The 128187-nt window shown below is 47.1% G+C and overlaps 2 protein-coding genes across 3 annotated transcripts; one reads left to right on the top strand and one right to left on the bottom strand.

Moving 5' to 3' along the window:
* Positions 1 to 5054: 5054 nt before the first annotated feature.
* Positions 5055 to 37233, top strand: SRPRB (SRP receptor subunit beta; the record flags this gene model as incomplete). Its single annotated transcript, XM_079705085.1, has 7 exons — positions 5055 to 5208; positions 5771 to 5865; positions 6697 to 6774; positions 9581 to 9663; positions 18774 to 18910; positions 26353 to 26407; positions 34934 to 37233. 7 exons carry the CDS (start codon positions 5055 to 5057, stop codon positions 35145 to 35147), a joined length of 816 nt encoding a protein of 271 aa, XP_079561211.1. The 3' UTR covers positions 35148 to 37233.
* Positions 37234 to 44698: 7465 nt separating this feature from the next.
* Positions 44699 to 99358, bottom strand: RAB6B (RAB6B, member RAS oncogene family; the record flags this gene model as incomplete). Of its 2 annotated transcripts, XM_079704493.1 has the most annotated exons (8): positions 44699 to 44763; positions 46390 to 46456; positions 49100 to 49193; positions 50222 to 50333; positions 51598 to 51703; positions 51889 to 51942; positions 72812 to 72870; positions 99289 to 99358. In XM_079704493.1, the coding sequence occupies 8 exons, from the start codon at positions 99356 to 99358 to the stop codon at positions 44699 to 44701; spliced, it is 627 nt and encodes a 208-aa protein (XP_079560619.1). The 2 variants fall into 2 exon arrangements, with proteins under 2 accessions (XP_079560619.1, XP_079560620.1); XM_079704494.1 differs by lacking the exons at positions 49100 to 49193; positions 50222 to 50333; positions 51598 to 51703.
* Between the last annotated feature and the right edge of the window lie 28829 nt (positions 99359 to 128187).

A 128187-nucleotide genomic window follows, 5' to 3' on the forward strand; every position in this document is an offset into this window, starting at 1 on the left:
AGGAATTCTTTCTAAAAGGGGTCTGCATGGTCATTATAATATAATCAAGTGTATAAGGCTGTGTGTGTTATGTGTGTGTTGTGTGTGTGTGTTGTGTGTGTGTTGTGTGTGGTGTGTGTGTTGTGTGTGGTGTGTATGTGTGTGTGTGGTGTGTGTGTGGTGTGTGTGTGGTGTGTGTGTGGTGTGTGTGGTGTGTGTGTGGTGTGTATGTGTGTGTGTGGTGTGTGTGTGGTGTGTGTGTGGTGTGTGTGGTGTGTGTGTGGTGTGTGTGTGTTGTGTGTGGTGTGTGTGGTGTGTAGTGTGTGTGGTGTGTGTGTGGTGTGTGTGTTGTGTGTGTTGTGTGTGTGTGTGTTGTGTGTGTTGTGTTTGTGTTGTGTTGTGTGTGGCGTGTGTGTGTGCTCTGTGTGTGTGTGTTGCTGGGGAAGGGGAAGGAAGGAGGATGCAGAGTAAGTACTGAGATGGAGCGTTCAAGGCAGTACAGAAAAAGAATAGAGACGATTTACACATTTAAAATATTTCTCATAAATCTCATCAGGTATACGTGAAGTCCTGACTCTTACTGCTTGGAAAAGTGAATCACTGGAAGCTCTTCTTGCTCAAAACCATAGCCTGACCCCGCCTCCCATGGCGGCGCTGCCCTGTCTCCTCCCATTCTTGGTGGAGCTCCTGAAAGGTGGAGCCCTATTCTTCCCACCCTCACTGGTTAGTAATGGCTGAACACAGAGAAATCGGCCTTCTGCTCCACTCACATCCCTGCAGCTACTCGGGTCAAGGTTACCACCCACCTGCCAGCTGTGGAAACCAACTTGTTCTTCCATCCTTGAGTCTGTTTACTAACTTGGTATGGCTGACCACTCACCCTTCCTTGGAACCCTCTCCCAGTTTCTCTGACACAGCAGCTCTTCGCTTTGGTTCCTACCTCTCTGTCCTCTTGTGGTCTTACTGTGGGCTCATCCTACCAGTTCTGAAAAGTAGGGTAATCTTCCCGGGGTTCTTCTCCTGATCCAGTGCTTTTCCAGGCTCCATAAGCAATGAGAATGACTCCCGGGCATCTGCATCTATTGTGCTCACCCCTGCTTCCAGCATCCCACACTCGCACCTCCTCCTGCCTGTGCATCTGTACGGTAGAGTTCGCACAGCAATCGGAAGCCCAACAGACAGAAAAGTGAGGTGATCATCTTACCCCTTCCCTCTCCTGCTTCCCTAATCCAACTACTGTTTCCATATGTTCCATACTGGGTAAAGACATGGTCTGCTACCCACTCACAGGAGTCATAAACTGAGGAGTCACATTTCAATTCACTCTTTCCCCTCATTCCACATCCAATGTCAGCAAGTTCTGCTGATTTGCCTTCTAAACAACTCTTCAACCAAGTTTGCCCCTTTGTTTCCTAAGTCCTCTATTTACACTCTGGGGAACAGCTGCAGGTAGGGGGTTCTGAACACAACAGTCCACATCTCTCAACTTTCTAGTAGCCAAGGAAACAGACCCTGGGTCCACTTTGCAGACCAGATCTGATGTTCACCTTTTTACATACAGTCCTGCTTTGCTTTGAGTCTAGCAATACTCTGCTTTATGTAATATCCACCTAAACTCTACCCTCACCTCAAATCCTATAATAATTTTTTCTTTTCCTTTGTTTGGTGAGATGTCCCACCATTCCTCTGGCGTGTGGTCTGTCTTATCGCAATGAGCCAACAAATCTAATTTTATCAACAATGCACTGAGTACCTACCACGATCCAGGCACTGTTCTAGGGACTGTGAACACAGCAAGGCATATTATAGTCTCTGAAAATAATTTCTGTCTATTTTTATTTATTCCTCCCTCTAGACTGCCTTCTTGTCAGTATATCTGTACAGAGAAATGTCTGAAATCATGTTCACCAGATACTATTGGTATAAAAACTAAGGTGATGTGTGTCTTTCTTCTTTGATCTTCATTATTTCATTATTATATTGAGTTTTTAATACAATAAATGTCTCATTTTAATTCTTTTTTAAAAAAATCCTCCATTTTTTCAAAGAAACAGAGTTAAAGAGATACGTCAGAGTAGGGGAATCACATGATCGGTGTCCTTGAGTCTGAGATAGGTTCCATTGTGATTTGGAGCTGCTGGGAACAGGAGAGGAAAATGCGTCCAGTGAATGAGACGTTTTAATTAATGGAAGAGAAGAAACCATTGTCTGTGTTGGTTTTGTTGTAACTCTCCATCTGCTGTTAGAATCGGGGAGCGGAGCGCTTTCAGCCACAGCAGCGGTCAGTGTCTGGACGGCCTTCCCTGACAGCCGTCCCCACAGAGCCCCCTGGGAGCCCCTGGGGCGGAGACGTGAGAGGACTGGAAGCCTCCGACGCCATTCTCTCCTGCCCTCATGACTGAGAACGGCAGCACCACCTTCTAACACGAGGGTGGAAGGTGTGCACATGTCTTCTGCCTTCATAATACGCAGGAAACAAATTGAAAAACAGTATGACCATGTCTTATCAAACGCCTGCTTCCTCATTCCCCAATTTCACCACCAACACGGCACTTGTTCACTCACGTAGCTCTGACTAAAAATCCCTCGACACTGAGGACATTTCTGGTAGGTGTTCTCCGTGCCTGGCCCTTCCTCCTTCCCTGCATTTTTAGTCCCTAACAGAAGTTATTATAAAGGAACTGTGTGTGTGTGTGTGTGTGTTGGGTGGTGGATACAGAGCAGGGATCAGGACTATAAGAAAGAAAAGAAATAGAATGTGGTAAGATGACTGTCAGTTCTGACAGTTTTAATTCATAATGCTAATTTAAAATATAGTCGTTGGTTTACTAACTTTAACCTCCCATCCTAAACATCCTTCCTTAATCTGGAGTCCCTGTTGCCTACCTTTATCAATGAAATGCCTGGAAAATGAATTTTACTGTGTTAGAGCATATAGTCAAGCATAAAGGAGCCCGACTGCCTGGAATCAGTGGGTAGGTTACTCAACCCCTGTCTCAGTTTGCCCTCTGTAAAATTGGGATAATGGGTCATTGTGAGGATTAAACAAATTAATAAATTTAAAGTATTTAGAACAATGCCTGGCTCTAGCAACCACTCGTTAATGTGAGCAATTATCCTCATTACCTGTCTCCCCCCGCCCCTCCCCGCTGTTCCCCCGAGCTCACTTTTCACTCACGCCTTCAACCTCTGCTGCAGAGATGCTGCTGGCCACTTCCAGGACACGTTTTACTCCTGTGTCGCTGACCCTCCCTTCCCAGGCTTCTTTGTGAGGTTCCCTCTCCTCCTCACTCCTCATGCTCTCCACAATTTAATGACCGCTTGTTTACATATGACCTCCAAGTGAAAATCTAGCACCTATTGCTGACCTCACATTTGTTTACTGTATCACCTGCTTGATATACGATTTCAGACTTCCCAGAGGCACCGGAAACTCCATATACACAAAAGAGAGGCAGTTTTCATCCTGGCTATGTCCCCAGCTCCACAGACCCTTCAACTGAGTTCTCTGATTCACGTTAAGCACTTTGATCTTCCCAGCGACACACACCAAGTGCTTCAGATGCAGTCTTTTTTTTTTTTTTTTTTTTTTTGCAGTACGTGGGCCTCTCACTGTTGTGGCCTCTCCCGTTGCGGAGCACAGGCTCCGGACGCGCAGGCTCAGCAGCCATGGCTCACGGGCCCAGCCGCTCCGCGGCATGTGGGATCCTCCCAGACCGGGGCACGAACCCGCGTCCCCTGCATCGGCAGGCAGACTCTCAACCACTGCGCCACCAGGGAAGCCCTCAGATGCAGTCTTGATAGCTCTCCTTCTCCTTAACTCAGCTTATCCAATTAATCACTAAATCCTATATATTTTCCTTCTAAATATCTCTCATGTCTGTGCCCTCCTTTCCATTTTCCACATTTCCCTGGTTCAGACCCTGTGCATCATTTGCCAAAACACTGCAACAGCCCCAGCTGGTCTCCCTCCCTCCAGTCTTTTCTCTCTCAAACCATAGTTCTCCATTGATCTGCCCGTCATCTATTTCACTCCCAACTGAAACTTCTTATTGCACTCTAGATAAAGTCTAGGTTCCTCAGCATAGCACACAGTCCCTTCATGTCTGGTTTTTGCCAACATTTCCTGCTTCATCTCCTGCCACTTCTGCTGAAATGACACCTGCTTAATGACAGAGACTGCAAACTGGCAGCCCCTAGGCCGGCTACTTCTGACCCGATGAGGTGTTTTATTTGGGCTACAAGTTTTCATTACTTGCTGAAATTTAAAAAGTGGAAAATTTCCCTTAAAAACCTTTCTTTCTGGCTTCTCTTGAAAAACTGAAGAACTGGCCACCTTGCTTCCACATACCTGCCTGGCAGAGTGGTGGCTGCCCCCTTAGGGCAGGAGTGACAGTTTTCAACAGGCCCTGCCCATCCCATTGACTTTCCTGGCTGCTTCCCTTAACGTAGGTATCTCGGTTGCAGCCCTGGATTTACAGTGTAGGGACACTGAATTGCTCTTTTCTTCTTGCACAGAGCACCCTTTCTCCTGTTTCGCCTGCAGAGGCTAACTCATCCTTCATGGCTCAGTTCCTGTCGTTTTCCTCCGGGAGCTTGTCTCTGAACCCATGTGGACTAGGCGCCCCTTTCTGCATTCCCATACCGCACCTTACATCTTCAGTCACACCTCCTGCCACGTGATTTTCCGATGAAATGTTTGTGTAATGCTTGAGTTCCTCACAAGACACCTCACCTCACGAAGGGAGCGACTAGAAATCCTCAGCAGAGATTTCTTGAGCCATTCATTTTATTCATCCATCATTTTGTCAACAACCATGAAGAGAGCGGCGACATCTGACTCATATCTTAAAAGGACGTGCGTGTCACTCATACCTGTGTCTGGCAGCTCAGTCTTTCGGCGGGAGTGCGGTGTCCAAGAGAACTACAACTACCATCAGGCCCTTCGGGATCCCGGCCTCCGAAGGAGGAAATATAACTTAGGAACTACCACTCCCGTGATGCTCCGCTTCGGACGCCTGCGCAGAGCCGAGGGCCACGTTGCTTTTGCGGTGCCGGGAAGCAAGATCCCAGCCATGGCTTCCGCGGACTCCCGGCGGATGGGGAATGGCGACAGTGTCGGAGGCGCCTTCCAGCTCTACCTGGACTCCTTGCGGCAGGAACTGCGGCAGAGGGACCCGACGCTGCTGTCAGTCGTGGTGGCGCTCGTCGCGGTGCTGCTGACGCTGGGTAAAGAGGCGGCCGGTAGATATGGCGGGTGCAGGGCTGGCGGGGATCCGAGCTTGGACTGGGCTTGTGCAGACCGCGGACGCGAAACGGACATGGCACCGGGGGGGCATCTAGAGAGGGGGACTCACCCCTTATACCAACCTGCCCTCCTGCCTGAAGCAGCAGGAGCAGCGCAGCGTTACTAGCCCCTGTTCTGCCTGAGCGCGCGGTTCTCTCCCTTCCATTGCTCTTGCTACGAAGACTCAGATGGTCGTCGCTCCAAGTTTGAGCATCCTATGTTTGCGAGCTGGGCGCTGGGGATGCAAAGCTAATGAGCAAGATTGCGCTTGAGGAGTACGCCGTCGGCGTACGGGGTGCAGATGCAGAAAAGTTGACAGTTGTTAGTGGCAGGCACTCAGCGGAGTCCCTAAAACAATAATGATTATAATGGTGGTAATAACAATGGAGGTAAGCTCCAGGTGAATGAAGTGTTCTGTGTAGACTTAATTTCCCACAGCCCAGCCGTACATGCGTATTGTTGATAATCAAGGCATAATTTTGGTTGTTTTTCTCTATTCCACAGTGTTCTGGAAGTTCATCCGGAGCAGAAGGAGCAGTCAAAGAGCTGTTCTTCTTGTTGGCCTTTGTGACTCCGGGAAAACATTACTTTTTGTCAGAGTAAATGCTTTGATTTACACCTCTCTTAAACTTGATAGGAAATTTTAGGGCACCCCATTATTCCTGTGAGGTGTACTTTGGAAAAGAAGCTGTGCTGACAAATTGGGGAGTTAATTCTTGAATCACTTGGTAGGACGAAAAGACTCTTGAAAAACTCTTAAACTGGAATCTCTTGACCATTTCTATTCTCCTGTACTTGCCAGATACTGACATTTAACCCTTATCCCATTTAAGGGTTTTATATACTAACTACTTTCATGTCATGGCTAAGGATGCCAGAACAGCTGAAGAGAGAGAGGGCGGTAATCTGTATACAGTGTATAATTCTTCTGAGACTTTGTCAGAGAAACGTTTTTAAAGGGTGATTCTTCTTCTGCCTGTTGGCTACTTAGGCTTCTTTGCACTAATATTTATTTTGAGTAGTATTTTTAAATGTTTGGTTTTTGCTACAGAGAGTAGCAGAGGTTTTCTTCTGATTACTCTTCTTTTTGAGAGTATAAATTATTTCCCTTCCACTTTGATGATTGTACATGTTGATGGAAGGTCAGTAAATTTGGGCACTAACCACTTGAAACTATTATTTGAAAATAATAGTTATCCCCCTCCTCTCGTTAAGGAGAGGGGAATGAAGTTTGCAATTAATAAGATTTTTCTACAAGCAAAGAAAGAAAAAAAAAACTAATATGGTCCTTTTCAGCTATTGCAAGCAACATTCGTTTATTTGACCTTACACCTAGGAGAGTTAGAGCAAAGTTACTTTCTTTAGGTTTGCTATTTATATGTTTACTCTGATCTCCCCCATGTTGTGTTCTGTTTTGTTTTGTTTTACAGTTGTTAACAGGCCTTTACAGAGACACTCAGACTTCCATCACTGACAGCTCTGCTGTCTACAGAGTCAACAATAACAGGGTAAGAGGTTCCTAGAATGTGGGGAGTCTGACAGTTTTACTTTGGTGTGTCAGGAAAAGACATTTCTAGGATAAATTAGTCTGAGGGCATAGGTACGTTCATAGCTTATTTTTATGGATAAATATTGTGCATGTGACAAATTCTTGTTTTGACCACCCAAGCAGTAGACTTAATCATGCCCTCCCCTACTTTGTTGTACCTTATGCACACTGATTATTATCAGTTTTTGTTTCTGTGTCTTAATTCCAACTTTACCGTGAGTTCTTAAGAGCGAGCATTAAGCCTTTTTCTTTAGTACATGTATATGGGACAAAAATTCAAGAGGTTAAAAAGGATATTTGGTGAAAAGTAATTTTGCCTTTCCTATCCCTTCTTACAAGTCTTCTCCTTGGAGATAGTAACTTGCCATTTTCCTGTATAGCCTTCCAGATGGTCTATGCTATACAAACATATCTGTATATCTTTACTTTTTTCTTTTTTAACACTGTATTCTCCCCCCTCCCATTTGTTTTAGTTTTTAATTTAACAATATAATGGATACAGCTTGGATTTGTTTTCATTTTTTCTTCCTCATTTGCATACATAGTACTACTAGGTTGATTTATGACCTGTATAGTATTCCATTATGTGGCTATACCATACAATATTTTTTTTCCTTTCTTAAAGCCTTTACTTTTGAGACATGACAGAAGAATCTTCCAGGTACACATGGAAAAGTAGTACATGATCACAGTTGAATGTGAAGACAGTATAATCAGAAAGCTTTTACTCCTGTCAACTAATGTTGAATTTTTATTTAATAAGAGCCCTATTAACAGACATTTAGTTTTTTGGTTGTTACAATCTTGCTTTTACAAACAGTGTTGCAGTGGATATCTTATGGAGTATACATGAGTATATTTTAAAAAAACACCAATAAGGAATCGTGAGAAGGACTTTTTATGTACCTGTATGGCCCCAGAATGTAGATAGTGACTGCCAAGCCAATTATAATGTTTAATAAGTATTTAGTGAGTGAGTGGAAGGGAGGTGGGTGGGTGACTGGTTGGAGGCGTTAGATGTATAGATGGATGAATTATAATGGTGATTTTAGAGACTTTTTCTCCTTCTCCTTGGGTCCTCCCCACCCCTGCCCTGCCCTTTTCTGGTACCTCCAGTATTAAACATTGTAAGCAAAGATAAAGAGACATCCTTTTAAATGTCTTAGAGGTATTTTTTTCTTTTTTCAATAATGACACTGTTTCTGACTCAGACCTTTTTAAACTCCCAAGGATTCAGATTTTGAAATTTCAGATTTGGGAGATCTTTAATTCTTGGGGCACTTGTACTAGATATTTTAAGTGGGGTATTCCAGGGTATGCTTTAGACCTGTACTTTCCAACAGAGTAGCCACTGATCGTGTGTGACTGTTGAGCACCTGAAATGTGACCAGTCCAAATCGAGGGCTGCTATAAGTATAAAATCAGATCTAGAAGACTTGGGATGAAAAAAAGAATGTAAAATATCAATTTCTTGAATTTTTCTTATATGTTAAAAAGCTAATTTAGGTATATTGGGTTGTGTAATACATATTTTTAAAATTTTACATATTTCTTTTTACTTTTTTAATATAGCTATCAGAAAACTTTACATTACAAATAAGACTTGCATGTTTCTACTGAATATGAATATGTAAAACATCCCTCCCTTCTTTTTTACTTCTTTTCCCACCCTCTTTATGTTTTAGATTTAGTCTCTCAAAATAGTAATGTATTTAGTACTGTACCTTATGGATTGTTTATAGTATGTGTTGTGGTGCTGATTATGAAATGTGATAGGGGGTCCCAACCTGAAGTCCCTACACTACCAGTATAAAAATAGAAAAAAGGCTAATATACTTTGTGCATTACCTATAAAAGATTAAACAGACTAAGTGACAGGTCACAGTGTATCCAGCTGTAATTATGTCAAATCTGTGCATAATGCTGACTCCCTCCTGCTGAATAGTGGTTGAGGCTGGCTGTGGAGAAGGTAGAACATATGAGAAATGATCCATGGGTCTGATAAATGTACCAAGGCTATACCCAAGAGTCTTAGGATTGAACATAGCCACATCTGCATTGAACCCGAGCTCAAGAATGAAGTCCTGGCATGAATAGCATGTAAGCGGGCACTTAATCAGTCTGCTCCGTAGCAGCACAATCCCGCCCTGTTCAGTGATTGTCACCTGGATCAAGAATTGACAAAAAATATTGACAGAGTTGGAACAAATAAATGGTGTATCTAGTGGACATATATTTTAAAATTAGATTGCAGTAGAAATATAAAAGAATGTTTTGTTTTCATAAAGGTTGGGGATCCCTGCAGTGGTAACATGTTATATGATAAAATGTAGGTTCTTATATTATTTAGTTTGTGAATATTTATTACTGTTTTTCGCATGTTTTTGCTTTTATTCATACTGGCATTTTTCCCAGCCTCAGGTGGACTTTCCTGCCTTTCCCATACAGGGTCAGGTTTCTCACGTACCCTCAGAACATTGATCAAAGTTGTAATTTTACATTTACATGTAATTTTACATTGTGTTGACCTTTCTGATTGTATTATATAAACTCTATTACGGCAGGACAATCTCCAGAGCCTTCACTCCATGGTTTATAAATAGAGGATGCTCTGTGAACATTTGTTTGATTCATTAATCAGTTACAGTGACCTTTTTTGATTCATTAATTGGGTACCATTCTGATACCTGTGATCTGATATGAAAGATTTATGTTGTAAATGTGAATCTGGACTGAAACATTAATATTATTGCTGGCATCCTTAGGGCACTAGCCTGATCTTGATTGACCTCCCTGGCTATGAGAGCTTGAGACTTCAGTTCTTAGAGCGGTTTAAGGCTTCAGCCAGGTAAGTAGGAAGTGGGAAGGGCTTGTCTGAAATCTGTATATCAAGGCCAGCCATGTTGTTTGCTCTCATGGTATTCTGGAGGCAGCCTGGTATCCTGGAGTGGAAAGAGCATGGACCCTGGGGTCAGCATTTCTGGGTTGCAAGCCCACCTTCACTTGGATTATATGAGGTAATATTTGAAAATATTTCTCAGAGTGTTCAGGAAGTGTTTACCCTTATTATGATGTCAGTAAATTTTTCATTTACTCTGAGGACAAATTTAATAATGTGTAGAACTATTAAAATCTGAAAAAGGAATTTTAAACCTAGGTGACATCTGAGAAGATATTAAAATCCAACATTATGTATTTCTATCCTTAAATTATCTAAAATTGACGCCTGAAAAGTACAGAAGAATATTTTCATATTTCTTTTAGTATTGTCCTAGTATTACTGACTCTTATTTCCTAAATTTCTTGTGCTTCAGCTTAAGATGCTTTATATTTGTATAGTCTCTAACACTGGTAGGAACACATTTCATTTATTTTAAGACACATTTTAATAGCTATGAAATTGGAATGCCACTTATAGTTAATGGTGTCATAGTTTAATTGGCAGTATTTTCTTTCTTAGTTGAACCTGAAATAATATGTGTTTTAATTGATGGAATCCGGGTTGATGGAATGAGGTAGTTGTTTCTTTCCTTATTTTTGAAGGTATCTTGTTTTGTATTTTGTTGTTGCTTCTTGGCCCACAAGGTGGTGGTGATGAGCAATCTGTCATAGTTGAGACTGTTACTTGATTTAAAAAAAAAAAAAAAAAGGGCTTCCCTGGTGGCACAGTGGTTGAGAGTCCGCCTGCCGATGCAGGGGACATGGGTTCGTGCCCCGGTCCGGGAAGATCCCACATGCTGCGGAGCGGCTGGGCCCGTGAGCCATGGCCGCTGAGCCTGCACGTCTGGAGCCTGTGCTCCACAACGGGAGAGGCCACAACAGTGAGAGGCCCGTGTACTGCAAAAAAAAAAAAAAAAAAAAATTTTTTTTAGAGAGTTTTAGGTTCACAGCAAAATTGAACAGAAGGTACAGAGATTTCCCATATAACCCTGCCCCTACACATGTCTAACCTCCCCTATTATCAGCATCCTTCACCCCAGTGGTTCATTTGTTACAATTGATGTACCTAAATTGACACATCATAATCGCTCAGTCTGTATTTTACATTAAGATTCACTCTTGGTGTTGTACATTCTAGGAATCTGAAGAAATGTACAATGATATGTATTCACCATGATAGTATCTTAGAGAGTAGTTTCACTGCCCTAAAAATTCTCTGCTCTGCCAGTTCATCCTCCTCTCCCCTAACCCCTCACAACCACTCATCTTTTTATTGTCTCCGTAGTTTTGCCTTTTTCACAATTTCATATGGTTGGAAACATAGAGTATGTAGCCTTTTCATGTTGGCTTCTTTCACTTAGTAGTATGCATTTAAGTTTCTTCCATGTGTTTTCATTGTCTGATAGCTTATTTCTTTGTAGTGCTGAATAATATGCTATTATCTAGATGTACCACAGTTTATCCATTTACCTGTTGGAGGACATCTCGGTTGCCTCCAAATTTTGGCAGTTCTGAATAAAGCTGGGTTTTGTGTACACATAAGTTTTGGGGCAAATATCAAGGACCACAATAGCAGAATCATATAGTAAGAGTATGTTTAGTTTTGTGAGAAATTGCCAAACTCTCTTCCAAAGTGGCTGTACCATTTTGCATTCCCACCAGCAATGAATGAGAGTTCCAGTCGCTCTGCATCCTGACCAGCATTTAGTGTTGTCAGTGTTCTGGGTTTTGCCATTCTAATGGGTATGTAGTGGTATCTAATTGTTGTTTTAATTTGCATTTCCCTGATGACATATGATGTGGAGCATCTTTTTATATTTGCTATTTATAAGTTATTTAAATCTTGTTTGATGAGGTGTCTGTAAAGATCTATGACCCATTTTTTCATTAGATTGTTTGTTTTCTTACCGTTGAGTTTCAAGGGTTCTTTTATATATTTTGGGTAACAGTCCTTATCAGATATATCTTTTGCAGATATTTTCTCCCAGTCTGTGGCTTGTTTTCTCATTCTCTTGATGTTGATTTTTGCAGAGCAGAAATTTTTATCTTTACTGAAGTCCAGTTTACCATGGATTGTATTGTATCTAAAAAGTCATTGTCAAACCCAAGATCATCTAGGTTTTCTCCAGTGTTATCATCTAGGAGTTTTGTAGTTTTGGTTTACGTTTAGGTGTATGATCCATTTTAAGTTAATTTTTGTGAAAGGTGTAAGTTCTGTATCTAGATTCTTTTTTTTGCATGTGGATGTCTAGCTGTTCCAGCACTATTTGTTGAAAAGACTATCTTTGCTTCATTTGTTGCCTTTGCTCCTCCATCAGAGATCCCTTGACTGTATATATGAGGGTCTCTTTCCGGGCTCTGTTCTATTGATCTATTATCTCACCAGTACTATGCTGTCTTTGTTACTATAGTTTCATAGTAAGTTGGTAACATCAGTTCTCCATCTTTGTTCTTCTTCAGTACTGTGTTGACTATTCTGGGTCTTTTGCCTCTCTGTATAAACTTCAGAATCAGTTTGTCAGTATCCACAAATAAGTTGCTAAAATTTTGATTGGGATTGCATTGAGTCTGTAAATCAAGTTGGGAAAAACTGACATCTTCACTCTATTTAGTCTTCCTATCCATGAACGTGGAATATCTCTCCATTTTTCTAGTTCTACTTCAATTTTGTTGATCAGAGTTTCATAGTTTTCCTCATATAGATCTCGTATGATTTGTACCTAAGTTTCATATTGTGGGATGCTAATGTAAATGGTATTGTGTTTTTAATATCAAATTCCATTTGTTCATTCCTGATATTTGGGTAAGCAATTCACTTGTGTATCAACCTTGTATCCTCCAACTCTGCTATAATCACTTATTAGTTCCTGAGCTTTTTGGTTGATTTTTTCAGATCGTCTACAGTCATTTCATGTGCGAATACAGACATTTTTATTTCTTCCTTCCTAATCTATATACCTTTTATTTCCTTTTGTTGTTCTAATGCATTAGCTTGAAATTACAGTACGATGTTGCAAAAGCAATGGTGAGATGGGACATCCTTGCTGTGTTCCTGGTTTTAGCAGGAAATCTTTGATTTTTTTCACCATTAAGTATGATGTTAGATGATAATTTTTGTAGATATTCTTTATCAAGTTGAGGAAGTTCCCCTTTATTCTTAGTTTACTAGGAGTTTTTATCATGAATGGTTGTTTGATTTTGTCAAATGCTTTTTTGGATCTATTGATACAATTGTGTGATTTTTCTTTTTTAGTTTATACATCAATGAAATGATTATGTTAATTGATGTTTGAACGTTGAACCAGCCTTTCATACCACTTGGTTGTTGTGATATTGTGATTTATAATGAGAAATGCATATTTGGTCTTCATCCCTGTTTCTGGCACAGAGCTCATAAAACCCGTAGAATTTCCTAAGTGATGAGAGTGATAAAGGTGTCTTTTGTTATATTTTTGTGGTGAGTTTTGGAAAGCACCTAAGGATGGGGGCTGGGTGCCAGGAGAACCAACCATATGATTAGAGAGTTGGAACTTTTCATTCCCATCCAGGGAAGGGAGAGGAGAGAGGCTGGAGGTTGAATCAATCACCAGCGGTCAGTTGTTCGGTCAATCACGCCTATATAATTATGCCTCCATAAAACCCCAAAAGGATGAGGTTCATAGGGCTTCCAGGTTGGGGAACCAGAATGCTTCCACATGCCACCCTGCAGGGCCCAAACTCCACGGGGACAGAAGCTCCTTCGTTCAGGATCTCACCATATGTATCCCTTCATCTGGCTGTTGATTCATATCCTTTAATATCTTTTGCAGTAAACTGATAATTTAGTGAGTTAAATGAGTTTCCTGAGTTCTTTGAGCTGCTCTCACAAATTTATTGAATCCAAGAAGGAGGGGTCATGGGAACCTCCGATTTATAGCCAGTCAGTCAGAAGTACAGTTAACAACCTGGACTTCTGACTGGTGTCTGAGGTCCCCGCTACCAAATTAATCAAACCGAAGGAAGGAGTTGTGAGACCTTCGAGTCTGTAGCCTGTTGGTCAGAAGCACAGGTAACAATCTGGGCTTGTAATTGGCATCTGAAGTGGAGGGCAGTCTTGGGGCACTGAGCCCTTAACCTGTGAAATCTGATGCTATCTCCAAGTAGATAGCATCAGAATTGAGTTGAATTGTAGGGCACCCAGCTGGTGTCAGGAGCATTGCTTTGTGGTGGGGGAACCCCCATCCCCCACATTGGAATTGGGTCCAGAACCATTCATGGTGTATAATTCTTTTCATGCATTGTTGGATTCGATTTGCCAATATTTTCTTGAGGATTTTTACATCTGTGTTCATGAGATATTTATCTGTAGTTCTCTTGTAATGTATTGGTTCGTGTTTTAAAGTAATGCTGGCCTCATAGAGTGAATAAGAAAATATTCCCTCTGTTTCTATTTTTTGAAAGAAATTATAGAGAATTTGTATATTTTCTTCCTTAAATTTTTTTAAATTGAATATTTTTGACATATAACATTGTATAAATGTCCTTAAACATTTGATAGAATTCACCAGTGATCCCACCTTTGCCTAGAGCTCTCTGTTTTGGAAGGTTTTTAATTATTGATTCAGTTTCTTTAATAGATACAGGGCTACTCAGATTGTCCGTTTCTTAGGTTAGTTTTGGCAGATTGCGTCTTTCAAGGAATTGGACCATTTCATCTAGGTTATTACATTTTTGGGCATAGAGTTATTTATAGTATCCCTTGATTGTCCTTTTAATGTCCATGAATCTGTAGTGATATCCCCTTTCATTTCTGATATTTGTAATTTGTGTCCTCTCTTTTTCTTAGTTAGACTGGCTAGAAGTTTATAAATTTTATTGATCTTTTCATAGAACCAGTTTTTGGTGTTGTTGATGTTCTCCATTGATTTCCTATTTTCTATTTCATTGATTTCTGCTCTTTCATTATTTCTTGTGTTTACTTTAGATTTAAATTACTCTGATTTTTCTAGCTTCCTAAGGTGGAAGCTTAGATGATTGATTTTAGGTCTTTCTTCTTTTCTAATAAATGCATTCAATGCTATAAACTTCACAGGGTATAGAATTCTAGGTTTTGAGGATTCTTCTCTCAACACCTTAAATATTTCACTTGACTCTCTTCTTGCGTGCATGATGTCTGAGAAGTTGGATATAATTCTTATATTGCTCCTCTATAAGTAAGGTCTTTTTCCTTCTGGCTTATTGTGGGATTTTTTCTTTATCTTTGATTTTCTGTAGTTTAAAAATGATATGGCTAGGTATAGTTCTTTTAGCATTAATCCTGCTTGGTGTTTTCTGAGCTTCATGTGGTTTCTGTGGATCTGTGTTTGGTGTCTGACATTAATTTGGGGAAATTTTCAGTCATTATTGTTTAAATATTTCTTCTTTTCTCTCTTTCCTCTCCTTCTGGAATTCCCATTACATATATGTTACACCTTTTGTAGTTGTCCCACAGTTCTCAGATATTCTGTTATGTTTTTTTAAGTCTTTGTTCTCTTTGCTTTTCAGTTTTGGAGGCTTCTATTGAGATATCTCAAGCCAGAGATTCTTTCCTTCAGTCATATCTAGTCTACTAATAATTCCATCAAAGGCTTTCTCCATTTCTGTTAGGTTATTTTTGATCTGTAGCTTTCTTTTTAGTTATTTCTTAGAACTTCCATCTCTCTCCTTACATTGCCCATCTGTTTTTGCATGTTGTCTACTTTATCTTTTAGAGCCCTTAGCACCACAGTCACAGTTGTTTTAAATTCTTGGTCTGATCATTCCAACATCTCTTCCATATCTGAGTCTAGTTCTGTTGCTTGCCCCTTCTCTTCAAACTCTTTTTTACTTTTTAGTATGTCTTGTAATTTTTTCTTGATAGCCAGACACAATATACTGGGTAAGAACTGCCCTTAGTAATGTGGTGAAGTGTGAGGGGAAGGGAAGTGTCCTGTGATTAGGTTTCAGTCTTAGTGAACCTGTGTCTCTGGACTGTGAGCTCCATACTTGATTCTCAACTGATTCCTCACTAGGTTGTATTTTTCTGTATATATGTGTTGTTCTCTCCAATTTGGTGGGGAGTGATTTGCTGTATAACCTCACTTCTCTGATGAATCTAAGTGCTGTTGATTTTTCAGTCTGGTTAGCTTTTTACTTGTTAGAATGCAGTGGTGACTTCCAGCTTCTTTCATGCTGGACTGAAAACTGGGAGTTGTGCGATTTTATTTTTTTATTCCCCAAACAATTGATACAAATCTAGAACTGGCAAATTTTGCTATAATTGGGTTTTAATTTCTAATTAAAAATTTTTTTTCCATTTTCAATTATAAATTTTTTACAATTCACAGTGTAATTACTCTTTGATCCAAGTATTTTGGGTAGCTAAAATGTTCAAAGTATGTAAGATACTAATGAACTCAAATCATAATCACAATAAATGCAAATTCAAAAGACATTTACTACAGTGCACCCTTGAACAGCACGGGTTTGAACTGTGTGGGTCCGCTTATAGGAGGAATTTTTTCATTTAATATGTACTGCACAATCTGTGGTTGGTTGAATCCGGCAATGCCAAACCTCAGATGCAGAGGGCGGACCATGAAGTTATACGCAGATTTTTGACTGGAGGGTCAGGCCTCTAATCCCCACATTGTTCAAGGGTCAACTTATAGTATATTGATCTGAGACTTCTAGTTTTTTAATCCTACCTGTTTTGGTTAATCAAGTTTCCCTAATCTCATTTTTCCCCCTCTGCTGGTTTGAAAGTTTGCTGTTTTTTCTTTTTTCATTGTTATCTTCTACTCTTTTTTTTTTAAAACTTGGATTACTTACAAAAGTTTAAAATCAATAATATTAGTTTTCTTTCACTGGAACTTAAAATACCTTACTTTGATCTTCCTCACATCTTCCTTTCATTTTATTTCTCTTTCTTCTTTTTTAACACCCAACAGGTACTAATATTTTTCTCCATCATTCAGTGATCACCTAGAATTACCAGGATGTTTATGGATTTCTTTTTTCTCTATCGCTTCTTGCCTCTTACTCTTCCCTTTTGATTCAGTTTTCTTTCACGTATATCTTTTGGATATGTTTCCAGAAATGGTGAATAAGAGATAAAAGTTTCTCATCTTTTGTTCATTTGAAACTTTTTTCATTGGCCTTCATTTTTGAATAACTATTTTAGCCGAGTATAAAATCCTGGGTGGCAGTTATTTCTGTTTTCACATTGAAGGCATTACGCCTGACTTCAGGTATCTGTTGTTGTAGATGAGAAAGCAGTGCTCAATCTAACTGTCATTTCATGATACAGAATCTATGTTTTTTAAATCCTGTATTCAGGGGTAGATTATCCTTCTGTTTAGGGGTGATTTAGCTTTATCATGGTTGGGATTTAAGTGTACTATTTCAGTTGAAAGATTTGTATCTTCAGTTCTGGAAAATTCTCAGCAATATCTTTTTAGGTAGTTCTGTTTCCAAATTCTCACTTTCACCTCCTGGAACTCTTATTAACATCACCGAACCTTATCATTTCTGCTCTTCTTGTCTGTTCTCTGTCATATCTTCCAAGTCTTTTTACCTTGCGTATAGTTGATATTTTTGTCTTTATTTTGTAGTTTATTATACCCTTTTCAGCTGTAGTATTCTCTGCTTAACTTTTCCATTGGGTTGTTACTAATTTTGTTCTTTACTTGTAAAAATATATCTTTCAAAATCAGCCTTTCTTTTAGTACTATCTTTATTCTTTTATTATGGTGTCTAGTATTCTTTTAAATAATTTAAAATATTTTACTGATTGCTTTATTATTTTTAGTTTTGAGTGCTGATTAATCTGTCTTTGTGGTTCTCCCTCATAATGGCTTATTTACTGTGCTTTGTAATTTTGATCCAGTTACCCTGTTCAAGGGGGTTAAATTTTGCTGTTGATGTTGTGGTTGCTGTTTTTTTTTAATTGCTTTAGGTTATGAAAGCCTCTCTCCAGAAGGGGTTCATATTTCCTTCTGTTGGGGGCCATAGGAGTTCATTGAGTCTGGCCCAATTTTTATATATCTTCCTGCTTGGGGATCTTACACCATGAGATAGTGTAAGTTCATACCCTGCTTCTGTGTGTGGCACAGGAGGCCTGGTGATTCAATTCTTCTTGGGTTATTTTCCCACACCGCTGTCTGTTAGACTGCTTTTAAGTACTAGGCTTTGCACAGAGTGTTCAGTTCCAGCTTTCCAACTCCATGTTGGCTGTTGCACATCTCCTGGGCTTTCAAACCCTTGTTCCTAAAGCCTATTATCTGCTGTTTCCCTGGACTGCTTTGCTTTAGCTTTGATATCTCTTTATTTCTGGCACATGAGGATTCTCACTGTTGCTGCCTTAGGTTGGGCCCTACCTGGTCACTCTGCTTCTAGTTTGATTATCCTCTTAGTTGTATCTGTCTTTCATTTAGGCACTAATATTCTTTGTAAGACAGAAAAGCATAAACTCTTTAGGCCAATGTGTCGCACCCCTTTGCCATCTGACCTGGTTTTCCTTCATTTCCCCACCTACCTGCATATTAGCTTACCTTGAGTTCTCCAAGGTATGTTGTTCCACCACTTTGTGCCCTGCACATACTACTTTCCAGACAGTCTTTGCCACAGTAGTATTTTGTCTGGCTAAAATTCATTCAACTATTACTTCCTCCTTTAAGTCTTCCTGACCTGGTTTCATGTAAATTATCTTCCTCTTTGTTTCTATTATAGCAGGTACAAGGTTTGTCCTAGTGTTTTATCACATGGTTTTGTATATGACAATTTCCTGGACTTGAGGGGAGGCATCATTTTCTATTGTCTTTTTAGATACAGTCATTGATACATAGTAGCACTAAGTAGTTCTCTTTGTGTTGTATGATTACTTGTGCAGACACCTGTATGTGAGTTTGTTTTGTTTTATTCATTAGGATTGAATTGGGCAAAATTAAGGATATCATTTTTCAATATAATGCTGCACTGTTGCGTGCTCACATGGCAGTTTTTCTTTTTTTCCCCCTCCAGGGCTATTGTGTTTGTTGTGGATAGTGCAGCCTTCCAGCGAGAGGTGAAAGATGTGGCAGAGTTTCTGTATCAAGTCCTCCTTGACAGTATTGGTCTGAAGAACACACCGTCATTCTTAATCGCTTGCAATAAGCAAGGTACTATCATGTTTTCTGGCAATAATAGTTGAGAATTTTCTGGGATTGTTACTAAGAATTAATACAGTTATCTACAATTGTTATTACTGAGGATGAGAGACAATTGCTAATGAACTATAAATTAAGGATTTTAAATCTTAAAATTTATTTATACTCCAGCATTTTCATTAGTCTCCCTTACCAGGCTGTTCTAAGGAGCGACAAAGGAGTGATTATTATCATTTATTCTTTGATACAGTGTTTTATTTTTAATCGTACAACATTTTAATTTACTAAGTTAAGTTCATCAGTTCGACAGTATGTCATATCAGATACACAGTTGAGGAAGGACAGGATGGAGTCTCTCCTTTTAAACAAGTTTGCCATCTAGCACATTTCATCAAGGAGAGTTTGCAGAAGTGTTTTCCTTTAACCTCATAAGAATGAAAAACATTTTAGTCTCAGCCAGTAAAACTAGGCTTCAGTTTTATTACCTTTAAAATCAGATTAGGAGTGATGTCAGCATCATGAGGTGTGAGACACCTTCTTTGTCTCTCCCCTTCATTCTACAACTAGTAAAACATCTAAAACTCAACAAAGGTTCCTCTGCCCAACACACTAGGATGCTGGAGAGATCCACAAGTCTACTTCTGAAGGTGGGTGGACTGGAACACATAGAGGAGGTAGAACTGGGGGAACAGTGGAAGAATGTCTGCAGTCTTAGCCTCTGGCCACAGTGGCTGAGCCTGAAGCCCCAGAGAACCCTGTAGCAACAGGGAAGACAGCACACATGGCTCCAGCCTCCTGGCTGTAGTAGCTCCTTTGGCCACGGGGAACCCCACAGCAGCAGCGGTGGTGGAGCCTGTGACCCCAGTCCCCTGGCTCACGGCAGTGCTGCACGCAAACCCGACAAGCCCAGATGTGGCGAAGGTGCCCATGACTCTGTCTCCTTCACTTTTCCCCACATCTCCCTCCAGCAGCAGAGCTCAAGCAGTGACAGTGAGGGTACCAGTGACACATCTGGCAGAGGTAGTAGAGGGTGGAAAGTGCCAATTCTCAAATATAGTCAGAGGCAGCTCAGGTAAGAAAAGTCAAAAACCTGTGCTATAGCAAGATAAAAGAAAGGCCTCTATTTTCCAACTTGTTGAACTGTAAGAATCAAGGAGAAAAAAAAAGCTTTATCTACATAAGAAAGGTATTTGCTACTTCAAATGCACTGGCAGAGGAACAGTTCATCAAGTATCATGTAAAACCACAGTACACAGTGTAACAAAAAGAAAACGACAGTTCTCCAGCAGCCAAACTTAAGTCATGGAAGATTGTAATCTAACTGATAGAGAATTCAAAATAGCTGTTATGAAGAAACTAAACAAGCTACAAAAGAACTCAGGAGGGCAATTCAGTGAGCTCAGGAATAAAATTAATGAACAGAAGAAATACTTTACCAAAGATATTAAAAGTCTAAAAGAGAACCAAACAGAAATTCTGGAGCTGAAGATGTCAATAAATGAGATGAAGAATGCATCAGAAAGCACTGGAAATAGAGCAGACCATATGGAAGAGAGAATTAGTGAGCTTGAAGATAGAGATCTAGAAATGATTCAAGTAGGAGTGGCGAGAGAACTAAGATTTTTTTTAAAATAAAATTTTATGAGAACTATCCAGCTTCATTATCCTTCATAAAGATAATGGTTATCCCAGAGGAAGAAGAGAGGGAGAAGGGAGCAGAGAGTTTATTTAAAGAAATAATAGCTGAGAATTCCACAAACCCAGGGAAGGAACTGGATATACAAGTCCATAAAGCTAAGAGAACATTTAATTATCTCAATGCTAAAAGACGTTCTCCAGGACACATTATGTTAAAATTGTCAGAATTCAATGATAAAGAATTTTAAAGGCATCCGGAGGAAAAAAGACAGTAGCCTACAAAGGAACCCCTATTAAGCTATCAGCAGATTTCTCAGCAGAAACTGTATAGACCAGGAGAGGATGGGATAGCCTACTCACAATATTATAAGACAAAAACTCTGCCAAGAATCCTTCCAGCAAACTTATCCTTGAGATACAAAGGAGAAATAAAGACTTTCCCAGACAAAAGCTGAGGGAGTTCATTACCAGTAGACCTGCCTTACAAGAAATCTTGGAAGGAGCTCTCCTACCTGAAACGAAGAAACAAAAGTACACAATACTTTGAGTAAGGTGATAAATAGATAGAATCAGGAAATTGCAACTTTACATCAGAATAGGTTGTTAAACAATTATAAAGGTTAAAGGGGAAAAAGCAGTAAAAATAATTATAGCTACTGCAGTTTGGTAATGAACTCACAATATAAAAAGGGATAATTTGAGATGACAAAAATGTAAAAGGGGAAGAGGAAAAGAACAGAACCCATATAATGGCAAATGAAGATAAGATCCTATCAGCAGAAAAAGGACTATTTTATCTATGAGGTGTCTTACACAAACCTGATGGTAACCACAAAATGTAAGTCTAGAGCAGAGACATGAAACTAGGAGGAAACTAGTAAACCACCAACTAAGATGTCAGGCAGAAACAATGGAGATATAGAGCAACCAGAAAACAAAAGATAAAATGGCAGTACTAGTCCTCATTTATCAGTAATCACCCTAAATATAAGTGGATTGAATTCACCAATCAAAAGACACAGAGTGGCTGGATGTATTAAAAAACAAACCAACTATGTCCTGCCTCCCAGAGACTCAGCTCTAAAGACAAACATAGGCTCAAAGTGAAGGGATGGAAAATGATACTCCAAGCAGATGGCAGCCAAAAGAAAGCAGATGAAGCCATCTCAGATCAGATCAAATAGGCTTCAAGCCAAACGAGAACAAGATGGACTTATATAATGATAAAGGGGACAATCCATCAAGAAGATGTAACATTTATTAATATATAAGCATCTAACATAGGAGCATTAAAACATGAAAGGAATTATTAACAGACATAAATGAAGAAATTGACAGCAATAATAGTAGGGGAGTTTAACATCCCACTTACATCAGTGAATTGATTATCTAGACAGAACGTTAACAAGGAACCATTGGCCTTAAATGAAGCATTACATCAGGTGGAATATATACACACACACACACACACACACATGTACATACATACATACATATGTACATATATATAAATAAAACATTCCATCCCAAAGCAGCAGAATACACATTCTTCTCAGGCGCACATGGAACATTCTCAAGGATAGACCATATGCTGGGACACAAAACAAGTTTCAATAAATGTAAGACAGAAATCATATCGAGCATCTTTTCCTACCACAAAGATTTGAAACTAGAAATCAACTACAAAAAGAAAGCTGAAAAAATCACAAATATGTGGAGACTAAACAACATCCTACTGAACAACTATTAGGTCAATGAGGAGGAAAGGTGGAAATAAAAATACCTGAAGATAAATGAAAATATGGCATACCAGATCAATAGGATGCATCAAAAGCAGTACAAGTTTATAGCAATACTTGCCTACCTCAAGAAACAAGAAAAATCTCCAACAGTCCTTACACCCTAAAGGAACTAGAAAAAGAACAAACTAAGCCCAAAGTCAGTAGAAGGAAGGAAATACTAAAAGCCAGCAGAAATAAATGAAATAGAGACTAAAAAGATAGTAGAAAAGATCAATGAAACTAAGAGCTTGTTCTTTGAAAAGATAAACAAAATTGACAAACTTTAGCTAGACTAAGAAAAAAAGAGAGGAGGCTCATATAAATAAAATCAGAAATGAAAGAGGAGAAATTACAACATATCTCACAGAAATACAGAGGGTTATAAGAGAATACTGTGAATAACTACACCAACAAATTGGACAGCCTAGAAGAAATGAATACATTCTTAACAATCAAACAACCTTCCAAGACTGAATCTTGAAGAAATAGAAAATCTGAATAGACTGATAACTAGGAAGAAGATTAAAACAGTAATCAAAAGCCTTCCAAAAAAAACAAAAGTCCAGGACCAGACAGCTTCACTAGTAAATTCTACCAAATGTTCAAAGAAGATTTAATACCCATTCTTCTTAAACTCTTCCAAAAAAGTTGAAGAGGAGGGAACACTTCCTAACTCATTTTATGAGGTCAACATTACCCTGATATCAAAGCCAGACAAGGATAACACAAAAAAAGAAAATTACAAGCCAGTATCTCTGATAAACATAGATGCAGAAATCTTCAACAAAATATTAGCAAACCAAATAGAACAATACATTAAAAGGATCATACACTGTGATCAAGGGGGATTTGTTTCAGGGTTGCAAGGATGATTAAACATCTGCAAGTCAATTAACATGATAAAACATTTTAAAAGTCATGATCATCTCAATAAATGAAGAAAAAGCATTTGACAGAATTCAACATCCACTTAGGATAAAGACAATACAATGGGTATCGAAAGAATGTACCTCAGCATAATAAAGGCTATGCCCACATGTCAAACCCACAGCTGACATCATACTCAACTGTGAAAAACTGAAAGCTATCCCTCTAAGATCAGGAACAAGACAAGGATGCCCACTCTTGCCACTCTCATTCAACATAGCTAAAGACTCCACCAAAAACCTATTAGAAATAATAAATGAATACAGTAAAGTTGCAGGGTGCAAAATCAATATACAAAAATCTGTTGTGTTTCTGTACACCAACAACAAACAGAGAAATTAAGAAAACGGTCCCATTTAAAATTGCAGCAAAAACAATAAAATACCCAGGAACAAATTTAACCAAGGATGGGAATTCCCTGGCGGTCCAGTGGTTAGGACTCCACACTTTCACTGCTGAGGGTGCAGGTTCAATCCCTGGTCAGGGAACTAAGATCCCACAATACATTAAAAACTATAAAACATTGTTGAGAGAATTGGAAGACACAAAGAAATGGCAAGATATTTCATGCTCGTAGACTGTAAGAATTAACATTGTTAAAATGTCTATTTTACCTAAAGCAATCTGCAGATTCATTGCAGCAATCCCTGTCAAAATCCTAATGCCATTTTTTGCAGAAATGGAACAAAAATTCCTTACATATTACTACAAAGCTATAGTAGTCAAAACAGCATGGTATTTGGCAGAAAAAAAACAGACATACAGGTCAATGGAACAGAATTGAGAGCCCAGAAATAAACATATAGACGATTAATTTACAACAAAGGCACAAAGAACATACAATGGAGACAGAACAGTGTCTTCAGTAAATGGTGTTGGGAAAACTGTACAGCCACGTGCAAAAGAATGAAAGTAGACTATTTTCTTATACCATACACAAAAATCAACTCAAAAGTGGATTAAAGGATTGAACAGGAGACCTGAAACCATAAAACTCCTAGAAGAACACAGGGAGTTCGGACTGTGACGTGGGATTTAGCAATATGTTTTTGGAGCTGCCTCCTCAGGTAAGGCAAACAAAAGCAAAAATAAACAGGTGGTACTATATCAAGCTAAAAAGCTCTGCACAGGAAAGGAAACCATCAACAAAATGAAAAGACATCCTACTGACTGGGAGAAGATATTGTCAAATCATATTATCTGATAAGGGGTTAATATCCAAAATATATAAAGAACCCATACAACTCAACAACAACAAAAAACCTGATTTAAAAATGGGCAGATAACCTGAATAGATGTTTTTCCAGAAAAGATATACAAATGGTCAGCAGGCACATATGAAGATATTCATCACTAGTGAAGATGAACATCATTAATTATTAGGGAAATGCCAGTCAAAGCCACAATTAGACATTACCTCACAACTGTTAGAGTGACTGTTGTCAAAAAGAGAAGAAATAACATGTGCGGGTAATGATGTGGAGAAAATGGAACACTTGTGCACTGTTGATGGGGATGTAAACGCAGCCACTGTGGGAAACAGTAAGGATAGTCCTCAAAAAATTAAGAATAGAACTGCCATGGGATCCAGCTATTCCACTTCTGGGTATTTATCCAAAGATAATGGAAACACTTACTCAGAAAGATATTTGCACCCACTACTGTATGGTGATGGATGGAAACTAAATTTTTGGTAGTAAGCAAGGTGTAGTGTATACACAAATTGAATCATAATGTTGTACACATGAAGCATGTTATAAACCAATGTTACCTGAATAATAAAATAATCTCTCTTTTCTAGAAAACTAAAAATAAGATAGACTAGTCGATCTTTAGTCCTCTTTCAGACCTAATATTCTCATTCTGTGAAAAGCTCAATGCATTTCTCCAAGGTGAGCTAGTAGTAACCCTATCAGTCACCTATCGGGAATCAGTCTTAGGGTCATTACCCGACCTCTTTATTTCTTCTATATTTATTTGGCTTCTGCTGGTGCCAAACCAGTGCTTTTTTATTACCAAAGTGCACTTGATGCCATAACATACCATCTTAGTATCAGCTGGAAATGTTCTTCGTTTAGGTTTATATGACAGGTAGGGTATTTCTATTGGAGTGAAGGGTCTTGCTAAAATCACAAAGCTGGTAGCTTCTCTTCTTATTACATTGGCTGGACTTATGTATACAGTATATGTGTTGATTTCAAGTGTCTGTAAGATGTGGAAAACTTCTGTGAAAGAGCTTCTCAATTTTAGGGTCACCAGCTTAATTGTAAGCATTATTGTAATATAAATATTCGTGCAAATATAAAGCTTACTTTGATAATGGAACTACTAGTGATAAAAAGCTCTTTAAGCGGGCTTCCCTGGTGGCACAGTGGATAAGAATCTGCCTGCCAATGCAGGGGACACAGGTTTGATCCCTGGTTCGGGAAGATCCCACATGCCACGGAGCAACAAAGCCCATGTGCCGCAACTACTGAGCCTGCACTCTAGAGCTTGCAAGCCACAACTACTGAGCCTCTGTGCCACAACTACTGAAGCCCACGACCTAGAGCCCGTGCTCTGCAACAAGAGAAGCCACCGCAATTAGAAGCCCACACCCTGCAACAAAGAGTAGCCCCCACTCGCCGCAGCTAGAGAAAGCCCGTGTGCAGCAACAAAAACCCAACACAGCCAAAAATAAATAAATAAAATAAGAATAAAAATAAATTTTAAAAAAAAGATCTTTAAAAAAATGGTGGGGTTGTAGGGAGGGATAAATTGGGAGTTTGGGATTGACATATACTCATTACTATATTTAAAATAGATAACCAGCAAGGACCTACTGTATAGCACAGGGAACTCTGCTCAATATTCTGTAATAACCTAGATGGGAAAAGAATTTGAAAAAGAATAGATATATGTATATGTGTAACTGGATCACTTTGCTGTACACCTGAAACTAACACAACATTGTAAGTCAACTATAATCCAATGTAACATAAAAAAATTTTTTTAATGGTGGGGCAAGGAAACTTACTGGTTTAAATAGGAATTTTCCATATGTGCAAGAAGTCTTGGGAAAAGACCCCTTCTGCTTTAAACAACAGCAATGTCTTTATTTCTTTACAGACATTACAATGGCAAAATCAGCAAAGTTAATTCAGCAGCAGCTTGAAAAAGAAATGTAAGTAAGAATAAGTCCTGTTGGTTAACTGTATCTCTTAACACTTAGGAAATATGTATATATTGCTTAAGGTCTTTGGTTTTGTATGGTTATCACAATTAGCCTGAAGATTGGTGTGAAATATACTTGTTAAATAATTGACAACAGAATTAATGGAACTGTAAAAAGTATTAATGGGATGTTTATAGGTATTTAAAGTTTTCGTGGAAAGAAAATCTCAGGTTTATTGAGACTACAGCTCAATTTGTTTTCCCACTGTTTCTAGACCTAGTTTATAGTAGATATGAAAGGATTTAAAAACTAAATTTGAAAGCCATAGAAATTTTTGTTGACAGAACAAGAAGGGAACTCTTCAGAAGAATATAAAAATCTATGATACTATCTTGTAGTGTGTTTTTTCTTTTCAAGCTATGTGGCGATATCATTTAGCTTGATTTTAGTGTTTAAAAATTTGTGAATTGGGGCTTCCCTGGTGGCGCAGTGGTTGGGGGTCCGCCTGCCGATGCGGGGGGCGCGGGTTCATGCCCCGGTTCAGGAGGGTCCCGCGTGCCGCGGAGCGCCTGGGCCCGTGAGCCATGGCCGCTGAGCCTGTGCGTCCGGAGCCTGTGCTCCGCAACGGGAGAGGCCACAACAGTGAGAGGCCTGCGTACCGCAAAAAATAAAATAAAATAAAATAATAATATGAACCCTGAAGCCTGATCTTCAAAGTCTAAGAATGCAGCCTGCAAAATAAATAAATAAATAATGTTTTTAAAAAAAAAATTGTGAATTGAGCTATAAGCTTTTGAATTTTAAGGAATCTAGCATATCTCTGTGTTCTACTGATTTGTAAGAGTTAGCTAACAGGTTGCTTACATAGGAGATACAATCAACATTATAATAGAGCAAGTTATGTTTTCTTATGCTGTTATGTAAGGAGATATATATATATATATATATATATATATTTTTTTTTTTTTTTTTTTTTTTTTTTTTTTTTGCGGTATGCAGGCCTCTCACTGTTGTGGCCTCTCCCGTTGCGGAGCACAGGCTCCGGACGCGCAGGCTCAGCAGCCATGGCTTACGGGCCCAGCCGCTCCGCGGCATGTGGGATCTTCCCGGACCGGGGCACAAACCCATGTCCCCTGCATCAGCAGACAGACTCTCAACCACTGTGCCACCAGGGAAGCCCTGTAAGGATATTTTTAATAAAAGAATCTGATGAGGAAATATTGTACAAACTCAACTTTTAGTAAATTTTTTTCCCATTATCATTTACATTCTCCTTTGCTCATTTAATAAGCACCTATAATTTGTCTAAATATGCCATGACCTGCTCTAGGATGTGGCTATAAGAAGTGTGATGTTGTTCCTGTACTCAGGAGCTTAGAGTCTAGTAGAATATGGTTTGCTTCAGGTGTTGACAAACTCCCGTTGAGGGTCTGCCAACAAAGAGTAGTTTCCCATTTTTATAGGACAGGCAAGAAAAGAAGAAAAGTAGAAAAATATGTGGCAGAGACTAAATATCACCCACAAGCCCAAAATATCTAATTTATGGCTCTTTACAGAAAAATTTTACCAGCCCTGGTCTGTCATTTTCTGTGGCTTGTTGGTTTTTTTTTTTCAATTGAGAATGATATATTCAATCCCATGTGCTTTAAACTTTTTAATGTATAATAGAAGAAAAGTTAGCCATTCAATTAGATTTATCAAATACATCATGCCTTCAAATTGAATATCAAAAGAAAATTTTAACCCCTTTATTGAGGTATAATTGATATGTAAAAAGCTGTGCATATTTGATGTATACAACTCAATTTGGGGATAAGCATACACCTGTGAAACCATCATCACCATCCAGGCCATAAAAATATCCATTACTTCCCAGAGTTTCTTCCTACATACTTTATTATTTGTGTGTGTATGTATTTCATGAGAACACTTAACATAAGATCTACCCTATTAGCAAATTTTAAGTGTACAGTGAATACTATGCTATATAGTAGATCTCTAGCACTTACTTATTTGCGTAACTGAAACTTTATACCCTTTGACCATCATCTCTCCATTTCCCCCTGCCCCCCACCTTGGTGACCACCATTCTACTCTTTGCTTCCATGTGTTTGACTGTTTTAGATTCCACATATAAGTGTGATTAATCATAATGGTAGTTGTCTTACTCTATGTTATTTCACTTAGCATAATGTTCTCTAGGTCCATCCATGTTGTCGCAAATGGCAGGAATTTCTTCTGCAGGGCTAAATAATATTCCATTATATATATGTTCCACATTTTCTTTATCTGTTCATCCTTCGATGGACATTTAGGTTGCTTCCATATATTGGCTATTGTTAATAATGCTGCAGTGAACATGGAAGGCATATACCTCTCCGAGATCCTGATTTCAATTCCTTCAGATAACTGTCCAGAAGTGGAATTGCTGATTCATATGGTAGTGGTTCTATTTGTAATTTTTTGAGGAATCTCAGTGCTGTTTTCTATAATAGCTGTACCAATTTACATACCCACCAACAATGTACCAAGGTTCCCTTTTCTCCATATCTTTACCAACACTTATCTTTTTTTTTCTAATGTTAGTAATTCTGTCAGGTGTGAAGTGACATCTCATTGTGGTTTTGATTTGCATTTCCCTGATGAATAGTGATGTTTAGCATCTTTTCATGTACTTGTTGACTATTCATATGTCCTCTATGTCTGTTCAGGTCCTTTGCCCATTTTTTAAATTGGATTATTTGGGTTTTTTGTTACTGGGTTGTATGTTTTTGGACAGATCCAAAAACATATTGCTAAATACCATACTTTGGATATTAACCCTTATCAGATATATGGTTTGCAAATATTTTCCCCCATTCCATAGGTTATCTTTTCATTTTGTTGATTCTTTCCTTTGCTGTGCACAAGCTTTTTAGTTTGATACAATCACACTTGTTTATGTTTGCTTTGTTGTTTGATTTTGGTCTCATATCTTAAAACTAATTTCCACAACACCAATGTCAGTGAGCATTTTCTTCTTGGATTTTTATGGCTTCAAGTCTTATATTTAAGTCTTTAATCCATTTTGAGTTGATTTTGTGTATCGTATAACATACACAGTTTCATTCTTTTGCACGTAGATATCCAGTTTTCCCAGCACCGTTTATTGAAGAGACTATCCTTTTCCTATAGTATACTCTTGTCATCCTTGTTGAAGATTAGTTGACTGTATATGCATGGGTTTGTGCTGGGCTCTCTATTCTATTCCATTGATCTATATGTCTTTTTATAGTACCATATTGTTTTGATTACTATAGGTTTGCAATATAATTTGAAATCTGGAAATGTGATGCCTCCAGATTTATTGTTCTTACTCAAGATTACTTTGAGTATTATAGTTCTTTTGTGGTTCCATATGAATGCTACCATTGTTTCTTCTCTTTCTGTGAAAAATTCCATTGGAATATTGATTGAGATTCCATTAAATTTATAGATGGAGATTTTTTTGTTTGCATCGGGTCTAAGTTGCGGCACATGGGATCTTTGTTGCGGCATGTGGGATCTTTTGTTGCAGCCTGCGGGCTTCTCTCTAGTTGTGGCGCGCAGGCTCCAGAGAGTAGTTTGGGGAGAGTGGGCTCTGTAGTTTGTGGCACGTGGGCTTAGTAGTTGTGGTGTGCGGGCTTAGTTGCCCCGTGGCATGTGGGATCTTAGTTCCCTGACCAGAGATTGAACCCACATCCCCTGCATTGGAAGGCGGATTCTTAACCACTGGACCACCAGGGAAGTCCCCTATAGATGGACATTTTAACAATGTAAATTATTCCAATATATGAACAAGGGGTATTTTTCCATTTATTTGTGTCTTCAGTTTCTTTCATCACTGTTTTATAGCTTTCAGTGTACAGATCTCTCACCTACTTTGTTAAATTTATGCGTAAGTATTTTATTGTTTTTGATGCTATTATAAATGGAATTGTTTTGTTAATTTCTTTTCCTGATAGTTCATTAGTACTGCATAGAAACAGAACTTGTTTTTGTGTGTTGATTTTGTATCCTGCAATTTTACTGAGTCTATTATTTCTGGGTTTTGTGGGGGTCTTTTATGGTTTACTATATTTAAGATCAAGTGATCTGAAATCAGAGATAATTTTACTTCTTCCTTTCTGATTTTGATGCCTTTTGTTTCTTTTTTTGCCTAATTGCTCTGTCTAGGACTTCCAGTACTATGTTGAATAGAAGTGGCAAGAGTAGGCATCCTTATCTTGTTCCTGATCTTACAGGAAAAGCTTTTAACTTTCACCATTGAGTATGATATTATCTGCGGGCTTGTCATATATGGCACTTGTTATTTTGAGGTACATACCTTCTGTAACTATTTTGTTGAGTTCTTATCACGAAAGGATGTTGAATTTTGTCATATGCCTTTTCTGAATCTATTGAGATGATCATAAGATTTTTATCCTTCATCCTGTTAATGTGATGTATCCCATTTATTTATTTAGGTTCTCTGATGTTGGGTGCATATATATATGTATATATACACAATTATTTTATCCTCTTGATGAATTGGCCCCTTTATTATATGATAACCTTCTTTGTGTCTTGTGACAATTTTTGACTTAAGTCTATTTTGTTGCTATTTACGTATTCAGCCCTACCCTCTTTTGTTTATCATTTGTATAGAGTATGTTTTTCTGTCCCTTTACTTTGAACCTTAACTCGAGAGTGCATCTCTTGGAGATAGCATGTAGTTCAAGCTTGTTTTTTTATCCATTCATCCACTCTGTTTTGATTGGTAATTTAAACCATTTACATTTAAAGTAATTATTGATAGGTAAGAACTTACTCTGTTTTGTTGATTGTTTTCTGACTGTTTCATAGTTCCTTTGTCTCCTCTCTTCCTCTGTAATTTGATGATTTCTTTTGTATTGTTATGCTTTGACTTTTTTCTCTTTATTTTGTGTGTCTACTACAGGTATTTTCTTTGTGACTGTCATGGCTTATATAAAACATCTTATAATACTGACAGTCTAATTTAAGCTGATAACAACTTTGACTGTATACAAAAATTTGTATACATTAACTTCTCTTTCCCCCACATTTTATGTTACTCATGTCACGATTTACATCTTTTTATATTGTGTATCCATTAATAAATTATTGTAGTCATAGTTATTTTTATTACTTTTGTCATTAGCTTTTATGCTAGAGTTAAAAATGATTTATGTATCACAATTACAATACTAGAGTATTCTAAATTTTAGTATATTCTTACTGTTACAGTGAGTTTTATACTTTCATATGTTTTCATGTTCTTGATTAGTTTTACTTCACCTTGAAGAACTCCCTTTAGCATTTCTTATAAGGCAGGACTAGTAGTGATGAACTGCAGCTTTTGTGTGTTTGGGAAAGCTTTTGTCTCTCCTTCATATCTGAAGGACAGTTTTGCTGGGTATAGTATTCTTGGATAGCAATTTTTTTCTTTCAGCATTTTGAATATATCATCCCACTCTCCACTGGCCTGCAAGGCTTCTGCTACGAGATCCACTTTTAGTCTTATGGATTTTCCCTTGTTTGTGACAGTTGGCCTTTCTCTTAATGCTTTCAACATTCTCTCTTTGACTTTTGTCAGTTTGATTATAATGTGTCTCATTAAAGCTCTCTTTATGTTTAATCCATTTGGGGTTTTAGGGGCTTAGTGGATCTGGATGTTCATTTCCCTCCCCAGATTTGGGAGTTTTCTATCATTATTTTTTTAAATAAGCTTTCTGATTCTTTGTCTTTATCTGCTCTTTCTGAGACTTCCATAATGTATATATCGGTTCCTTTTATGATGCCCATAAGACTTTCTTCACTCTTTTTCTCTTTTTCTTTTTGTTTTTCTCACAGAGTAATTTCAAGTTACCTGTGCTCAAGCTCTCCGATTCTTTGTTCTGCTTGATTGAGTCTGCTGTTGAATTTTTCACATCCAGTTATTGTGTTCTTCAGCTCCAGAATTTTTGTTTTTCGTGGTTTCTATATCTTTGTTGACTTTCTGATTTTGTTCGCTTACTCTTTCCCTCATTTTGTTGAGTTTTCTGTGTTATTTTGTAGCTTATGGGACTTTCAGATGATTATTTTGAATTCTTTGCCAGGCACTTTGTAGATCTCCATTTCTTTAGGGTCAGTTATTGGTGCTTTATCTTCTTTCTTTGGTGGTGTCATGTTTCCCTGATTTTTCATGATCCTTGTGTCCTTATTTTGGTGTCTGCACATTTGAAAAAGTAATCACTCCTTCTAGTCTTTATAGACTAACTTTGTCAGAGAAAGCACTTCTCTAGTCAGTCCAGCCAGAGATTCTGGGTGGGCTTGCTGCTGGAGTCCCTAGGCAGGTTGGCCTTGCTTCTGGGTTTGTGGGTGGGTGGGCCTACTGCCTGGGTCCATGGAAGCTGGCCTGGAAACTGAATCTGTCATGGCTGTCCAGGTACCTGTGTCTACTGGGGCTGGCCAGGAGCTAGGTTCCATGACACAGTAGGTGCTCACTTCACTCTCCTTCCCCCGTGTGAATCATATCTCTCCATGCTGCATTGTTCAGGCTTGCAGGAGCAGTAACGTGGGTAATGTGGAACTGTCCTTTCTACCCTCTTCAATGCATCTTTTCTTATTTCTGTGTTATACCCAGCTGCTGTAATCTCTAACCTGGATTTCTTACCTCTCATGAAGGTATTCTTCTGTGTGGATGGTTATTCAAATTGACGTTTCTGTGAGAGGACTTGAGCTGAAAACTCCCATTCTGCCATCTTGCTGGTGTCACTTTCAGTGGTTTCTGTCCTTTCTGAAATTGCATGTTCATCACCTCTTCTCCTATTCTTGATGTTCACTCTTTTGAGACTGCATATTGCTTGTCATTAAGCTAAAAAAAATGGAATTAGCTGATTTGTTTTTCTAACATTTCTGTTGCAATTGTTGAGAATTATCTTTTGGACAAAAACAGTCATAATATTTGTATACCCATTTTTTTAAACAGCATAGTCCAAGTCTTCCCATGTTTAAAACACGTTTTCCTTAGTCCATTTGTTTTTCACTCTAAAGGGCCGTAGAAAAACAATACAGAAAGAAATGCTGTATTATAAAGCAGTGAAATAAAATGTTAAAAAGTTATAAAAGGGGGCTTCCCTGGTGGCGCAGTGGTTAAGAATCCACCTGCCAATGCAGGGAACACGGGTTCGAGCCCTGCTCCAGGAAGATCCCACATGCCACGGAGCAACTAAGCCCCTCTGCCACAACTACTGAGCCTGCACTCTAGAGCCCGCGAGCCACAACTACTGAGCCCACGCACCTAGAGCCCATGCTCCGTGACAAAAGAAGCCACTGCAATGAGAAGCCTGTGCACCACAACAAAGGGCAGTCCCCACTCACCGCAGCTAAAGAAAGCCCACGTGCAACGAACCCCACACAGCCATTAAAAAAAAAAAAAGTTATAAAGGTTAATATCAGTTAAATTAGGAGTCTAAATTTAGTTTAATCCTGTGTTTATGAGAATTAGGCCTTATCAGCTTTGAAGCATTTCATAGTCTTCTGAATTACAAGATTTACTATGTTTACGTGGCCTTATGGCAAGAGCTGGATATAATGTCTTTTTTTCCTTTTGAGTTTTTTTTTAATTGTAAAATATATTACATGTAAAAGAGTATATGTGATACATATATTGAGTTTAAAGAATAGTAAGGTGAAGAATACCCATGGACCCACCACCTTGCTTAGAAGGCCCTACGTGCTCCTCCCCAAATGCTTTTCCCTGTATTATTTGTTTTTAAAATACGTTTTCCATCTATGTGTGTCTTTCTAAGCAAGGTATTTAGTTTTCCTGTGGATTCTTCTCTAGTTTTCATGAAATCTTACAGCACCAAGAAATGCTTTATTTTGTAAGAAAGCACATTGTCAGCCTGTATTCCTCTGCTTCTGGACAGCAGAAAGGGGGAGAGAAGTAGACAAATGAGCCTTGTTTTTGCAATTCTTATTAGGGTCAGCAGGTGGCAGTTAAGTGACTTAAATTGGGAAAGTGTTAGTGGTTAAAGAGATTGGAGAATAGTAATTGTACCCAAACTGGATATGAGAGTCTGTAGTTTGTGGATTTCTAAGCTCTGTATCCAGATAGACTCAAGGTAAATATAAATACCCTATCTACCCACACTTCACTTTCAGAAACTTTTCAGAAAGGTTTTATAATACTTATAGCGGGTAGTTTAAAACTATATCTTAAAATGGCATCATGCAGGAAATCCTAGTAGAAGGGGGCACTGAACTGGAAGAAGGTTGGTGTGACCTTGGTTCATTAGAAACCTCCTGTCATCTGGCCATGTTAGGTTGGATCCGTATCCTGTCTGTCCAAGAGAGTGACCTATAAATGCAAATATTCAACAATCCTAATAGCATAATTGACAGTTTTATGATGAATTATTTAAATGAGTGCTGAAATATTTAGGAATTAATATGACTTCCTAAAGGCCTTTAATTGTTATATAAAAATTAAGCTCTTTTTGCTTCCTGACTCATTTTCCTTTTGTCTCACAGCAATACTCTACGAGTCACCCGTTCTGCTGCCCCCAGCATACTGGACAGTTCTAGCACTGCCACTGCTCAGCTGGGAAAGAAAGGCAAAGAATTTGAATTCTCACAGTTGCCCCTCAAAGTGGAGTTCCTGGAGTGTAGTGCCAAGGGCGGAAGAGGGGACGCTGGCTCTGCTGACATCCAGGACTTGGAGAAGTGGCTGGCTAAAATCGCCTGAGGGCCAGATCCAAACACAAGACGCGAATGTGTATGTGTGTGACTGACAGTTGTGGAAAAGGATGTGGTAGTCTGGAGTTGATAAAGAAGGGGTACAAATATAGTTAGGAACTTTTCCTTGTTCTGGAAACAAATTATTGTTGAAACCAGTGTGGAAGTTTTTAAGTTCAGTTCTCCCTTATTGCTTTCAAGCTGGTTAGTTTTATTTGATTCGTGTCTTCCCTTTTCAAAGTGTATGTAAGGTCCCTTTAGCATATGCTTGATGTAAGGTCAAGGTCTAACAAGCCAACCTCACGTAGAGAGGATATTATCATGAGAATATAATATCATCTAAAATGTTTTCTTGTCCTCTGCTTCTGTGCTTTGGTCTCTTTTTCCTGGAAACAAACCTGTCTGTGTATGGAACTGGGTGATTTCCAATTGCCTTTGACATTCATGGGCAGTACATCATGTAGTCCTCTGTGAATTTTCAGATTTGTAGGTGCAATTACAATATGGTCTCTGACATGTGAAGGAAGGTTGAAAACAGCAGGGCTGTGTTGACAGTGGTCTGTTCTTCATCAGCTCAGTGACTTGTCCACACTCCAGCCTCATAGCACTTAGGTTTCAAAAACATGTTGTGAACCCTAGGAGTCGTCCCCAGGTGATAGAACTATAAGTGCTAAATCCCCAAATGCCACTAAAATGTATGCTAGAAATGTACATTCTAGTGGTTTCCCTCAACTGGGGAATATATGGAGATTTAGAAGCTATTCTGTTTTTCTGGATGCATGAATGCTCCTGGGCTATCTTCATGTGCTGTTTGATGAGCTCCTATTTTTACTGTCAGCTTGAATGCTGTGGAACAAATTCAAAATGAAAAAAGTTCTCTGTAGATTTTTAAAGTGCATATTCACTGATGGTTTAAAAAAATGGCGTTTTCAAAGTGAGGTTGTTTGCTGTCTTCTTAAATGTATGGCTTTTTTAATGGCTTTTATAAATGATTAATACATTTCTTGGTAAGCAAAACAGCCTGTCTAGCTTAAAGCATTTAAATAGAGTGGTAGAGTAGGTACAAATGGGAGCACGTCTTAGGATTCAGGGCCAACTCCAAGTTTCCAGGGCCTAGTGATTGCAGTGTACATAAGAACAAACTCTTCAATCCCTACCTCACACACTCAGGGACAAGCCAACTAAAGCCTCAAAGGAGACAGGGGTGGCTGTGGATAAGTGAGACCCTAATCGCAGAGCAGTGCGGGAAGTGCAGTTAACAGCAGAGGCGCTGGGCGCTCCAGGAGTGTGCAGTGGGGCGCCTAACCCAGTCTTGAGGGATGGGGAGAGGCAAAGGAGAGAAGCATGGAGCTGATGACGTCCCAGTGAGTGTGGCCCCCACGTACATACACTACGGCCCAGGCCTCTGCCTGCTGTCTCCCCTTCCTGTGTGTCACTCTGGCTCCGAGTGAGGGGACTCCAGGGCCCCTCCTCCCCTGCCCGCACACCCTGCATCACACAGCTTGCTGCTGGAGTATGAAATAAACCCAAGCTCACGCGGAGAAGACATTAAGAGTATGACCGGGCTTCCCTGGTGGCGCAGTGGTTGAGAGTCTGCCTGCCGATGCAGGGGACACGGGTTCGTGCCCCGGTCCGGGAAGATCCCACATGCCGTGGAGCGGCTGGGCCCGTGAGCCATGGCCGCTGAGCCTGCGCGTCCGGAGCCTGTGCTCCGCAACGGGAGAGGCCACAGCAGTGAGAGGCCCGCGTACCGCAAAAAAAAAAAAAATGTATGACCGTGGCAGGGTTCTTACTGGGAAGCCCGACTGCTGCTAATGTTATTACTGTCTTCTGGACTCTTTCTTGCCCTTTCCTTATTAGCCGAGTAGTAATTTAAGGAAGTGGGTGAAGATTTAAGGAAGATCAGTGAACCGGAAGCTCAAAAGGAATGTGACATGTTCACATAATCGTAGGTGATGCTCACCTGAATAAACATCAATGGCTTGATGCTTCCGTTAAGAGGCATGTGTGTTCTCTCAGCGTCTTTGTTGTTTTTTTCTGGTAATAAACTGTTTTGCTTTATCGGAGGAAGCAATACACAGAACAGGTGACTTGAAGTACGGGAGCCAGGTTGAATTTTATTCAAGACCTAAAGATGGTCTTTTGAAAAAGGAAAGTTATGTCTCAAACAGTGATTCTCAGATGTTAGTGTGCGTCAGAATTAACTGATGGGTGTTAAAGAGCTCACCCGAGGACCCTGCTTCTGAGCATTCAATTCAGCAGCAGATCGGGTGTGGTCTCAGGAATCTGCATGCGTAACATGACCTCTACCAAGCACCTGGGGCTCCTGGGAGCACCCTCACAGGCGATGTGGCCTCCTGTAGTATCATGCGTGCCTTTAGTGTGTTTCGTTTCTAAGTTCTTTGGGCCACAAGCCCTGTGTAGTTTTGCTCACAGGGTGAAGGAAGCAGGCAGGTCGCATAGTCCCATCCTGCTTCCTAACCCTGTGCCACAGCCACCCCACTCTTGTGGGTCCCGGCCAGGGTGAGGTCATGGTGACTAGTCCTTGGGAGCTTGGAAGGGTTTTCAATGGGAGGTCAAATTATTTTCTGTGGCACTGAACCCGTTCAGCCAAAGTAGGCCCATTTCTTCATGGGATGGGAGGCTGGTATGGCCAGAGTGGAAAGAGGGCTGTGAGGTCACAGGGACCAGCAGACTAGGCGTGACTGTGTGTCACAGGTGAGACAGCCGTGGCCTGAAACACCTCCTTGGGAACGTGGCAGCGTCTGAGCCACTGCATGTTGGGGCCGCTGCCACCTGATGTGAATGGGCCTGTGCCCTGTGAGTGGGGAAGGCCAGGCGTGGTGTGGTGCCGGTGTGGAGACAACTGTGACCAGCAAGCCCTGGGCACTCACTGTCCTGGTACATACCAGCCGCTTCCGGAATGGGGTCTCCGTGGGTACTGAGCACACCCGCAGACCGAGGCCGCCTGTTTCTTCTAGCTTTTTCAACACTTTCCGAGCATTTTGGGACCTTGGTAGCCCCTCTGCTGCCGGGTGCCTGACGGTTTGCTGGGATCTTAGCTCCTGACCAACAACAGATGCTGTTGCTGGGGAATCCCTGAGGTCTGCTCATATCTCCCCATGCCCTGTGTCTCAGCGCCCCTGGGATTCCGGTGGCCCTGCTGTGTGTGAGGCACTTGGCTGTGTTCTGTCGGTTTGAGATCATTTCAGCCAGAATGTTATGCTTTTTTTTTTCTTTTTTAAGGTTTGAATTTATAATGGAATTATCAAAGCTTCAACTGGTTATGCCCATTCTCACCTAAAGGTGCATTAGCAGCAGTTTAGATGCTAACCTCTTCTATTTCAGCCCTTCAGTTACTTGAAGGTGGTTGGTTACCTCACCCGACTTCTGCACAGGCAGGTAGTCCCACTTCCTTTTTCAGCTACGAAGCCCTAAACTGTTGACTACTCACAAGAACCGTGTATGGCGTTTATTCATTCCGAAAACGCCAGGCACCGTACCCAGCTCCAGGAATACTAAGTATGGCACAATTCCTGCTTTTATGGGCATATGGTCACTTTCTGAGGTGAAGAAATGTGCCCTTTCCATGCGGCCCCTGCTCTCCCCTCATTAGCATGGGCTCCATCTTGGCTGCACTGAACCGCCCCCCCACCACGACCCGCACGGGCCCCAAGGTCAACTGCCTCAGGGCTGCCCTCACCTTCGCCCTTTCTCCTGCTGCGCCACCCTTGCAGCCCCAACATGACCCGTGTCTCAGTGTCTCCTGCGATCCCAGCGTCCGCCCTGTGGTCCTGTCGTGGGTGAGGCACTTGGTGTTCTTTTGACTTAAGAGCTTTTTGTTTCAACTAAACTATGCTTTTAAAAAAAATTTGCAGTTAGCACAGGATTATCAAAGCTCCTGTCTGCACCCTTGGTCACTGGACAGCAAAACACAGCTACAGTGATATAGGAAAAGCCACCTTGAGCGATGTCCCTTGACGGCAAGCAGGGCACTCCGGGTAGGAGGACATTCACCTCAACCCTGATCTTCACATTCACGTCTGCGGAAGCCCAGCAGTGCTTCCCTCTCCCGCAGGGGAAGGGGGCTGCTGGACGTCCGTGTGAGCACCACGCTCAGGGGGATGGCCCACTGCCCTTCCCGTCTGCAGTCATGTGGCCCTGAGCACCACACTCTTGGGGAATGACTGCTTGTCTGGAACAGCTTTACTCTGCTTTGATCTGGTCCGTACAAGCACGTGCACTCGGCTCTCAGGCCTGTGCCCCCTGACAGGCCCGGTACCTCCTCTACCTTAGAGTTTACACCTGGCAGCCAGGAAGGTTAGGCTCAGTGGGCAGGGACACCTATTTCCTGTTCCTCCTAATCAGAGATGGCTTCCTTGAGGTGGCAGATTGGAGGGTGTTCCAGAAACTTTAGTACCTTTAAAGGGGAAAGGTAATTATTGAAGTTGAACTTGAGGAAGAATAAGACCTGGTGAACTTGGCTTTCCCTATAGCCCCAGGATCCCCAGCATTCTCAGACCAGGGCAATTCTGGGCCTAATCTTGGCCTTCGCGTCCTCTTTGGATTGGTCCTACCACTCTCCTGGCCTTCAGGGCATTTTTTAGTCTTGAGGTGACTGAGACCTGAAGGGCCATCTCAGGGAGGTTCTCTGATTGGTGTGGGGTGATGCTGGAGGATAGGAGGCAGCTTAGTGTCATCTGAAAGGTGATTATGGTTCACCTTGAATTCTTGCCTTTAAATACTTTCTAGAAATCACTGGAAGGGAGATCCAGCCCCTGTACCCACCCTTCCTGGCCCTCAGCCGTGGCGAGTGGAAAGCAGGGATGACGGGAGCCCTGTCAGGGATGACTCACAGCCCTGAGTCTCCGTTCTGCCTGGAGTTTCCATCAGCCTTCAGGCAGAATGGAGATTACGGAAGTGAGTGTGCATTTAATCTTACTAGTGCGTCCTGCCTTTTCCCCCTTCTGAATTGGTGGAAAGCCCAGGTGAACAGAAGGGAGAAGCAAAGGGCTTTGGATGGTGAACACACCACCGAGACATGAGAGGAGGGTCTTCGTGGAGAATGCACTTGAAGAAATCTGTGTTTCCACATCACGCCCCGCACCCCCCACCCATATATGACTGCACCACCTCGAAGCATTAGACAAGAGCCTTTGTGTTGAGAATTAGGACACTTTATTGTTTGATCAACATGCTGAGTCTTCCACATTTTACACAGTTTTATGTAAAGTCAATGTGGCCATTTAAATCTGCTGAGCCAGTGAGAGATGGAAATGCCACCCTCTGTGCCAATCACTTTTATGGGGACGGGCGACGGGGAAGGTGACACACATGTGATACAGGCTGGCCGTCGATGAATGGAGGCTTTGCACTGGAAGGAAGGTCTGAACCCCACTGCAAGGATAAGCCACGCCCTGCCCGGAGTGTCAGCCACACAGGGAGGCAGGGGGTCTGGTGTCCAGGGAGTTCACACACTGAGCGCTCAAGGTTTTGGAACACTGAAACAGTCCATTTCAAACAAAAAGTCCAAAGGGTGCCCTGGTCTGACAATCAGAGTGGACTTGGGGACTGGCCCTTCTCTGCAATGGAGGAGCCTGAAATGTACGTGGGTTCTTTCCTGCCCCACTCAGCTACGCTGGACAGGCTTACATCCAAACCAGAGTAGAGATGGCCTGAGGAGCACGCGTGCACAGCAGCCCTGTGTGCCAGTGCACCGTCACATTTGTTACACACAGGTCAGCAGTGGATGAAGAGTGGAAACACCTTGGTTCTGACCGCTTCTGGCTTACTGGGTGACCGTGAGCAAGTGACCCTTCTCAGTCTTGGTTTTCCTGCCTTGCCACAGGAAGGGTTCTGAGCTCTCCGCCTCGATCAGCTGTAGCCAGGGGACAATGCCTCACATTCTTGGGGGAGAGGTAGTTAGGAAACTAGTGCGCACGGGTTAATGCACAGACACTTCAGCTCAGCTGCCCTTTGTGTGGCTCAGACATACCTCACAGCCCTCAGCTACCTGTTCTCACATCCTGACATCCTCACCCGCCTTCCGCCACATGAAGGAATGAGGCTGCTCTGCCTGCAGGACACCGAAGCCAGCGGTGCCATTACTGTCACACCTGGTACTTGAGGGCAGGGGCTCCCAGCACTGACTGGCCACCAGGAAGACAGAGACATTGCACTCAAGATGTGTTCTGCACCCTTAGCTACCACCATACAACCCTTGTTTCTGTTGCCTGAGACACTTGAACGTATCTGGCCATTGCTCCCCGAACCTGGGACATTCCAGACCGATTGAGGATGCTGACAGGAAGAGAGTGGTGACAGTGACGGCAGGGAGGCCTCTGACGGAGTCAGCACTTGCTCACCTCGGACCACACAGCTGCAGTTCTAGTGCTCAAGATGCCGGCGCCACACTTTCACTCTGGCACATGTGTACATTCATAAATACGCTTCCTGCTTTTCCCACCGTATGCTCAATTTTTCAGATGCCCACAAAACAGGAGCTTTACCGACAGCTTTTCTTTGAGATTCCTCGAAGTAAAAAAGAGGGCTACAGAAGATGACCCAGCTCTACCCCCAGGTCAGGGCTGCTCTGTGGGGAGACAGACTGAACCACTGGCTAAACTGAGATCATTTCCTAAAAGGATTCCTCCCCTTTGCCTGGATTCGGCAACGATAGGATACTCTCACTGTGTATGCTGAGGAATTTCATGATATTTTCTTCAAGGGAACCTGATCATTTCATTATTGAACCTTAACTCTGAGACAAGATCCTGGCTACAAGCAAGAGGACAGTGATGGCACCTGCCCAAAACGGGAGCCAAGGAGCCAACACCCTTCTGTGCTGGAGGTCTGGCTGCCCTGACAGACCCAGGAATGAGGGGTGGGGATGAGGCCCGAGGAGGGTGCCCATGGAACGGTGTGGCACCACCAAGATGGGAGAATGAGCCCGGGCTCAGGAGAGAGGATGTTGTGGACGCACTGGAAAAGGAGGGCTCACCTACGCCACATCAAGCCACATTGTATCTACTGCGTCTCTTACTATTCTTCTCGGCTGTGATGGAAAAAAAAGTGGTGCCTTCAATATGTGTGCACATGAGAAGGGGACTGAGTTTCTACCTTTTTGTACAAGAATGTTTTAAGAAAAAGTACTCTTAGTACCAAGAACATAAAAACCCACCATCCATTCATTCACTGAGACCCAAAGAGATCCCTGCAAAGGGGGCTGTCCCAGGGGCCACAAGCAATGGCCCTCACTGCCAGCCAAGCCGGGTGCTGTCACCTGGACTCCTATGAGTTCTCACGAGGTAAGTAAGCACTCTTCCAACAAGCACCACTTGGGGGTGTGCCATGGTGGGGCTACGGGCCCACGTGGGCATGCACACCTGTGCATACAAGTACAGACAGAAACAGTGCACATATTCCCAGGGGCTAGTTTTGCCTGTAGTTAACACATCTATGCAGTATTTTATTGATGGCAAGACAATCACAAGTTTTGGGACAATATTAAGTATTTCTTATTTCAACACGTTGCAGTACTTTTTTGAATTTCCAAAACTGTTATCACAATGCAAGTTCCAACTTGAGAGGAGGAAGAACAAGAATATACATTGAGCACATGAATCTCTGTGAGAATGTGTGTGTGGAAGGTGTATACACAAGTCTATCTCTATATATAATTATGTACACACATATAAAAACTCAACACTTGACACTGGAATTACGTTCGTACATTGGTCTATGCCTTCTGGAAGAGGAGCTCAGTGGGAATCCTGCTTCCTCTTTTCTTCACCCGAAGATACACTCCTCTCTAAAGATCAGCTCTGACACGCAGTCCCCTTAGCTGAGTGTGTGACAGACCCACTGGACAACTTATCAATGAGTCCTGCCAGGTCCTGCTGCACTTACGGGCTGCCAGTTTGGATTAGTTTCTGAGAAGTTCCAAATTCATTGCAATAACTTGTCATAGCCCTGCTTTATGGAGGAATTTACCCCCTACCACACCCCAGATGGTCATTTAGCTCATCTATGACAAGCCCAATAGCGGCCTGGAGGAAGAGTCAATGCCGGCTTGGAGGGCAGGGCTTACCGATTTTGGCCACAGTGGCTGCCCACTGCCTGGCTTTGTGCCAGCTCAGGGGTGGTGAGTCTGGGTCTATTTGGAATGCTGGCCAAGCAGGCTACATCACTTAGTGAAAGAGAGAGTTCTCTTCCGAGATTTTACAGATAGGTCCTCAGGTCTAAGTCCTCTCAGAAATGAGTCCAACATGGCAAGGGCGTCTCTCTCTGGGAAGTCTTCTGGGGACCCCACTTCAGCCCTACCCTCAGGCAAGCAGAGTGCTGCTACAATATCTGCAAAGGTCTGTGCACAAAGATTTCAACTGCACTGTGCCAGAGTGGCAGAAACACGTCAAGAAGTCAGCTTTTGCAGAACAGCATCAACAGTATTAGCAACCAAGGATGGGCAAACATGCATCTTCCAGGTGGCCGGTCTGCAGACCCTGCCTTCCCCAACCACAGACGGGCCAATACTGTGTGATACAGGCTCCAGCTTTCCTGGCATCCAAGGAGGAGGGCTCCAGGGGGCACACGCTGAGATTCCGTTTGCCCTTCCCTTCCCTGCCACCCAGCGGTGTGTGCTGACCTCTGGACAGGTTGGCTAAAACATTTTCAGAACTACGTATGGTGCCCCCAGTCTATGAACCAGCCCACAGTTGCCAACAGCACCCCGTCCTTCCTTCCTTCCCGTGACCTCTTGTCCTGCCAGTCACAGGCGGACCACAGAGAGCGGACGGTTGCCTGTGGCGAGTGCCCTCTCAAGGCTTTTCAGGGAGGGGAAAGAGGCAGAGATGATCCCAGTGGGCCTGCGGCTGGGCCCCCTGCAGTTCACGAGGCCTTAATTTCAGCTCGGGGCCGTGGCTGATGCCCCACTCTGGCCATGGACGAAGGACAGAGGCAGCGCCGCCTCTTGAGAGGCTGTTTCATTCAATCAGTGTTTGATTTAACCAGGTAGGGCCTGTTTGGTGGATGCTGGTTGGTCTGGGCCAGACAGCCCGGGGATTGGAACCTAATTAAATCGCCCAGTTAACTGTTTAAATGTATTGGTCTGGGGGTGGGAGGACAGCAGAGGTGATGAACCGCTCAAAGAGGACAGGAAGGAGGAGGTGTGTGGAAAAGGTTCTCTGTAAGTTTACAAATATACAAAAACGAAAAAGCACATCTTTCAAATAAAAATGACTACATTTTTATCTGGCAAAAAGTTGTATACACATGGTTTAAATTTTTTTTTTAATTTTAACAGTTTTTGGCAATCTTAATAAAGTACAATATATTACAACCAAACCAAAAAATAGTTGTTTAAGTAACAGCTGTTAAGAGTGACGTGATCCCTGATGCCCAGCCTCCCTCCCCAACCCCCCGACCCCGACTCCTAGAGACAGAGAGAAAAGAAAAATCCTCCCATCTGGATAAGCTCATCTCCCACCCCCCCTTAGGAAGCTAACCAATAGGAAGCAACACAACAAGCGAGTAGTGTCAGAGGAAGCCTGCGGTCAGGCTGCATTAGCAGGAGCAGCCACCCTCGCTGGCCGGAGGCTCCTGGGGTTTGTCCAGCTTGATGTCAATCACTGCAGGGGGCGGGGCTAAGGAAGACGACTCTCTCGGAGGAGCTGCCGCCCCCGCTCCTGCCCCGGTGCCCCCTAAGTTACCCTGCGCAGCCCCTCTGTCCCTCAGCAAACACCCAGGAACTTGCTCTTTTCTTTGCCTGGGTGGGAAGGAGGCAGGGTCACCAGCTCCCACCTTTCCACCTCTTCCCCGACCCTTCCACATGCCCTCACCAGTATCCACCAGAAGTAAAACTTGTCCTGGGCTGTGGGACCATCATCTAAACACAGGCCCGACAGACCCTTTCTTAGAAGGCTTCCCGGTGACCAGCCTCGGCCTCGGCCGTGTTACCTATCAGCCCCACCCCAAAGTGCCCAGGAGGTGGAGCCTGCCGGCCGGGCACGGAACCCACCTCGCAAAGTGCAGGGCTACACAGGCCTTGCCCAGGTGGGCACAGCAACCCCGACCCCTCGAGCTCCCGTCAGAACGGGTCGCTTAGACCCTGAGGCGGCTGCTGTGAGAACCCACATCCCTGGGGAGGGTGTCAACATAGCCCCTCTCCAGCCCTTTTCACGGGCACCGTGGGGACTGTGGGCTGGAGAAGCACCGATCGGAACCGCCAGTGGAGCGGGTGGAAAGTGCACAGCCAGGCCGCTCCCTCTGCCCTCACCAGGCTGAAGCCCCAGTCAAGCCAGGCCTGGTCACAGCACTGCACAGAATCGCCCTTCCTGTGGGGCTGGGAGTGGGTAGGGGTTGGAGCAGCCCTGCTATGGGACCTGCTGCCCGTGTCCTAGGGAGGTTTTGTGGTCCCTGGGTAAGGACGCTGGGAGAGGCTCTTCAGAAGCTACGTGCTATAAAGAGCCGTGCTTCCCCTAAAGGCCAATTACCACTTTCCCTCCTCACCACTTTTTGGCCACCTGGCCATGGCATACTCTGAGTATGACTTTGTCCATGACTTTTCCTGATTTTCCCTAAACCCCAATTTTCTTATGTACATTTTTATCCTGTTTTGTGTGTACGTAGCGTATATATACATAAACACACATTTTTTCCAACATGGCAGACTATAAATAAACTAGTAAATAGACAATGAACAACTGCCTTCCTTCCCACTGGGCAGATCAGACCACCTCTCTGAGCCTCCGTTTCAGCTTTTGGGTGTGGCCTGAGTTCTGGGGTGGACGGTGTGGGTGGTGTGCAGACCCCGCCCCCAGAGCAGTGGGGAGACCCGGGCTGTGCAGGGCAGGCAGGGGAGGAGACACCTGGTGGGGCAGTCATCTCGCGTACAGGTCTGAACGCACAGAAATGGAGATTCTACGTGTCCCCATGAAATACAAATCTGCGTTCACTGGAAAGCAGGGCACCTACCATTTCTCACTCCCCGCACGGTCACTCCACACACATCCCTCTGGCATTCCCACACTGTTTTGGAAGCTTAGGTGGTTCGAGCTGGATGTGGTCTTAAGGACCTTGGAGTTCAGCCTCATCCCTGTACAGAGCAGGCCCCGCCGAACAGCTGTCTGCCAGGAAGGCTGGCCTGGAGACCTGGCAAGGGTCTGTCCACTGTTCTCACATACCACGCGGATAAATCAATGACTAAATGGCTTCTGCAGCACATCTTTCCCTCACTTGTCAAAGGAAAAGGATACTGCCTTCTTTGCTTTTCTCCTGGACGTTCTCCATTCCAGGCAGCGCCGAGGCCACGCGTCGGAAGAGCTGGGGAGAGGGGCAGACGCAGCGTGAGCCGCCGTCCCTGCCCTCCTGCTGCCGGTGTCTCCACCCCTGACCCTTCTCACCCCGACCTCGGGCTCTGCTCACTGTCCCCCTGACTGCACCCTGGACAGCAGGGGCTGCACCCAACTCCTCCCACCTGTGCCCCCAGCACCTCTCAGGGCGCTGGGCCCCGGCAGGCCTCTCACCCAGGCAGGCTGGCCACAGGGTCACGAGGGGCTGAGTGTGGGTCATGGTGATGGCAGGGACCTACCCCAGTGCAGAAAACGATCTAGGTCCCGGGAGACAAGCTTCTGGCCCGCCGCCCATGTAGGGACCCGGTGTGGGGAAGGGACTTTCGACCTGCCCTTGAGACAACGACCCTCTCCTCAGGGAGCCCTGCGAGTCCACGGGCATCGGGGCAGCTGGGAGTCAGGGCCACACAGTCACAGCGGAGAGAGATTTTTTTTCGGAGGGAATAAGGACACAGGAGTGTGAATGTGACATTGTGGGTTTGCTTGGGTGTGGGTGAGTGCGATGTGCATATTGTGTGTAGAGGCGTATGGGTGGTGTGGTGTGGATGTGTGTCATCTGTAGGGGAATGAGTGTGTATGGTGTGTACATGTACACATGTGGGGTTTCTGTGCGTGTAAGTCTGTACAGTGTGCATGAGGACTGTGTGCATGTGGTTGTGTGTGTGTGTGTGCACGTGCGTGGCACCTAGCAGGTGACGGTGGTACAAGGCAGAAATACAAGGCACCAGAAGATCCCAAATTCTCTTCCATTTCTCTACAAACACCAACTGCAGGAACTAGGTGAGCTCTGGGCTTAACACTTCTCCACTGTCTGAGCTCTCTGAAGACAGGGTGAGTCTTATTCAAGGTCTCACCCCAGAGCCCAGCCACATGGGAGCACCCAGGCTGGGTGACAGGACCAAAGGCGGTAAGGGTCCGGGCGGGGAAGCCGCTGGTGGGCTCTGCATGGTATGGACCCTGTGAGTGGGCCGCAGAGGGGCTCCGAGCGTGGCTGGCAGAAGTGGGAGTTAGATGGAAGCTCTTGGGGTCACATGGGGGCTTCTGAGAGCAGACATGCTCACGTTCAGAGTCCAGGAGGCTGCATTGCATGGAGATGCCTCTCCGCCACACAGACTTAGAACTGACCATATACAACTCCGGCTCAGACCATCGCCTGGCTTCCAGAGCAATCTGGAAAGGGGGGCACCGGCATCTCCCTGACCATGGGGGGCGGAGGCTACCTGCCCTCGGGGCTGCTGCCCTCTGCTTCCCTGCCCCCCAAGCCTTTCCACCAGGGCCACACAGAGCGGCAGCCAGTGTCTCCTGCAGGCCTCCAGGGGCAGGGAGCTCCCTCCTCCAGGTGACACCACGGCCACCCTGGCCTTACTCCGAAGGAGGCTGGGAAGGGGTGGGAGGGAAGGGAGCCCTGTTGATGACCCTCCAGCTGGCGGCGGCGGTGGGGGCGGCACTGAGTCCTGGGAGCTCGGCGCCGCCCATTCCGTCCCTTCCTGCTCCTCCGCCACCTCCCACTGGCAAGGCACGGCCCAGGCGGGGTCAAGCCGCACTGCGTGAGGCCGGCTGCTGCACTGGCAGCTTGTCTAGTGCCCCTGGACACTGCTGGGGCCGGCAGGGCAGAAGTGACCCCCAGCCAGGCCCCGACACCCCTCCAGCGGCACCTGTGCCCATGCCGGTGCCCTGGCCCAGGCCACCCCCGCTCCTCATCACCTCTCCGAGTCCCCTTTTCCCTGCAGACAGGGGTTCCTCACCTTTTCTGAACCAAAGATTCCTTTGGCAGGCTGGCGAAGCCTATGGGCTCCTTTTAAGTGTGTGCAATGAATTACGTATAAGTTCTATGTAAACGAAACCATTTAGTATCGAAACAAACTTCTAAAATCTTTAAAGATACAGACTTGTGACTAGAAGCGCCTGTGCTTCCTCGGGAACCTGTTAAAGAGCAGAAGCCGGCAGGGGGTCTGACAGCCCCTGAGACACTGAGGTGGGAGAAAGTTCAAGAGACCTGCGACACCGCCATAAGGTGATAAGAAAGCGGCTGTGACCTCTATCGTGATAAAGCCACAGGCGCTGCCAACATACGGAGTTGTGTTGCCTACCTCACAGCTGCAGGAAACGCTGGAGACCTGTCAGAGGTTAACGCAGAGACACTTGTTTCCCACCTAAGTCCACTGACCTGCTGAATTCCATACGTGGACTCCTTGGGGGTCTGTGGGCCCAGGAGAAGCCCCCTGCTTCCAGGCTCAGCCCTAACCCCACCCCCTCTATGGCTCCTCTGAGGCTTCTGACTCCCAGGCCTCCCCGCCACCGTGAGCTCCGACCGCACCGTGGGTGGGCTCTTTTCTCCAAGCCTGCCTGGACCGCCACAGCCCTGAGCGCTTGCCAAGCACAAGGCAGGAACCCCAAAATGCTGATTGCATAGGCTCTCCTGCACGTCCGGCCCACGTGAGGTAAGAAGCAGGGGAACGCTACTTCTCCCGGCCTCCTCGAAGTTGCTGGCTGATCCCACAGCCCCGAGAGCCTGAGGGCGAGCAGTAGAGCTCTGGAGGCTGCTCGCTCCCCATCTGGCGGGTGGACGCCCCCCGCCAGTCACTAGCCCTTGGCCGAAGGCGGCGGAGCCCACCTGCTTCACGTTGTAGCCGGTCTTCGCGCTGGTTTCGATGAACATGACGCTCAGTTCTTTGGCGCGCTGCTCCCCCTCCTCGATGGTTATCTGCCTGGAGGGGAGGCGAAAGGGGACCAGCTCAGTAGGGAAGTAGCCCCTGGTGGGGGCGGAGGGAGCAGCCTCAGATGATGGGGGCCCCTCCGTCAGCCCTGGGGTCAGGGCTGGACCCCAGGGCTCCCTCAGGGCGCAGCAGGACACCAGCCCCTCCCTACTGCTTGGCAGCTCCGTCCAGGTTGGGAGCAGGCCCTGGGGCAGGTGGCTGCTGTCCCTTTCCCAGGGTCACCACGGCCAGAGCCAACGTTCGTAAAGCACTGCCAGCCACAGACTGCCTCTCTGGGTGGTACCATCAGCCCCGTTTTCCAAATGAGAACACTGAGGTTAAAAGTAATGCCCCCAAGGTCACCTACTGCAAAGGAGCTGGGCTTTGAACTCCGTTTTCTTCACTTCAAGGACAAGATTCAAAGAAAGCAGCCTCTAATTCAGATTATTCCCTGAACGGTCAGAGTACATCTCAGGAAGCCCTCAGTCCATGACTCATTGCTCCATCTGCCCCATGAGATGAGTGGACCAGCGCAGGGAAGGGCGCTGGGTCAGCCCTGTGCCTGGAGGACGGTGCGGAGCAGCCTCTCCACGGAGAGCGTCCCACCCAGACACAGCGGAGGCCCAGGCCCTTCACAGCCACACCCACATCAGCCAGGCCTTTCACAGGGGCAGGGCCGGTGGGAGCCCGAGTGCTGCTGTGTCTGTGTCTGCCCTGAGGCCGGGCCCAGACCATGCGCTGCTGGGCCAGCCGGGTGCATATGGCTCCACTCAGGCCACGCGTGGAGGCCTGCCCTGCCCCTGCCAGCCTGGAAGGTGGGGCTTCAGACATGACACACCTGTGGGTAGGCGTCTACCAGGTGCTTTCAAAGCCTCCGGTGCCCCAAGGGGGTCCTTCCCAGATGCAAGGGGACAGGCCAGACAGGATGCTGGGCAGGGGGCAGCTCACAGGGGCTGCTCACGCACAAATCCCAGCACTCTCCATCCAGGAGGAGCTGCAGAGGCATGGAGGGGGCCCGGCCTGCAGCCCCCTGTGCCTACCTCTTGTCGGCCAGGTCCGTCTTGTTGCCCACCAGCATGATGATGACGTCGCTGCCTCTCTCTGTTCTGACATCATCGATCCACTTAGAGGTCTGTTGGAAGGAGTTGAGATCTGGAGGCGGAAAGTGCAGATAAAACAGGGCGTGAGCGGCAGCCCTGGCAGGAGAGGGGGAGGGCGGGAAGGGAGAGAGACCAGGAGCAGGAGGGAGGGGGGTGTGCCCGCTCAGACACCTGGGCGGCGCGGGAGCACAGTCCAGTGGGCCTGGTCCTCCCGAGGACGCCCACACGTGTCTGTGGAGCTGTGCCCGGGGTGCCCGAAGACCCCTCATATGCTGAGCCAGCCACCCTCTGGGGAGAGAAGTCACGGCATCTGGAAGGCCGCTGGGTCATGACTTCCTACTGGTGGTCCTAGGGCCCACCTGAGAGTCGGACCTGACTTTGGAGGCTCACAGCAGAGTGAGAAATGGGTGCAGTAGACTTGGCTGAGCTTGGAAACAGTGTGACAGCGTGTGTGTGGGACCGCAGCAGCTCCCAGGGCAGGAGGGCCCTGCGGAGCAGCCTCCCACTGACGGGAGCTCAAAGGGGTTTCAGAAGAGCACCCTCAGGCCCTGAAAGTAAGGGGATGGGGGAAGGCGGCCCCAGGAGCAGATAAAAGCCAGGAGAGGCCAGGCGTTTCAGGGCAGCCCCATCCTCAGTCAGAAGCTGTGACAGGCCGCACAGAAGAGCAGTCACAGGGCGACGCTCACCACTCAGCGGCCCGCAGGCCCAAGGGGAGCGGAGGCTCCCTTTCCTGGAAACCTGGGCTTCCCGCAGCCTGACCTTCCTTCTGCTCAGCATCAGGCTGCAGAAGCCCAGGCCTCCTCAGGGCCCAGCTCCTGCTCTCAGGTGTGCAGGGAGCCTGCGGTCAGAGCCAGAGGCAGCCGGCCGGGCATCCTCCCACCACACCCATGACTGCAGCCCGAGCGCTTGCCAGGTGTGTGCCCTGGCACCTGCCTGGGCAGGGGGCTCTGCACCAGGCCCCACCTCTCACCCCAGCCCCATGAGCCTCCCTCAGGGCTGTGCGTCGTTCTTGAGAACAGCTGATTTGGCCAGAAGAGCCACAGCGTGTGAGAAGTGCAGGCCACCCAAGGCCCTCTTGGACCCGCCGGGCCTCCCCTCCCAGGGAACCCGGTAAGGAACTGGGGTGCTGCTGACAAAACCACGGCTGCCAGGTCAAGGATGGCCTGGGGACCAGCGTCTTCTCCCATCTTCACACACACACACACACACACACACACACACACACACTCTCTCTCTCTGCAGCCTGGCTGGGGCCGCACCTGGCCCTGGAGCCCCTGCGAGCTGCCCCCCCCCCAGCACGCAGGCCCCACACTCACTTGTGATGTCGTACACCACCACGGCCACCGTGGAGTCCCGGATGTAGCTGGGGATCAGGCTGCGGAACCTCTCCTGGCCGGCTGTGTCCCAGAGCTGCAGTCGCACCTGTCACAGGGAGGAAGGAGGCTCAGGGGGCAGTGAGGTCCTTGTGGTGGGAGTGGGGGCTGAGGGAGGGCCCGGCTCTGGGACGCTGGCCAGGCACAGGCTCTCAGCGGTGCCCAGCACGGGCCCCAGGGGATAGGTCCCAAGGAGCCCTGCCCGTCCTCCTGGGTCTCAAGTCAGGCACTCACCGTACGATCCTCCAAGTACATGGTTTTTGACAAGAAGTCGATCCCAATGGTTGCCTGTTAGAGAAAAGCACAGAACGGTCAAACCCAAAAGGTCTCAGGCACAGGGGCAAAAGCTGAGTCACCCAGGCGGGGACACAGCCAGCAAAAGGGGTCACCCACGCCGAGCCTTAGGTGGGTTCTGCTCTGCTGCCCCACCCCCAGCTCAACAGTGAACCCTCTTGCCGCTCTCAGAGGGAGTGAGTTTGAGCTAAACACGGATGGGGATAGGTGTTTAGGGAGCGATGCTCTTTGGAGAGGAAGAGAAAGGTGCTTTGGAAAGGAGAGGAGAGAGCAGGTGAGGCGGCTTCCCCAGCAGCAGGGCCACCGGCACGCGTATCTCCTGCCCCGCTCGGGGGGCGGCGGGGGCGGGGGGCCTGGAGGAGCAGGAACAAGCCTGCTGGGCCCCGCCTGCCTCCTTCCCTCCCAGCCTCCACTCGAGGCTCCCAAAGCTTTTCTCCTCAGCCCTGGAACTCGAGCGCCTGGCGGGGGATCACCACTGCCCAGGAGGTGGAGCGGGGGCAGGGAGGCTTGCCGCGGGGGTGGGCAGAGAGCAGCTGGCTTTCCCCAGGGGCATCACAGCCACCCACAGCAGCATCTCATTGCGAAACCCACCGGCTCTTCTCTACCCAGACCGACACACTGGAAGCCAAATGTCTAGGTCACGCCTGTGCCTCCTCTGTCCTGGCACTAGGAGACGCAGTTGGGCCAGATGGCTGGGACCCACCACTTACTTGCTGTGTGGCTTGGGGCAGGCCTCCAACCTCTCTGGGCCGAACCTGCACCCAGTGTTTGTGACGGGAGCAAGATGCTGTCAGCGTGAAACAGTCACTGCTATGTAATTAATAATAATGGAGACTCCGACACAGCCTAAATGTCAGGGCACTGGTTAAGGACACGGTGGTTCATCCAAATGATTAGAAACCTTGGCAGCCATTAAAAATCACGTCCTTAAAAAATATTTAAGGATTTTGGGAAATGGTCATCAGGTGAAAGAAGGCAGGTTACAAAACATCATGTACAGTGTGATTCCAACTTGATTAACTGAAGTAGAGATGCAGTATTTTTCATATTTTCTTAGACGTTGACGTGAAGGGACTACACGCAGGCCTTAATGGTGCTGGTGTCTGAGTACTGACACTGTGGGTGCTTTTTTTTTTTTTTGGCTTCTTTCATTATACCTTTCTCTATTTTCTACAATGAACATATAATAGTTCTAGAAGCATAAATAAAGCATTTTGAAAGAAAAATAGGGTTGAGAAATAAGCTTCATTGAAAGGAAAATTGTGCTGTGACTTCTGACTACAAAAACCACAACCAAGGGCTTCCCTGGTGGCGCAGTGGTTGAGGGTCCACCTGCCGATGCAGGGGACACGGGTTCGTGCCCCGGTCCGGGAAGATCCCACATGCCGCGAAGCGGTTGGGCCCGTGAGCCGTGGCCGTTGAGCCTGTGCATCCGGAGCCTGTGCTCCGCAACGGGAGAGGCCACAACAGTGAGAGGCCCGCATACCGCAAGAAAAAAAAAAAAAAAAACACAACCAAGGAAGCCCAAAGAAATAGAAAAACCCATGTCTGCAGGCCCCCCAGCTGACTGCAAGCAGGTGCATGTATACTCCCACCCTCACCCATTCCACAAAGGAGTTAAGGTGGCTGCGTCCCCCTGGAAGCTTGCTTTAGTGCAAAGATAGGGAGTGTCAAGGAATCATACAATTCTACAACATGCGTGCTAAGCAAACACCTTAGACACGACTCAATCCCCTACTCTGGAGACCTGGAAAGTTAAAGCACACACCCAGCGTGACTTTGCCAATCAGAGGCAGAGCTGGGAGGATCTGCGTAAACTCTTGGCATCACTTGGGCTCTTTCAACCCCAGCTTTGCACACCTTTCCTGCATGGCGTAGCCACTGGGGAATAAGTGTGGAATTGACGAGCAGCTTGTGGACTGAGCCTTGTTCCTTAACAGTCACACTACCTCCACTTATTGGTATCTGTTAGAGCAATGATCCTTGTCTGCTGTCACAGAGAAATGTACAGAGCAGGCGGACATCTCTCAACTTCAGTGCTCAGTGGGCTCCCCAGGGACTGCCAAGCTCCTTCTGTAAAGTGACCCTTGAGCTAAAAAACCAGGTGTATGACCTCAGGATTGGTAGCAGGGACTGCTAGCTGTCCCCCAACATGGAGTCTCCCTTTCTATAGTATTAGGACTCCAAACGTTTAGATGAACTCATGGCTGCCCCAAATAAAGACCGTATTTCCCAGCTTCCTTTGTAGCTGGGTGGCTAAGTTCTCTGGTCAGTGGGATGTGAAGGTGACATTTGCATCTTCTGGGATGGGTCCTTCATGGGGAGAGGCGATGTACCCACAGCTGCCCCTTTCCCTTTCCCACTGTTTGGAATAAAGACAGGTGATAATAAGTCATATTGGCCCATCCAGATAAAGGTGACAGAGTAGTGGCGACCGATGAACCAGACAGAGGAAGCCTGAGCTCCTGCCTATAGAGCCCCCTCAGCAGCCTGAGACTCTTATGCCCAGACTGCTGTGTGACAGAGAACTGGACTTCTATTTCGCTTAAGCCACTGTTATTTGCAGTTTCTTTTAATACAGCCTAGCTCTATCCTAACTAATAGAGCAAAGAACCATGGAGAAACATACCCCTCGGGGGTAGGCAGCATGGATGGTGACAGTGATGTTCCTGATGCTAATATAACAACGACAGCCCCATTTCGCCTCACGTGTGCTTCCATGGAGGACAGAGAAGTCACCAGAGGACATGACAAGGATTGTGCCTTGTGGATCAAGCTCTGGTGAAGCTCAACCCAGTGGCCTCCATAATCATAAACACCATTTGCTGCACACTCACATACTTTATTACCCCTCACAAGAGCAGATCAGTGGTAATGATGAAAGTAAGGCTGAAAGGACCAACTTCCTATCTCTCCAGCTCTCTCCCACCTCTATTCCCACTTTCATGCTTCTTCTACATCAGAGAAACACCTGGTTCCTTAAATGCCCAGTCTCTCAGACCTGTTCCGGCCAAACTTCCCACCCAGCCAGGCCGTTGAGCCACAAAAGACCTTCCCACAGCTGCACACACTGGTGCCAAAGCACAGGCACTGTCCTTGGATGTGGCTGAGGCATCAGCTCTGCTCAAAAACATCTCCCTAAGTTTCGCTTCCAATAATGGCTAAGTAGTTTGTATCAAACTAACCCACCCACAGATAACTATTATAAACTCTGCACAAATGCAACAAATAACAATTGGCAATCACTGAAAAGTGACCAAAAGCAGGCAGAAAATGGAGGGGTTATAATCTCTAAAGGAAGGTAAGAAAACGAAGTGAGATCCTATGCTTAACCAGTTTTTCCTCTGAGGTAGCTTCCTAGTCCCACCAAGTTAGAAGGACTTGGTAAACTCCTCAGGCATTTCATGAGAACCCCAGAAGGGTCAGCTTTGGGAAAAAAGGACATCATCTCAGGACTAAGGGTTATATCAGAGGACTAAGGAAAAAACCAAAAGAGACCTATCTTAACAAACTTTAAATATGGTAAGTAGGTCCCATGTCCTAGCTATTGTAAATAGTGCTGCAATGAACACTGTGGTACATGACTCTTTTTGAATTATGGTTTTCTCAGGGTATATGCCCAGTAGTGGGATTGCTGGGTCATATGGTAGTTCTATTTTTAGTTTTTTAAGGAACCTCCATACTGTCTCCCACAGTGGCTGTATCAATTTACATTCCTACCAAAAGTGCAGGAGGGTTCCTTTTTCACCACACCCTCTCCAGCATTTATTGTTTCTAGATTTTTTGATAACAGCCATTCTGACCTGTGTGAGGTGATACCTCACTGTAGTTCTGATTTGCATTTCTCTAATAATTAGTGATGTTGAGCATCTTTTCATGTGCCTCTTGGTCATCTGTATGTCTTCCTTGGTGAAATGTCTATTTAGGTCTTCTGCCCAGAAGATGTGACACATATATACAATGGAATATTACTCAGCCATAGAAAGAAACGAAATTGAGTTATCTGTAGTGAGGTGGATGGACCTAGAGTCTGTCATACAGAGTGAGAGGTAAGTCAGAAAGAGAAAAACAAATACCGTATTCTAACGCATATATATAGAATCTAAAAAAAAAACCAAAACAAATGGTACTGATGAACCTAGTTGTAGGGCAGGAAGAAAGACGTAGACACAGAGAATGGACTTGAGGACACGGGGTGGGAGGGGGAAGCTGGGGCGAAGTGAGAGTAGCATCGACATATATACACTACGGAATGTAAATTAATTAGCTAGTGGGAAGTAGCAGCATAGCACAGGGAGATCAGCTCTGGTGCTTTGTGATGACCTAGAGGGGTGGGATAGGGAGGGCGGGAGGGAGGCTCAAGAGGGAGGGGATATGGGGATATGTGTACGCATATGGCTGAGTCACTTCGGTGGAAAACAGAAACTAACACAGTATTGTGAAGCAATTATACTCCAATAAAGATCTACTAAAACAAAAAAACAAAACAAAAAACCATGGTAATTAAACTCTTCCAAAAAAAAAAAAAAAAAAGGATTCGTTGCCCATAATTTAATTCCCCATTGAAATAAAACTCAACACTCTTCAGAGTAAGGTAATAGAATCTACGAATCTCTACAACTTATTATTCACAATGTCCACTACACAATAAAAAACGATTAGGCATGAAGAGGCAGGAAATTTAAGCCATAATTAATGGAAAAAAACTCAATAGAAACAGATACCCAGATGACTCAGATGTTGGATTAGTAGACAAGAACTTTAAAATAATTGTTATAACTGTGTTAAAAATATAAAGGAAAAAGATGAATATGATGGGTGAATTTCAAGAGATATATGGAGACTAAAACAAAACCCAGACATCTTAACACAAAAAAACACAATACCTGAAATACAAATGCCTTGGATTTGAATAACAGCAGCTAGGACACTTCAGAGGAAAGGGCAGTCAACTTGAAGACAGTCCAAAAGAAATTGTTCAAACTTAAGCACAGATTTTTAAAAGATAGAATAAAAATGAACAGAACTTCAGGAACTTCTAGGGCAATGTAAAGACCTGATATACATGTAGTTGGGGTTTCAGAAAGAGTAAGAACAAACAAACAAACAAAAACTAATGGTCAGATATTTTTTCAATTTGATTAGAAACATCAACCCGCAGCTTCAAGAAGCTCAGTGAACCTAAAATAGGGTACAAAGGAAACCACACCCACACAAGTCATAGTCAAATTGCTGAAAACTAAAGATAAAGAGAAAACCTTAACAGCAGCTAGGAAACGGGAAGACACAATACATACAAGGAAACAATGTCAGGAAAGATGGTTGATTTCCCTTCAGAAACAATTGAGAACAGAAGACAATGGAGCAACATCTTTAAAATTCTAAAAGAAACAAACCACCATCATCCCCATCATGTCAGCCTAGAATTCTAAAGCCAGTGAAAATTTCCTTCAACACTGAAGGCAAAACAAAAACATTTTCAGATAAGGGAAAACTGTGATCATTTGTCACCAGTGAGCCCTCATTACAGGAAACACTTTAGGCTGAAGGGAAATTTTACAGATGGAAGTTTGGATCTTTAAAGAAGGAATATAGGAGCACCAGAAATGGTAAGTGTGTGATATATAAAAACATGTGACTTGTCCTTGACCACCTCCTGTTTCCACCCACATCAGTAACAATTCCTAACATCCTCCTGTTTTGTCCCTGCGTCATCCTCCACAAGACTCACTCTCAGAAGATGGCCTCAAATCTACTTTACAACATCAAGTACAAACCACTTCAATTCCTTGCTTTTACCCTCTAATATAACAACAATGATACCTACAGTAACAATGACTAAACATCTGAGCACTTATCATGTGCCAGGTAAGAACTTTATATGCATTACTTAACTTAATCCTGATAACCTGTGCCATGAGTTATGCTCTTTAGTATTTATACGTTTCTGCTAAGAAGACTGAGTAAAGTTGATCCCTGAGCAACATGTGGGTTAGGGTTACCGACCATCCACACAGTGGAAAACCCGTGTATAACTTATAGTGGGTCCTCTGTATACGCACTTCGCTTCCTCCGTTCAACCAACTGCAGATGGTGTAGTACTGTAGTATTTACTACTGAAAACAATTGCATATAAGTGGACCAGCCCAGTTTAGACCCACGTTGTTCAAGGGTCAACTGTATAAGAGATGCTAAATTACTTGCTCAGAGTCAACAGCTGGAAATGGCAGAGCCAGGATACAAAGATATTTGCAAAGTTGTCTATGTGTGTCCAGCCGTATCTCCATCCCTCCAGGCTCTGAGCATTTGTTCCTTCTGTCAAAGCAAGCCTCTCCTTGGGGTTCTCTTGGCCCTGAGCCTCTCAGCCATCAAGGTTCTTTTCTCTTTTCTCAACCCCTCATTCTCCACTCACTCTTTCCTTTCATCCAAGAAACATTCTTAAAATTCTTGCATCCTTAAGAAAAAACCCTTCCCTGTCACTAAGTGGCTCTCCAGCTCTCTGCCAATCTCTCACCTCCATTCCCTTGGTATGCTTCTTGGAAAAGGGCCCCAACCAGCTGTCCCCACTTCCTCTCTTCTCACCCACTGCTCAGTGGTCTGACTCCTGCCCCTCTGCCCACCGAGGCTGCTCTGGCTGTGGTCGCCATGGCCATTCATCTCCAAATTGTAAGGACACTCTATAGGCCAGACTCTACTAGTACTTGACCCTGTGGACCAATCTCTTCCTTGACACTCTTCTTTCCTTTGCTTTCACGACGTGACTTGTTTCTGGCTCTCCCTGCCTCTCTAACTGCTGTCCCTTATTGGCCTCTTATAGGATCCTCTTCCTTTCTCTGTCCCTAAAATGTTGGTGTTCCCTACTGTTTTGTGTCAGGGGACCTCATTTACTGTCACAGCTTCAAAAAGGATGTGCTGGGCTTCCCTGGTGGTGCAGTGGTTGAGAATCTGCCTGCTAATGCAGGGGACACGGGTTCGAGCCCTGGTCTGGGAGGATCCCACATGCTGCGGAGCAACTAGTCCTGTGAGCCACAACTACTGAGCCTGCATGTCTGGAGCCTGTGCTCCCCAACAAGAGAGGCCGCAACAGTGAGAGGCCCACGCACCACGAGGAAGAGTGGCCCCCGCTTGCCACAACTAGAGAAAGCCCTTGCACAGAAATGAAGACCCAACACAGAAAAAATAAATAATTAATAAACTCCTACGCCCAACGTCTTAAAAAAAAAAAAGAAAACCACAGCTTTAAAAAAAAAGAAAAAAAAAAAAAGGATGTGCTGCTGGCTTCCCAACCTACATTCCAGGCCTCACCTCTGTCCTGAGCCCCAGATCCAGGTATCTGACCGCTTACTGGACATGTCCATCCACGTGTCCTCTAGACCTCTCACTGAACATATGTGTCCCACCCGGAGCCCATCATCCCCCTCCAGACTTACTTCTTCTACTTTCCCCATCTCGATGAATGGCACCTCCACCTCCATAGGTGCCCAAGCCTCCAGAAGCCCTCCTGAGTTCCTCCTCTTCCCTCGCTCTCGCGTCCACCCCCTCACAGCAGAGGAATCACTGAGCTGATCCTTTGCCTCCTGAGTGTTTTCGCCTGTCTGCTTCTCTCCATTCCCCACCAGCACTGCCCCAGTTCAGTCCTCCAGCTTCTTGTACCTGAATAGCCTCAACAGCTTCCTGACGACTGGTCTCTCTGCCCTGAGGTTCTCCTGACTGGTCTCTCTGCCCTGAGGTTCTCCCTGGATAAATCATCTCTCACCAGCACCAGTGTTATCTTTCTAAAACATAAATCTGACCATATCACTCCCTATTCCCCCCAGGAAACAATCCAAACACTTCAGCTTGGCCTGCACAGGGTCTGCCCCTCGCTTCCTGTGACCTCATTCCCCTCTTTCCCAGCTTGCACTTTATACTTGAGTAATAATACTGTGGTCAGGACTCTACACACACAAGTCACTTTGTGTTTCTGTGCCTTTTCTAACGCTCTTCCACATGGTTAAAACCTAATCAGAGATCAAGATTCAGCTCCTCTGCTGAATCCAGTCATCTTCTGAGCCCTCAGGTTGGCCTCAGGGCCCCTCATTTAACAGTTTCTCTTCTAAACTGGAAAGATCTCATACTAGTCAGTCTCTCCCACTGGCCAGTGATTTGGTAATTCTCGACACGTAGTGCATGGACCACTTGCTTCAGAATCACATCAGAAGCTTGTTAAATATGCAGATTGCTGAGCCCAGCCCAGACAGAGAGAATCACAATCTCTGGGGTGTCAGTCTGGGAATCAGAATTCCAGACAAGCCCCCAGATACCTCATTTGTGCAGTAAAGTTTGCAAATAACTGCGTAGATTCTGAGCTCCTGCTGTAGGTGGTCTGAGGAGACTGTGGTATCCAGGAGGAGGGGCAGATTCCTTGCCCGGGGTGAGAGACAGGGAGATGCCCGTGCCTGCAGAAGGGGCTAATCACGGATGAAAAAAACCAAGGCTCACTCAGAACTGAGGTCATACAGGTGGAGGTGGCAGAGGCAGGATTAGAACCCAGGTCTCCCTGACTGCAAAGCCCCTGCTCCTGACTGTTGAGCTGTATTCCCTCTGCTTCCTGAAGTCCCTTCATTTCTGAAGCTGTCACTGAGTGTGTGGTGGGGGGTCACATCCTGTCTGGCTCCCTCCTGTCAGATTCTATGGTCATTAGCCATAACAGCTTGGCAGAGTCCACATAAGAGGAAGTTCATTTGCATTTTAACAACAACCACAAAAGTCAGCTCTCTGAGGGCAGAACAGAAACAAGAAGTTTTAAGATGGCCTTGGTTACCAGAAATCTTCTAGCTCCTTGGCGTCATTTATTTTTCCAGACACAAGGCATAAGCAGTTGGCCCTACCCTACTGCCAGCTGGAGCCCATTGCTCCCAGACAGTCCAGATCTGCAGGAAGAGGTGGTGGTGGTCACAGTCTTTCCTGGGCAGCTGCTTTCTGGCATATGGTGTAAGTAAGTAGTACTCATTCACTTATTCACTCTTGAGTGTTTCCTGTGTGTTAGACCAAAATAAGCCCTGGTCCCAGCCTGTAAGGAGTTTTTCCCTCCCGTGGAATGCTCCCCCATATGGCTAACACCTATTCACAGTTCACAGTTCAGCCTTGAACTTCCAAACTTGTGGAGGAGCTAAGATTAGCACACAGAACTATGGTTCCTGACAGATGGGTAGGACTATTGTAGTTAGAGCGTCTCTAAGAGGAGGGGGACCTTGTTTCTGATTGATTTCTTGAGGAAAGGCAGGGCAACTATGCCAGTCCTTGAGTGAATACTAACTTTCCAGCAGGTGAAGACGGGGAAATAGTAGAGGATGGGAAGTACGGGGAGTAAATCCCAGATGGAGGGAACGGGGGTGTTCCGATTTTGGTAATCAGAACCAACCCTCTTACAGATTACAATTATAAATTCTGAGCAGAATGTAAAAAACGACTATCTGAAGGCACTAGAAAGTGACAAAAGCAGGTAGAATCTAGAGGGGAGTCGACACTTAAAAGAAGAGAATGGCCCTGCGCAAGGCTCCTGTTTTTATGACTGTTTATTCACCTAAAGGCAGCCCCTGCTGGAGCTGAGGGGTGTCTACAACTTGGCAAGAAACCCATAGTCTTACTGGTTAAAAATGAGAGGGCAGATCATAAAACTATCACAGCAGCTGGAAAATGTGGAAAATCCTGGAGATGAGAAATCCCAAATTCTGCATGTACATGCTACCCAAATCTCTGGTCTAAAGAGACCACAAGCAGCCTAAGACTGAAAACCAAACAAACCAAGCTGAACAGAACTTTAAGTTGCTGCCTACCATGGGGGAGAGAAGTGAGAATTTGTGTTCAACAAGTACTATTCCAAAGGAACAAGCAGAATCCATAGTCTTAATCACAATGTGTAGTATACAACTCAAAATTACTATACATATGAAGTAAAAGCCATATTTAAGAAAAAGAAGAATAAATGGAGACCAACCCCGAGGTGACCCAAATGTTGAAAGTAGCAAGCATTTTTAGGCAGCTAATACAATTATGCTCAAACATATAAAGAAAACATGCTCACAATGAAGACACAGATGTTAATCTGTGCATCTCAGCAGAGAAACTATAAAGAAGCAAATATAAATTTAGAACTAAAAATACAATATCTGACATTTTTAAATGCTTAACAGAGGACAGCAAATGACAGATGAAACAGTGAACTTGAAAACGGATCAACAGAAATTATCTGAAAGGATAATATGGGGACACCAGACAAAAGGAACAACTAGCTACCCAGGTAGGCTACAACCTCCATTCCCTCTCAAAGGTCAGCACAGGTCATACAGTGTGTGAGTGTATTGATGGGAATGTGTGTATGAGTGTAGGTGAGTAGACACATGATGAATGGAGATACACAAGTGTGCATGCAACTGTGTATCTGCGTGTGGAAAGTAGTAGGTGTAAGAGGCTTGTGTGGGTATGAGTGTGTGGTGGGGAGGGAGTCATTTCTGCTTTGAAGGTAAAGCCCAGATCGAGGTATGCACACAGCCCTGGTGAGGCCAGGAGGCTAAGAGGCTGGGGTGACCAGCAGCCTCCATGGGGGGGGGACAGATTTCTGCCAGCAAACCTAGGCTCCCTGTCAGTGCCTCCTAGGGCAGTGCATGGCCAGGTCTAGAGGATCTGGCATGCAGCTAGCAGAGCGCCCCCCGCCAAATGGACCTGGGTGGGGTCATGTGCCCAGAGGGCCCTGGTCTGTCTTCAGGGACCTCTGCCAGTGCCTTGGCAGGCTCTGAATGCTGTATAATGGGCTTGGAAAAACACTGTGTTGGGAGTATCCTGGAAAAATGACAGCCACTCTGGCCCTCAGCTTCTTATCTCTAAAACGGGGATAATCACAGCTTCCTTCAAGGACTCTTGGATCAAATGAGTTAGACTGCGTGAAGGTACTCTGTGCAAAGAAAATGAGGACTGACCAACGGACTGAGGGATTTCCGAAAGATGCTGTAGAAACTTGGTCCTGGGAACCTTTGTGCTTGTAATCTGTATTCACAGCCCAATAAATGAGTGTTCCCAGAGCTTCAGGAAAGGCTGGCCCTCAAGGAGGTGGGTTCCAAAGGAACCATGGAGTCTTGGCCACAGCATTCATTCTCTGTATTCCGTTTCCTCTTATGAGGTGTGCAGTAAATTATTCTTGCTGGAAACTTTTCCACAAGGATGTAAAGAGGGTATCAAGACAACATGAGCAGCAGGCTTGACTCTGAGACTCTCCTACCAGTACGTGACCCCCCGATCCTCCCCTTCCCTCCTCGGCTTGCTGGAGGAGGCTCCTGTACTACTCGCTGCCCCTCCGAGGAGGCTGGACGGCATCCTGCTGTGGTTAGATCCCCCCAAACCCGGCAATGCTTATTTATTCCTTTAATATTGCTGTACTTGCCAACTGTACTGCTTATGAAAAATGGCAGGCACTTCGTTTTATACAAAACAGGCGGAACCTTAACAAGGACAGATTTCATAGCTGCGTCCACATTTATCTTCTTCTGAAGGTGTTGTTAACCAGCGTTAACAGGGGCTCAGACACACAGGGCAGAATGATGGTGCGTTACACGCGTCCCTCTACACAAAAGCTCCCATTGGCCCAGCATATGCCCGAGGAAAGAGATGTTTCCTGAGGCACTTGTTGAAATCGTTTTTGCTACATGCATTTATTATGAAACGTAGTTTTCCGTCCACATTCTGACAAGACACAGTAATAAAGTGTGCTGTGGAAATTTGCATGGTAATTTGCATGAATTGACTCAAGATTCTCTTCTCTGGGAGAGAAATCATGAAAAGGAATGTATGTGTGTCTTCTTTTAGCCTTGGCCAGGCCTTGGCCGGTGGCTGGGGAAGCATCCCCAAGTGGCAGAAAGCAGCTGGGCATGACAAGCCCTTGACAATGAAGCTGCTGTTTGTGCTCCGTACCACCAACCATCAGATGAGAGTATCAGGGTAAAGACATGCAAATGAGCATGCAAAATGAAGCTGGCAAAACTTACGGATTCAGACCAGCAAGTGGATGCTGTGGGGGAAGGAGACAGCAGCCTCTGGAAAACACGCTGGGCACGGTCTGGCCTTGCCAGCAGCTCAACCAAGTGTTGAGGAGGAGGGGCGGCTGGCTGGGAGGCCACAGCGCAGGTACCTGGATTCTTTCAGACGCCTCAGTCTCAAAGTCTACACAGTCCCTGCGGCCACTTTCCTCCCAATGGGGAGTGGCTTATGCCAGTCACCACCCAATACAAATATTTATCAATTGCTTTTTTATTTCCTGACTGTGCTCTGAAACATCAACCAAACCATATGGACCTTACAACTTTAAACAAGGGGTGAAATGTCATCAAAATCAGTCAATCCTTCCAGAAGCCACACAGATGCCCAGGGATGTGTGGCCTGAAGCTCCCTGAGAGGTCTCCCACAGGCTCACAATTGGATGCAATGCATCAGCCCTCCCCTCATCTCTTAGGGAGAAAGATGTTCTGGGGGATGGACTTTTGAGGGCATCTAAGAGCTATCTACGAGTAACCTATGAAGTGAATTAAGAAGGATTACTAAAACCTGGGTCAGAGTTGCGTGATGGGGCCACTTCACTTATGAACGCTAGCAGGTGCTATTGGACCCACCCAATACCAACTGGCAACCTCCTACTCCCTTGCCATCCTGGAAACTGTAAAAGTGAAAGGCTGCTTTCCCAGCCTCTCTAGAGGATAATGGTGATCATGTGACTGAGCTCTCGCCAATACGACACAAGCTGCAGTCTGCTGGAGGGGGAGGGGATTCTAGGGAAGCTCTCGCTATCTTTTTCTGCCTTGAATGCAGAGGTGACCTATGGAGCCAGGCTGCATGAAGATAACCCACAGAACAAGAAGGCAGAATAGAATGACAGCAGGGGTCTGGGACCTGCCTGATGGCATCACTGGGCAGCTGGGCCACCTCAAGTCCTACTGTGACTTCTCCCACCTGAAAAACCAAAGCCCTTCCTTGTTTAAGCCAGGTTAGTCAGGTTTCTCTACTAGAGGCTGACTTCATACCTAATTTGCAATATGCTTGACAAAAGAGAGGGAGAGAAGCGCAGGGGAGAGGAGGGAGGGAAAGAAAAGATGTTACAGCAAGTCTGCCCTCAGACCAGTCCCAGGTACACGTCCAAAAGGAGCACCTGGGTGACTGGTGGTGCCCCAGTGGGTGTCTGAGGGCAAGGTCATCTTGCCAAGCTGCCTGGCATTCAGGGGCATTTCACTATATAAGAGTGTCACCTCACATTTTGACCACAGAACCTAATGTTTGCGAAAGGTGGAACTCTACTGCGTTAATATGATAAAATCATCATGTTGCTAGAGCTAACCAAAGATGGAGTCCAGTGTTCTGCCAGAAGTCTGGGGCCCTGGCAGCATCTGGCAGAGTGCCAGAGCTCTGCACACGCAAGCATGGTTGGGAGGCCCACAGGTTCCCATGAAAACACTATGTTAGTAAGTTATTGTTAGCTTCACTTCATCATTACCAACTTCGTTTGTTGTGGAGTTGTTGGTTTGCTTCGCTCTCTATATAGAGCATGGTAATGCACATTTGTATCAACAGTATTTCTGGCCTATAATTTTCCATCATCTAGGCTTTAAGACCTCCATCAGCTATGGTTTAAGTACAAATTAACCACATCCCTACTGCTAAAGTTTGAGGCCACTGGTCTAGGTGGTGCAGGGGTTAAATGCCATCCAAATAATTTCCAGGTTAAAAAATGCAATACTAAGAAACTGGGATGCTGGCCCACAATCTCTCAGCTAAGTGACAGAGGTGGGATTTGAACCCAGGCCTCTGCATGCAGCATTGTTTTGGAGGAGAAAAAAAGAGCTGATATAAGAGGATGTGCTGACTCTTTCTCCTCTATGTGACCCCACTCTGACCACCTCTACAGGGGTGGACGATCCTGCCCCTGTCTCTCCAGGTGCCGGGTGGTTACCTGGACACCACCTGGGGATACGTGGCATCTTGGATTCTATGGGGAAAGGCCCCTCCTCCTGGCCCTCCGCCTGCTCTCTACAGTCCGACCCAGAAAACTCAGTAGCTCTTGGGGCTTCAGGAATCCAGATCCTTCCAGCGTCTCCTGGGCCCACCCACGTAACAGCCATTTTCAAACAGCTTCACTTGGCTGTTCCACTATCACTTCCCACTCGACTTTTCATTTTGCTTTGTGTTGACGGCACCGATATTCTTCTGGGGTGTCTGGACAGAAACCCAGGGCCCACTCCTCGCCCTCTTCTGCACCCCCCAGGCCTACTCTGTCCACCCGCCCCTCCCACCGTCCTGTGTGTCTCGGCCCAGGCTTGGCCCGGGCCCCTCACTCACGTCCCACGCAGCCCTGACGGCGGCTCGGTGACGCTCCTCCCTCCCCTGCCCCGCCCTTCCCCTCCCAGCGCTGCATCCAAGTCCGCGGGCCCTGCTGCAGCTGCCATCCCTGCCCTGGCCGGGGCCCGCAGGCCTGTCTCCTGCAAACTCTGGGGTCTCTGATCCCATCGGTGCCCACCGTAGGAACCACAGTAGCTCTCCATTCCCCGCCCCGTAAGCCCGAGCCCCGCTGAGTTCCGAGGGCCTCCACAGCCTCATCAACTAGGCCCGCTTACCCGCTGGGACAGCAGGCACAGACCCTGGAACCCACAGTACTGTTAGAGGCCCAGAAAAATGGCTTGTTTTGTTTTAACTTTTTAAATTTTAATTTCTTTTAAAATCAAAAGAAAAAATGAATAATAATGATATATAATAATGAATCCAGCCTGTATTGTCTTCATCTTTATAACAATACAGTTATAAAATATAATTTACATATATTATATATATTTGTGCATATATATATATATATATAGCTTTTTAATGAAGGAAGGAGCAAAGTGCCCTGGAAGGCAGAAGTGCCTAAGGCCGTGAAAGTCAAAAGGCAGCTCGGCCAGTAGCCCCTCCACAGGCCCACTAGGACCCTCCGCTCCAAAAAGGCAGCGCCCGCCCCGGCACCGCCCCCCACGCATGCGCAGCACTGGATCAGTGCACCTGGGGCTCCCACCAAGGCTTCTCCTTCAGCATAGTAACCCTCCCTCCCACGCGGTGGCACCAGGTCCTCCCTGCCCTTTCCCACTCAGCTCCCACCCTCTCCTCCAGGAAGCCTTCCACACCCACTAGAACAGCCACCGATCCCCGCCTTGTCTGAAGCGCCACGCCCCCAAGGACCAGAACACTCTTGACGAGCCTCACGCATTAACGTAGGCTGGGAGAATGGGAGGGTGCGCAGGGAGGAGCCTGGACGATGACAGCAGTGTTGGTTACGACGTGAGCCTCAGCCCCACGTCAGCGCTCCAGCCGCAGACCATGCTCCCCCCCCGGGGGGCGGCGGCCACGTGAGGCCCACCCCTCACCTCTACCCGCCCACCGGCCAGGATCTGTGCTTGCAGAGCTGCAGCCTGGCCACCCCACAACCGGACATTGCCCTCAGAGCTGGGTGCCCAGCACAGTACGATGTGCACACACACCCTGGCAGACGGGACGGAGGCTGCGCCGTGCACCCCGTAGGCCAAGGGCCCAGCTGCCTTGATCGGTGCCCTTGCAGCATGCCATGTGGCTCCTCTGAATCTCCTGCCTCTTGCTGACCAAGTGCTCCATGCTGTGGCCACAAAAGCCATCTCCCCTGGACCCTGCGCGCCGACCCATCCACTGTTGTCTGACCGGCTGCACCTCCTCTTCAAGGTGGAGCCCCGGGCACCTCCCCACCTATCAGAGGGAACCCTGTCTCCTGGTATCTCTTGGCTGCTGTGGGCGCTGTGTGGGCTCACTCATCTCCTCACAGTGACCCCCTGACAGAAAGATGCTCGGTGCGATCAGCAACCTACCCCCAAGTCCCCATCCCTTTCCTCTTCCCTGGCCCCGGCAGCGCAGGGGACCAGGGAGCAGCGCCCATGCGTGTGAGGCTGGACGCCCAAGGAGCACATTCTGGCCTGACCCATCCCCAGGTCGTTCTTCCTCAGTGGCCCACTTCAGGCCCACCAGTTGTGGATACACTTTAGGTGAGGGGCTTGGCTGCCCAAGCCCGGCAGCCTCCAGACCACCTTCCTGAGTCTGGTTGGACGAGCATTAGCAGAACTCGCTGCCCCGGAAAGAGAGACTTCAAAGCGTCCAGCCCCACGCGGACGACCCCTCACACTTCATGGTCATCACAAACGCCCCCTCCCCGAGCACCTGGGATGTGCTGCTGTGGGACCCAGCGGGACCTCGGCTCCCCTGGAAGGCCACCCGTGCTACAGGATGAATTGTTGGGATGGGGCAGGCGCTGGTTTGGGGGCTGCTGAGCAGCCAGATGGGCAGCTCCATAGCATCCATGACCAGGCCCCAGTAAACCTATTTACGTTATTAAATCAACTTACAAATGTTACATAAAGAAACATCTGAACATTCTGAAAAGCCCTGTAAGAACAAAAAGACTTGCTGCCAGATAGGCTCCTGGGGAAATGGCTTCCCCAGGTCAGATGCTGGGCCAGTAGCACGGGAAGCGCCAGAGGGGCCTGGAGCCTGGAGGGGTCCCCAATGGGATCTGACTGGGAGGTGCTGGGACACTGTGTAGTGGTTCGAAGAGTGTCCTCTTCCCAAATTCTGTCCACCTGGAATCTCAGAATGTGACCTTATTTGGAAAGAGGGTCTTTGTGGATGTGATTAGTCAAGGGTTTCAAGATGAAAAATCATCCACGATTTAGCATGGGCCTTAAATCCAATGACTGGAAGTGGCAGGAGGGATTCTGTCCCAGGCCTTTGGAGAGAGCGTGGCTCTGCTGACTCCAGACTTCTAACCTCCGGAACTGTGAGAGAATAAACTTCTGTTGTTTTCAGCCACTTGGTCTGTGGCAATTTGCTATAGCATCCCAGGAAACTAATACACACCTACCGGGGAGAGAGGAAAGCCCCCAGATCACTGAGGGGCTAACAGCAACTCAGGCAGTCCCTCGGCCTGTGAGGGCACAGTGGACACAGCCATGCTGTCCCCTTCCCGGAGGCACTGGAGGACCCAGGGAGTGCTCCAGTGCAGTCCTCCAGAGACACTCCCAGGAGCAGCTAGGTAAGCCCCAGCGGGCCAGGACCCACTAGGCTGCTTTCCTAACTTGTGCTGTGGTGGGAGGTCCAGGGACAGGCCGGGGGCTCCAGCCTTGATTATCAGTTCATCTCAGTCACCTCTGAGACTTAAAAATGCTAATGCCTGACCCAGCCTGTGCATCTCCAGTCATCCCCCCAGTAGGTAATGCTAATGTGCAGCCAAGATGGGGGACCCATGAGAAGCCCCAGGAAGAGGGCTGCTCCCAGACTCTCCTCTCTCACCCACAGCCACCACCTGGGGGCCTGAAGCCTCCCATTCTGGTTCTATTGCAGGTTTCAAACAGGTGGACCAAGGGCCGGGCCCACAGGGGGGTTTCACTGGCCACTGGGAGAAGAAAGGGGGCCTGGCCCACAGAGGGGGCCACGTCTCATCACGGCGCAGGTACCAGGGGTGTCTTCTTAGTCCATTTTGAAAGACATTTTTTAGTTGGGATTTTATACAAGAGAATTGTTGCAGACGTGAATCTCACCAGGCTGTAAGTCTTGACTTTTTGCTTCTTTAAGTGAGTGGATTTAGATGGGGTGACAGGTGGGTGGTGAGAGGCTGGGGAATGCACATGTCAAGAGGAGAACAAGGTACACGTGTGTGCAGGGGAGATGCCAGGCAGGAGGCGGCAGGAGACCCGCTCTCCCAAGGCCGCAGGTCAACAAGGCGGCATCTCCCCTGGGCCTGCCAGGCGGACAGGACCCCGGAGAGGTCTGGCGGGGAACCGCGCTCTGCGTGCCCAGGTCCTCATGCCAGCTCCTCGGGGCCTCGGGCATGTTCAGCCCCAGACAGAGGGAGGACTCGCTGCCACCCAGGATGAGGTTGAACACCCTCTACCCTCCCTGCCCGGCTCCGGGCGGGGCCAGGTTCTGTGTCCAGGTCATTTTCTCCTACTTCTCTGCAGAGTAAGCACTTGACAAACATCCCTTGTCCGAATAAGTGAATAGGGGAGGGGGCGGGAGACAGAGGCAGAGACACACATAAGGATGGGAGGGGTGGGGAGGTGGAGCCGTGCTGGGAACCTTCTGGGCACCTCAGCTAATCAAGGCGGGGGCGGGGGCAGGGGCGCTCTGCTGGGCTGTGCTGGTTGGTTCACAGGGTATTTGTGGGCAGTGCTGGGGAGTGGTCAGTGTGGAGGGGGCACAACTGGGAACATCCCCCGGGGCCCTCGGGCATCTTGTCTACTTCCCAAGTGCCTCTGCCACCATGTTAAGAAAAAGTAACATTTCCCCCTCTCCATCTCCAGAGAATTCATGAAAATGGGCCTGTGTGCGCACACAACTGAAGCCCCAGCCTCCCAGCCTAACTACCATCTTAGAGGGTATTGGGAGAGAAATTCCACCTGCAGCCAAAAAAAAAAGTCAGAAAAGCCTGCAGTGGGGAGGGACTTGGGCTTTCTTCACTTTTTGCCAGGACACTGGACATCGACCCTGGGCCACTGTGCCCGCTCAGTCAGATGGAGCCTAAAAACCAAGGCAGACAGGGCCTCTTGAAGCCACTGTGGTGGATTCTGACACCAGCTGACACCAGCTGTGGGCAGGCCCTGTTCTGGACCCACGAATGCAGAGGTGGATCCGAGGGGTCCTGGCCTCAGCCAAGCTGAGAGCCCATCCAGCAGCCAGAGCAGTAGGAGTTCCTGTAGGGCTGGGAGGCCAAAGGAGCCCTGAGGCCAGTGTGCTAGGGAAGATGGAGCCGTGGAGGCGTGCAGAGCATGAGGAGGGTCCTGACCACAGACAAACGTGTGCTCTGAGCCTTGATGAGTCAGAGGAATTTTTCGCAGCAGAGGAGGGAAGAGGGAAGGGCATTCCAGCAGAGGTGACACCATGCGCCAAGGCATGGAAGTGGGACAGCGTCACTGACTGGGGAGCAGCAGGGAGGGAGGCCCGCTGGACCATGGGATATGGGACAAGCAGTGGGCCGTAGGAGGTGACACTGGAGACTCAAACGACATGGGGAGGAGTTGAGGCTTTGATCCACACCAGTGAAGACCACTGCAAAGGCTCTGAGGCCATCTCTATGGCCCACCACTGCCAAGAACAGCAGGCAGCCAAGAGCATCACTTATTATCAATGGGACATCAACAAGAAGTATTATAAGTAACTTAATATTTGAAAAATCAAATAATCAAAACAATATCTGTGAGATCATTCATTGACACACACACATGCACATGAACACACACACAAATATGCAAATACCAAGTCAGACTTAAGAACTGAAGTTAGAGCTGTGATTCGGATGCAAAGCGATGCAGTAGGACTCCCCTTACAGTGAGGAGAGGGCTCTGCAAGCCTGCTGTGGTACAGAGCCTGGCCTGTACCAAGCAAGACAAAGTGTGGCTGAGATAATCATCCCGGAGCAGATGTCCAAGGCTGTGTACATCACTCGGGGCCCCATGTCCTTACCCTTCAGTCAATTCTTACCAAGTCCACTAGTTATCTGGTATTTCAGATGACAGCAGAGGAAAAGTAGGGATTTAGAGGGAGGCAGAGAAAGGGGCTGTGTACGAGGCAAAGGTGCTGACTGGTCCAGAGCGAGACAGGCAGACTAAAGAGTAGACACAGAACTGTAACCCGCAGTGGGCTGTGCTCTGCATGCTCTGTAGGTCCCGGGAGGTGGGAGACCACTTAGCACAGCAGTCCCCAGTGTGTTCTATAAATATTTATCCTTTGAGGACTCGATGACAAAAGAATTCCATGGCCAAATACATCTGGGAGATCCTGCACACTACATCTCTCTTTCAGCAAATCAAAACCACACTGATGTAGTAAAAGGCCCTGAGAAGTCCTGCAGTAGAAAAGTAGATTTACTTTCGTTCCCCAGTGTTCCCTAAGACCCGAACCCTTCTCCCTGCCTTTTTTTCCCTCAGATAACACCTACTAACATTCCTTGGGACTACTATCTCACAGAACCCACTGGCTTAGAAAATTGAATTATTATTTGTGTCTGTCTTAAGGAAGAAATCAATATATTTTTTCTTAAAAATAGTTGAAATGATTAAGTTTGGTGCCTTGTGATAACAGCTTTAGTTGCAGGGGAAATTCACTTCATTTGCTCATCAGCGGTGACAGGAAAGTGAAATGGTACTGACCTTCAAGAGCTCAGCCTTAGGCTACGTGGAGCCTCTGGTTGATTCCAGACCACCCTTGAGAGCCAGGAGCACACAGGTCACTCTATCCAGCCTCCTGCCCATGTAGAGCAGTGCAGGCCCATCACACCAGCCTCTCCAGGGAAGGAAGTGCCCCAGCAACCGTGTGTGTGTGTGTGTGTGTGTGTGTGTGTGGGCGTGTGTGTGGGTGTGTGTGTGTACGCACTCACGAAGGTCCAGCACACAGCCACGCTGGAGGAGCAAGTTCTCCTACTGATCTTTCACGTCCCTCATTTTGCTTCTTGCCCATCCTCCTCCACGTGGTGATGCCCCCAAGAAACCAAACACTGTCATGGTTTAGACCTGCCATGGGGGGCAACAGAACACAGACTGAAAGGTGTCCTTTCTCTACTGGAAACATTTCCCTTATTGAGGTTTGGATCTTCCGAAGGGCCCAGGGTCTTTACCGGGCTGGGACCAGTGTGCAGATGGGAAGCTCCTCCAAGGCAAGATGGATGCCCTAGGTCCCAGCAATGCCCCACTCTCATCCTAGCATCAGCAACCCTGGGAGGGAGGCTGGCATGGTGTCCAGGTGGCTGTCAAGGCTGCAAACACCGCGGGCCTTGGTGGGGGGCAGGGACCCAGGAACTCACCTGGTACGTGTTGTCGAAGCTGTCATACATGAACCGCGTGATCAGAGAAGTCTTCCCGACTGTAAAACAACAAGAAGAGAGGGGTTTAGCCGTGATCCGAGCTAGGCTCCTCTGAACACATTTCACGTGACAAAAACAGATAAAGAAACAAAAAAGCCCAGAGGAAAAGATGAGATGCGGAAACAGAAGTGGGCGGTGGGACCCCCAGAGAGGGACCTTGAGGAGAGGCGGCCGAGTGTACACTGGGTGGGCTGCAGGGGCGTTCCCGCCAGGCTCCAAGGAGGAGGCCTCCCCTGCCCTGTGAACTCTTACCACCCAAATCCAGGTCTTCCTTGACCCATAAGAGCCCAACTGATGCAAGAGCCATACATGAAGAATCAGAGCAAGTGTGTGCATTACAAGATGCTCCTGTCACACGGGCCCACGCTCACCTGGAAATACTGCCTTGCCCTTGGTCACAGGCTGGGATGGAGACATGCTCCTTTATTTCAGCCTGGGCACTGATGAGGAAGGTGGCTTTCCAAGGAACCAGGGGGCAGGGGAAGTAAATGATTCCCCAGTGTCTCTCTTGGGCAGGACTATTTTTCATAACGTGTGCCTGACTGTCCAGCTCCTCGCAGGATGTTTAGCATCCCCGGACCTTGCTGGGTAAATGCCTTCAGGATCCCCCGTCACTGTGACAAGCCTGAACTCCCCTGCACATTTGCAAATGCCCTCTAAGGGGCAGTAACATCTCCAGCGGAGACCCACTGGTATGGCTAACCTGGGAATCCCATAAATGCTGCTAATTTCCCAAATTGCAGGGTTTGGCTTCCGACCTAACCCTGTGCAGGTCCCCTGAGGCCTGGCTGTGGCGGAAATGCCGCTGCAGCATTTGTGAGCATCTGGGTGGGAAGGACGGGCGAGAGGAATATTTGTTAGGTCAGGCCCAGCAGGGGGTGCTACTCCGTCCCCCCGAGTCTCTGCCATGGCCCTGGGAGGCTCAGAGGGGGACCGGACCAGCTGAGCTTGGCTCAGAGCCCTCTGTGCTCCGGGCTGCTGAAGACAGATAACTCTGGCGGGGAACGCAAGAGAGCCAGCGCCCAAGAGCTCTCATTCCACCTCTCCCCGATTCTCGGACGGGATGTCCACAGGCTGGGCCTGGAAGGGTGGCTGCTCACTGCCTGGACGGAGCAGGGGAACCCAGTGGGGTTCCTCTGGGGAAGGTCCTTTTCCAGCTCGGAAGCCTCACCAGGTGAGTGCGGTCCTCTCCCAACAGCCAGCACTTGTAAGGGAAGCGCAACTGTCTTCCGCGGGAGAAGACACACTGCTCGGTTCCAGGCCCTCCCAGACCTCTCCCTTCGTGTCACTTCATTGGGCTGTTCCTGATTTGTATCTTACAGAGTAAAACTGTAATTGTTAAGTAGAGTGCTTTCCTGAGTTCTGTGAGTTATTCGGGTGAATTATGGAACCTGAGGAGGGTCGTGGGCACCCCCAGATTTGCAGCCAGCTGGTCAGAAGTGTGGATGCTCCTGGGGACCCCACTCACAGCTTGTGTCTGAGGTGGGTGGCAACCTAGTTGGGGACTGTGCCCTTAAACCTGGGCAGTCTGACACCAGCTCACAGTGGGTAGCGCCAGGACTGAATTGCAGTACACCCGCTGGTGTCAGAATAGCCTCGTTTCTCTTCTCAGTATCTCTGGGGTGAGCGGTAATACACCCAGGATCTCTTGTAAATTTACCTGGAAACAACTGCCCTTTGAGCGTCTAATAAAAATTAAATCTGTCACGTACTCTCCAGTTGCTTTAAATCTCCACTTAAACTCACACGAAGGTGAGAAGTGGGGGCTTCCCACACCTGGAGGATCGGCTCTGAGGCCACAGAAAGGCCTGGCTGGGAACGGCTTAGGGGACCGACCACAGAGTGAAAAGCGGAGCAACCCGAGCCAGCAGGAGGAGAATGAAATCAGGGAGCGCACGGCGTCCTCCTTTTCCAAGAGACAATGGAAAGTTCCTTCCTCCTCGGGAAGAGCGGTGCTGCAGGGCCCGCTGCAAGCTCCCCTCTGTGGTGGCACACAGCACCTCACACCTTGGCGAAAGGGACACGTCCTCTTCTCCCGCGGGCTCTCCCCTGGGGCAGCTGAGCAGGCCGGGAGGAGAGACAGCGGAATCCCCAAAAGCCACTAAAGGAACAGGGGGTCCACGGAGGAGCTGAGACATCAGAAAGCCCTGCAAGGCTTCTCTGCAAAGTTCCCCTTCTCGAGGCGCCAGCCACTGCCAGTGGCTTCACAGTGGCTTGCAGGGCGACCGCTAGGTGGGAGGAGAAAATGCCAAAGAAACAAGTAGTGTCCTGGGACTGTGCAGGAGGAACTGTTAGGTGTGGGGTCCTGGCCAGTGCCAGTGTTTTCTGAGCTTTCTCACAGTCACCGTAACAGGCAACACCTGAACCCTGTATTTACGGAGCGCGTCAGACACACCCCAAGGCTGTGCCAGGCACAGATTTACACAACAGCAGTAAACAGAGGAGACGGGACACCCGCCTACCTGAAGCTTGCAGGACTTCTGTGTTTGCAGCAACGCTGTACTAAGCCTTTAAGACCACCCTGGTTGGTCCCCAACCCTGAAGCTGGTACTCATGCACCCCCATTTTATACAAGGGGAAACGAGCTGACAGCTCCTTGCCTAGGGCCAGAGCCGAGCAGGGCCAGGATAAGGTGGTCGGACCAGGGACTGAGCTCCTATCCCTGACGCTCCTCAGCGTCTCTGGGTCATGCTGGGTTTCAGGATTCTGCTGGCTCATTATTGCCACCACTGTAGATGTCACGGAGCTCCGGGAATAGCCTTGCCAAGTCAAGGCACCTTTTTCTTGGGATGGGCTGGAGGCAGGGCCTCTTCCTACTCAGGCAGTGCTTGACCCAACCTGCAAGGCCAGAAACTGGGAATTCAGGCACGGGTTGGGCAAACGGAGGGCTCAGCAAAGCAAGGATGGATGGGTTAGGACACCTGGGGCCCCGCACCCCAACTGAGGCCTGGACTGAATGACAGCCTCGTTATCAAAAGGGGATGATTTCTTCCCACTCTTCTAGGTGGTTTTTCTCATTTCTCAGAGCAGAAGCCCTCCTCTTCCCTGCCTCAGAGCTTCCCCAAGACCACCCATATTCTTTCCATGGATGCCAGGACAACATGGCTCAGACCCTGTCTGAACTTGTCAGCTTGGCCTCCCTGCTTAGACGTCTCTAACTGCTCGTCCTCCCCGCGGCCTCAGTGTGCACCCTTCACTGCAGGCAGTGTGCAACAACACCATGGCTGGTGTGTCCTGCCCCGGCCCCAACTTGAGCCAGGCCTCCACCCTGACCCATGGCCCCGGGGCTCCAGGGTGGGGCTCACCAGCCTGCAGGGGACCAACCAGCCCTCAGAGCAGAGACCAGGCAACACTATGCAGCACCAACAGCAGGAAAGGTGCCTCCATGCTTTGTCCCTAGGGCCCTGAGGCAGAGTTTTACAAAGGAGCCCCTCGGGCTTCCCTGGTGGCGCAGTGGTTGAGAGCCCGCCTGCCGATGCAGGGGACGCGGGTTCGTGCCCCGGTCCGGGAGGATCCCACATGCCGCGGAGCAGCTAGACCCGTGAGCCATGGCCGCTGAGCCTGTGCGTCCGGAGCCTGTGCTCCGCAACGGGAGAGGCCACAACAGTGAGAGGCCCACGTACCGCAAAAAAAAAAAAAAAAAAAAAAAAAAAAAAGCAGGCAATCATTATTGAGCTTTTTTCTCTCTGCTCATGGCTCAGCAATATTCTTATAATCTTCTGGTGGTTTAATCCCACATGATTAAGCAGGGAGATGTATTTTCTCTCTTTCACCCAAATGAGGGTGAGAAAATTCATTCCTGAGCACTTATTAGGAGCCTCTAGAAAGAAGGAATGGAAACGCTAACTCTTACTGGGATTCTGCTCAGCGCCAGACAAGAAATTCTTAGGTTTCCTCATTAATCCTCATCATGATCCAGTGAGGTGGTTCTTATCCCCAAGGTCACATGGCTGGGAAGCAGTGGAGCTGCCGTATAAAACCAGATATGACGCCAAAGACCTCACCTCATGAATGACACTGCGCTGGTTTATGGGAAGGTCTGACCAGCAGCAAAGCAGGAGATCACAAAAGGCGGGGGCCCAGGGGGCTGGGCATCAGGAAGGCTGCAAGGGCAGCTGCTGAACTGTGGGAAGGGGGGGTCAGAGGAGACCGGGTACTTCGGGCGGAGGGAACAGCGGGAGCAAATGCACATAGGCAGGAAGATAAAAAGCTTCTGCAAAGAGAGGGGAGGCAACAAGGTCAAGGTCATTTCCCCTGTCCTTTGTCTCAGGGACAATGGGGCCAGACCAGGTGTGTAAGGAGAGGGGTAAACGACAAACACTGTTCAGGGAAGCTACGTGTGGCCACTGAGTTGATTTAAACCAAAATCCATCTCTGGGGCCAGTTGTAGAGGAAGGGGAGGGACGGACAGAGAGAGGCAAGCCCAGTGGGCCAGGGGCTAGACGGCCAGGCCATGTGGCCACATCAAGGAGCACGATTCTCTCCCAGGGGTGGCAGGAGCTCCTGAAGGGTCTTAAGCAGAGAGGTGGTGGGAAAGGTGTGGCAGCTCATAATGGCCACGATGGCTCACAAAATATGACCCATACCATGTGCTCTTCTTACAACGTACCACAGACACTCTATCCAGAGGTAAATCTGTGGGCCTGTGACCGTGGCAGAAATGGCACCGTGTGTGACTCAAAGGCGAGGTTAGAAAAGGCAGCACAGCTTCGGTCTGGAGGGCTCCAGCTCCCTCACACTCTGGAAGCTAGCCCTTCAACCCAGCCGCCATGCTGTGAGGAAGCCCAAGGCAGCCTACACGTGGGAGAACCACATGGAGACATCCACGTGCGAGAAACGGAAGCCTCCAGCCAGCAGCCAACAGCCAGAAGACCTGTGGGTGGGCGAGCCTTCAGATGACTCGAGCCCCAGCCTTGGAGCCATCAAAATGGAACACAGGCACCCTTTCCCTGCTAGGACCTGCCCAAATTATAGATTCCTGAGCAAAGCAAATATTTTCATCCTCTTGAGCCACCAAGTTTGGGGTGGTTTGTTATAGAGTACTAGGTAATCACAGCAACAGTTCTGTGCTTTAGGAAGAAAACTTACACTTCTAAGGGGGGGAAGGGCCTACAGGGGCCAGATTGGGGGCAGGAATCCAGCGAGGGATGGCGGATCTCAGTTAAAGCAAGGGCAGTGGCGCTGGGGAGAAGTAGAGAGCAGAGGAGGGTGACAGGACCTAGTAACTGGTCAGACTCAGAGGAGAGCCCAGGACGCCTCCCTGACACCTGGCTTTGTGACTAGCACACGATGGGGCCATTCCTTAAGCCCAAGCGAACTGGACAAGGAGCAAACACCAAGTCATCACTCTGGACTCAGGTCACCCATAAAAGCTTTCTTTAAAATTGTCAGACCAAAGCACAAATACCAGCACTACATTCAGAAAAAATCATTACATAATGATGGGTAATAATCATTCAACCTCAGGAGCTGAGGATCTGAGCTTATTTTCCATTATTGACGTCACTACGGAACAGCCCTTTCCTTACCCACATCTAAGCTTCGGGCCCAGAGGTCTTGCAAACCCGTGGACTGTCCCGATGAGCTCGGTTCCACACACCCTGGAAGTTCCACCAGTGCAAGGTGGCCCTTCACAGTCAGCTAGCAGCACCCACCTGGACCTCACCCATGGCGGCCACTCACTCCACCAGCCTCCCATGGGCCCCAGTCCCCATCTCAGTGGCAGGTCCCAGGTAAATAGATTTTTGTACATTCAGGTGGCTTCTAGGTAGCTGCAGAGGACGTGAGGCCTCTCTACTCATTCACCAAACACCCAGTGGGGGCTTACTCTGTGCTAGGCCCAGGCCAGGCCCAGAGTTCATGGTGAGAAGCGGATGTCCTTCTGCCTCACAGCAGCCCTCACCCAGTGGCAGAGCCAGGTTCAGGTGCAAACACCTCAGAGGCAAGGCAACTTGAGAGGGGGTACCGAGAGGCCAACCAAAAGGCAAGGCCACTCTCTGCTGGGGAACTGCAGAAGCATCCTGCAGGCGGTGGCATTTGGGCTGGGTCTTGATTGGTGAAGACGAGGCATCAGGGGGACCACATTCCCAGGAGAGGGACCTAAGGGGTCTGGTGATGTGAGGCTGAGGTGTCCTCTGCACGCAGCTGTCCCTTACCCACATCTCACCATGGCTGCCATGTGAAGCCAGACTCCCAGGGCTTTGGGCTCAGTGCCTATGAGAGTTCCCGGGCGTGGCTGGTGCCCGGGCCACAGGCTGACAGCTGAGTGGGCTGTGAGACCCCAGACTCCCACTCCGACACTGTCTCGCTCCAGGAAGGACCCCTCTCCGCCCTGTCACCTCCACTGCGGGTGAGGGTGGAGGTGGAAAGACTACCGTGAGGGCCAGAAAGGGGGCAACATGTGAGGCAGAGAGCAAGAAGTTCGCTGGAGACTTGGCAGAGGGTGTGCCAAGACCTGGCAGCGTGTGCCCCACCCCTGGGGTGCCCCCCCACAGAGCCACACCCAAACCTTGCCCCACAATCTGTGCCCAGCTGCTCACTCAGGTTTGCTGCCCACACCAGCACAGGGGCACTGCTGAATGGTCAGTGGGGTTCCCCCGGCCCTCCTCGGGGTCACAGAGCTGGGCCCAGGGTGGCAGGCAGGAAAGATGTGGCAGACTTCACTGCCATCTCTAGGCTGCCCTGGCAGGCTGCCCACCTCTCAGACACTTGTGTTTTTAGGAAAGCAGCCCCCATGCCAGGGAAAGGGTCTCTGCATTCTTGGCCCATAGCTCCATCAGCCTGCCCAGGTCAGAGAAGGTCCGAAGCTGTCACAAGGTGGCCCCTGGGGCTGAAAAGGCAAATCTGCTTCCCCAGGGCTCAGACCAGCAACCGATTCCTACGATGGGCCCAGCTAACTCGGGTGTCCCATCAGCTCAGTTTCCAGAACACAGATGGGAAATGCTGGGGAGTGCTGGGAAGGGCCTGCCACGGAGGGGCCCAGCCCTCATCCTGATGCTGGGAAGGAGGCCAGTCCCTTCCTGGTCCAGTGTCCCTGCTCTGCAGGGGCCTGGGGAGATGGCTCCACCAGTCCCATGCACCTCCCTGCCTACAAAGCCCCCCATTCCTGGCCTGGCCATGAGGTGCACAGCCCCTAGGCCCTGTGGAGACACCAGCTTCATCTGTCTGATCCTTGTTTCCTTTTGTTCTATTTTCACAGACCAGAAAACCCAGCCCTGCCCTCCTGCAAGGTGGAGAAGCATGGGGGGCTGGACGCCGGGCTCCGGCTGCACACCCCACCCTGCCACCTCATGCTCAGAAGAGCTGCTGCAGAATAGGGCTCTGTCAGCTCCTACCTGAGCCCTGAGGGGCCAGCTGGCTCACCCACCATAGGCTAAATGAGGAAACACGTGAAAATCCCATTTCAAACCATCCCCCCAAAGACTCAGGCAGTAATTAAGAAATATGCAAAGCTATTAATTGGACACTTTAATTAAGTGTGTTAATTCCCTCTGCCAGAGGATGCTCAGTCACCTGGGCCTCACCGGGGAACCCAGGGAAGACAGAACAGAGGAGGGAGGAGGGGGGAAGAGCGGAAGGAGGGGTCGCAGGACAGTGGTCGGGGCTGGTCCGGCCCAGGCCCTTCCTCCTGCTCCAGCTGGGAGCCTGGTCCATCCCCGACGCTCTCGCCTCCCCTGTCCGCCTCCAACTGTCCGCATCTGCTCTGAGCCCAGTGATGCCAGGAAAGCTGGCCCTGGGTCAGTGGCTGTGGGGTGTCATCCACTCCCTCCCCCCACCAACATATATCTCACCTCTGCCACTCACTGAGCTAAGAGGTCATTATTCCAATGAGGTCAGGCTAGATGGTCTTTAAGGGCTGCTTCCAGTTTGAGGTGAGTGACAATGCTTACCAAGCCTGAAATGCAGCTGGATAAAAGGACCAAGGGAGGGGCTCATTTCCAGCTGTGGGTGGAGTCCCTCTGACCCTTGGGTCCCGCTAACCTTCAAACATTTCATCCCATTCCCACTCCCACCCCCACCAGCCTGGAGCCCTGAGAGCCCAAGAAGGGTCTGTGCTCCGCTGTCTGCTCTGGTGGGAGGGCGGAGGGGCACAGAGGCCAGGGAGGGTGCACCAGTCTGGGCGCTGGCATGACTGCTGTGCACAGGAGTGCTTGCACTCATCTGACAGCCTGGGTTAACCCTCTCCTTTTTTCCCCCACAAAAGGATCACTGGTGACTGTATTATTTAAAATAATATCAGGATACAGTAGCTACCAATCAATAACAATAGTGGATAGCTGCCCAATTCGTCTGAATGCCCCTACTGTGTTGGGGAGGTCTAAAGCCACCCTCCCCAATGCAAGAGCCTCCCTTGCAGCTCTGTTGTAGGCATCCTACATAGACTTCTCCCATCAGATGCTCACGTGAGACTCACCAGAAATGACTGACATGAATCTAGTGAGGTGTGGGATGTCCCTGGATTCTGATGTGGGTTTCAACATCAGCCTTTGACAGTACCCAGCAGAGGGACTGTGTCTCCCCCTGGACCAGTCCTGGTGTGACTCAGGCTGCTGCTCCAAGCCTGGTTCTCTGACTCTGACCCTCCCAGAGACTCTGTGCTCCCCAGTCATTGCTCTGATACACTGTCTGCTTGAATCAGCTGGAGAGTGAGAGTAGACTTCTCTTATTTGCAACTAAGAATTTTGAGAGGGATATAAGGGAAAGGATAAATAAGCTAAAAAGAGAAGGCTGGAGAAAAAGTTTGTTCACAGACATACATCTTAAAATACATTATCCGATCATTAAAGTCAGACTAAGAAACTGCCTGAGCTCTCTGGAGGTCAGAGCAAAAAAAAAAAAAGCTAACGTGATCAACTGTACAATTCTCAGTATTCATAAGACAAGACCAAACTAGTTGTTAATGATGAGCTTGTAATAAGAGCTGGACAGCAGAAAGTTCTTGCAAAGAGTCCAGAGTGCAGAAATCATGCAGCAAATTTACGTTTATATAATTAATTGTATGAACATCACAGATGAAAATCAAGAATACTAACTAGGGCTTCCCTGGTGGCACAGTGGTTGAGAGTCCGCCTGCCGATGCAGGGGACACGGGTTGGTGCCCCAGTCCAGGAAGATCCCCCATGCCGCGGAGCAGCTGGGTCTGTGAGCCATGGCCGCTGAGCCTGCACATCCGGAGCCTGTGCTCCGCAACGGGAGAGGCCACAACAGTGAGAGGCCCGCATACCACAAAAAAAAAAAAAAAAAAAAAAAAAAAAGAATACTAACTAGACCAGACAGCACTCCTGTCCAAGCCAATGTTCTCACTCATGGGCCCAGACCAGTGTCCCCTATAAATAAATGATTAAATGAAAAAACAAAGACCCAAGATGTTAGCGTCCGGTCATCAGATTTATCTTCTCACTGGAAACAATCAAAAGACAGACAAAATATATGAAACGATGATTTTCAAGACAGTACATAAAGGCAGTAAAGGACAGCAAACCCTGAGAGACATGAAGCAAATCAAGTGAGCCCCCCAACTGCCCCCAAATTGTTGCCTTGAGAAAACTTCAGGACATGGCACAGGGAATGGGGAGATAGAGCTGAGAGTCTGGAGAAAACAAGGCAGCTGAAGTTCACAAGAGAGGAAAGAGGTTCACAAGAGAGGAAAGAGGTGCACAGAGAGAGAGAGAACACCAGAGGTCTGCGAAGTGGCTCCCTTAAGTCTTCAGCTGAGGACTGATCAGCAAAGGTGTGTAAAGAAACTGCTCAAGACTTGGGAAAGAACCACCCAAATGGATTAAAAAGGAAACGGCACCTGGCATCTACATAGGCCTGGGATAGTGCCTGTTCCTACCAGCCAGAGTGAAAAGCGTCCTCATTCATGGGACACTGGGGAGAGAACTCTGAAGGGCTGTGCCTCAAGAGTGGGAAATAATTAGCCCCAGACTGAGCACCACTCCAGTCCCAGCTAACAAATCCTAAGAATTTATAGGAATACAAAAACCATCCAATACACAACGTGACAAAATTCACAATGTCTAGCATCTAATAAAAGATTACCAGGCACGAAAAGAAGCAATAAAATAAATACTTAATAAGGAGAAAAAAATCAGTCAAAACTGACACAAATGTTAGAATTAGCAAACAAAAATATTAAAAAAACAATTATTATGACTGCATTTCATATGTTCAAAAAGTTAAACAGAGATGTGGAAGATATTTAAAAAGACACAAATCATCCTTCTAGAAGTAAAAACTACAATGTGGGAAACGAAAAATACACTAGATGGGTTAAAAACAGATTAATCCCAGATTAAATGCAGAAGAAAAGATCAATGAACTTGAAGACAGAGTAATATCTAAAATAAAACACAGAGTAAAAAGAATAGAAATAAATTACTGGAACACTAGTGAGCCGCAGGATGACATCAAGTAGACTAACATACATGTATTTGGAGTCCTCGAAGGATTTGAAGAAAGTTTTGCTGAAAATATTACAAATTTGAGAGAAAATGTAAACCACAGATCCAAAAAGTTCAACAAACCCCAAGCAAAGGAAACATAAAAGACACCACACAGAGGCACATCATAATCAAATTGCACCAAATCAGTGATAAAGAGAAAATCATAAAAGTAGCCAGGGAAAAATGACACTATATACAGGGAAACAAAGATAAAGACAGCAACTTCTCCTCAGAAACAATGCAAGCAAGAAGACAATGGAGCAATATCTGTAAGGTCCTGAAAGAAAAACTTATCAACTTAGAATTCTGTAACTTTCAGATATATACTATATAACATCTTTCAAAAATAAGGATGAAATAAAAACTTTTTCAAATATTCAAAAGCTGACAGAATTCATCAGCAGCAGATCTGTACAGGTAGTACTCCAGGAAAAAGTGAAATGACACCAGATGGAAATGTGGGTCCACCTAAAGCAATAGTGAACACAGGGAATGGTCACTACATGGTAAAATGTGTAAGATTTCTTTTGTATCACTGAAATCTCTTTAAAAGATAACTGACTGTTTAAACAGAAATAACAAGAATATATTGGATCACAGGCCTAAGAAAACATAGAATAAAAATCTTTGTTACCTTGTCAGAAACCATGTAAACCAGAAGAAAATGAAGTGACATCTCTGAAATACTGAAAGAAAAATATTGTCAACATAGAATTTTATACCCAGCAAAAATACTTCAAAAATGGAGTTGATATAAAGAAGTCAGATGCCAAGACAATTTCTTGCTAGCAGATCTAGAACACAAGAAAGGAAGTTCTTTGGGCAGAAGGAGCAAGACACCTACACACTCACGCTTACATCACACATGGTCAGCACACACAACTGACAGGCCTGGATTTTAATCTTGGTTCTGCCACTTATTTGCTGTGTGATCTTGCGTTAGTTACTATACTCTCTGAGGCTCAGCATCCTCATTTGTACAATGGAGGCAGAAGTGCCCACCTCACAGAAGTGCTATGAATCCCACAAGAGCAGTAAAATGTTAACATTCTGGGTGGAAGGCATGTGAGAAGTCTTCATACTAGTCTTACAACTTTCTATAAGCCTAAACTTATGTCAAAATAAAAAGTTAAAGGAGAAAACGAAATATGATGATTTTTAAAATTATGCACACACATACATATGTGCATTATATCTCTGTCTCAGATTCTGCACACATTCAGGAAATGGCTTGTTCTGATTAAACACTGTGGTCAATGTGAAATTTTCCTAAGGAAATAGAATATAACTGTACTTGGCATCAACAGTCTTCACCAAGAACAGGGACCTAGCTGGGCACTGGGGAACTGCTGTGAGCCCTTCTAACCACAGGCCAGGAGATGGAGTAAGCCTGGACAGGACAGCTCGGTGGGCAGAACCCTGGCATAACCACCATGTGCTCATGCTCACTTAGATGCATGCAAACACACACACACACACACACACTCTCTCTCTCTCTCTCTCTCTCTCTCTCTCTCAACCCAGCAGGCACCAGAAGCCCTGGTGTGTGGGGAAACTCTCTAGTACCCCTGGTGTCTTAGCTACGAAACTGAGAACCTCATCAAGGATGACGTCTTCAGGATTTCTTGAAAACCACCAGAGCCTGAGCACACAGCTCATGTGGGCTGCAGAGTTCCTCCCCACCATGGCCAGCTCACCCACTGTCTGGACCCTCTCTACATCACTGAGTCATCCTGAACACTCTTCTCAGCTTCAAAGAGGTGCTGGGTCTCCCCTCCAGGTCCCAACAGCAGTAGCAGCACCTGCTAGCTTTGAGTGCTAGCCACTCTCCACCCCCAGCTAGAACAGGAGACCCGCCTGCAGTGCACACACTCTGGCTTGGCTTCCCTGGACAACCAGACCTGGATGGGCAGGATGCACTCCATTCCAATTGGCTTGAGGCTCAGCCCAACTCTAGTCCGACCCTACGCTGGCCAATCATGTCACATGTCTGAGTAGCTGCATGGGTGCTGTGAAGAATTCATCCATAGTGAAGATATGTATGTTTGAGAGAAGGAAGAAACACATGCTGAATTCCCACCACCAGCTGATCTTTTGACAAGGCTGGTGTTAATGCAATTTTGTAGTTTATTAAACTGAGAGGAACTCTTGATTCATCCACAGCATGGAGGTTGGCAAATTAATATACGTACATGCTCACATTTATACTTCTCTTCCTAAGGCAAATTGCTGGTGGCATTGCTATTAAAAGCCTCATTCACTGGGAGAGGACAGTGGGGCAGTGACAATGCGTAGACAGAGCGCTGAGAGCCATGGCTTGTGTTTTCCAGATTATCAGCTGAGGGCCAGTCAGAGGGGCCTTGTGACAGTGGACCCACAGCCCCCATCCAAGGGGGCCCAGCTGTTGCCTGGCCATGAGATCAACCTCGCCCGGTCAGGTGGAAGGTGGCCTCAAGGTCACAGGCTGCTGGACGCATGGCATCCTTCAGAGGAACCCTGGGCTGGCGCTGACCAAGGGTGCTGACTCCAAGGCCTCCCCGAGCACAGGGAGCTGCTCCCGGCACTTGTAGGGGCCCAGCGCCCCCTCCTGTCCCTGCATACCCTCACACAGCCTGCTCACTCTGTGCACCTTGCTGCTTTGCCAAAGAGGAAATGGGCACAATCCCAGCCCCTGCACGTCCAGAGCCAGCTGGTGAGGGAAGAGTGGATGTGGAGACCTCCCCATTCAGTCAACAGAAAGAAGACCCCTACTGCCCTCAGGATGGGCTCAAGGGCACCGGCTCAAGATTCACCTGGGGAGTAGGGATGGCCTTCCAGGTGATGTTTAGAGACGAGGACCACTGTTTCGGGGGTGGAAGATGCACTCTAGATCTCCAGACCCCTGGGTCTGAGGGTGAGCACAGGACCACCCAGCAGGCAAGGAGGATTCTTTGCCTCCAGCCCTTGTGGACCAGAGATGACTGCTGGCCAGGCACTGGGGTGGCCGGAGGGCCAGGCTGGGGAACAAGGAACTGGGCGTATATCCAGGTCTGCCCCTGGACTTGGATGCCTGGGTATCAAGAAGATGTATCCAGGCTCACTTGTCCCATCCCACAAGCTCCGGGTCCTTAAGGAGCCCTTCTCCAAAGCAGCACCACAGAGGGTGTGAGCCATCGAGGACTCTGGAACTAATTTTGTCCAAGCCTCTCACTAAGCTAGGAGATGTGAGGTCAGAGAAGAGGGGTCGCTGGCCCAGGATCACATGGCCCCAGGGTCACGGCCAGATAGTAACTCCTGGTGCACAGCCAAGAGCTCCACTTCAGAGGTTTGCCTGAACCCATCAGGCTTACAGAAGTATGCCCAGGACAGGAAGATCATGCCTCCTGAAGCCACAGTGGAAACACACAACACGGGAGGAGCAGCAGAGATTAAAACTCACTAAGGCCCTGAGGCCTGGCTTCTAGAAGGATCACAGATCAGAGTGGCCTCAGAATACCAAGTTATGGCAAGAAGTCACCTAGAGATCATCAGATCCAGTCCTTCACGTAACAGAGGAAAAATTGGAGGCCCAGGAAGCAGGAGGGTTTGCTCAAAGCTGCACGAAGGGAGAGCAGAAGCAGGGCAGGAACCAGGACCCGACTCCCGGGGCCTCCCCAGAGCAGGACCTCCCTCCTCCCATGGCCCCAGCCAGCTGCTAAACCAGGAGCAGGTCATAGTCTCTCATGGAAGCTCCAACTCCTTGTCTGCAAAAGTAGGACATCTCTAAGGTGTGTCTTCCCTGGAAAAATCTTCACCCCATCTGTACTGGTTATTTGTTGCTGTGTAACAAATACCACAAAGTTAGTGGATCAAAACAACATACATTTATTATATCACATTCCCCTGGGGCAGGAGTCTGGGCACGGTTTTCCTGGGACCTCTGTTCACAGTCTCACAAGGTTACAATCATGGCATTGGCTGGGCTACATTTCTTTCTGGAGCTCGGGGTCCTTTTTCAAGCTCCTGTCTGTGGTGGCTGACCATATTCAGTCCCTCGTGGCTGGAGGACTGAGTCTCCATCTTCTTGGGGGCTACCGGCCAGGGGCTGCTTTTCCCCTAGAGGCCACCCACAGTCCCTCACCACATGACCCCTCACTGCCCTCTCACCACATGGCAGCTCACGCCTTCAAGGCCAGCAGAGGAGTCTTTTAGAGAAACAATCATGGGAGTGACAGCCCATCATCTTGGCCATACCATATTGGCTAGAAGCAAGTGTCGGGTCCCGTCTGCATTCAAGGGGACGGGACTAGGCAAGGAGGTGACTCATTCAGGGTCACCTTCGGTCGTATCTGCTAAACCACCTCACGTTCCTAACAGGTGCCCCCTCCACTCTTCCCGCAGCCCCCGCCTCCTCTCCTGCGGCGGTGCTAGTGGCTGGTCACCTGCAGCAGAACCTCGCAGGTCTCTCTGTTTAGGACTGAAGCCCCCAGTTGCCCTGCACAGAGGCTGTGGTGGGCAGGGGCTGTGACTACCTCACCATACATTTCCCACAGCACTTCCAGCCCCCCGAGGTGAGGTGGACAGATGAGTGGACATTGCTGTCCAGACCAGAACTCTGGCTTAGATGACCCCTTGGCTGCATGATGGAGAAAGGGGAGGAGCTGGCTCTTCTGGCCCAACACCTGGGGTTCTGCCCTCTTCTGATGCAGGTGGGAGAGAACCAGGGTGGGTGGGCTGGCAAGACGCCTTTCCAGGCCTGCATTTCACATTCTGACGTGGGCAGCAGCCGGCAGTGCTTTGGCTGGATGTGGGGGAGTGATGGATGAGAATCAGGGGAGAATTTCCGGATCCTGGTGCTACAGTAGGATCTGCTAATATCCCTAAAATAAGTGGCTAATCTGAGAGTGGCTTTTTTTTCCCTAAAAATAAACCCTTCTCAGCGGTGCTCTCTACACAGAGAAGAGCAGAACCAAATAACCTCCTGGCCCCGAGGCTTGACCCTACTTGCAGCAGCCCAGTCTGGGAACGGCAGGGTCCCAGTGGGGCAGCGCCAGCTGGCCTTGGGGAGGGAGAGACGAGGCTCAGTCTGCTCACGGGAGCCCGGCGTCGCAGCACTGGGGCCGTGGAGCTGAAGAGCGCCCTCCCTAACCCCCCGGGCCCGAGGCGAGAGCCCTTCTCACCACTCCTGCTCTGCCTGGCCGAGGGTCGTCGGCCTCCTCACAGCAGCAGCCCCCACCCCTCAGCTCATCCTCCACATGCAAACAGAATTAGTCCCGTCACTCCTGTGCCCCAACAGGAATCAATGCCTCTACAGGACCCTTTCATTCTATTCGGTCGGGGCCCCGGGACGGACAGCCCCACTGCCTAGAGCCTCATGCCACCCGGGCTTTCCCAGGGCCGCAGCACGTGGCGGCCAGCAGGCCCGTGAAGGTGCGCTCCGGCACCTGTGTCTGGTGGGGGCCCTCCCCTCGGTGCCTCCGTGGCCCTCTCTTCCCTGCACTTCCCGACTCCCCCAGTCTCCTTCACCGGATGGGGAAATACACAAGACATGTGCGTGTGAATGCTTCCCTTTATCTTCTTCAGTCTGTGTGATGTCCATTCCCTGCTCGTCAACAGGGTCAGAACAGAACAGTTTCTCTACCTCTGTCGGCATCCGCACGCCGCCCCCAGAGGGACCTGACGCCCGTGTGGAAGTCACACCCGCAGCTCCGCAGTCCCGAACCAGGGACGTGTCTCCTGGTCCTGCTTCTGCCCCGGGATGGGGGCAACGGGGGTACCCAGCGGGGTTTCGAGCAGGTCAAAGCTGGGCCGAGCTGCTTGCGGCCAGCTTCCAGGCCGTTTCCTCTAGGCCAGCAACTCTGGGCAGGGGTGACACCTCTGCTGAGCACCAACCGAGGGCACAGGTCTCCTTACCCACTCTGACCTCACAGGCCATTAACGTGGCCCTGCCCACAGGGGCCACTGAACCGTGCTGTGACCACTGACGATGCATGATTAGGATATTCTCCCCCTACTAGCTACACCGGCAAAGGAATCCCCAGGTGGGGCTCAGTAACCTCCATGGGCGGAAGACATGAGGGGCAGGGAGCAGAGGTAACCAGGGCCTTGGAGGGTGGCGTTTCAGGCCTTGAGGACAGACCATCAGACTGTGAGCGGCCCCGCGGGTGGGGGCCGGGTTCAGGAAGGCAGCTCCCTGTCTCCATGCCAGCTCCCTGGCTCCCACCCTTTGCCTTTTGCACAGCCAGCTTAGGAGTAGGTTTCTGCCTCCAAGGCGGTGGCGGGGGGAGCTCTTCCCCACACAGTCCTCCCTCAAGTCCTCAGGGACGCCTGAGCTGGTTGGGAAGCTGGAAGCTGGCAGACAAGAGCAAGGGAATCTACGGAAGAAAGCAAAGGAAGGGAGTCAGGTGTCCGCTGGAAGAGAAGCCCGGCAAGACAGGCAGTGGCAGGAGGCTGCACAGAGGCAGGAGCTCGCACACCCAGCGGCCCGCTCCTCCCCAGGTGTTCACCTGCCCTGAGCAGCTGGCAGACGGGAAGAGTCTGGAAGGGCTGCCAGCAGTCCCGGAGCACCCAGGGCACTGTGGAGGCTGGAAGGGCAGAGGAGCTTAAGGCAGCCAGTTTGGGTACAGCTGGGGACAGTGTGGTCTTGCAGAGAAGGACAAAAGTCCCTCCTCTACAACCCTTCATTGTTCCTGAGTCCTCGGTCAACAGAGAAAGAATCAAGAAAATATACATCCCCAGCAGAGGTGGGCTGGAAGGGCTGGAAGGAAGCTCGAGCTGATACCTGTCACAAGGCCTCCTCTAAAATCCATCCTCTGAATGTTCATGTTCCCAGCCGGCCTGGTTCAGGCCACGTGGATCTCCTGCCTGCAAGTGGGCCATAGCCTTGTCTTCTAACCCATAAGCATGTCCCTCCTTGGTGGAAGCCCCCCACTGGGTCCCGGCTGCCTGCAGGGAAGACCCAGACTCCTGCGTGTGGCCTGACCCTGCTTCCCCAGGTGCAACTCCTCCCACCACGTTCCCCCAACCACGCCAGAGCCCAGCCACGTGAAGGATACCCAATTCCCTGGGAGGCCCATGCCCATCACAGCCCTCAGCCTTGGCACAGGTGGGCACTCTGCTCATGACGCCTCCCTCACCTGCCAGTGAATTCCTGCTCACTGTGCACCACCTCCTCTGGGAAGCCTCCCTTGATTCCCCAGCAGACCACACCCACAGCCTTGCTTGTGTAGTTAATACTCACATCAACACTGGCTGAGGCTTATGATCCACCTACCTCGGTCCAAGAACTGTCCCGCTCACAACACCGCAGACCCTCCAGCCTGCAGTCCCTGGGCCGTGTCCTCAGGGAGGGACAGTGGCAGTGAACTTGAGGCGCTCTGCTTCTGAGCAGCTGCGGGGCCACAGGGGGTCAGGGCGAGTCTGTCCCCCTCCCTGCCAGGCCAGGCAGCAGGGAAAACACCGGCCAGTGAGTCAGCGACCCGGGGGTCCTTCCCAGCTCAGCAGTAGCAGCTTCTGGGTCCTGCACCTGTGTAAACACCTTCGCCTCTCAGAGCCTCACTTCCCTCATCTACAAAATGGATAAGCAGCTCTACCTGTCAGATCGCAAGAACGCTGCCCTGCAGCTCACTACACAAAAGCGGTCCATCAGTGATTCTCCAAACCTTGCACCCCTACTTCTCTTCCCCTCATACATCTACGAGCGGGGGTGGGGGCCGTCACTATTTCACCAACAAAATTATCTTACTGGAGCATTTAGTATGTGCCCCATATTGATGTATTAGACACATCTTGAAAGTCCAACAAGGTCATAAAGACCCTACTGTCTTGGAGGGGAATGAGCACGGGGGGTCCTCATTTTTTAGGACACTCTCTGTCTGGGTGTTACATCCCAACACCCAGACAGAGAGGGCCAGGCTGGGCTGGAAGCCCAGGGCTCAAGAGGATGCCGTTGGTGGTGAAGCTGGAGTCGGAGCTGGGACTGGTCTACTGGGGACACCGCATATCCCTCTTGGCTCTGGCCCCTTCCCAGCCCTCCCCGCTTACCACCCACCCACCTGGCTACAGAAGGAAGTGTCCCGGAGTAGGAGTACCTGGGGGCTGTCACCCATCCTGCTGTCCTCTGTATGGGATAAAATGCCTGTCGTCAGGAAGGGCAATACAGCTCCATCCCTGTTGCCTGGCAACCTGAGCCAAACACAGCACCAGAAGGGATGAACCAGAGCACCCTGAGGGCACAGGAGGTAAGGCTGGGCCCAGGTAGGTGGGCCTAGAATGCTGGCCAAGAGAAGAGGTGGCAGACTGGAGAGGACCCTGCACTGGAGCCCAGGGCAGTTCCAGGGGAAACAGTTGGCAGAGGCCCTGATCCCACGCATTCATCCCTGCAGCCCCTCTGACCCGTGCCGTGCCCAGGCTGGGAGTGTTACTGGCTTGGCGTCATACTCTAAGCTGGTGCCGAATTACAGAACCACTTAGAGCTCCGCTGGCCCTAGTGATCACCAAGTCCACTAGCCTCCAGGGGCATATCGAGAACGTGAAAGATGGGCTGGGGCTAATCCAACCCCATGGCCAGCTGGTGGCAGACCCTAGACAGAATCAGGGTCTCCAGGGCCCTGCTATCCCCAGGCCTGGAGGGAGAATGATGCCAGAGGAAGGGCTACACCCCCAGAGCAGGCAGGAACCAGCTTCTCAGTGTGACCGGTTCCTCCCTTCTGAGTAATGAGCTCTCAGCTAGAACCTGGGGAGGGTCCTTCCTCCACGGCAGTGGGCTGCAGGCCGACTTAGAGGACTTCAGTGCCCCCATCCCTGTCAGCTCCCTTCAAACCATCCCAGATAAGCAGCTCACCCTGTATGAGAACGGAGTGTCTGCTATGCAACCCAGCTCCATCAGCCTCCCACGAGGAGACCCTGCTTCCTTCCGAGAGCCCACTGCCCTCCTCCCGGCTCAGGCACGCAGCGCCCCTCGCCAGCCTGGGGGAGTCAAAGGCCTCCTCCCGCCCACCCCCACGCTGTGCTGGCTGGCTCCTCCTCAGCAGAGAGCGTGGCTCGTAATTCCCTAGGAGGCATTTACGGGGGACCTCGTTTCCATACGGCCTCAGTGTTCCTGTCTCCGCCCCCACTCCTGGGCCTGGGCCTGCCTTTGAGGCACGAGGCCCAACAGTCCATGGTTTCTCATGGTGACCTGCGTTCGGATTCCAATCCTGCCACGTGAGCAGAGAGCCCTTGGACGTGACCAGCTCTCTCTGAGCCTCCGCCTCCCGGCCTGCAAAACAGGGTGAACCCCAGGTCTATCACAGGGTGCTAGGAAGATCGCAACGCCTGTGTGGCGCCTCGGGCACGGCGGGTTTTCCCAAACGCCCACTGGGTTAACTGGGGGAGGATACAGGAACCCAGGAAGGTCAGCTCCATTTTGTCAGGAAGGACGACTGGCTGGGTGTGGACCCCTCCCCATCCACCCTCCTCTCTAAGCCCCTAGAATGACAGATCCTTCCCCAGCGGCCATGTGACCAGGCCACTCCCCAGCTGAGGATCCTCCACCAGTTCTCCACTGCCCTCGGGATAAAGTCCCAGCTCCTGGCTGAGCCAGCCTCTGTGACCTGCCCTCACCTCATCTCCAGCCACAGGGGGAAATGGGTGAGCCAGTCACCCCAATACTGGAAACCCCTTTCTCGAGGGAAACCCCACTAAAGCAACAAGCCCGTCCCCTGACTGCCCAGGCCCTGGAAGAAAGCTGTGGTCTCCAGCACAGAGCGCACCCAAATGAAGTCTTCCTCCCTCGCGGGTGCTGCTGGGGCTCCAGGCTGCCACTCTTTTAATGCATTTTATAGAGGTAACCTTTACTGTAAAGGCTCCCTTCTGCCCTCAGGGGTGAGGTATCATCTGCTTTCTCCTGAACCCTGGTCTGTCCATTGGGTATGTCACCCCCCGGGGAACAGGTGGCACCTGGCCAAGTCACTCAGGCTCCCACCAGCCTTGTTACCAAGAGACCAGGATAGATATGCTTTTCTACTAAAAATAAATCATTTTACTAAAATGATAACATATTCACGGTAGTGACAATTTACTTTTTAAAAAAGATCCCACTTAGTTCAGGGCCAAAGTTACCGAAATAAAAAAGGGAATTGGAAATTTCAAGTTGAGTAAAGAAGCTCTCTTAGGAGTCCTCAGGCGTTAGGAATCTGCATCCTTTCCTGCCCTGTTCCAGGAAGCAGAGACTGGCTTCCTCATCATCGCGGTCCCCTCAGGGCTTAAGTGCCCAGCCCTGCCTGCAGCCCCATTTCCCGGCAGCCTGTCTTTTGGGCTCTCACAAAAGCTGCCCATCTCAGGGTGCGTCAGGTACTTCTCCCTGGCAACCTCCCCCATCTTCTCTGTGGTGAGAAATGGAAAAGGATGACAGACAGATACACAGACAGACAGTGGAGGAAATGCCCAGTACAGCAGTCCACCCCCGATGATTATGAATTTTGCTGTTCCACCTAACCTTTCCTCACCCTCCCCAACGGGTCTGTCCATCAGTTTCTCTAAATGATTTACACGGAGACCAGAAAGCCCCGCACATTCAAAGGCTCATTCATTCCGCAACAGTGGAAGAACGGTTGGGGAGGACAGGGACACTTTGCAGCCTGGATGGGACACAGATGGTACCACCCTCAGGCCTGCCCTGGGCGAGCTTGCAATGTCAAGGCAACACCTATAAGGATAAATATTCATGGGCTGATTTTAGGGATGTAATAAGTAACAAAAGGACAATGAGGTTATATCGTTACATTTTAATGGTATTCATTATAATTTGGAGGCTGCAAATAATAATGATAATCAGACCATGCAAACGATGGTAACTGCTGTTACACCTGCACCACCGGAACGTGTTCTCACAGTTTCTCTTTTGTCTTCTGGCTAGTTCTCGAGCATCTATCATCAGCACTGAGGGTGCCACTTTTCTCTTATACCAAGTACAGGTTAATTCTCATCTTGGTGTCTGTCTGTCTGACCTTCACACCCAGTTCTTTAAACAAATAAAGCAAAGGTTCTGGGCCTGCACCTGACATCCAAGGTTCCCTCTCTCATTCCAGCCACGGAGGCAGGGAGAAGAATTGGGAAGAGAGAAAGCAGGACCAAGACGCTGAGGCACAGAGCCACTGCGTGCTTCACTTCAGACCTCGAAGTGAGCTCTGCCGGGTCTGGACGTGTCCCTCCCGCCCCACCTCTGGTGGCCCTGCTGCTTCTCAAAGTTCTGCAGAGATGGTGGGGATGGGGGTGCCCTGAGAAATTCAGCTTCCATGAGATGAACGGTGAGGTGGGCATGACCAAGGCTAAACGAGCCAATCCTCTATGAAAGACCCTGTAAGTGCTGCAGATAAAAATCCTCTGGCTTGAGAAAGCGGCAGGTGTCAGGATAAAGAATCCTATTCCAAAGCGGCCTTGACTCCTGTCGCTTTCAATCTACTGATGGGCCATCAGCAAATCCCACACAGCAAAGATCTCTCATCATTTTCAAATGAGATATTTAATGAGCACAAACCTCCTGCAGGCAGAGAGGGGGCAAGGATGACTAAGATGACTCGTCACCTTAAGGTGCTGAAAGTTGCCCTTCAGCGGCTTAAAATTCAGTTAGGGTTTTTGTACCTAAAAGAAGTTAATAAGCATTTTAAAATCCTGAGGAAACAAGACAACAGAGGTCTTGGGGCAGCATGGGATTGTTTCTAAAAATGTTCAGAAAAAAACAAAGCTCCACCATGGTGAGTGCCCAGCTAGGCTGGGCACAGCAGGGCCAGCAGGTCTGGGAGGAGTCAGCTTCTGGGATGGGCTTCAGGCACAACCACCAGGCCAGCGGTGGGCTCCCTGTGGGGCTGCAGCCGTGTGGGTGGGGGGACGGCAGGGGTCAGGCGGGGCCCTCCGGGCAGTGAGGATGGGGATGAAGGTGGAGGGGCAGCCCCTTCCCTCTCAGCAGTGGCAGCCAGACGCCTGCGGGTCACCCGTGTCCTGCTGCTCCCCACCCCACGCACTTCCTCGATGCAGGAGCGAGAAGAGCAGGCAAAACTCCCTGGAGAGGGTGGGCCCCTTGCAAGACCCACTCCCTGCACTCGGCCCAAAGAAGGAGCACCAGCATGCTGCCTATAGAAGCGTCTCCCCCTCTGAAGCCTTTAGAAGGCGCCTCTGACACCGGCCCCCAAAGGTGGGTAGGACGCCCTGCTATGTGCTTCTACAGCAGCTGTTCCTCCCTCGTCACGGCCCTCGCAGACCTTTACTGTAATTATATCCGCAGATGTCTGTGCTCCCCAGTGGACTATAAGTTCCACGGGGCAGGGATACACTCAAAGATCTGACTGAATGAATAAATGGATGCTGGGAGGAGGAAGGGAGAGAGGCGGATGGGGGAGAGAGAGAGGGATGGTTGAACAAATGAGTAAACAGCCGAAGCTGCCTGCAGGGTCACTATGCTGCGTGAGTCCAGGGATGCCACTCACATCGTGCTCGGCACGGATGGCACCTCCAGCAACACAACTGCCAGGGGAGGACAGGAAGGTGGCTGGTCACAGGGAGAAGCTGGCCTACTGGCCTCAGCCTGGGGAAGGAGACCAAACTTGTGTCCATCAGTCTTCCTGCTCCGGCTGGAGGAGTCTCAGGGAAGGGAGGTGAGCAGAGGCCAGAGTGCAGCAGACACAGCCCACGCCCCCTCCCCGCCACACGCACTCGAGAAGCCCCGCGTGAAGCTGGAGCCCCACAGAGCGCCATCAGAACTCAGGAGGAGGGCTGTGTCCCCCAGGTCGAGCTCATGCCTGCCTTCTCTGGATGCCACCAAGTGCCCAGGTCGGGACTGGTGTGCATCACCTCCCTTTCCCCCTCCACTGCCATCAGCACAAGGGCACGGCCAGCAGGCCCAGAGAGCCATCTGAGCCCCAGCAGGATTGCACAGCCTCCCCACTGCAAGGAAACCCTTCATCCTGGGTCCATAGCAGTCTCTCCACAATCCCTCCCCCTGCCAGGCTGATACCGGCCAGCCTGTATTCCATGCTCCACAGTAAGGCAATCATTCTGCTGCTAGGAGGGGGTACTCTCTCATGGGCTAGAGGTGTTCTCTCCAGAGTGGCTCCTCAAGGCTTCCCACCCAAACCAGGTCCCTGGAATCTCTGAGGGCTCGATGCCCCTGGGATTATCCGGTCCTGGGCACCCTCCTCATCACTGGGCTCCAGGCCGGGCGCTCCTCTCTGGGATCCAGCTGTCCTTGCCCACTGGCCTAGAGAGATGCTACCAGTAAGCCAGGCACAGGAGACAGGAGAAGGCCAGCTCCTTCCCCTGGCCCCTTTCCAGGGGACTCAGCTCATATAGGCCAGCCCATGCTGTTCTAGATGTCCCTGTTGTGCTCAGCTGACCCAAGTCCCCTGAGTACAGAAGGGGAGGTACCTCCAAGGTCACACAGGGAGGGAGACCCAGGGTGGAGGTGATGGCAGAATTCAGTGGGAATTCAGAATTCCCTCCACCACACAGGCTGTAGAGGATGCGGGCACAAAGGACCAACACGTGTAAAAGTACATGCAGCCAAGATGGAAGCCATGGCTGCGGGGGCAATTCCTCTGTCCCACCGGGCTCAGAGATGCACATGTCTCCTGCCTAACTCAGGGACCCCAAAAGCTATGTAAAATTGAAGGTAAACAACCCACTAATGACACAACACAGTGGGAGGAGGCTTTTCAGGGTCCTAGGGCTCCCTGCCAGAAGGGACCAGTGTGGCTAATAGCCAATGGCACTGATGGCAGTGCCTTTTTCCCTAATGACCATGTTCAAAGGGCCCAGAAAGCATGCTCCTAACCAACTAGCCCGGTATCTCCACCAGGTCACCCAACCCAGCCACAAGCCTGGCCAGAGTATGGCAACCCTAACCCACTATCAGGAAAGCTCCCCAATTCTTGGCTTCCCCAATTCAAGGTCACCTTATTTCCCAACGGCATGTTAGTGACTGGGAACAGGAGATGTGGTTCCAGTCCCAGAAGGGTTAACAGCTCACAACAGGACTCTGGGTCGACACCCCACCCCCGGGGCTGGAACTCCCATATAAACATGCTGGAGAGGTGGGGGCTCACTCCCTGAGGTCTTCAGGTCTCATTTCTGTGATTTTCGGGGCAAAGGGGGTTTGCAGGGCTCAGTAGGGGCCTCAGCCCATCAGAGATTCCGTGGGAGTCCAGAGTTTTCCCTCAAACACACCAGACATTCTCCTCATCAAACCCCTGGTCCTTTGCGGAAGCACGTTCAGACTTGGAATAAACAAGTGTTTGTCGGGAACCTCCCATGGTCCAGGCCCTTTGAGAGCCACTGAGGAAACATGAAGGGGTAAGAGAACTGCCCTTAGGCAACCATCTTACAGAGACAGAAACTAGGCTCAGAGAGGCTTTGAAATCTGCTCAAGGGAATACAGCTAAGAATTCAACTCCCAGGGCTCTAGGCCCGCTAAGACTAGCACTGGGATGTGAAGACCACCCCCACCCCCAAATCCCTTTAGGCACAAGAAAAAGTTAGTTTTGTGAAACTGGAATCTACTGAGATCAGAAACTCGGAGTCCAGGACACAGGGCTGGCTGCCTGAGTTGATTTTGTTCTGAAACGCCCAGCCTGGCCCCAAAACCCATGTCAGAACTTGACCACCTTTTGCCACCCTTCTCTGAGCTGTAATGAGCAGCAGCAGGCCGGAGACTGCTGTGTGACCTCCACAACCCGCAGGTACACACATCACAGCAGCACTGCTCCCGGAGCCCACCAGGTCCTCCCAAGGCTGTGTGTGTCTTGGCCCCTTGTATAGACAGGCACCAAGCCGGGTGAACTGGACTGGTCTGTAGAGCTAGAGCTGCTGGTCCTGCTCCCAGAGACGGCCTTCTCCCACAGCAGAGCTGGTCAGGGCCCAGCTGGTCTCCCTGCAGCCCCAGGTGAGAGGCCTCTGGAGGGATGCTCTGAAAACCACTCCTTCCTACAAGTGTCAGAGGGTCCATGCTCCTCAACCTGGTTTTCCACCTCGGGACTAACCTAGATTTCAGAGATGCTTTCCCTGGGGAGGCTGCTGGGCAGTACGTAAGCCATTTGTCTCCCCGGCCCCTGGCCCGCTGCCACGGTGACCTCCCCTCCCCCAAGAAGGGCGGTGAGCTGGGGGGTGGGAAGAATCCGCCGCCAACGCTCTCGGGAGGGGTGCTGGGAAGCCAGGCAGGGCGTGTCGCCTGGTCCTTTCTCTGCCCAGCCCCGGGCTTCACGGCTCTTGGTGTGAGGCGCCCCGTACCATCCCCCAAATCTGCCTCGCACTGGGGAACCCTTGCTGTCATCGCCCAGATCCCTGAGCCCCACAGGGGCTAATGCACACTGGCGAAGGGCAGCGGGTCTAGAACCTTCTGCGCCCAGTCGGACGTAAGCCAGGGGAGGTAGGCGCCCTGTTCCCCCACGACCTGCACCCGCTCTTTTCAGAGGAGACATCTGTGGGTCTCCCCCCGCCCGCGGCCGTCTGCCCCGGGGTCTGGACGTGCCCGTAATTACGGTTCCGGGCAGGGGCCCCAGGGAACCCCTCCGGTGCCGCGGGGTGGGGAGCGGCCAGACGCCAGTCCCGTCTCTTTCTCCAAAGAGGGGCGCCGTCCTTCCCGCGACCCTCGCCGGCGCCCCGCCACCTGCGCGGTCGCCCGCAGCCGGTGCCGCAGTGCGAGCGAGCCAGCGAGCCCGGAGCCTTCACGCCTCGGCCGGCGCCGCTGAGCGAGCCGCCGCCCTCCGGCCTCCCCGCCGCGCCGCACCTGCACCCGCAGCCCGAGCCCCCACCCCAGATCCCACCCTCACCCCCGCCTCCGGCCCCAGCGTCTCCTCGGCCCTTACCCGTGGCCCCTCCCCTGCCCGGCCCCGCCCGAGCCGGCCCCGACCTCTCATCCCCAAACCTCCCCTCTACCCAGGCACCGAGGGGCCTTTTCGAGCCGGGGCCGGGGTCCCAGTCGGGTGGATGATTTGGCGGGGGTTCGACTCGACACCAAGCCAAGAGAATAAGCGGGGTACTTACCACTCTGCTCCCCCAAGAACACCAACTTGAATTTCCTCAGTGGGTTCCCAAAATCTCCCCCTGCGGACATGGTGCTGGCAGCCCGGGCTGGGAGAGGAGGAGGAGGAGGAGAAGCGAAGGAGCAGGGAGGGGAGAGGAGGAGGGCGAGGGGAGGCGGCCGGCGGTGCGGGAGCCGGAGGGGGAAGGGCTGGCTGCGCGCGTCCCTGACTCCCCAGCTGCGTCCCGGCCCCGGCCTGCGGCTGCGTGTCCGGCGGCGGAGGAGAAGGAGGAGGAGAAAGAAGAGGAGGAGGAGGAAGGCTGGGGCTGGGCTGCCGCGGGCGGCGCTTGATGCGGTGCGAGGGGCGCGCTCTGGACGCCCGAGGCGCGGCGCGAACACCGAGGCGCGGGCGGAGCGGGGCGCAGGGACTGCGCGCAGGGCGGTGGAGCGCTCTCCCTAGCCGCACTGGTCGGCCCTCCTCCCGCCTCGCTTCTCCGCCCGCGCCTGCGCTCTGCGCGCTCCCCAGCCTCTGATGTCATTCGGGGCCTGCGGGGCTGGGGGGCGCCAGTCCACCCACCCGGAGCCCGCACCCGCGGGGGAGAGAATCGCCTCGCCGTGCCTCAGAGCGACGCCCGAATCATCGGGCCCTGTCTCACTGCCCCTCTACGTCTGTCTTCCCCCACTCTACCCCTCCTTTGAATCCAGAAAATGACGTGAAATTATCCGGGGATATTCGTTTCTGGTCTTTAAACCTAGATGCTAGTCCCTTCCTCCACCTCCTGCGACACCCACTCAACCTGGCCATCCTAGAGGGTGGAAAGGAACGGAGTGGGGGGTGAGCCAGGGTGTGGTGGACCGTGTGTGCTCAGACAGGCTCTACTGTCATCTTGTGCGTCTCTTGCCCTCCCTACCCTCTCTAGACCCAGATCCCTCCTCTTGGGCACAATCTGTGGGGTCATAGGTGTCCCCACAGACATGCCCAGCGAGAGAGGAAGCACCAGTAAAAGGCGTACCTTCCTCAAACCAACCGCTCCTAAGGATCGTTTTATCCTAAACCTAATGCCCCGTGGGAGTGAAGGAGCAATGAGGCCCTGAATGTCAGCACCTCCATCGCCAGAACGGTGCCCTGGATCCCTGGACCCTGGGGCCACCGTGTTGACAACGCCACTCCTTGCCCTTGCAATTAGGTGTATCTGGACAATGAGCTCCTGGAGCACAGGAGGAAGACCTCCCATTTGCCTCTGTGTTCATCCGACCTTTTAAGGCACACAGAGTAAGTTGTGAGTGGGTGAGAACAAGGAGCAGGTGCCAGGTGTTAGAAGCACTCCCAACCCAGTCCTAGCATTCTGGCTAATGCTAGCTTTGAGGTTTTACAAAGCTGCCTCTACTGTGCTGCCGCCACGTGGTCTATGCTTTTAGGACTGTTCAATGAACATTTATTTGGGCTTATAACCCAAATGTTTAGGAACAAGTTGCATGTGTGTGTGTGTATTTCATACAGAGAGAAAAGTGAAAAACAACCTTCATCTCTGGAGATTTCCAGGGGACATTTGTTGCCCTCTTCTTGACTTACATGGCTTGCTTGGGATGTCTCCCTGTCTGGCTCCATTCTTTGTTTACTTAGCGTCTCTCTTTCTCTCATTGCTTATTAAAAACCAGAGAGTGAGTTCCATGAAATCAGCAGTTGAGGCTCCACTACTGAATCCCAAGGACCTAGCTCAGAGCTTAGGAAATAGTTGTTGAATGTTTGAGTGAATGTCTAGAACCCAAATCAGAACAACTGTTCCACTTATTGAAGAGATTGTCTTTTCCCCATGGTATATTTTTGCCTCCTTTGTCATATATTAATTGACCACAAGTGTGTGGATTTATTTCTGGATTCTATATTCTGTTCCATTGACCTATGTGTCTGATTTTTGTGCCAGTGCCATACTGTTTTGATTACTGTGGCTTTGTAATATAGTCTGAAGCCAGGGAGCATGATTCCTCCAGCTCTGTACTTCTTTCTCAAGATTTTTTTGGCTATTTGGGGTCCTTTGTGTTTCCATACAAAATTTGAAATTATTTGTTCTTGTTCTGTGAAAAATGCCATTGGTATTTTGGTAGGGATTGCATTGAATATGTAGGTTGACTTGGATAGTATGGTCATTTTAACAATATTAAGTCTTCTAATCCAAGAACACGGTATATCTTTACATCTGTTTCCATCATGTTCAATTTCTTCAATCAGTGTCTTATAGTTTTCTGAGTACAGGTCTTTAACCTCCTTAGGTAGGTTTATTCGTGGGTATTTTACTCTTTTTGATGTGACGGTAAATGGGATTGTTCCCTTAATTTCTCTGTTTGATAGTTTGCGGTTAGCGTATAGAAATGCAATAGATTTCCGTATATTAATTTTGTATCCTACAACTGTACCAAATTCATTGATGAGCTCTAGTAGTTTTCTGGTGGCATCTTTAGGATTTTCTATGGATAGTATCATTTCATCTGCAAACAGTGACAGTTTTACTTCTCTCTTTCCAATTTGGATTCCTTTTATATCTTTTTCTTCTCTGATTGCTGTGGCTAGGACTTCAAAAACTATGCTGAATAAAAAAGGCGAGAGTGGACACTGTTGTCTTGTTCTTTTCAATAAGTGGCACTAGGAATACTGAACAGCTATGTGTAGAAGAATGAAGTTAGAACATTCTCTAACACCATATACAAAAATAGACTCAAAATGGATTAAAGACCTAAATGTAAAACCAGGTACTATAAGACTCTTAGAGAAAAACATAGGCAGAACACTCTTTGACATAAATTGCAGAAATGTTTTTTTTTGGATCCATCTCCTAAAGCAAAGGTAACAAAAGCAAACATAAACAAATGGGACCTAGTTAAGCTTAAAAACTTTTGCGCAGCAAAAGAAACCATTGACAAAATGAAAGGATAACCTACTAAATGGGAGAAGATGTCTGCAAATGATATGACCGATAAGGGGTTAGTATTCAATGTATTTAAAGAGCTCATACAACTCAACATCAAAAAAACAAAACAACCCAATTAAAAAATGGGCAGAAAAACTGAATAGACATTTTTCCAAAGAGGAAATGCAGATGGCCAACAGGCTCATGAAAAGGTGCTCAGTATTACTAATCATCAGGAAAATGCTAATCAAATCCACAATGAGATATTACCTCACACCTGTCAAAGTGTCTATAATCAAAAAGACCAAAGATAACAAATGTTGACAAGGATGTGGAGAAAAGGGAACCCTTGTACACTGTTGCTGGGAATGTAAAGTGGTGCAGCCACTGTGGAAAACAGTATGGAGGTTCCTCAAAAAACTAAAAATAGAACTGCCAGATGATCCAGCAATTCCACTCCTGGTTATGTATCCAAAAAAAATAATTCAAAAAGATATATGCACCCCAATGTTCATAGGAGAATTATTTACAATTGGAAGCAACCTAAGTGTTCATCAACAGATAAAGACAAAGAAGATGTGGTGTGTATATATATATATATATATATATATATAGATAGATGGAATACTACTCAGCCATAAAAAAGAATGGAATTTTGCCATTTGCAGCAACATGGATGAAATTGGAGGGCATTATGCTAAGTGAAATACGTCAGAGAAAGATAAATACTGTATGATATTATATGTAGCAATTAAAAACTATAACAAACTAGTAAATAGAGCAAAAAAGAAGTAGACTCACAGATACAGAGAACAAACTGTGTTTACCAGTGGGGAGAGGGAAGGGGAAGGGGCAATATAGGGGTAGGAGGGGAAAAAAAGGTTATTGTGGGATCATATGAAATCATATGTGGGAAACTTCTGAAAATTGTAAAGCACTGTAGGATTTAAAGAGTCTTTCATTCAATAAAAAATTTTCTAAATAAAAATAAATTTAAAAACTAAAAAATTCATCCTTTTCCCACTGGGAAAAAAACAAACAACTGTTCCACTCCTCAGAATGGCCTTTGGTTTGGAGCCCCATAGACTGTAGGGCATCACCCTGGGATATCTCCCCTATGATGCCTGGCATCAGGCACAGGGCCACCTTTCAGACACCCACCCCACTCCTGCTCTGGGGTTTTGCTCTCGCAGGAGGCTGCATCCAGCATGGGGCTGAAGGGTGCCCTAGAAGGAGACAAGCCTCCCAAGCCACAGCCCTTCCTGCCTCTATGAGTGGTGCCTCTATGAGTGGTGCCTCTATGAGTGGTGCCTCTATGAGTGGTCCCTCCATGGGGACCCAGCGGGGCACCCTTCCTCCCACACACACCTTTTCGTAACATCTGGTCCTGTCTTCCCACACACTCTTGTCACATCCTGAGCAAATCGTCTGTGGCAAGACGAAGTGCGACAGAAATTGTACCATCTTATAGGTAAGCCTGGGCAAGTCCTGTGCCTTCCCTGACCATCTGGTCCATACGTGAGGCAGTGGGGCCGTAGGGGAGGGAGGGGTGGGACACGGGCCCCTCTGGGCACCTCTAAGCCTCTGAGTCAGCTTACGTGCTTACCAGCCCCAGCTGACTGTGGGCCAGGATGCCTTGTGGGACTCTGTCCAATGCTTCCAGTTCAAATGACAAAACCCCGACTCCAGCTACTTAGCTACAGCGACGTGGGCTGGCTCAGGTAGTGGGAGCAGACAGTGGCATTGCTCACAGAATGTGGTCATCGGGCTATGGGATCAGAGTTGGCTCCACATCCCTCTCCTTCCCCACCTTTTGTCTTTGCTCGTCTCTCCTTATTTGGGGTCTTGTCCTTAACCTGCCCTAGAGCAGACAGGTGGGGAAAACAAAATGTGAAATGTGGCCACCGTGACACTCAGTTTGGCAATCCCTCTGGAACAAGTTTCTTCCACATGGCATCCTTGTGTTCCATTTTTGAAAATTATGTAAAGCTTCCTATTGAGGCTAACGATGTATGTATAAGTTGTAAAGAAAACCTGTCATTAGGAATGCCCATTTACCCTCCACCCAGCTGGAGCAATCAAACATCACAATATTTTGAGGCCTCTGTTGTTTCCCTCCACTGCGCCCCTGCAGCCCCCTCCCCCCCCCAACGCAGAAATCCAGACCCCCAGCTGGCTTTTCTTTGAGTTTATCACATTTGGATGTGTCCTTCAACAATACCTCCTTTTGCTTACACCTTTTGAACTTCATCTAAGGTATCCAATGACGTGTTTTTCTCCTATGACTTACATTTTTCTTACGTCATGTTCCTAAGATCCATCTGTTGATGCGTATAACAGCAGTCCTTTCATTTTCACTGCGATTTTGTATTCCATTGTCTGCTCCAATTTTAAAATCATTTTCAGTAAAATGTGTCCAGTTTAAAAATGTAAACGACTTTTAGATGCACAATGATAACATCTTACATAGCCATAGTACATTAGTAAAACCAGGAAATTAACACTGGAAAATGTACCCAGTTTTCCTTCTGCTACTACAAATAATGCTGTTGTGAACTTTCTTTATGTGCCTCCTGAGACACCTGTGAGAAGTTTTTGCAAGCTGTGTATTGAGTAAATAAACTGAGGTATAGAATTAAGTATATGTTTAATCTTATGCCAAACTGTTTCCAACAATAGTCCTCAGCTCATATAGCTTTACACCTTCACTTATAGTTTTCATTTTCTTCAAGAGTCTTGACTCTTCTCAGCTCTTTGCTATTATATGCACTTTTTAAAAACTTTTTCAAAATTTGAAGTATAGTTGATTTACAGTGTTTCAGGTACATAGCAAAGTGATTCATTTACACATATTATTATACGCATTTTTTTAGAAGCAGATATACAAAAACTTTTATTAAGTGGAAGTTAGACTTCATGGTAATTAACCAGTTACAAGTGCATTTAAATGCATGTGTGTGGACACCGTAGAAGTCAGAATGGTCTTCCTGAAAGTCCAGAATTATATGCATTTTTAATTAAACTTTTTATTTTGAAATCCTTATAGATTTACAAGCAGTTGTAAGAAATAAGACAGATCCTGTGCGTCATTTATCCAGATTCCCTCAGTGGTAACATCTTGCAAAACTATAGTACCATATCACAACCAAGATATCGACAGGTGCAGAACATTTCCATCCCCACAAGGGTCCCTCATGAGGTCCTTTTATAGGGACACCCTCTTCCTCCCGCCCCACCCCTTTCCTAATCTCTGGCAACCACTAAACTGTTCGTTGTCTCAATAATTTTATAATTTTAAGAATGTTATATAAATGAAATTATACAGTATGTAACATCTTGGGATTGGTGTTTTTCACCTGGCATAATTCTGTGGCGATTCACCCAGGTTTTGTGTATCAATAGTTGGCTCCCTTTTACTGCTGACCAGTATTCCATAGTAGGGATTACCACAGTTTGTTTACCATTCACCCATGGAAGGGCATCTGGGGTATTTCCAGTTTGGGGCCATTACAAATAGAGCTGCTATGAACATTCATGTACAGGTTTGTTTGTTTGTTTGTTTTCATGTACAGGTTTTTGTGTGAACATACGTTTTTATTTCTCTGGGATAAATACCAAGGAGTGCAATTGCTGGGTCATATGGTAACTGCATGTTTAGTTTTGTTTTTTTTTTTTTAAAGGAATAGCCGAACTCTTTTCCAGTTGGTACCACTTTACATTCCTACCAACATCGTATGAGGGATCCGGTCTCTCCACATCCTCACCAGAATATGGTTTTGTCACTATTTTTTGAGCCATTCTGTGAAGCGTGTAGAGATATCTCACTGTGTTTTTAATCTGCTTTTCTCTAATGGCTAATAATGTTGAACATCTTTTCATGTGCTTATTTGCTATCTGTATATCCTCTGAAATATCTGTTCATGGCTTTTGTTCATTTTTTTAATTGGATTGTTTGCTGTTTTACTGTTGCATTTTGAGAGTTCTCTATATATTCTAGGTATTAGTCCTCTGTCAGATATGTGGTCTGCAAATATTTTTCTCCCAGTCTGCAGCTTGTGTTTTCATCCTCTTAACAGGGTTTTTTGCAGAGTAAAAGTTTTCAATTTTGATGAAGCCCACCTTATTGAAATTTTCTTTTAAGAATTGTGCTTTTGCTGTCATGACTAAGCCCTAAGTCTCAAAGATTTTCTATGTTTTTTCCTAGAAGATTAAAAATAGGTTTATGTTTTACATTTCAGTTCATGATTCACTTTGAGTTAAATTTGTATGAGCTATGAGACTTAGGTTGGAGGCTTATTTTGGGGTTTTTTGGTCTATGGATGTCCAGCTGCTTCAGCACGATTGTTCTTCCTCTAGTGAATTATTTTCAGCCGTTTGTCAAAAATCAGTTGGGCCTTGTTACCTTTGGGGAGGGGGTGAACATCCGGACTCCCCACATGGTCTTCGCTGACACTACAGGTGGGAGTCACTGCCCACCTCCCCCCACCCCATACTGCCCAGTGGGGACAACAGGCCCAGCTCCCATCTTGGCCTCCTCTGATGCCCCCATCCCAGCTGAAGGATTGGGGCCCCTCGATCTAGCTTAGAGATGGTAGAAGTCCATACTCACCGCTTGGACTTTGCTGGGGTAGGTAGGTGGCAGTGGGGGGACTTCACAGTTTTTCTGCAGTGTTTGACTAAAAGTTTTCTGTCTTACTAAGCTGCCCCTTTCCTGCTCCATTGACTAGAGAGAACAAGCTTTGGTTGGGGTTTTATTTTTGTCTGTGCTCAGTGGTGTTTTTTAGTCACTAGCTTCTTCAGCTCCAAGTCCAGGACATAAGAGGTAAAAGGAAAAGCCAGGGAACTCATCACTGTGTCATTCCTCAGGTCCTAAGGTCCAAAGCTGGTCTGCCTTCTTCTCTCCACCTTTTAGAGTTTGCTTATGTTTGTTTTGTACATAATATCAAGAGTATTCAATTGTGTTTAGCAGGAGGAATAGGGAAAAGTATGTTTGCTCCACCTTTCTACCTACATATTTTAATGTAAACTTTTATTGAAATATATCATGCATGCCTAAAAGTCAACAAATCACAAGTGTATAGCTTAATGAATTTTTGCAGAGTGAACATATCTCTCTAACCACCACTCAGATCAAGAATAGGAATAATATATATATATATATATATATATAACTGAATCACTTTGCTGTACACTTCAAACTAACATAACATTGTAAATTAACTATACTTCAATTAAAAAAAAAAGAAGAGGAATATTGCCAGCATCCCAGAAGTCTCCATCATGCCCCTTCCCAGGCGTTGCTCTGTTCCCACAAAGGAAAGAACTATTCAGATATTTCAGCAAAGACTGGTCTTGCCCATATTTAAACTTTGTATAAGTGGAGTCAAACAATATGTACTCTTTTTTTAATATTTATTTATTATTTATTTGTTTGTTTTGGCTGCGCTGGGTCTTAGTTGCAGCATGCGGGATCTTCATTGCAGCATGTGGGATCTTTAGTTGTAGCATGTGGACTTCTTAGTTGAGGCACGTGGACTCTTAGTTGCAGCATGTGGACTCTTAGTTGTGGCATGCATGTGGGATCTAGCTCCCTGAGCAGGGATTGAACCTGGGCCCCCTGCATTGCAAGCGTGGAGTCTTACCCACTGGACCACCAGGGGAGTCCTAAACAGTATGTACTCTTTCATCTCTGGCTTCTTTCATTAAATATTGGGTTTGTGAGAGTCACCCATGGTGTTGCATGTAGTAGTAGTTGATCCATTTTTGAGGTTGTATAGTGTTCCACAGTGTGAATATATCAGTTTATTTATCCATCTATTGTAGAGGGACATTTCAGTTGTTTCCAGTGCTTGGTTACTACAAATATTACTGTTATGAAAATTCTTAGATGTGTTTTTTGATGAATATCTATGCCAGATATACACGTATATTTCTTCTGGGCATATACCTAAGTGTGGAATTGCTAAATCATAGAATATGTCTATTTTCAGATTTAGTATATACTTCCAGCTTTCCAAAGTAGTTGTACCAAGCAGCAGTGATATGAGAGTTCCAGTGTTTCACACCCTTGCTTACACTTAATATTGTCAGTCTTTTATTTTTTTTTTTATTTTTAAATTTTTTTGCGGTATGCGGGCCTCTCACTGTTGTGGCCTCTCCCGTTGCAGAGCACAGGCTCCGGATGCGCAGGCTCAGCAGCCATGGCTCATGGGCCCAGCCGCTCCACGGCATGTGAGATCTTCCTGGACCGGGGCACGAACCCGTGTCCCCTGCATCGGCAGGCGGACTCTCAACCACTGTGCCACCAGGGAAGCCCTGTCAGTCTTTTAATTTTAGACATTCTGGTTGATAGGTAGTGATTTCTCACAGTAGCTTTAATTTGCTTTTCCTTGATGCCTAGGAAGGTGTTATCTTTCTTTAAGGAGGATTTACATTTGTTTATGCCAGGCACTAGGGAATCCTAGCAAACGGTATTCACTTAATCCAGTTTCAGAAACTGAAATGCTTTGGAGCTGGACTGAAGTCTCTGTGAGAGCTGGTCTCCCTGCAGTCCAAACTGATGACTAGGTTGCACTTCTTTGGGTTCTCATCCCAACATGAGTCTCTCTTCTTCAGTGAGTCCTAGACTCCAACTATCTACCCCATTCCTTTGAGCCTGACTAGTACACCTCCCAGACTCTCGGCTGACTTGTCCACAATTAGTAAATGCTTCTGGGCCAGAAGTAGTCCAAATGTTGGGCACACCTTCCTGGATTCCCATTTTCTCCAAAATCTAGGCCCACTACATCTTTGCTACTTTGTTCTCTCTCCAATATCTTCAAGTATATTTTTAAAACCTGCGCCTAGTTTTTCTTGGTGTCCAGATGAATCACCTACTCTTCTATCAGAAGAGACATGGGGTTTTAAAAAATTGCTTCTTGTTCCTTCTTCCTTTTACAGATATTCCCCCTTATACCTTTGAACATATTTACTACATTTGCTATACTTATTTTACACAGTTGATCTGTATGCATTGTGTCCAGTTTGTTGTATATCTTTTATAGTGGTTTTAATCCTCAAGTCTCTCCTGGTTTTGGCTTGTGAACTCCCATGTCCCTTGTGGTTGTCCAATCAGATAATGAGTAAGGGATACGATGAAGGTCTGTTTTTGTCACTCCTGGTGAGTATGAAGGGTGGAGTGGGGATGAACCTATAAGATGGAGAGCCCTGGGTACTCCAGAACTGCTACTCAACCTCCTTCTTGCTTTTGTGTCACAGAGAAATCTCTCTAGTCAGGGACTCCTAGATTCTTTGAAAAAAGCAGCAATGATAGAAGACAAAGTCTTTAGAATGGTCTCATGAGTGGGATCACCTACTGTCCTTGAAGCCATCATCTGCCATCCATGAGGGTCTGGAGGAGACTGGGGTGGAAGAGCAGATGTCTGGGCTTCATCAGAATCCCAGAAGGGCGTGGCTCTGCTATGAGCCTGGCACCCCAAGCAACCAAGCTGCTGCCGCCCATTCCTTTTCTCCTGTGACAGAGGATCCAGACATCCTCCGGGAAATACAGCAGCAAGGAACGAACAGAACTTAACATCTCTCCACCACCCTTTCTTCCCACCTGTGTACCTGCCACCCCCGCCTCAGACTGCTACTAACGTTTCACATTAGTCACCCAGCTTAGTCTCCCAGGGGTTAGTCACAGTGTTTATATTAGTTTCTCCATCTCACTTCTGTAATTTCTCTGTCATTGATTTTTGGGGGGAGGCAACCAGAAGACAGGGCTAGTTCACTATCTCGTACCTCCCCTTCTCTTCCTTGAATTCCTTATCATCATAATTAAGGTTCTCTTCTTTTTCCTCCTTCTTCCTCTTTCTCCTTTTCTTTTTCAACTTTAGGTTTGATTAGAGTTTCCTTTTCTTTACTTTGCAAATTACTCTGCAAGAGACTCTTTAAAATTTATTTTTATTATTTCTACGCTATTTCCTTTGATTTGTTGTGATGTGTGTTTTTCGTAAATAGCCTTTATCCAGTCATTCTAGCTATGAATCACTCATCTGAGTGAGAAACTGAGCTTCTCTTCCATCAAGTTCTTATTGCAGCCCATTGAAGTGAGGCTTCCAGGCTGCTTAACCTACATAGGGTGGGGTGGGAGTAGATGTTAAACTATATGTAAATTTGCAGGTCATGTTCAATAATGGCTGGATGGCCAGAGAGCTGAGCAGTGGGTGGATTTTTGAAAGGTTTGCAACAAAAATATCAGGCCATTGTTGGAGGAGGTCTAAAGCAATCCAAATATGGGCAAAATTTCTGCCTCATGGTCTGCGGCTGTCATCTTTGCTGATGACCTTTCAATAAAGAGGGGATTGGTTATTGTGAGAAGATCAGAAGTTTCAGTTATATGGCTCTATGCTTAGAGTCATAAGATCCACAGTCTCTGTTGTAAGAATTTTCATATGGCTGAGAGGTGATTAGGGTGTGAACTCACAGACCTCCTTATTGCTCTCATGGAATGCTGTGGTCTTCTCTCTTTTTTTTTTTTGTTCAATTTTTTTTCTTTTTTATTTATACAGCAGGTTCTTATTATCTACTTTATATGTATTAATATACATATGTCAATCCCAATCTCCCAATTCATCCCACCACCACCTACCACCCCCGCTTTCCCCCTTTGGTGTCCATATGTTTGTTCTCTACATCTGTCTCTATTTCTGCCTTGCAAACCGGTTCATCGGTACCATTTTTGTAGATTCCACATATATGCGTTAATATACGATATTTGTTTTTCTCTTTCTGACTTACTTCACTCTGTATGACAGTCTCTAGGTCCATCCACGTCTCTACAAATGACCCAGTTTCATTCCTTATTATGGCTGAGTAATATTCCATTGTATATATGTATGTGGTCTTCTCTTGATGATGGGAAATGGAATGAGATCACAAGAGAATCTTAGAGGGATACCACTCCTTATTCTATGGAAGGTCTAGATTTCAGAGTTATCAGTGATTGGATAAATTGAAAAACTGTCTGGATGAGTAGATGAATTAATAGAAAGGATAAAAGGATCCATGGGAGATGGAATGGACTAATTTTTGAATGGGTGGCTTTGTGGGTAAATAGCTGAACAGAAGACTGTCCGGAAGAGTGGGTGTAATTATGTATGGATCCATGTACATGTGTGGATATTGGAGTAAATGAATGTAGATAAATGGATAGACAGATGAATGGAAGGGTGGTGGGTGGACTGACAGACAAAATAGGGGGTGGATAAATGGCTACATATACATGCATGTAAGTCTGCATCATGTGTGTGAATGGAGGGATGATGAAGTAGGTAGGTGGATGTTTGATGGATGGATGGGGATAACAGATGGATAGAGTCAGAGCTACATAGGTGGGAATGATGGATAATGAGTGAGTGTGTAAGTGGATGAGGGCAGTGAATAATGGATGGATGACAAAAGGGTGAACTTTGAAATCAGGCCTGTGTAAAATCCTTTAATTTCTGTAAGCCTTGGGAAAATTTTAAATATTCAAGAAAAAGTAAGCCATAAGTGAAAAATTTAAGGGGAAGTATTATTGAAAATAAATACTTCCAAGGATAAAAACATTCAAGAAATAAATATCAGACAGGGGTTAAGGTCTTACTTGAAGTTAAATGTCTGTAAATCAAAATGAAGATTTCAGGAGCAGAGGAGCTGTGTTAAGATTTGGAAACATTTAACTATGAAATAATAGTAATACAAAACATTTTACAAATTGTAGTTACAAACTAAAATATAAATACTATTTATATAAACATATTAATATCACAATATGTGATGATGTGAGGGATGGGAAGGAAGGCTCTGGATCTGGTATCCTCATCTTTCATATCAGGGAGTCCAATGATAATGCCTACATTGAAGTATGGAAAGTAAAAATGATTACTCTCATATCAATGTGTTTTTTCCCTCTAAACTCTCTTTTTGTAATTATAGAAGGATCTTTTACTTTTACAAAACTCTCTTGTAGTGAATAAATATTTATTTGAAATTTTATCATTGTTTCATGTTCCTTTTGATTTCTTTTTCAGGTTTTAATTACAAATGAACTGAAATACAATAACATTACAAATAACATATTAAAAAATCACATATTTATCAAAATATTTCAATATATGTACACTTGATCTTAGCCAAAAAGCTGAGAAGTGATAAAATATTTCAGTATATCTATTTAGCTTTTCTGGAACACATACATGAAACGATGTCTAGAATGCTATGCTCCTAATGTAAATACTAATTATTTATGAGTAGTGACATTTGAATTTCTTTAACCTCTACACAGTGCTTGAATAATTTATAATAAGTATGCATTCTTTCTACAAAACACATACTGGTTTTACCTCATATGAAAGAGAAAATTTTTAAAAAATTAATTCTCTGCTTATTCAGATCTTTTCATCATTACCTGAAGTAGTTTATTTGTAGGCGTGCTCTGTAACCTTCTAGCTCTAGGCTTACTATTAATTCTCTCTGGAATGCAACCCTTAATCTCAGGACATAGAAACTGCCATACTCGCTTTATTTTGTACTCTTGTTAGAGAAAAGTGTTGTTATTAAGATACTTGTTATAAAAAATTACTGCAAACTGTATTTGTGGTAGGAAAAGAAATTTGCTCACAACCCTTGCAAAGTAATCCTTGACTGTGTGCCCTCTGACCCTGTTATAACTAATCTGAGAGCATATAAACTAAGTAGAGTCTCTGGAGAATAAGAAATTTAACAGTTAAGCTTTCTTTTCTAAAAAATATATGCATATTCACTTTTAAATAAAACATAGAGTCTCTTTTATGACAGTCATGGAGTCGTGGGGTGTCGGGGGCAGGATGCACAGCAAATCCCCTGCCAGCTCAAGGCTAAGAGGAGGCTGATTATGCTTTGTGACCACTAAGTCATATATAGAAAGGAAATGCCTGCCTGCCTCCCAGCCAACTGGGTTGAAAACCAAAATTTTAGAAACTGACAAGAGGAAGTTTTCTTTAAAAATTTAGGGTTCTGCCTGAGACGTGGTGTACTGCCTTCCTTTGGCTGCTGTAACAAATGACCACAAATTTGATCAGAATTCGTTCTAACCAACAGAGAATAAGAGAAATTTATTCTGACAATTCTAGAGGCCAGAACTAGGATCACTGGGCTGAAATTAAGACTTCGGTAGGGCAGCGGTCCCTCTGGAGGCTGTAGGGGAGAATCTGTTCCTTGCCTCTTCCAGCTTCTGGTGGCTGCCAGCATCCCTTGTCTTGTGGCCTCTGCAGCCCAGTCTCTGCCTCCGTAGTCCATTGCCTTCACCTCTTCTGTGTGTAATCTTCCTCTTCCTCTCTCTTAGAAGGACACTTGTGATTGTATTAGGGTCCACCCAGGTAATCCAGAATAATCTACCCATGTTAAAATCCTAAATTACAGCTGCAAAGTCTTTGCCATACAAACTAAGCATCACAGGCTCCGGGGATTAGGGCGAGGAGGTATGTTTGGAGCCACCATTTAGCCTACCACAAGTCAAAAGGTTGAGAAACAGCTAGCAAAGTTTTACTCTTCACACTCTATAAATGAAGATTTCCATCTGAAAGCTGTGAATGTGTGAATTTACTCTGATCTGAATTGTGAAACCCGGAGGTAGGAGGTTTCCATCTCTGCCCCAGACCAAGGCAGAGGCCCGGCTCTCCTCTGTGCTCCCCTGGCGCCCAACGGCCTCTCTTCCTGAGACCTCTCTGCGGGGAGAGGATAAAGCTTCAGTCAGAGAAGACTGAAGTCTGAGTGCTTGCTCTTTGGAACCCTGGGTAAGGACAGGAAGGCAGAAAGGGGTGTATTGATCCAGAAATGGCCGCACTAGGGCTTGTTTCCACAGGAGTCACTTCTGACCACATGTGTCTCTTTCCTTTCCCTAACTGCCCTTGGGGTATTCTGGGGCAGCATCATTCACATCGAAACAATGGGGTCCACAATTTGTGAGCCAGAACTAAAAGGGGATGCTTGCTGTGTGTGTGTGTGTCAGGATATGTAGCCCCTCTCTGGATGTGTGCCCTCTGCTTTGCACCCCAAGAAATCCCCACACTTGTCGAATTCCTGGCAGCACTGTGCAGGTTGAGAGGGTCTCCTGGTGCTCTCTGGTTGCACCATGATTATAGCTCTGTTCCTTTTTAAAGTGTGAATTATGTGCCCCACGATCGTCCCAGTGCAGTGAGGTGGGAGGAGAGAGGAGGGTGTGTCTCCACAGATTCCCGATCAACACATAAGTATCATGTTCATGGACTTCCTCGGCGGTGCAGTGGTTAAGAATCTGCCTGCCAATGCAGGGGACACCGGTTTGATCCCTGGTCCGGGAAGATCTCACATGCCACGGAGCAACTAAGCCCGTGTGCCACACCACTGAGCCTGTGCTCTAGAGCCCGTGAGCCACAACTACTGAGCTCCTGTGCCTAGAGCCTGTGCTCTGCAACAATGAGAAGCCCGTGCGGTGCAATGAAGAGTAGCCCCTGCTCGTGGCAACTAGAGAAAGCCCGCATGCAGCAACGAAGACCCAAGGCAGCCAAAAAAAATAAATTTATTAAAAAAAATCATGGTCATATGAGGTTATCCATCCAAAGACATGGAATAAGATTCAGTGGTATTCAGATAGACAGGACAGTGATTTGTAGATTCCTGACTCATTGCCATGAACGTTTTCTTCTGTCCGCCTGCCCTCCATGTGTCCCTGTGGCCTGAGGGGGCCCATCTTTGCAATCTCACACAAAGTCCAGTGAAACAGTGTGGTTTTTAAATTCGAAAATGTGTGTAAGCATATTAAATGAGTGAAGAAAATTCATGGAGAGAGGACTGGACTTTATAAAAAAACAAAAGCTTTGTCCTTTTTCTTTTTCAATACATGAATTTTTTTAATGTTTACTTATTTCCTTATTAGTTATGTATTTTATACATATTAGTGTATACATGTCAATCCCAATCTCCCAATTCATCACACCAATCCCCCCACACCCCACCACTCTCCCTCCTTGGTGTCCATACGTTTGTTCTCTACATCTGTGTCTCAATTTCTGTTCTGCAAACCAGTTCGTCTGTACCATTTTCTAGGTTCCACATATATGCGTTAATATATGATATTTGTTTTTCTCTTTCTGTCTTACTTCACTCTGTATGATAGTCTATAGATCCATCCACATCTCTACAAATGACCCAATTTCGTTCCTTTCTATGGCTGAGTAATATTCCATTGTATATATGTACCACATCTTCTTTATCCATTCATCTGTTGATGGACATTTAGGTTGCTTCCATGACCTGACTATTGTAAATATTGCTGCAATGAACATTGGGGTGCATGGGTCTTTTTAAATTATGGTTTTCTCAGGGTATATGCCCAGTAGTGGGATTGCTGGGTCATATGCTAATTCTATTTTTAGTTCTTTAAGGAACCTCCATACTGTTCTCCATAGTGGCTGTATCAATTTACATTCCCACCAACAGTACTAGAGGGTTCCCTTTTCTTCACACCCTCTCCAGCATTTGCTGTTTGTAGATTTTCTGATGATGCCCATTCTAAATGGTGTAAGGTGATACCTCATTGTAGTTTGGACTTGCATTTCTCTAATAATTAGTGATGTTGAGCAGCTTTTCATGTGCTTCTTGGCTATCTGTATGTCTTCTTTGGAGAAATGTCTATTTAGGTCTTCTGCCCATTTTTGGATTGGGTTGTTTGTTTTTTTAATATTGAGCTGCATGAGCTGTTTATATATTGTGGAGATTAATCCTTTGTCCGTTGATTCATTTGCAAATATTTTCTCCCATTCTGGGGGTTGTTTTTTCCTCTTGTTTATGATTTCCTTTGTTGTGCAAAAGGCTTTAAGTTTAATTAGGTCCCATTTTTTTTGTTTGTTTGTTTTTCATTACTCGAGGAGGTGGGTCAAAAAAGAAAAGATCTTGCTGTGATTTATGTCAAAGAGTGTTCTTCCTATGTTTTCCTCTAAGAGCTTTATAGTGTCTGGACGTACATTTAGGTCTGTAATCCATTTTGAGTTTATTTTTGTGTATGGTGTTAGGGAGTGTTCTAGTTTCATTCTTTTACATGTAGCTGTCCAGTTTTCCCAGAACAACTTATTGAAGAGACGGTCTTTTCTCCATTGTATATCCTTGCCTCCTTTGTCATAGATTAGTTGACCATAGGTGTGTGGGTTTATCTCTGGGCTTTCTATCCTGTTCCATGGATCTATATTTCTGTTTTTGTGCCAGTACCATATTGTCCTGATTACTGTAGCTTTGTAGTATAGTCTGAAGTCAGGGAGTCTGATACCTCCAGCTCCATTTTTTTCCCTCAAGACTGCTTTGGCTATTCAGGGTCTTTTGTGTCTCCATACAAATTTTAAGATTTTTTGTTCTAGTTCTGTAAAAAATGCCATTGGTAATTTGATAGGGATTGCATTGAATCTGTAGATTGCTTTGGGTAGTATAGTCATTTTCACAACATTGATTCTTCCAATCCAAGAACATGGTATATCTCTCCATCTGTTGGTATCATCTTTAATTTCTTTCATCAGCGTCTTATAGTTTTCTGCATACAGGTCTTTTGTCTCCCTAGGTAGGTTTATTTCTATGTATTTTATTCTTTTTGTTGCAGTGGTAAATGGAAGTGTTTCCTTAATTTCTCTTTCAGATTTTTCATCATTAGTGTATAGGAATGCAAGAGATTTCTGTGCATTAATTTTGTATCCTATAACTTTACCAAATTCATTGATTAGCTCTAGTAGTTTTCTGCTGGCATCTTTAGGATTCTCTATGTATAGCATCATGCCATCTGCCAACAGTGACAGTTTTACTTCTTCTTTGCAATTTGTATTCCTTTTATTTCTTTTTCTTCCCTAATTGCCATGGCTAGGACTTCCAAAACTATGTTGAATGATGGTGGCGAGAGTGGACATCCTTGTCTTGTTCCTGATCTTAGAGGAAATGCTTTCAGTTTTTCACCATTGAGAATGACGTTTGCTGTGGGTTTGTCGTATATGGCCTTTATTATGTTGAGGTAGGTTCCCTCTATGCCCACTTTCTGGAGAGTTTTTGTCATAAATGGGTGTTGAATTTTGTCAAAAGCTTTTTCTGCATCTATTGAGATGATTGTATGGTTTTTATTCTTCAATTTGTTAATATGGTGTATCACATTGGTTGATTTGCATATATTGAAGAATCCTTGCATCCCTGGGATAAATCCCACTTGATCATGGTGTATGATCCTTTTAATGTGTTGTTGGATTCTGTTTGCTACTATTTTGTTGAGAATTTTTGCATCTATATTCATCAGTGTTATTGGTCTGTAATTTTCTTTTTTTGTAGTATCTTTGTCTGGTTTTGGTGTCAGGGTGATGGTGGCATCATAGAATGAGTTTGCGAGTTTTCCTTCCTCTGCAATTTCTTGGAAGAGTTTGAGAAGGATGGCTGTTAGCTCTTCTCTAAATGTTTGATAGAATTCACCTGTGAAGCCATCTGTCCTGGACTTCTGTTTGTTGGAAGATTTTTAACCACAGTTTCAATTTCATTACTTGTGATTGGTCTGTTCATATTTTCTATTTCTTCCTGGTTCAGTCTCAGAAGGTTATGATTTTCTAAGAATTTGTCCATTTCTTCCAGGTCGTCCATTTTATTGGCATAGAGTTGCTTGTAGTAGTCTCTTAGGATGCTCTGTATTTCTCCGGTGTCTGTTGTAACGTCTCCTTTTTCATTTCTAATTGTATTGATTTGAATCCTCTCCCTCTTTTTCTTGATGATTCTGGCTAATGGCTTATCAATTTTATCTTCTTAAAGAACGAGCTTTTAGTTTTATTGATCATTGCTATTATTTTCTTTGTTTCTATTTCATTTATTTCTGCTCTGATATTTATGATTTCTTTCCTTCTGCTAACTTTGGGTTTTGTTTGTTCTTCTTTCTCTAGTTCCTTTAGGTGTAATGTTAGATTGTTTATTTGAGGTTTTTCTTGTTTCTTGAGGTAGGCTTATATAGCTATAAACTTCCCTCTTAGAACTGCTTTTGCTACATCCCATAGGTTTTGGATTGTCGTGTTTTTATTGTCATTTGTCTATAGGTATTTTTTGATTTCCTCTTTGATTTCTTCAGTGATCTCTTGGTTATTTAGTAACGTATTGTTTAGCCTCCATGTGTTTGTGTTTTTTACGTTTTTTTCCCTGTAATTGATATCTAATCTCATAGCATTGTGGTCAGAAAAGATGCTTGATATGATCTCAGTTTTCCTAAATTTACTGAGGCTTGATTTGTGACCCAAGATGTGATCTATCCTGGAGAATATTCCATGCGCAATTGAGAAGAAAGTGTAATCTGCTGTTTTTGTATGGAATGTCCTATATATATCAATGAAATCTATAGTGTCATTTAAAGCTTGTGTTTCCTTATTAATTTTCTGTTTGGATGATCTCTCCATTGGTGTAAGTGAGGTGTTAAAATCCCCCACTATTATTGTGTTACTGTCGCTTCCTCTTTTAGAGCTGTTAGCAGTTGCCTTATGTATTGAGGTGCTCCTATGATGGGTACATATATGTTTATAATTGTTATATCTTCTTTTTGGATTGATCCCTTGATCATTACATGGTGTCCTTCCTTGTCTCTTGTAACATTCTTTATTTTAAAGTCTATTTTATCTGATATGAGTATTGCTACTCCAGCTCTCTTTTGATTTCCATTTCCATGGAATATCTTTCTCCATCCCCTCACTTTCAGTCTGTATGTGTCCCTAGGTCTGAAGTGGGTCTCTTGTAGACAGCATATGTATGGGTCTTGTTTTTTTATCCATTCAGTGAGCCTGTGTCTTTTGGTTGGAGCATTTAATCCATTCACGTTTAAGGTAATTATTGATATGTATGTTCCTGTTACCATTTCCTTAATTGTTTTGGGTTTGTTTTTGTTGGTCCTTTTCTTCTCTTGTGTCTCCCACTTAGAGAAGTTCCTTTAGCATTTGTTGTAGAGCTGGTTTGGTGGTGCTGAATTCTCTTAGCTTTTGCTTGTCTGTAAAGCTTTTGATTTCTCCATCGAATCTGAATGAGATCCTTGCTGGGTAGAGTAATCTTGGTTGTAGGTTCTTCCCTTTCATCACTTTAAGTATATCATGCCACTCCCTCTGGCTTGTAGAGTTTCTGCTGAGAAATCAGCTGTTAACCTTATGGGTGGTCCCTTGTATTTTATTTGTCATTTTTCCCTTGCTGCTTTCAATAATTTTTCTTTGTCTTTAATTTTTTCCAATTTGATTACTATGTGTCTAGGCATGTTTCTCCTTGGGTTTATCCTGTATGGGACTCTCTGCGCTTCCTGGACTTGGGTGGCTATTTCCTTTCCCATGTTAGAGATGCTTTCGACTATAATCTCTTCAAATATTTTCTCAGGTTCTTTCTCTCTTCTCCTTCTGGGACCCCTATAATGTGAATGTTGTTGCATTTAATGTTGTCCCAGAGGTCTCTTAGGCTGTCTTCATTTCTTTTCATTCTTTTTTTCTTTATTCTGTTCCGCAGCAGTGAATTCCACCATTCTGTCTTCCAGGTCACTTATCCGTTATTCTGCCTCAGTTATTCTGCTATTGATTCCTTCTAGTGTATTTTTCATTTCAGTTATTGTGTTGTTCATCTCTGTTTGTTTGTTCTTTTATTCTTCTAGATCTTTGTTAAACATTTCTTGCATCTTCTCGATCTTTGCCTCCATTCTTTTTCCAAAGTCCTGGATCACCTTCACTATCATTATTCTGAATTCTTTTTCTGGAAGATTGTCTATCTCCATTTCATTTAGTTGTTTTTCTGAGATTTTATCTTGTTCCTTCATCTGGTACATAGCCCTCTGCCTTTTCATCTTGCCTATCTTTCTGTGAATGTGGTTTTTTTTTCCCCACAGGCTGCAGGACTGTAGTTCTTCTTGCTTCTGATGTCTGCCCTCTGGTGGATGAGGCTATCTCAGAAACTTTGTTCTTGAAATAGGTAACTTGTGAGTGTAAAATTAAACTATGTATTAACAATTAAGCTCCCATTTAAAAAGTAAATATTGTGCTCTGACAAGACAGAACAAAAGTATGCAGATATTTTGGGGTAAAAAAGCTATTAATTAGAACATTTTAAGATCCAGATGAATTTTGAACAATAAATATTAAAATGTATTATAATTTACGCTGAATGTTAAAACTGATAATCCTATTTTTTCTCACATAATGTTTTTTCCCCTATCAGACAGTGCAGACTGAGGAAGTGGGGAATAAAATAGTCATTTCTTTATTCTACTAAGTTAAAACAAATCAGACTTTTGGCTTGAAGCCATCTCTGTCTAAAATAAGTTGCAGGGCAGGTGGTGCCTTATAACATGATAATATTGGCCCTCATTTTAAAAATTCATAAATATAAAGGTAAATTGGTGAAACTTTTACAATTGGAAATGCTTTGTATTTGAGGACCTTCAATACAGAGACCATTTGTTTAAAAAGATATATTATTATTACTGTATAATAAAATCACAAGTGTTGATTTTAATCTAAAATTTACTCAAAACCCTTAATTAAATAAATCCCTGTAAAATCAAATCTTAGGTGTGAGTTTTACTTTAAGGACGATTCTGTGTTTCATCCCTGGGGCAATTGTGCAATTACAATGGTGCCCAAAAGAGATGCATGCATGTCATTTTGACTCTTTATACTGTGAACTATGATACACAGAAGCAGATAAAGCATAACTGTATGGCTCAACGAATTATCACAAAACAATGTATCCACCAGGAGTTCAAGAAGTAGAACATTGCTACGATCACAGCAGGCTTCCTCATGCCCTTCCCAGTTACTAAGCCTTCCTTTCTTCCCAAACGTAACCACTTTTCTGACTTACAACATGCAGTTTCATTTGAGTGGTTCTGGAAGCCCAGGGTATGAATTCTATTGGGTTTCAGCTTTTCACTCAACGGAATGTTTGTAAGATCCATCCATGATGCTGTGGTTACTATATTCATTGCTGTATGTATCGTATATGTATGTGCTTGTGTATGTGTATGGTGCAGTTTCCAGGTGGGGCTATTATGAATGATGTTGTTATGAAACATCTTGCTGGTGTCTCTTGCACACACGCAGTGTATTTCTGTGGGTATATGCATAGGAGTGGGATTTTTGGGTCAGATGATATGCAATGTGTTCAGCTTCAGTAGAAAATGCCAAAATGCTTTCAAAAATGATTACACCAATTTACACCCCCATCAGCCACGTATGAGCATTCCTATTCTTGCCAACACTTAGTATCATTGGTCTTTTTAACTGTGGCCATTCTGGTGGAGATGTAGTAGAATCACTTTGTAGTTTAATTTTTATCTGCTGAATGACTAATGATATTAAGTACATTTTAATATATTTGTTGGCGTTTGGATATCCTCTTTTGGGAAGTAAGTATACAAGTATTTTGTCCATTTCTCTGTTGAGTGTATGTTTTTCTTGTTTACATGTATAGGAATTTTATGTACAGATTCTGGATACAAGTGTTTTACTTACTATATAAGTTGGAAATCTCTTTTTCTTCTCTGTGGCTTGCTGTGTCACTCTTTTAATGGTGTTTTTGCTGAAAAGAAGTATTTAATTTTCATGTAGTTCAATTTATCAATCTTTTTTTTTTTTTTGCGGTACACGGGCCTCTCACTGTTGTGGTCTCTCCCGTTGTGGAGCACAGGCTCCAGATGCGGAGGCTCAGCGGCCATGGCTCACGGGCCCAGCCGCTCCGCGGCATGTGGGATCCTCCCGGACCGGGGCACGAACCCGCGTCCCCTGCATCGGCAGGCGGACTCCCAACCACTGTGCCACCAGGGAAGCCCTATCAATCTCTTTAATAGTTAGTGCTACTTATACTCTACATAAGAGATCATTACTGAGGTCTTCCACTTCCATTTCAACTTTGGAAATAGGCAATTCCTTATGAAGTTACACATACACATACCCTTTGATCTAGCAATTTTTACTCCTAGGTTTTTCCCCAAGAGAAATGAAAACATAGATCCATAAAAAGATGTGTGCATAAATGTTCATAGCAGTTTTATTCATAGTAGTAAAAAAAAATTGTAAACAACCTAAATGCCCAGGTGAATGGATAAATTATGGTATACTCATCCAACGGAATACTAACCAGCAATAAAAATGTATGAACTTGTACGTATTCACAACCACATGAATGAATCTAAGCAAAAGAAGCCTGACACTGAAGACTATGTATTGTGTGATCCCATCTATATGAAATTCTAGAACAAGTAAAGTTATCTGCAGAAATAAAGCTTATCAGTGGTGGTTGAATTAGGTGAGAGGATGGGGTAGGGAGGTAAGTGTAGTACTGACTGCAAAGGGGTATCAGAAAGTTTTCTGGAGGTCATGGAAACGTTCTATATCTGGATTCAAAACTCACTGAACAGTAAGTAGGCTTCAAATTAGTGCTTTTGGTTGTATGCAAATTATATGTTAATAAAGTTGATTTTTTTTTTTAAGCTTATTTTCTATTGTCTCTGAGGTTTTGGTCTAATCACTAGGAAGCTAGAGTGCTGTTAAGTGAGATGGGAAAGTCAGTGAAAGAAGGTTTGGGGAGAAAGATGGGAGTTCTGCTTGGACTTCATTCTCCAGCAGGCCCCAATCAGCCACCTGCAGTCGCCACTGTCTCTCACAGCTTCTAGCAGGCAGTCATCTATCTGGCCATTATTTCTCAAACACAACCCTTTGCTTCTGGACTGGCCCTTTCCAACATTCACCCGGATTTCTGGTGACTTAGCTTGAAGCTTTAGGGGTGTAGGTATGTGTGAAAATTTAAATACCCACAGGGGATAAGCACGTGATGTGGGGACCTCAGCAACCCTAAGAATACAGGGACCACCTGAAAGGGTGGTCTCTACTCAGCTCCAGTTCTCTTGCAGGACTTGAGTACTGGTCCAGGGTTTTTCCAAGAAAACCCCCCCGAGATTCAAACTCTCCCAATGATTGCAGCTAATTTAAAAACAAATGTCAAGTGGGTCAATTAGACCCCATGTGTTGGGCCCAGAGACAGCCAGTTCCCAACATCTGTATTTTTTTTTTGTTGTTTTTTTGCGGTACGCGGGCCTCTCACTGCTGTGGCCTCTCCCGTTGCGGAGCACAGGCTCCGGATGCACAGGCTCAGCGGCCATGGCTCACGGGCCCAGCCGCTCCGCGGCATGTGGGATCCTCCCGGACCGGGGCACGACCCCGTGTCCCCTGCATCGGCAGGCGGACTCTCAACCACTGCGCCACCAGGGAAGCCCCCAACATCTGTTTTTTAACAAGGCACATTCTGGTGCAGGGACCCGCTCCAGCAGGTCTCACGCGAACCCTCACACTCTGGGCAACTCAGCCTGGCCACCAGGAGCCTGTGGGCCCCTGGGAGGCTCCTGCTTCTCGCTGGTCCCGCCGTCGGCTCTGGACCTGCTGGGGCATCTCAGCTCTGACTTTCTCTAGCAGCAGTGCCCCCAGCAGCCACCAAGACAGGAAGGAGGCCTCCTTCCTGAGAACCTACCTTTGCCAGCCCGGCTCCCTTTCCCAAGTAATGCAGCCCCAGCGGCCTTTTAAACCCAGAAATCTGGTTGCATCTTGCTTCTTAAAAGCGTGTCGGTGGCTTCCCATGACCCACAGGCAGCATCCAGTTTCTAAAGGAGGTGTAGACGGTCCGTGGCACACCTTCCCTCTAGAGCCTGCTTCCCAGCTACACTCCACCTCCTGCAACTTGTAACTGTGCTACCCACCCCCGACCCCCCTCCAGGCAAACATACCACAAGCTTCTCCCCTGTGAGTCTCCAAGCCTGTAGCTCCCCCTGCCCAGAACACCTTCATTCTAAGGCCCCTGCTCCACACACTTGCTCCCACCCTTCAAGATGCAGCTGGAGTTCACCTCCCCCACTCCTGATCCCTAATCCACTAGGGAGCTGGCCTCTCTCACCTTTGTGGTACCACCACACACCCCCCTTCGCCCTGCATTCCGATGCAGGCACCTGTCTGCGCTTATCTTCCGTGGCACTATTGCAACTGGAATTATTAGCCAATCTCAACCACACAATTTGTGTGCCTTCTTGGTTACGTCTGTCTTCCACCGGGGAATGGCTTCTATTTGTCTTGTTCACCGCCACAAGTCTGGTGCCCGGCACTTGCCTGATGCCCGAGCCTGCGACAGGATGGACAATTGGACACTCCCCGAGATGGACAGGGCCTGAATCGGACATAGCTTTCTCTCTGGTGCCCGCTTCTGTCTCAGGGCCAGACCCCAGGAGGTGCTCCGAGAACCGGAGTTAAGGAGGGATGGGAGGATACCTGAGCGCCCTGCAGCCACAGAACGATGGTTCCCAGGCGGCGGCGCTGCGGGGAGGCTGTGACCCCATAAAGCGGGCTGGGGTGACCGCTCTGCCCACGACACGTCGGAGAGCGTGGGGGAAGACATGTGTGCCTGCGGGCCCTCTCCGTGCTTCCTGGCACCCGTTTCTCTACCTTCCTCGTTCTTGAATGTGTTTACTGCACTTTCGTACTGAAAATACAGATAAACAGACTAAATGGCGCTTTATCGTGCGGCGGGGGAGGGAAATCTTCTCAAGGACACGCCAGGGGCAGGCGCCCGAGGGCTGAGCCCCCGGGCGGTCCCGGGGTGTCCAGCATGCGGGAGTGGGGTGGGCGAGAGGAGCCCGGCGGGCCCCAGGGCGCCGGGGCGGGGACGCTGGGCTGCGGGAGTCTCGCGAGGCCGGGCGGCGGGGGGACTCCCGGACGCGCGCGGTGGGGACGCAGAGCAGGTCTCCCCCGCGCTCCTCCGCCGGGCGGGGCGTGGTACCCGGCGTCTCACCTCCGGGCCCGGCGCGGCGGGCGGCGCCCCCTGGTGGCCGCCTGCCCCTCGGCCTGGCTCCCGTGGCGCCCGCGAGGCGCGGCTCTGCAGACCCCAGCGCCTGCCCCGCGCCGCCTTCGGTGGAAATGAGAAAAGGGCCCCGGACCACAGTCCGCTGTGCCTCAGGTTCCTCATGGGATACGGCAGGATAATTGCATCTCACTGGGCTTGTGGTGACGATTCAAGGTACAGACGTATGTGAAGCTCTTAGGACAGAGTCTGGGCGCTCAACACACCTGATCTATTGAAACGCTGGGCTGCAGGAGCCCTTCTGGAATCTCGGTGTGAATGGAGAGGAGGCTGGCGTCAAGGAGCCAGACGGGAAGAGCGTGAAACCTGCCTCCGTCTTTCGCAGTGGGGGACCCAAGGGAGAACTCATCCGAACCCGCTGCTTCCTCTTCCATAAGCTGGTGGTAGTGAAGTGTAATGAGGGCCGAGGTTTAAACCAATGTTGGGCCCCGTCTGGGATCTCTGAGGTCCCGTTTGTGGAGCTGGTGTCTGTAGGAGGGGATGCACGCTGATGGACCACAAAGCAAGGAGAAGCGGGTAGCAACACACTGAAGGCCTGGATGGGTGCCCCTTTAAATTACCTGCCCCGTTCTGTCTTGAGACTCAGACTTTCTGACTCCCAGCTCCAAGTCTGGGGTTCCAACAGGCTCAAGTGGGGAGAGAGAGGAGGTGGGAGGGGAAGAGAGGGGATAGAGCAGCTTCCACCCCACCCTGGGCCTAGGCAGCCTTGGAGCTCTGGCCAAGAGGGAGGACGCAAATGGGTGGTTCCTCCAAGCACAAGACTGGGGGCTCCCTGGGAGCATGCCAGGTGTGCTGGGGGTACCGAGAGGACCGCTCCCCGAGGGACGGCAGGGCCCACCCAGGAGCCCCTTCCCAGTGCAGACAGAGCCTTGGAGGGGACCTGAGCTAGAAGGACCTTCCTGGGATGGGTTGGCTGGGGCTCTGAGGCCCTCCTTCCAGGCCCAAGTGGGAAGAGGTGGGCGCTGACTCAGGAGCCAGGACCAGGGGGCCCCACCACTCCTGGCCACCCTCAAAACCCTCCAGGAACCGCTAAGCCCAGACACGACTGCCTCTCCAGAGATGACCCCTGCTCTCCTTCATGCACCCTGTGTCCAGTGAGTTCTCAGAACCCCCACAGGTTTTCCTGCTTCCTGATCTCTGCCTGAAATGTCTTTTCCTACACCTTGGGGTCTCTTGAAATCTAGCCCATCCTGCAAGGATGGATCAAGCCCCTACTCTGATCTCTCAGCCGAATGAGCTCTCAGCACTTGTACCTAATTCTTGCTCCTGATTATGTGACCTTGGAGGTTAGGGATCATGTGTGCGTCATCTTTTGTCCTCATCTACCTCAGGTACTAAGTGAATAAAGGAAGGCACAGGTCACAACTGGGAGGGCCTGGTTTTCTCCACTTGTAGGGGTAGAACTGGTCGTGCTGGCCTTTCAGGGCTGGTGGAGGCTCTGGGTGAGATTCCTGCACAGAGGATTGCCGCACCCCCTCTTCCTCCTCAGGGCCCTTCTCTCTGGCTCCTCAGCCTCCCCGCTCCTTTGGCCATTTGCCCCAGAAAGTCTCTCCCATCTCAGGAGAACCCTTCCCCGACCCCGCATCTCCCTCTGCCAATACTCCATCTGCTTGCTCGGAGCCAACCTTCCTGCCCACCTCCCCGTTCCTCGGCAAACTGCCTACGGGCTCAGCTTTGCCCGGAAATCATCTCCTCCCCTTTGGGGACCCAGTACTGATGCTGCCTCCTTTGGAGAACTTCCTTTGGCTGGACCCTCCCCCACAACCCCTGATGCACTTGACTGAAGTGTCCCAGTGAGCACCTACATCCATCCAGGTTCGCCCCAGTGGTGGAGGAGCCTAGCGCTTATCCGTACCTGCTTTCTGTCTCTTCTGAGCTCACAAAAGGATTATCTTTCCCCATCCCTGTGGCAGTTAGGCAGGGACACCGACTAGTTCTGGCCAAGGGGCTGGGAGCGGAGGTGAAGCGTGTTACTTCTGGGCCAAAACGTTTACTTACCAGTGCAAGACCTTCGAGGACTGCCTGGCCCTGCCTCGTCCGTCATGGCAGTGTATTATGAAATGGAGGCACTGAGCCACCGCTTGGAGGCCACTGCCCTGAGAGTCACCCAGACCCACAGTGGACTAAGACGTAAACTCCTGTTGTGCCACGTGACAGATAGGTGAGGTTTGTTACCCAGCGCAGCCAAGCCTATCCTGACTGAGTTTCCAGTTAAAGGAGTTTGTTAAATGAATGGATGACTTTGTGAACTGTAAAGATCTGTGCACATTTTAGTTACTGTTATTGTCATCAAGCTGTAGCAGGTGCCTGGGATCTGGGACTTCAGCAAGCTGTGGTGACCCCTGTGTGGCACGGCAATGACACTGCAGGGGTGGGGTGGAGAGCGGATGCGTGGGTGAGCGGGCAGGGTCTATCTTGGGAGAAAAACTTTCTCTCACTTATAATTTGCCAAGGGCTTGCCCACGACCTGTTTACATATTTAATCTCTGGTTAAAGGTTATAATGAATTCTGTGCTGTTGGCAGGAGATGGACATTTCTCCCAGGTGTTTAGTTCTTGTGGTTGTAAAAGATAGTATTTCTCTCTTGGATTCAGAGTTTTTATTTTTATTTTCTTTCTCTTTCTCGCTCTCTGTCTCTCTCTCTCACACACGCGCGCACACACACACACACACGCACGCACAGCCCCTGTCAACCTCTCTGGGAATCTGTAATATAATATTTTAATATTAATTTGATAGCGACTGGATTCACCCCCAGATTAACTGTATCTCTTCATCCTTGAACGCAGTTGGAGAAAATCACAACGTGGCTTTGTTTCCTAAGCGAGACTGCTAACCCGTCACCAGGTGGGCATGTCTCCTTGAAGGTCTGTCTGTGTGCAGCTCTCTCAAGGCCTTTTCTCTTGAAAGGCTTTTCCTCTTTGTCCCTTTTCTCCGTGACTCTCCTTTAACTCCTGGTGCTATAGGGCTGACGCGGCCCTGGTTAATGAACAGTTGTAACATTCTTATTGCTTGAAAAGAAGGCAGGTAAGTGAAATATTACCTGGTTCTCTCCACCTCTGTTACCTACCTTGCTTGGCCCTCAGCAGATTCCCTCACCTCCATCCCATG

Source organism: Hyperoodon ampullatus (assembly GCF_949752795.1).
Source record: "Hyperoodon ampullatus genome assembly, chromosome: 5".
NCBI classification, from domain to species: domain Eukaryota; kingdom Metazoa; phylum Chordata; class Mammalia; order Artiodactyla; family Ziphiidae; genus Hyperoodon; species Hyperoodon ampullatus.